At 41.0% G+C, this 115,539-nt stretch overlaps 1 protein-coding gene and 3 long non-coding RNA genes across 6 annotated transcripts; 2 read left to right on the top strand and 2 right to left on the bottom strand.

Moving 5' to 3' along the window:
• Window positions 1-8,441: 8,441 nt before the first annotated feature.
• Window positions 8,442-44,106, bottom strand: KCNK5 (potassium two pore domain channel subfamily K member 5). The gene is made up of 5 exons (XM_085055078.1): window positions 43,702-44,106; window positions 17,282-17,393; window positions 15,709-15,875; window positions 14,438-14,606; window positions 8,442-13,642 (listed from the first exon to the last, which is right to left on the bottom strand). The coding sequence occupies exons 1-5, from the start codon at window positions 43,885-43,887 to the stop codon at window positions 12,828-12,830; spliced, it is 1,449 nt and encodes a 482-aa protein (XP_084911204.1). The 5' UTR covers window positions 43,888-44,106; the 3' UTR covers window positions 8,442-12,827.
• On the top strand, window positions 43,735-48,502 carry LOC146439352 (uncharacterized). The gene is made up of 3 exons (XR_014850766.1): window positions 43,735-43,861; window positions 44,660-46,297; window positions 46,834-48,502. It is a non-coding gene; the product is annotated as an uncharacterized LOC146439352 (long non-coding RNA).
• A 5,246-nt stretch (window positions 48,503-53,748) lies between these two features.
• On the top strand, window positions 53,749-55,682 carry LOC146439351 (uncharacterized). Of its 3 annotated transcripts, XR_014850764.1 has the most exons (3): window positions 53,749-54,030; window positions 54,806-55,052; window positions 55,449-55,682. It is a non-coding gene; the product is annotated as an uncharacterized LOC146439351 (long non-coding RNA). The 3 variants fall into 3 exon arrangements; XR_014850762.1 differs by having other exon boundaries at window positions 54,806-55,682; XR_014850763.1 differs by having other exon boundaries at window positions 54,771-55,682.
• Window positions 55,683-56,021: 339 nt separating this feature from the next.
• LOC146439350 (uncharacterized) lies at window positions 56,022-58,310 on the bottom strand. The gene is made up of 2 exons (XR_014850765.1): window positions 57,246-58,310; window positions 56,022-56,922 (listed from the first exon to the last, which is right to left on the bottom strand). It is a non-coding gene; the product is annotated as an uncharacterized LOC146439350 (long non-coding RNA).
• Window positions 58,311-115,539: the final 57,229 nt, after the last annotated feature.

Here is a 115,539-nt window from a genome sequence, read left to right as displayed (position 1 = left end):
GCTCCCCACCCCATGAGGGACTGCATGGAGTCAGGGTACCTGCTGCTCCTGGCCAGGGATTTTGACTAGCTGAAGAGATGAAGCTGTTGCCTGATGTGTCGCTGTGTTTCTACAGGATGCCAGTAGAGGGCAAGAATGGCTCTAGCCATTGATGAGAGCAATCACACAGGTTGCTCTGCAGAGCAGAAAAGTTGCATGAGCCAAGTGAAAAGGCAAAAACGTATGGGATTCTGGGAAAAAGAAGTGCCCCAGGACCTCTTTCTTAGCTCCTTTTCGCATCTTGTGCTCACAAGTTTCCGTGTGACACAGCCAGGCACTGTGGATCACGGTGGTGATCCCATGCTGTGCAGGAGCCTTGCCGGACTCAGGCACAGGATCTGTCTGTCCTCAGTGGGACAGATGTCCCCCTGTCTGGCTGCGGTGCTGTCACTAGGGCACAGAGGCTGCTCTGTTACCCTGCTCCAACCCCCACTTCTTCATCAGCTTTCCCTCTGTCTTTCCTGAATTTCTGCTTAACATGGACTACAAGGAAGGGTCTTCCACTGGTGTCATGTGGGACCTCATGGCACCTGAACATTTCCCTTTTCTTTACCAGAAAACTTTAAATGCAAGGGTAAAGAAGTTTTGGGGCTCTATTCTGGGGAAATGGAATTAGCTGTAGTAAAAATAATCTTTAAAGGTCTTGTAATTCAAATAACCAAATATATTAAGAAATGCAGGTCTTATTTAGATCCTTTCTCTGAGCTGAATAAAGCATGCCAGTAAGTACTTCAGATAGTCTCTAATATACCTTAGTAAAGCATTTTTTTTCTCTTTTCACTGCAATTTCAAGTCATATATCCATCTGTTTTGTAAGTTCATTATAATATGCTTCCCTTCTCTACAAGCAAATCGTAGGTGTCTGAGAGGATTTTTAATTCCTCTGCTCCAGAAACAGAAATAGCATAACATTTTGTAAATTTGTCAGAGTCTGTCTCAGGAGCTTTTCAAAGAAAAAACAAACCAAAAAACAAAAAGAAAACAAAACCTGTGATAAAGATGGAAGTGAATTGTAAATAAGCTTCTTGCTTTCTTTCCTGAGAGAGCTCTTTTCGTAAAACTTCCCAATAGTCAGAGGTTTTGCCAGTTCTCTCATCCATGAAGGGAGTGATGTTCCTCTGAGATACCAGTTGCTGCATTTTAGCTGTGACTGTGCAAAGCATCTGTGCTACTCTGGAAGACAAAGCCTTTTGCAGAATTTCTCACCTCTTTTTCCATCCCTTCTATTAAGCAGTGAGGTAAATGCACAGGGACTTGTTACACAGCAGTGAAAGGCCACCAAATTTAGAATCCAGAGGACTCTAATCAAGAGCTAACTTTTGTAACTTCACATGCATGACAACTGATAGTAGAACCACTTCATCCAAGTCACATAAATTCATACATGTGGCTGAAAAGCAATGGAAGATGACTAAGGAGTAGGAGGAAAAAGTAAACAAGGACGATGCACTGTTCAAGGAGAAGCTGCTTGAAAAGAAAAAAAAAAATCATTCCTTCAAGTGGAAAAGCAGATGGAATGCTCTGACATAGACAGAGCAATCTTTGCCTCAGCACTATTATATCCAAACACTTGACACTGGAAAGGAGAGCCACACAATGAACCAGAAGGTCCCACACAGCACCATTTCCCAGAGGCCTTGATAACTAAGGAAGTGCAGGAAATAGAAGGGATATGAAGTCTCCTTGTTTTTTTATTATTTACGTGGTTTCATTCTCTTTTATGTTAGTGCATTTTAACCATGTTGGGACAGCCAGTTAATCTTGGTAAGTGGAAGAGAATATGTTATTTCTACAATGTGTACGAAATATTGCATCCAATTTATAGCAGTCTCATTAGTCTGGGTAACCCTAACTATACAATAGAGCAATAATTTAGAGAGTGATAAAAACAGATCAGACCTCTTAGAGTGGACACAAACTACAGAAATGTACAGCTGAAAGGGACCTCAAGAGATAACTGAAGACACCTTTCTGCTGTACTGGATGTTCTTACATGTAGCAAGACTATCCCTGACAATTCAGCTGTTTGCCTAAACCATTTGCAAATCCTCCAATAATTTAAAGTCCATGTCTATCTAGGAGTTTATTCCCCTTACAGTTGGAAATCATGTTGTTGTAGCTCTAGGCTCCATCATGTTTATTGCAATGTTGACAGATGTTTATTTTTATTTTCTCCAAGGCCTACAAAAGAACAGTTTAGTCCCTGCTTAGCACTCTTCAGCAGCTTCTTACCCATCAGAAGACTTATGTGTACTGGCCCTTTTGTTTTCTTCTTAAGTCTGAATAAATGCTCTTTCAGCCTTTTCTAATGACTTTCTCAAATGTCATCATTTCTTAAAACACTTTCTTGTTGCTATAATACAGACTGCTCTCAGCTTGCCTACAACTTCCTTAAAATCTGATTATCTGAGCCCATGCTAGAGTGCAGATTAGCCCCACTATCCTAGAGAGTGGAACAATACTTCTCATCTCTCACACATGCTAATTTTGCTCATACATCCCAGGATTCATGGCTTTGGAAGCCATCTTATGTGTTTGGTGGGGGATCTTTGACACCTTTCATACAGTAGTCATTCTGGCACTATTCTAGATATTTTCATTTATTTTAATTGTCTTTAAAGGGTTTGAAATTACTTTCTTGAGGTGGGAGGATGGGCTTTTAAGAATTTCCTGATATGGGCTTAATACTGATGCAAGTTGGTTTCTTTCTCATTAATGCTCTTTTTAGTTTCTTCCTGTTTTGTTGACCAGAAGCCACTGCACCCAGTGAAAAATTAAAATTGAGAAGAGGAACCAATTATTTCTACTTGCTAATGTGAACATAAAATGATCACAAAATTAAACTTCGGAGAGATGCATGTTACATGTAAGAAAAACTATGTTACCTGAATAAGAATAGCATCATGTTATTGTTCCCACTCCAAATATTAGCCAGGCCTAATCACAAGCTCAAGCAAAGGTCTGTTTAGCAGGATATGGGTATGTAGAAGAATCTTTTTCATCTGGAGCTGACATGGTTTCTTATTCCCCCTCATGCAGAGTGTCTCATATACTGTGTGCAGATGCTCTGGAGTGATGGCTGCTCCATTGTCCTCCTCCTTTTCAAAGTTCTAGATGGTGACTGTCCCTATCTAGTCCTGTTTCTCATTCCTAGGGTTTCTTTTTTGTGTACAATTACTTTGCTGCTGCTGCTAGATATCCCTGATACTTGAAGAAGACTCTACCTCATTTCGAGACTAACCAGCCAAGAGCTTTGCAAATATCTCCAATAATTCTGCCTGGGGACAGTGGCAGCTGCTATTCACTTTGTTTCTCTGTGTCAGTAATCAGCTGATTATCCCTGTCTCAAATGTTCCCTTTACACTTTTCCTGGCACCTTAATACCCTAGAATTCAACTATGGCACATGGAACCAGCAATGTCCATGCCAGGAGCTTGTGCTCTCAAGCACTGCTAGTTTTCTGTAGATTCCTTCATAACACAGGTGGCAAATCTCGTGGTGGAGGCTTCTGCACAGATGTGGTGTGAGACCTCATTCCCTCTCCTCCCCTCTCACTGGCATTCTGAGGCCACTTCCAGTTAAGAGTTATACATAAATGGCTCCTGACATTGATCTATGGTATTTTTAAAGACACAGTTTTGGCATTTATTTGGAATAACTGTAACTAGGAAAGTAGCACATATGGATTTCTCTGGTGCTTAAAAAGATCCCACAGTGGGAGTTCTCTGTACCCTAAAGATTCGACATGTAGGCTGTCTAGATTATATTGGTTGCCATCTGGCTTTCAGTCCCACTCTTTGCTTTCAGTCTCCAGGCCATTATGCCTTTAGAAAATAACCAAACATATTTTGTTCTGTTCAATTTCTTTTCTTGTGTTGAATTTTTGATTAGGAGCCAAAGGTTTATTTAAACAGGTGATAACTTTGCTGCTGACTTGGTGCAACAGCAATGTGATTTTAGGTCACATCTATGAGACAAATCTACAAGGCTGCTGTGTCCTACCTGCAGGCAGCCCTGATGTTCCCAGGGAGCCACAGGAATTGTAATGGGACAAATGGAACACAGCTGAGGGAAGGGAAAATTAAGACATATAAGCAAGAAGGAAAGCAATGGGAATGAAAAGATGCAGACCAAAAGGTTGGAAGTGGCATCTTTCCTTGAAAAATTAGTTGGGTCATTACTGCATAGGTCTGAGTAGAATGTGTGTCTGAAATCAGTTCTCCCCACCCTGGGTTTTGTTGTTGTTGCTTTGAAGAATGGTCATTTTACAGTAAATATACTCTGACAATCCCACAGTATCCTCCTCTCTCTCTGTGCCAGAGGAAGACAAGTTTATCCCATGCATTTTCAAAACCACATAGCACTTGGAGGCACAGTAATATTAGGGGTCAGAAGATTTTAAATAAGAGCCAGTTAGAGCTTCAATCCACCTCCACCTTATTTTTTATTTTCATTGCATTCTCTGAAAGAAGCCTGTCTCAAGCCTACACGTTTTAAAGGGCTGCCAGTTCTTTCCTGCAGATTTTGCAGCTTTCAGCTGTTATGCCTCCATAAGATTATGCTTTGCAGCTACTGACAAACATCATAGAAATAAACTCCCCCAGAGACCTCAATGTCACTCAGCCAGACAACATCTTCAGAAAATTGCTTGAAATTATTTGCCAGAAAACTAATTTCCTAGTGTTTTAGAAAAAATCTCTACCCAATTAGGAGATTCCTCAGCTACTGTAGTTCTGATTTCTTCCTGTACTTGACACAAATTGTATCTCTTGCCCTAAAAAAAATTTTCTCAATTCAACATCCCATCCCTTTAACTTTGCCTGACTGCCATGCTGGGATTACCAGAGTTGTGGCTCAATATCAGGATCTCTCCTCAATTTAAGCAGCTGTAAAGGATAGAGAACTTGCACCACAGAACTACAGAGAACTTGTAGGTTAAAGTTTAAAAACAGGTATTTGCTTTACCTTCTTGTCTTCACCTGATCTCTATCATACATCTCAGAGTCTAGTCTTACAATTTACTTTGGCAAATTTTACTTTCTGCAGAAATGCAGCACAGAAAAAAACCCTTAAAACTTAAATCTTTCTCATTGTATGAAAGAAAGCCACCCTTGCAAGTCTTTAAGCCACCCATTTTCTATCCATTTATTAAAAACTAACAGCACAAAACCAGCCAAAGAGTGCAGTGTCCCTCTCAGGAGTCCAAGGTGTATTGCTTACCCCTGCACTTTTGTATTAATTTCCCATTCTAATCAGCAATTAGAAAGCAGGCCAATTAGCTTACTATTTTTCCTTCCTTTCCAGCTGTGCCAGAGATGAGTTAGCATAAGTCTCAGGCTGAGAGGAATAGAATATATCAAAAGAGATTGTCTGCATCTGAAGTGTTAATTTGTTCCTTTACTTTTTGCTAAGTGCCAACAACCCGTAAGACACAAATACGAAGGTTGCCAGAGGAGGACAACAGACCTTTACGAATAAACTCGCTTCAGAAGCTTGTGACTTCTATTTCAACATGAACGCAGGTTTATTTCACATTGCTATGCACATATTTTGCAGTTCTGCCCAGCAACCAGGAGTATGTAGGAACAAGTGCTCCTCTGCACACAGTTTATTTTGATCAGTATGGATAACACCCAACCCACTGATCGGCACAGAAAAGGATTTTTGTCTCTGATCTTAGCGACATTAGGAATTATGATACTTCCTTATACACCCAAAAGCTTAACTAGATAAACAGAAATGGGATCAACAAGTGTCCAAAGCCAAGAGTCCACAGAACAGTGCAAAGCTGTTGACAGGCCTTAAACAGGAATTTTTTCTCTGTTATTCATACAGAATGTATTAATTTTCCTTACAATTATAGGCATATTACTGTGCCTCACTATACTTTTATATTCAGATAAGATTAAAAGTGTGTCAAAGTACTTATTTATTACCTGACTCAATAATGCATGGATCTAATTTGGAAACATAAGTGCTTTTGTTTAGCATATTTAAGAGAGTAGCCAAAAGAATGTTGTTAAAGGTTAGCATAGGAAACTTCAAAGAATGTCTATAGGATAAATATTGACTTGTACTTAAGCTATTTTGTGTTTTAACCTCCTCACCCTAATTTCAGAATTCATATTTTCAATTTTTTTGTTCTTCTTTCTTTGTCATTCACAACCCCACCCCAGTAAGGAGAAAAGGGGGGATGGTGTATTTTCCACAGCTTTCTCCATGTAGGAAACAACATAACCATCAAAATATGAAGAGTGAGTTATCACTTTTCTGCTCTTTCCTATGAGCAGCAAGGAGTGACAATAGGGTAAGAAATTCTGCCATCCCATAAAAATACTCTTAAAATAGAAACCCAAAACTCTTTAACAGTTGTTTCAGTTTAACTTGTAAAATTCAAAGTGATTATCAGAATATTTTCATCAGAATATTTCTCATATGTTAATATATTTTCCATATATCTACTAATTTTTTATTAACCAGAAGGAGCTCTGGCTATGGGCTGTACTTGGAATCTTGTCTAGCAGAGGAAGCTCTCCCAGCTACAACATGATCCCTGGCTTTCAGGGAGCCTCTGTGCAGGACAGTGCCTCCAGTATCCCAGTCCACACAATTCTCCCTTTCCAGAGAAGCCCTGCTGGTGTGAAATAGCAAATTTCCTTGGGCAGTTAGCTGAGTATTTGTGGGTGTTTTGGAGCTCTATGCTCCTATCAGTGGTGGTACCACTCCCTGTGCTAGGCTGGCTCTGTAGTCCAAGATAACCAGTGGTTGCTACTTTGTTCACCCCAAGATACAGAACACCTACTTGGACACCTATTGTTTCCACAAAACATCAACACCTCCCCCCCAAAAAAACTGCTGACTCCAACCAACCAAAAAAAGAAAACCCACCCAAAAAAACCCCAAAAACAAAACAAATAATCCAACCAAAAAAACCCCAACAACAAAAAACCAGACAAACCCTTGCTGAGAGGCACAAGGTACACGTAGTGATTTAAAAAGAAAACTCTTCCTCCTCAAACAATAGGTAACAGACCTCCACCACCTCTTTGCATAACAGCTATTTTATGGGCTCTTCAGGATCTGGTCCAGCTACAGCAAATTGCCCTGAATGGAGTGAAATAGCATTTTTCTGTGTGAAGCAGTCCTGAACAGCAGCTCTTCCTGCTTTCTTGCTGTCTTCATCTCCCAGAATTAAAGGTTTGAGTTCTCTGTGTCCACAAGCTGCAGGCTAATGGTATCACACTGCACCAGGCACTGTAAATGCCTATGATACACATTCAGTGAAAGGTTTTCAGGCTTTTTAAGTGTCAGCTGGTCTGCGATTTTATCTATTAAGCTATTGTCTTCAGAGAACCCACAGCCAGGCATGGACCGTAAGAACAGGCATGTAACAGATACAGGTTTGTCCTGTTTCCCTACTTCTTGCTCCCCTACCCTCTATAAAATAATGACACTACTAAAATTCCGAGGGCAGAAGGTGAACAAGTGTCCAACCTGCTGGGAGCTGAGAGAAGCTATCACTGGTTGCTTTCCAGACTCCATGCTGTATGCTGCCCTCAGCTCCATGAGGAGCTGACACCTCCCTCTTTGGCCCTTTTTGGCATCAGGCACCAGTCAGCCTCCTCCTTCACTGCTCTTCTCTTGTGGGGCTGGAGGAAAATGCAGAGATTGGCTACCCTTACTCCAATCCTGACAGCATCCACCCTTTCCTCCTGTGCCCATGCATCTCTCAACTTTTCCTAGCTTGTGCCTCAGCAATTTCACTCAGTTGCCTAAAAGCAAAGGTTCAGTCTGTTCCTCCTCAGACTGAGGTTGTCCCAGTTTCTGCACATGGCCTCATTTCTATCATGGGTATCACCAAGTCACATTTTGCTGCCCATTAAGGCAGGTAGTTAGCCATTTTCCAACGTGTTGCCAAGGAAACTGCTGGAATTGAAGGCGTGCAAATACTTCTAGACTGAAAAATGGTGAGCACTGCTACAAGAAATCTTGCAAAAATTCATGAACAGCTACTCAGATATTTTAATAGCTCTGGCATAAGATTCAGATCACAGTACTGATTAATTCTAACACTTCCCATCTCAGTGCATCTTCTTTAAAAGCAGCCCACTGATAAAACACAGCCCTTAAAATAAACTCCAGTTTATCTTCCAACAGCTGTCCAAAGTACACATTGAATAATACTTTGCTATGCTGTATCTAATTGAAGACCAGATGCCATTGAACTGAAGTCATCAATACCCCACACAAGTTCAGGCATCTGCTTGCATAAAACAACTCACTTTCTCTTCTTTACCTTCCAGCTCTTTGGGCCAGGACCAGTCTCATCTGTGAGGTGCATTACAAGTGGAGGTAGTTGTAAGAAGAAATCTTAATTGCCATTCTTCTCATGACAGAGAGGATAAATTGTAAATTTTTTATTGCAAAATATTAAAATAAATTACATTTTACAAAGACTTAGTAAATATTTACATACAGTGTGATTCCAGTGACAATCAGTAACAAAGAACAGACAGACAGGCATATTATGGAGTGATAAGAGTCAGAACTGTACAAATGTCAAAAGCCACATGAAAGACAAGCTAATTTTTAGAAGTTAAATCCATCACAAATGGAATGAATGCCACGAGGCACAAAAATTACAAGTCTACAACAAAGTTCTTTTGTTTAGTCAACAGACTTGTATATTGCTTTTTGCTCTCCTCATCTGTCTCTACACACTCTCCCAGATCAACTGGAGGAAAAATAAAATCTTACCATATGCAGCTGTGTCACCATGGATCTGTTATCAGTCTGGTTTTAATTCTGTGTGCTTTGTGATATCCATTGCCAGCAACAGATTCACGAATCATTAGTTCAGAAAAATCCAACACTCCGATTTTGTGTTTCCTCAGTGACTTCGTACCAGTGTATCAGATGTGTCAGACTGCCTGAAGTGAGACAGGTATCTGAAAATGATGCCATTCTGGTAAAAACAGCCTTCAACAGTGCAATACTGACCCAAGAAGCATCACAACGATGTCACGAAGAATGGGGTCACATAGTCTTATAGCACTTAAAAAGCCTTTTGTAGGAACAGACTTCCACAGTCACATTTCAGGATTTTTCTTTATTTTTGAAAAGAAAAAAAAAAAAATTGAAAGTACTGGCTCATCTTGGCAAAATTAGTAAGTGAACCCATCCTTCACATAATGTGACTGGAAAGAAAATCTACCTGTAGGCAATAGCTAGAAAGAAAGAGTTTCCACTGCCATGCCATTCCTTCCTTATGCATGCTTTTAAGTTTTCTCGTTCTTTTTAAAAAAGTCCTCCTTTCCTCTTTTTCCAGGAAGAGATCTGTCTCACCAGTAAAAACAATTCCACAGCTTTAAGAATACTGTTAACATTGCTAATTAGCTACGTGAAATCTTAACTGGCATTTGAAGAAAATGTTTCCAGATTGACCAAATAATTGAAATAGCTACAAGACATAACCAGGTAGCACTAGGGAATTCACTCAGAGGCACTTTTGGAGCTGAACAGAACAAAATCCAGCCTGGACACCCCTCTAAGTCACTACATGTAAATCTGAAGGCATAAAGACATTAATTTAGATTCCCCAGGCAACTTTTCTCAAGATGTGGAAGACAGGCAGGCAAAAAGCTGTCTTGTTTAGCACTTTGGCACTTCTGAGATGGCACCATAATTTTTAAAACCCTGGGAAAGATTCAGCTTTTTGGAGAGAGCCACTATGAAAGCTATGCACCAACTAAGCCCCTCCAAAACTCTGAAACATGTAGGGCTTAACGAGACCAATTCCGTTGGCCCCTGTGTAAAGAGGAACTTTTTCCCAGTGTTAAGATTACATTAAGGCACATGGTGGGATATCTTGAGAACAGTTTTGTGAGGTGTGATCATGTTTCCCCAAAAAACTGGGAATATTGTACTTTGTTTTAATAAATTTAAACTATTACTTTAAATCCCATGATACTTGTTATGCAGACTTTTAGTCTATGCTGACTACACTGGGAAAGGCCAGAGAGGCACATCTAGCTTGATAATAGGAAACAGATCCCATCTATTCTCAGCTCTGGCGTACAAGTGCACTTTGCTACGCACAACAGTCTGGGTTCCAGTGTGCAACATCCCCTCCCAGTCCAAGCAGTCCAGCCAAGTGTCTGGGTTGTATTATTTCTGTATTAAAGAGAATTTTTTTTTTTAATAATGAAGATTTGACTATGCTTTTGCATTTCACGCACTTGCTGAAAGTCTTTCCTCCCCTCATTGTCCTGTAGCTTTCTAACTGTTACTAAAACTTTGATCTTTGCATCAATAGCAGAAGACAAGTTGGAGGACAAAAAAGCTATATGGAGTGCTTTCTCATTTTCTTTAAGTTAGTGTGGACTTTTTTAAACAAAAAATATGTTAAAAAAAAAGAGAAGGCTAGGCTGACTGCAGAAGCATCCTGTGCATCATGCACATAATCCTACCTACCATTTCTTACAGTTATAAAGTACAGCTGTCAACCACAACCCTTCAGATATATACAAATACCTGAATGGCTTGGAGTAGTTTTAATAAAGAGGGGATCAAAGTATCCTATTAGAAGCAAATAAGAATCTTCTTGATATGGCCTCTCCCCCTTTCCTGTCAGACACAAGTCAAATTCATCCAACCACTGCTGCTCCAAATAGCATTAATAATAAAATTTGATTACAAATGAGAATTTCTCTTCAACCATACTATCATAAATTGCAGATTTAATACCAAATCAAATTATGTTTATTCCACATTTGTTTAGTATAACAGAGTTGGACACGAGCTGGCCACAATTTGGCCATTGTGTTCACATTCTAGTTGAAAAAATGTCATATATGTGGAAAATTCTAGGAAAGAAATAGACTAGTAAAGACAGTCCCTTGTTTCACAGTAGATAACTTCAAAACTTCCCACCTAAAGGCTATCCAACCAGAGTGCCAGTTTCCCATATATCCTCCTCCTTCTGTGGAATAGGCCAGCAACTGAAGCTGCAGCCAGTATTTGCAGTTACTAGAAATAGCTAGCAATTCAAGATTAGCACTGCAAGATTCCAAAAGCTCTTCTTACAGAGCTAGTGAGTCTGCCAGCATTACACTGAGAACGAGACTGAGACAACTTTTAACTGTTCACTGAACTTTGGAAACTTTTGGACATACTGGAATGACTTAAATATTCTAAAACCAAACAGATCAGCAGAACCTGACATGTTAAGGTTCAAAGGTCTTGGCTATTTTCTGTTCCAAGTATATTGGATAAAACTGAAGCCAGTACCTTTTGCCAGCATATAATCAAGAGCCTCATTTGAAAGAGTTGTCAGGGTTAATGCATAGTTATGGAAAAAGAAAGAAAAATAAAACCATGGTAAAATTTCTTTGTAGCCAAAACAATTTGGGCATAAATGTTATGAACAGACATGCTTCCTTCTAGTGAGTAGCCCATCTCCAAGTCATAAGATAATACTTTTAGAGGCTTAGAGCCAAAGTTCCTTCCAACAAAAGTGCCTTGTGGCCTGAAGTCACTTGATCACATCTCAGTTTGCCCAGGGTTTGATACTGCCCAACCTTCTTTCACGTGAGAAAGAATAACCATTGTATATGCACATAGGTCAAACTTTAAGAACAAACAAAAAAATACACAAAGTGTAATCAACTGTTTCAAAAATCATCTCCCATTCAAGTCATGTCTGAAGTACCAAGGCAGGGAGGAACATCAATACTGACTAACACACTGCCTAGATCAGCAGCAGTGCTACAGGTCCCTTCTGACAGGCATTAGGGCATTTGGAGAATATCTGTGCTTCCCAAGGTGACTTTTTCCTAACAAGAACAGTGTCAATAAAACTTCACCTGTACACAGATACTGGATAAGGTTCATTCAAGTATTTCCTTTAGGAAATGGACAGTGGAAGGACACTTTCAACATTAAAAAAGTTCATTGCATCCTGCCTGTGCTTATACATGCTTTGATCAGTAAGTCTTCCAGTCACTTTACTCTTCAGCAGTTCTGGGGCTGATGTGCAGTTTAGCAGCCCAACTGGCGAGCTTCATCCCAGATGATTCTTCCTTGTTAGAGGGCTCCTTCTCAATCCATTCCTTTGGAATTCTGAATTTTAAGATTTCATTTATGAAATTAGAATTCACTAAAATTTGGCAAGCACTGACATATTCTACACAGATGTTCCAGAAGCTCCTTTCTCAGTCTACCAGCACACCTCAGCTCAGATCTGTGTGTCCTGGCATTCCATTTAAAGTTTCTCATTAAGTACAAGTAGCATTACAGAGGTACCGCCGTATTTTTGGCGGTAACAACAATGGGCAACCCCCATGATTTCATGTGTGATAAAAGCAGGATTCAAATCCAGGTTTTCAGAGGTGAAAGGCTAATGGAGTAACCGAACACATGTGATGCCCAAAACAGTCTCTTGCAACGGTATAGTTACACTCCCAAACTATTTCCTTAATGAAATGCATGAACTCAGAGCAGATCCAGTGTATTAACTAGTCTTTTCTATTCTATTTTGTTCAAGAACCATAAAATCCAAAGAAGGAGTGGGACTCCAAATTCAACTGTTATTTTACAAGTCTTTTCAGAAAAGCAAAGCTGACAGGCTCAGAAGCCAACTTAGGATGGGAAAAGGAGACTGGAGTTTCTTAGTTTGGGACTTGCTTTTGTTTTCAAAGAGACGGGAGAAGCTGCAAAAACATACTTTTCTCCTTGCTCTATGTTCAATATGCACTGACAACTTTCAGAAAACCATTGTTCAACATGCTTCACGTGGCAGCCTTCACATTGCTTACTGTATTATATTCATTCATCAGTTGTTCATAAGGCACAGAAAGTTCTAGCTCATTATTGGTAAAGGTGGATTCGTCAGAGGATGGGAATTTCACCAGTTTTTTTTCAGTTTCAGGCTCCTCTGCAAGATTATCATCCATAGAGGATTTTGACGTTTCCTCATCATCTGAGATATCTTCCTCTTCATCATCATCTTCATTTACAAATGTTATATTGGCATTCTCAAATATTAAGGGTCGATAGTCTCTAGAATCCCACACTTCACCTTCTTCCTCACTAATCCTGTCCAGCTGGTTTACAAACATGGTTCCTTCCAGAGGGCTGTCTCCAATGCGTTTGTCATGGAGGGGTCTCAGCACATGACCATTCTGCATGTCCAGGGAAGCCTCATCATACTCAAATGACTCTGTCTTTGTGTAAGTCACCTGAACATCTATACTGGCATTCATCTGTTTGGCATTTTCCACTATAATCATTTTGTCATTGTTTGTCTTCAGGGCCTTCTTCCCAATTTGCTTTATAAGGTCATTGTAAGTCTCTTCCTTCTTTGAAAGAAAGCTGAAAATGTTGACATCCTTTGAGTTACCCATTTGAAGGGGTTTTTTAGGCCGAGGATGGTTGTCAAATGACTCTTTTCTTTTTTTCCTCCGTTTCTTGATTGCTTTGTGGACTTCCACAAACATACTGACCTTCCAGTTAACAAAGAGTGAAAGCCAAGCTAGTCCCAGATAGATCCATAACTCCACAAAATATCTGTAAAGTGCATGATAGTTTGCATCTGGATTTACACCTACAATGAATTAAAAACAAAAACATTACTGAAAGAAGACTCACAGCTGACAGAAAAAGCTTTGAAGTTACGACCCTGAGAATTGCTCTCTTCCTCACTAGAAGAGCCTCCTTATTTGAACACTGGTCTGAGAAGTAGCAAGTGGGGATCTGAAAGAAAAAGCTGATCCCGTATCTTCCAGTTCTTAAGCTCAGGTATTTTGACCACTGGACTAACAAAATAGCAGCATGTTTATCCTCTCCTTATACCACATAAAAGTAAATGCTTTCCTATTTGAAAATTAGAATTCTTATTCTTTGAGAAAAAGATACAGAATTCCACTTACAAGGATCCCCCCAAAGTCTGAACAAAGCAGTGGATTTTAGAGAAAGAAGAGATTTAGGAAGGAGAGAGGAATATGCTCAGCATTCTCCATTGACTAATTTTAGGCAGATGTAGAGGGCATTGCCCAATGCCTACACATCCTGCTTAGTAAATTGGATCCCATCCAAAGGTGTACAAGCTGTCATGGTGGGTAGGGTAGCTCCTTGCCTGAAATACAGACCTAGGGCACCAGAGGGACTTACAAACTCTAGAACCTGGCTGCAAAATTAACCTAAAAAAGGCCTTAAGTATATACACCAACACTGAAGAGACAGATCTAGTCCATTGGATCAGTACCCAGATTTATCAGAGTGTTCTATTCTGCAAAGTGTTCTGGAAAAGCTCAGAAAACATCTTTTCAAATTAGAGTTTGGAAGTAGAATTGCCACACTATGCATGTAATGAGATAATATATAAAATACAATTACTGACCAGCAACAAAATCTCCAAATCCTATGGTGGTGATTGTGATGAATGAGAAATAGAGGCCTTCAATGTAGTTCCATCCTTCAGTCATCATGAAGACAAAGGGAGGAATAACCAGATGGACCAAGACACCCCAAACAATGAAAATAGCCGTGCATGTAATTTGCGCTTTCCTCTGTAAAGAAAAAAGACAGACAAAAATCTAAAGAATTTTTTCCCATCCATGGCACCAAGAATGATCTGATATTTCAGAGTTTTGTGGTAATTATGTAGCTACCATAGTTAAAAGTCACTAAAAGTGACTGAAGTAAACACACTTCTTTTTTTCATTTAAGCAGAGCTCCCTATTGTTACAATTACTTCCACAATAAAGGTTTTTTCCTTATGGTTTTCTTTCCTGCTCTTGGAAGAGCTTAAGGAGCCCCTGATATTTTATAAACTGGCATGGGATATGGACATAGCACTCTAGTCTAGAAAGTCATCAGTGCCTCTACCTTTCCTTTTACTCATTTGAATATAGAAGATCAGAAGTGTTTTAAGACATTTCTCTCCTATTTGTGTTTCCTTCCCTTTGCCACTCATGCAACGTCTGTACAATCCTGCACATACACATGCATTTCACTAGTATTTTCTGTACTTTCTTCTCAGGTGCAAAACCAAGAAAGTTCTTGCTCAGTTTCTGAAACCAGGACCTAAAGCACTCTCAGTGCCCTCCAGGCACTATGACCCTGCATTGACTACCATCTCTGTGCAGTTAGAACTGAGAATTCACTTACAGTGGGGAAGGAGGTGAGGGGGAGGAAAAGCCTCAAACAAACCATCACCAAAAAACCAACAAAATGCCACAAACAAAAATCCACAAGCCAGTAACTCAGAACAAAATATTATTTTCCAGTTGGCTCACTGCACAGCAGGAAATACTCATGCTGGCACACAGGCAGGTGGGAGACAAGCAGGACAGCTTATTTTCATTTCCATGCCCGAGGAGCTTGAATGAAACTTCTGTGAAATGAAGCCTCATGTATATATGTCCTAAAGGTCTTTAATGTAAGAAGTAGTACCAAAGGTTTCTATGAGATCTCATGTTGCTAAACTTCTTGCAGAACTAACACATCAGACCCAATCCCTCTTTTACTTATTTCAATGCAACACCATTGGGAAAATTCATAATTGTGCAAGTGTTCATTTACCACAAGATAAACAGGCAAGTTAAGAAATGAAAGCTTAATTCATGCATCAAAACTACACAGTTCAAGGGTAAACAAGTAAGGGCTTACCAGGCTTACTCCTCTTTTTGTCAGAAACTGGCCCAGCCTCTTGGCACGTCCTCCAAAGAACTTCCCCAGAGCACTGATCCACGTCAAGCAGAGAGGAACTCCAAAAAGCCCATAAAATATGCAGAAGAGACGCCCAGCATGTGTCTTTGGAGATACATTTCCATAACCTGAAAGAGATAAGTATGTGCTCTGTCTGTTCCTGTTGAAGAGAATTCAAGGCAATGCTACCTGTGCACAAAACAGCACTGTGGGCTCTCGCTGTGTCAAGCACTCCTTACTTCACCATCTATAAGAGCTTTAGTTCACTCCAGCTGCTGATCTTCTGAATCTGGATGCCTTCCAATTCTACTCTAGCAAACACATAATTTTTCACTGCACTTCAAGTGTTCCCTAGATTTTGCATCTTTTTCTTGACAAGATGGGAAAAATAGAAAATAAAGCTCATCTCAAAACTTCTAATATGATGCCTCAATCCTAAGCAGTACTGTTAAAAAATTGACTGATTCAATTTTAAGGAATGATATTCAAAATTTACCCTGAAGCTAGCTCCCACGTGAAAGATCCACTATACACATTTCACTTGTGACCTGGTACCTTTGCTAGGTAAGAGCTTGCGAGTTAAGTGCAAGGCAAGTAAGTGCAAGGTATTTCAACTGAATTTAGTTCTTTGCTGGTCACAGAACCCAACAGGGCATTACAGACTCAAGCTCTAAAATCAGCAGCCTATTTTCTGAACTTCTGACAGAGTTTTCTTATTTAGGTGTGTTATTGACGTCAACATTTTGTTGTATGTTATAATATAAGCTGGGTATTGTGAATTTCATATAATAAAGAAAACCACAGTACTGCATATGGTTTAACAGTAAGACTTCTACATCCAGTCCTCTCTGGTTATTTTGCATTCCTTTCTTTTTTTCATTGTAGGTGCAGCCAGTGTGTAACAACACCAATGTGCAAAGATTTTTCTGTAAAAGCAGAAGGCAAAAGATGTTATGTTCTAAAAATCTATATACCACAGGAGGAAGAAGTCTTTCAGTGCAGAGGGTCTTACAAGCACAAATCAGTAGTGATATTTAAAAAACAACAGTTGCTCTGCTTCACCTTCTTTTAAGAGGTGGATAAGAAGTCTAGATGGTTCTGCAAGCCAGGAACACTGATAATTTAGTAGTAGCTGAAGAGGATGTGTATGTGTAACAAGACAGCAATACAAAAACCTCGTGCACTTGGTTTAGGTATTAGTTTAATGGAATGCTTTGTTATGCTTTTGGTTTGGAATTTTATGATTTGGAAATTTAAGTGCACGAATCAATAGAACTGGAATGATACCAGCCAACCCAAACAGCACCTTAAATCCATTACTTATTGGAAAGGCTAACTTTCGTCTTCCATACACCCAAGGTGAGAGTGCCAAAACCCTCATTTTTTTTCCTCTATGCAGGTGAACACAAACTCCAGGCAGCTCCAGCCATGGGGACTTTATTTGGTGACTACCTTGGCACAGAAATGGGAGAGTACAAACACACTAGAGCCTACAGAAAACTACATAAATTATGTTTATGTAGTAAATGCTTACCAATTGTAGTGATCACAGTAGCAGCAAAGATCACAGCATTAGGCCAATTCCAGTTGTTGAAAGTATTGTTCCCAGTGATGGCAACCCCCTGGCCAGCAGCATCTGACACAACCTGTAAGGAAAAAGCTCACAGTCAATCTTGTAAAATCCTGGCAGCCTAAAAACCAAATGTGTCTGTCCCTCTCAGGTTTTCCCTGTTTGCTCATACTTTCAAAATAGTCACTGAGTTTTTTATGAAGGCTGGCTTAGTATATTCACTAACAGTAATTTTATGAAATACAAAAAAATTTCTTCACATGAGAAAAAGTAATGCAGGTGCTCTGACATTTAAATACAGAGTTTTAATAAGATAAACTTACATTTGATTTACCAGTTTAAACCAAATGGATCTCTTCCAGAGAGCAAATACATTCCTCCAGAGTGAACTGGCATTTAACCTCCAGAGCAGATCTTGACTTTGGTTTAATATGAGGGACATCTTCAGAACTACTATCCATTTCAAAACACTGTTACATGCCTCAGCTTGATTTGGGTATGAATGTCATAGAATCCTTAGCAAAGCTCATGTGATTAATGTTAATTCACCTGCTGTCTCTAGCAAAGTCAAGCCATCTACAAGCCGACAGAAAAACTGTACTTTTAAAGACAAAGGAAAGAACATTTTTTCAAAGCATTTCATGCAACAGGATTCCAGTCTGTGTCCTTGAATTAGGCCTTTCTCCCACGCTGGAATCTGGTATGCCATGATGAATGCAAAGCACTCGTTAACAATGATCCAGGCAAGCAAGCCAGGGCAGTAGCATTTCTACAGATGCAGCCAGTCGGTTTTTTAACAGCTGTTCAGACCTTGAGATGCTCAAGAATTCTTAACCGCCTTCACCTTTCGTAGGAAGGAGCTCAGACGAAAACTAGCCCCCTCTCCTTTTCCAAAACTAGACTGTAGAAAACACATTGATAAGGAACCCTAATTACTATTTAGTGCAGAAAGTGAAAGTTTCAGATCAAAACCATGCATCTTGCCCATTCTGGTGTGCATTTCTACCTCCTCAAAGTAAAAGAAGAAAACCAAACTGATTTACCATATTCTCTTTAGGAAATCTCTACACACTTGAATTTTTGCCCTGTCACATCATGATGCAATTAAAGCCTTACCAGGTTACTCTGCTTTTTTCCCTTTATTGTAAACACTGACACTCTGAGGCTACACCCATATACAGGAGAGGTGAAGATATCTCCAAATGTTGATTATAACATTACCCACTCACTTTCTGCATTTCTCCCTCCATAAGTGTTGAACATTAAAAACTATCTCCAGCTAAATACCTAAAAACTTGGAAGCAATATACTTTTAAATTTTTTTTTCAAGAAATAAATATGACAGGTGATGTTTATCTTAAACTGGCAAGAACTTATAAAGGTAACTACAACCAACTCTTCCTTCCCCCGCCACCGCCACCCCCCCTTCCTTCCTTTCTACTTGATTAAGATCTGATCTTGGACCCAGCAGACACTCAACACAAAGTTCAATCACTACTGAAAACATACACAAGTTAACACAGGTTTTAATTATTCTTGAGACTTACTACATATCACCACCCTCCTGCTGTAATAAAAATGCCCTCAAAGTGAATGTATTGTGCATATACAAGATGCAAACAATGTAATTTAAAATGCACTTTCAACACACAAGCTGTTACAGAAGATAAAAGGAGAAGCACTCAAAATGAATGAAGGTAAAGAACTAGAATTTTTTCTTTCTCCTCAAAGTGTGTGCAAAACTGCATGCAGTGTCTTTCCACAGCCTACATGGTCTGGATAGAAGAGGACAGAGTTCTCACCAAGGCACTCACTCATGTGTCATGAGAAAGTGGTGTACAAATGAGAAGCAGCCCTAAAACAGGCAGGTGAAGAGCAGGCAAGTAAACACACAGTGCCACTCACCCCTCTTCCAAAAAAACTAAAATAAAAAGCTGCAGATATAATGGGTCACAAGAGCTCATCTGAGAAGAAACCAGAGTACAATCACTCACTTCTGCCACAGTCTGCAGATTATCTTCCCGAAAATCCCAAAGGACATCCAAAGTACCTGACAAACACAATCTGATACCTATTATCCCTGAAAAGATGCCTTGACTTCTTCCACTGCCTAAATGTTACACAAAACACCAGTGTTCCAATCATTTTCCATTCCATAAGCAGACTTGGATTTTTTTTTTAATTGTTGTTTCCTCACGGAGCAAGTGATCTCTAAGAGACACAGTGAACTATATGTTTCCATTGTCACAGGCCATTATCTCATGCATTACTCCACCTTGGTCTGACCTCATGAGGTCAGTTTCCCAGTACATACAATTATGTCAAGACCTGCCAGGATTTGAGGTCTGGAGGTGTGAAGGAGGCCCAGGTCTGAGGGGAAGAAGCTGCTGGACTGAGTGGCACACAGCTGCCCTTCACAGCCAGGCAGCTAACAGGTGGGGGGAGATGGCCAGCTCTACAAGTTATAGAAACTCTTGGTACAGAAAACCCACAGATAATTCTCCAGACACAGCTGACACACTCTTCCTGTCCCTATTTGCACACAGCTATTACAGCTATTAGCACACAATTATCTATGATCTACAGTCCAGTCTTTAAAGTTACTTTATGCCTGCAGTAAGTCTGAATGCACTATATGCATCCCAGCTGCAGGAACTAAGATGGTCACAAAACATGCTTGGATAGGTTTGGTGCTGTGGGAAATATGTAGCTGCTTTCCAACCAGCATAACTTTTGCCCATGCTGAAATAATTACAGATTTTGGCTTCGAACAAAAAAATGTGAGTGGACACTATACAATTGAACGGCAAACATGGTTGTGGTTTTTTTTGCTTGGCAAGTATGTTAGGCAATGTCAGAGGTGCCTTTATTTTCATATGCTAAGATACAGAATGCCCCAAGTTGGCTGTGCTTGATTTCTTAAACTACAGAAAACTTCCTCAAAGTCTTTGGACTGTAAAACAGGAGGCAAGGAAGAAGATGGCAGATGGTGCAAGTGCTGTTATTATCTTGAAAGGCGCAATTTAAAAACACCTTTTTAAGTATGCCCAAATGCAAAAGCTGAAAACAGCTAACTCATAATTTTTATATCGCCTTAAGTCTCACCTCACGACAGTTCATACTGATGAAGAAAGGACTGTATTTTCAGTCAAATATCTTTTGCCTCACAGAATCAAACCCCTTCTTCTCCCTCATTCCTTACTAGTCCAATTCTGCTTCTTGGCAAAGGAAAAAGGGAAAGAAGTTTTAGAGACTCTGATATTACTGTTGAAAGTTATTGTTTAAGTCTGTTGGAACGGACTTAAAACTACTACATCGTCTGGTGACATTACCACAAGTAGAAAAAGGAATGTAATTTGAAAGTCATCAAGCAGAAAATATGCTTCATTTACAAGGTACCTTCCCACTTCACCCCACAAACCCCAGCACTGCTGCAACACAGACTTGTGTTTCCTGGTTTCGGTGACATTTTTGTTAACCCCCTGATGACCAGGTGCACTCCAGATTCACCAGATATCACAAGAAATAATTGTTAAATCTCCTGTATCTTGGACAAAGGAGAGTAATTTCTCTCAGATTATTTAGGCACATACCATTTGAATATGAGTAACAGTAGGGCTAAAAAGTTCTCAAAACAAATTTCAAAATAGCAAGGTGAAGTCTTGGCCCATATAGGTCACACACCATTAGTGATTTTATTCTAAGAGTTAAGGAGTGCAAGAAGGCTTTGACACAGGTTTTGCATAACAAGTAGGAATAATTTAATATTTGGCATGAAATCTCAGATATTCTAACAAGGAGTAGTTGGGTCTGATGACAATAAACAATAGGAAACAAAAAGGACTTCTGGGGTACTTGTGGCTAGGTAGGCAGACACACCAGAAGACAGAAGACTATAAACCAGCAATATATAAACTAGAGCAACAGATCCTGCCCCACAGACACCCTATTACATACAGGAAGAATAGCCAGATTTGCTCAGTGCCAGGTCTCTTTTGAAGAGGCTAAAGCCTCCCTTGTTATTCAAAGCATTCCCCGGAGATCTGACATGTAAGTCTAATGGCAGCTCTAAGGTTCTCCCAGTGGTGTGAACAATTGTCTTTTGAAACGCTTTTTTTCCATAAGAAAGGAGATGTAATTGAACCATTAAGCCTGAAATCAGACCCAGTGGCTTTCATGCTATCTAAACAGAATTACAGTGAAATGGACAAGCACAGTTGGCTACTAGATGCAAAAGCTGAATCCATTAAAGCAATAACTGATGCATCCTCCGAGGACTCCTAGGTTTTGTCTCACTTCTGGCTCCAAAAGAACGTCAGAGTAATTTTGCTTCTTTCTCCAGTTCTTTTATTAAGGATGGAAAGATTTAGTGCATTGAAAAACACTGAATTACAAATCTACCAAGTACTTTGGAGACTATCCTACAAGGAATAAAAGCTTCAACAGCAATCCTTTTTCACATCGACATCTAAATCTTTCATACAATTTGAAGAAACCAGAAAAGTGCTGTACTTATCTAATCATAAGTACATATAATACTGACAAGTTAGCCAATCACAATAAAATTGTCCTGGGTAATAAATTTTAAATTTAAACTCTCAGATGAAACTCATACACTGCTGTTCATCTTTAAGCAGATTTCAGTTTTAACCAAATTCAGTAGCAGCAGAGCAAAACAGAGAGGTGAAGTGATACAGGCAGTCGTATGAACAAAAAGCCTAAAGTCCCAGTTGCTTTCAAATTACACAAACAATGAAAACCCATGCCATGCAAACTGCACACCCTTTTACTTGTCCCACATGAGTTTTGCAGTGACTTAGGTTTTCTGGCTCCAGCTATAAGGTTACAGTAACAGCCAGCTGTTTATAATAATCATATTTTTAAATGCAACAAAAACATGTTTAATTGTTAATGAATATCTTTGCAATAATAAGAAACTTGAGTCACACATTAAGACTCCCAGGTCAGATATACATTACAAAGTTCTGCTGACCTGGATAATATTGTTTCAGGATTGATTACATGTACATAGAGGGAAAAGAAACCCTCTCTGTCAGTAACCCTTTCAAAAGGAAAATGTCTGTGGGTGGTCACAGCTAGATTGACAGGACAGCTTCCTCAGTCTCATTATGCAGAAAGGCAGAACAGTGGCCATGGCCAGAAATTTCCTGTCCTGTTGGTATATTGCACTTTCATGCATATTAAAAGCAGCAGAACCTAGTTCAGAGGTGCAGTTGGATTTTTTAAGTACTTTATAGCTAGATCAAGTTGTAGATTCCCAATCAAAATATATTAATCCTGGCTCACAGCTGTCATAGCTCAACTCCTAAATTTACGTGTTTAGTTGTTAAACAATATATATTTAATATAATACTAAATGCTATAATCTAGTGTTTTGAAAACAACAAACAAATGAAGTAGATATTGAAGGTGATTGGCTTTCACTCTGCACCCCTGATGTGCTCCAACTGAATGGAAGATACTGTCCATCAGAGAAAATATTTTCCTCTCTGGAATACCTTGGCAGCTTGGGTTTTGGGTAAGGAAAGGGAAAAGGAAGCCAACTATGCAACTAATGATTTTACCAATGAGTAAAAACTCTCCCCAATTACTTTTCATGTCTAGATATATGAGGTGTATACAAGTAGTGTTTTATTACAATTTCCTGTTTGAGTTCTTGAAAGACTTCACACTAACCTATATATATTCTTTCACCTCCCTTCCCAACCTCAATTCTGAAGACAGATGCAGTACTGCTAAGAAAATCTTGCTGTGCCACGCTGGTTACTTTGGTAGCCAGAGACACAACGTGGCAGAGCTGCAGAGAGAATTCACATACGGTGAAATGATTTCATCAAGGCGGCAGAAAGATCAGCTATTCACATGTCATCCTTAGGACGGCTGCTATACACGTGTCTGTGCACAGAAATGGAAGCTCATCACTTCTTGGAGAGGAAAAAATTCTGTGAGGATTAGAATACAAAAAACCACACATCCTGGAATACAAAACAGCAGCACCCCATTTGGACATGCATATTTCTGCCACTTGGCACCTTTAGTATATAATCTGCTCAAGGCAAGAATTCTTAGGAAAGGATGGTAGAAACCATCCTCCCCTTCTGAGTGGCTCAAAGGCACCAGAAAAGCACACAGTTGTGGTTCCTGCCATCCTTTTTCACTCCCATCTCTAGTGTAAGGACAGACTTACCCTGATTGCTCGCTTGGACTCGAGAGCTCCCAGCTGAATCACGCTGGCATATGACCAGGGCCAGCACACAGGGCCAAGTGGACAAGCCTTTGAGGCTGCCTTCACCACTTGACAGTCTCTGCAGGATTACATGAACCAGCAGGACTTAGGAGAGCTGACCTCTCATTTCCCTCTCAGCATTATCTGCGTTTGCAGTATGAATTTCATGTTTGTCAGGGCAAGAACCATGCCAGATGTAAAAAGAAGTCTTTTAGCTGATCCCTGGATTTCCTACTTCTCTTCTGTGGGGAATGGTTTGCGACCTTTTTTGAGAAAGAAAAATAAGACTGATGAACTGCATTGTCTCAGTCTGACAGGCAACACCCTTGTGTCTTGCTAACCTGTGAAAGTTTTACTGTCCTTTACTGACCTATGCAGAGAGTCGAGCTGGAAGGTGGTTGGGGCAAGAGGTGCAGGATATGAGTCAGCAGCACCTGCACTGTAGGAGGATGGTGGGAATTAATATATTCCACATTAAGTGAAGAGGACATCAGTTGACTATACAAGTCTGATTCCAGATCAACTGAGCATAAAGGAGTGAATCCCCTGCTGGCCTGTATTAAACTAGGTTCTGCAAGACTCTTGATAATCCTAGAACTTGTATAGTCTGTTTTAACAAACAAAATCTGAGGCAGAAACAGCTCATTTCTAACAGCACAATGGGGTTATGGACAGTAGCCACCTACCACAAGGTCAAAGTTGAAACTGAAGCAAAAAATAGGAAGTAGTCATTGAGAGAATAACGTTAACTTTCACTTCTAGAAGAATAAAAACTTCACAAACTTCATGCTTGATGTTGACAGATGTAAGTAACACACATAACCAAAAGAATACGTGAATATTATGCAAAAAACTGGAAATATCAGTAGGAGTATACAGTATTCCTTCCCCCTTATCTATAAACTGAAATAGAAAAAAAAACAAAAACCCAAACAAACCCAAACCCTGGAAAGCAAGTGTTATTCCCCAGGTTTACAATCCTATGTAGATCAACTACAAATAGCAGGGGACAAGTTTTCCCCTTCCTGTCATAACCAATCACTTTATAAATGCAGTACAACTGCTATTGCAAGTAAATACACATTTTGCATTTTTCAGTCAACAGTTTAGTTTTAAAATATAGTTCTCCTATCAAAGGACAAAGTTTTGAAAATTCCCAGTAGGGGAAAAAAGTCCTGGCAAAATACGGATTAACACACTTAAAGGGAGTTTTTTCCAGTAATAGCAAGATTTAATCCCGAATGAGATTGTATTTTCACACTTCTATCAATACAGCAGATAGAATATTATCTTCTCACTTTTCCAAGTCTTCAGAGAAAGAAGAACTCAAAGAAGTCTTTTTAACTGCTTTAATATGTCAGTGGTTCTTGTTTGTTTGTGTGCTTTTAATAAGGCAATCATAAAAGTAATTTAAATTTGCAACAAGTGACTTTAAATGATCCACCAGTATCCTACAGCATACAAAACAGAAGGGTATATGTAAAGTTCCAATGCATTGTATATAATACACTTTATCCAAAAGGTTATATAACAAGATTGAACTTGCTCTGCAGAAAAAGTTTGGCTGGTCTTGTTGATTCTTCATTTACCCAGCCAACTTCTTAGTGTTTCATTCTGTTCATGCAACAGTGCTTCTCAATGCATAAACGAATTACAGAACCAAGACACACTATTGCTTTCCCTTCATTATGCTTTACTTTCAATCAGGAAATTGTACCTTCACCTAAGCAGACCTTTTCTTACCTAACCGAGCCTCCAGCACATGCCATTTCATACAAAGCTGTCCCTACATCTAAGCCTGATATTTAAAGAATGCATGTAAATACATGCCTGGTTTTCACTTTGCATAGTTTTGTGATACAACAGACAGCAAAGTAGACATAATTTTTGGCTGTTAGCTTAGAATACAGCACTCCCAAAAGGTTTCTTTACATGTGTTTTGTTCCTGATTCCTTATTTAGGTCATTTTGTCACAATTCTTTATTGATTTTTTTTTTTTAAGTGAGAAAACTCTTGCTCTCAGACTTCAATGTGGCTAGCACTTTTTATCTTTTAAAGCAGTCTTGCTAATTTTATTGATGGAGAAAGCACAGAGTGTGATACTTCGTCCTTTACTGGACTTTGAAAACAGATTCCAGTGAAAGTAATTAAATACATGCTATGAAGAAAACTGTGGATTAGAGCTCGACATTAGTGATTAAACAGAACAGAACACGCTGTGCAGTAAGAACACCAAAGACAAGAAACTACTAAACATAGAGAAACACAGAAGCGGTCTTTACCAAAGAGAAAACACTCTTGACTAAATAACTCCATCACTGTGCTGTAAGGAAGACCTGTGTATGTCCTTCAAAAGACACTATTGAGTTTAAAGAGGGATTAGAAAACATTCACATCTTAATTCTACACATATACCTTTACACTTAAGAATATTCGCTATCTAATTTAGTATAATTAATTTAGTATAATTCTGAGGAAGAACACTGACTAAATGCAAACATGCTAAAGCAAACTAAACTGCTGAATATGAGCTCCAAAATCTCTCTGCAGAAGAGTTTGTTGGATAAGCCAATGAATTCCTATTTGCACCTGAAGTTCCATCACATTAGCTGCTCTTAAAATTCACACTACCCAATCCCAGAATAATGTGTAGGTACACAGAGGATTTAAACAACAGCATCCTTGCTACGGGTTAGTGAATGTATTGTGTTTGTGTGGCCAAGCATTGCTAGTGGGGGAGGCCACATGGGTGGCTTCTGTGAGGAGCTGCCAAACGTTTCCTCCATATCCAGCAGAACCAATGCCAGCTGGCTCCAAGATGGATGTGCTGCTGGTCAAGGCTGGGCCAATCGGACCTGGTGGTAACACCTCTGTGACAATGTATTTAAGAAGTTATTGCTCCTATGTAACTGCAGCCAGAGCAGCGAGAATACGGGAGAGGAACAAGTATGCAGACACCAAGTCAGCGCAGAAGGAGCGGGAGGAGATGCTCCAGGCCCTGGAGCAGAGATTCTCCTGCAGCCTGTGGTGCAGACCATGGTGAAGCACGCTAACTTCCTGCAGCCCGTGAAGGACCCCCATGCCAAAGCAGGTGGATGCCTGAGAGAAGGCTGTGACCCTGTGGGAGGCTGGTGCTGGAGCAGGCTCCTGACAAGGACCTGCAGACCTGTGGAGAGAAGAGCCCACACTGCAACAGGTTTCATGGTAGGACTTGTGACCCTGTGGTGGACCCACATGGGAGCAAGCTGTGTCTGAAGGATTCCACCCATGGAAGAGTGACCCACATTGCAGCAGTTCACAGAGAACTGCTGCCCTGAGATGGACTCACATTGCAGAAGCTCATGGAGAATGGTCTCCTGTGGCAGGGATCCCACAATGGAGCAAGGGAACAACTCCTCTCCCTGAGCAGTGGACGGAACAATGCATGATGAGCTGACAGTAATGCCCCATTCCCTGTCTCCATGAGCCACCGAGTGGGAGGAAGTAGAGCCTGTGAAGGTGAGAGGGGTGAGGGGAAGGTGTTTTTAAGATTTATTTTAATTTTCATTATTCTGCTCTGATTTTGTTAGCAATTAATTCAATTAATATCCCCAAGTTGAAACTGTTTTGTCTGTGATGGTAATTGGTGAGTGATCTCTTCCTGTCCTTATCTCAACTCACAAAACTTTTGCTGTATTTTCTCTCTCCTGTCCAGTTGAGGAGGGCAGTGATATAGAGGCTTTGGTGAGTGCCTGGCATCCAGCCAGTGTCAATCCACCACATTGTACTTTTGCATACAGTCTCCAGGACCTTCCAAAAACTGTGAGTGAAGTTTTCCAGAAGCATCTGTGTAGATGCAATGCCATCATAAATAAAACATAACTGATAATACTGTCACAGCTCCCTACCTTTAGTAAGGCTAGTGGCTTAAAAATCAATCCTGACTTTGCAGAACAGACCTGTTCTCTAACTATTCTGCCAAGTGGAAAAGAGTTTTCCCACACCTTCTCCCAGGTACTGATGATAGCTTTTCCACCTCCTCTCTCTGGCATCATTACTTGAACACAGCAAGTGTTCAATTATGCATATTAAACAATGCAGAAAGTTCTTCAGTGGACTGAGTCTCAAAAGGAACAGAGTGGCAAATCTAAGTCTGGGCATTTCAGGGTTTTTTCTCCTGGGTTTTATGATTTTGCATGGGCAGCATGTGTGTGGGAACAATGCTAAAACCATAAATTTGCAACACAGACCAAGCATTGAGCTTTGTTAATCCATAACTGCTGACAATGACAACCCAGTGAAGAGGGGAAATAATTGATTTAACATGCAAAGGGCAGTCTCATTCAAGACAGTACTACAGGCACAAGCACCTCTTCTTGTCTCTGTGTTCTCTTACTCTAAATGCTCCCTAGCTAGCAAAATGGATGAGGGTAGAGAATGCATATTTGTCACAGATAGAAACGCTCCTTGTTTCAGTCTTTTAAGTGCTCATCTGTTTTCTTGTTTTTCAATTAAAATTTAATCAGGCTAAGTGATCCTTTAGAAAGGCAATCTGTTAATTAACCCATATTAGACAGCTGAAATCATGCTCTTCAAGCACAATCTCAATTTATTATCCAGAAATAGCTCTCATTTGTCAGAGATGGGGGGGGGGTAAGTTTTCACATACAAATTTAGAAGATATATGCTCAACTATGGTTTCAGCTTGTTATCTGAAAGCCATGCAATAAATAATGAATTTAGAGGAGATGTAAAGAACCATCTTTATATACATGCCTGAACCTGAAAGACTCATAAAATTTTAATTGTGCCTTAAATCTAATATTTATGAGTCTGGAGACTTCAGGACACAGTCCAGTGGAAACAATTTGTGAGTTTACAGACAAATTAATTCCACATCATTGTTTGGAAACAGAAAACGTAAATAATTCTGCCAGCTATTCCCTTCTTGAAAAGATGCTCAAAATTAGACAAAGCATGAGCAGGAGGAAAAAGGATACATAAGACTTGAGGATAAAAATTTAATGGCACTCTATAGTGTCAGCATTCAATATAGTTCTACCTTCAATATATTTCTACCTTCAATATATTCCTACCTTCCCCTGCACACACTCCACCCCCACCTCCTACCCCCCAATTAAAACCAGATATTCATGTGCTGACCATTTTAGTAATTCCTTATAGATGTAAACACTGATCACTGCAATGAATTGTACTATGTCTACAGCAAGTCCTTAAGGTTGCTTCTACTTGGAGAAGCATAGTGATAGTATTGTGTAACATACTTCAAGATTACCTGCTCAATCAGTGCTGGTAACTAGCACCACCACTTTTTCCTTCCCTCCAAGGTGGACACAAACATCACAAAGTGTATTGATATGTTTGAGTTTTGCAGGGAAAGTTACAGCTGAGTCATAAACCTAATCAAGAGAGCTTTCCTGAGGATATGATGCTTCCCAAGATGCAAGTGCACATTTTTTTGTGTGTCACTTGGCATGGAGAACAAAGACAGAGTTTTAAAGTTAATGGAAAATATCCTGGGAAACAACCCCCACCGACATGATGAGAGAATTATCTCCTGTGGGACAAACAAATGGGTGGGGATCAAACTTAATCTTCTCAGCTTCCCAATTTCTGCAACATCTGAAAATTAATAGAAAAACAGTAGTTCCAGGAAATGCTGTCGATTTAACAACAGAAAGTGCCTGCCTGCAACAGAGAACCAAAGAAAAACCATCTGACTTAGTTCAATTATATCCTTCAACAAGAGAGAGCAGACTAGCAAAATACAATTTAAAATGTATCTAGTTTCTTTTATTTCCTACTTCAATACATGCTGTGAACTTAAACTCTCCTTCAACTAGCCTGAAATAAGAGACTTTCAAAACTTCCGTATCTTGAAACTGGACCTCATTGCCCTTGAGAACAACATAGGTTTTGTCATCAGTTTTATTTAGAGAAGATAAGCAATTTGTACTGCAAAAATAAGGAGTAAGAGGAGATAGCATTGCTTTCTTTGTACTGTATCAGAAACTGTAATGCAAGACCACAAACAAAAGCCATTCAAACAAAAAATCAGTTTGGTATAAGAATAAGCAACAACAAAAAAAGTGAGCATGATTGAAACTAAGCTGCAAAGTAAAACAGGTTCTCAACCAGGCAATAGCTGCTAATCAAAGCATTCAGCATGTTAGTGTATATTCACCTCCCTGCCTAACCCAAGATCCAGATTAACAGTGATTGGTTTAGCTAATGTAAATATTTCTGCAATGTGGTGTTAGAAGTAAGATTTTGGATCTGAAATCCTTATTACTGCTATAATGCACTAGGGAGCACATTTTTATCCTACAGTAAAATCCTCTTAGTAAGAGAGAAGCAGTTCTTCAGAGAGATGTGAGAAAGTGTTTACTCCTTCACCATTTTCTGTGGCTCTGTTAAAAGGCATGCAGGAGCTCCTCCTCAAGGATGGACACAATGCAGAGTACACGAGAGATAAATGCTGAAGAGCAAAACAAATTACTTGGAAAGAAACAACTCTACTGATAAATAGAAGACCAACACTTTTGCAGCACCAGTTTGACTTACTTTTTTCCTGACAGAATTGTAACAAGAGTTTAGTAAGGTCAATAAGTAAGGTTTGAGCAAAAATAAATACATATAATTTCCTTTATTGAATGTACTCATTTCCCTACTGACTTCATGAAGCTTCATCTTAAGGCTACATTGAAAAGAAGTCCAAGTCAAGATTAGTGATTTTGTAATGATAATTTGCACTCCTTTTTTGTACAAAGTGCTATTGCACTGAAGGTTTACAGATGGCTGTTGCATCTACAGCTACAAACACAAGAACTATCCTCTTCAGATTAAGCAAATATTGCATGAAAATAGTCCATTTGACAATGGAAACAGAATGCTGTAATCTGAGCAATCTGGTCTAGCGAAAGGTGTCCCTGTCCGTGGCAAGGGGGTTGGAACTGGATGATATTTAAGGTTCCTTCCACCCCAAACCATTCTATGATTTGTTCCTTTGTTTTGTAAAAAGCAATGCAAGATTTACATTTGTCTTTGCCGCTTTGCATCATAAGCATCTATTTTACAAAAGTGTTTTAAAAATAGACTGTTTAAGATGTTTTCAGTCAAAACACATATGTGTTTTCTAAAAAGTCCTCACATTGTGCACATGGGTGTTTGTGGAAACCTGTTGTAGTCTGCCCAGACATGATTTGGATAATGGTTATTGATTTCATGGTCTGCAACAAATTCTGTGTTTTGCCTTTTTCTCCATCCTCATGGAAGCTCCCCACTGCTTTCCCAAACTACCTTTACTGAAAGGAATGCCCCACATCTGAGGCTTCATTTTTGCAGTAAAATTCAAGAACAACATCACAAAATCAGCCCAACCAGGGTTGGACCTACGCACACTTCCTCACTAAGGCAAGTTGAAGCCAAGCCAGCATTGCTCATGTGAATTGACAGAAAACTCTGAGTAGTCAGGTCTTTGAAATATTTGTTGCTCTTTCTATACCATGAAATCAAGCATGCAATCAAGCCCCGAAGAGAAAGCAAACTTAACATCCCTGATCAGAAACTGATCAGTTGTAACATGCTACATGGTGAATTTTGAGGGGTTTTAACAAATTGAACCATTACTGTTGAATGAATAAAGCTTGCTCTCACTACCAATCATTGCAGTCCTTCTGCTAATTTCGCTTTGATGTATTTTTAGCTAACAAAATGCTTGATTAGTGACCTCCCAGCCCAGATGTGTAAAAACGAAGACGAGGGGTAAACTATTGTGATGAGAGCATTAATTAATTCTCCAATAACCCCTCAAGTTTCGGAACAGCTTCTATTTTAGAGTGAAACATGAAGTCAGTGAGATTTAGGTGGTAAGATTCCATGAAAAAAGTAATTCAACAGTTGGAGCTCTACCTCTATTCTTCAGAACAAATAGGTGTTACTGTTTCCTTTGGAAAAAAAGGTCTAATCTGTAGGGAAATTAACCTCTTGGAGGCATGTCAATATTTTTACAGCATGCACTGTTTAAGACTTGCTTGTGTATGATGTATAGCATGGACAGTTAATTTTCCTATAAGTCATAATTCATAGGACAAACAATGTGAGGGTTATTAATGGAAAAAGATCAACAAGGTTATTTCCTTTTTGTGATTTTCTGCGGAGTTAAATAATAAGTGAAACTCTTAATTCAGCAAATAAGTTAACTGGAACTACTTTGTCATTGCAGAATTGAACACTGAAGCTTCCCTATTTGTGATACTTGCAGATTCTATGCTTCAGTGAACTACTGTTGCTTAATTTTATTTCTCCTTTCCATTAATGTACAATGGATGTAAATACGAAGTGTTTTGAAGACGCATCTGGCTTTGACAGATCATGATTACAGAGTTTAACAGTTTATATGGATTTTTTCCCCTATTAATTTCAGGACTAGATTCCAGTTTTACGTACTACTTAATAAACTATTTTGATGAAAAACATATTCAGTGCTTTACCAGCATTCCCTTGCTCTTGTGATTAATGCAATAATAGAAATGTTTCCTTTTCACTTTTCCAGGTTCCACATTGACATGTTTTGAAGACAAATTAACTAAAGGTTATTGCTGCATGAGAACTGCAGCTGTTCTGCAGATGCTGAGTGTCCCTACTTTTCATTGGCCTACAATCATTCTCATTCAGAAATAAAACCTATCAGACTATTTCATGGTTTTCATTAGTACAGCTTAATTTTGTGGGCTTCTGTTCCAATGTGCTTATAGCACACTTTGTCTTGGATGGGGAAAAGTGAAAAAAAGAAAATTCAATAACTTTTATGTTGCATCAGCTGAAATTAAGACATTGGAATAATCTATAACAGCAGATTAGGCTTCCTTCCTATCTGAATACATACATGGTGACTAATGTAGCCAACTCCCCTCAAAAAGGGCTTTGGAAAATGCTGTTGTCCCTGTTTCAGAGATAAGAAAGTGGAAGCAGAAGTCAAAGAGTTTAATCAAGCCCTCACACCAGCTGGTGACCTATGTTAGGCAGGGTTAGAACCAGACAGTGTTTGCATGAGACTCTTGCAACAGAGCTGGTACCGATTGCATAAGCAGATGGTAACCCATGCAGCAGTCTGTTTCCAAAATAACACATTTCAGTTCAGTTACAATTGATTCAAGTGGATTTAAATGAAGCCAAAACAGTCCTATTGTCAATAAAAACACAGTCTATTGAGATGAATTTACTAGGTGGAGAGGGGTTGGACAGAAAATGTCAGCAATACACAGGAGAAGTAGAAGAGGAAGCTGAGTTTAAAATGAAGCTTCCCGCCACCCGCACCGCCCTCCCCCGTGCTGCCATGCTGTCAGTGTACAAGAATAGTTAATTAGGACAAGTCAAAACACAAGTGATCCAAGCTTGACAGCTTTGCTTATAGAGGCCCAAATAAGCTTTTCGACTCTGTGAGTGAATTGCAGCATAAAGTAACATTGCATTAAGAAGCATACTACACTCTCTCCCATTTATAACCACGCATTACAATACCCTTCAGATTAAGAAACTTACAAAGTCAGTTGTTTAGAACAGTCTAAAAGCTGTTCAGTTTGCTTCTTAGGTACTGGGAGGAAAATGTCATAGCCTTTTGGTTTCACAAGCACTTGTATATTTCACCTTCAAATACAACTTTAAAAGTCATGTTTCTCTGAAGACATGCTAGAAGCAAGACACTGAAGTGTGCTAGTGGCATCAGGCACCTCATTTCCTATTTAACAAACTATCTTAAGGAGAAGCAAGTATAAAAACCAAAAAAAGTAGGTCCTTGTAAAACAACTTACTTGTCTGACAATTTAGTGAGCTTACACATGCTAGAATAAAAATCTTACTTGTCCCAACAGCATCAAATAAAAAAAAACAAAAGTGATCACGCTTGGGTGGAGCAGAGTACTACTTGTAACAACATTTTCAATCAGGTAGACTTTTGAGCTACAGAACAGGAACAGGAAAAAGACACACTGTTGGCTATTAACTCTTTAGGGTAGTACCTTTATTAACACACCCTGTTAAGCCAAACAAATAACCAGGTTTCCACGGTCAACCAAAACCTTTACATAACCTCAACCACAGTCTCTCTCCCTACATCATTCCTCTATCAGGCAGCAGGAGGAGGAGGAAAGGCAAGGCAAGCTTCCAACATCAACAGGGACAGGATGCTTTGTATGAATAGCAAGGTGATGGGTTTATGTTAATAGGTCCAACAAGGGAAAAAAACCTGCCACAGAAATGCTCTTAGCTTTGAGATTTCTGTTAATATATATCTAGCTTTATCCAGGACTTAACCTTAAACAAAATGTTTTTATGTTACTTACTATAAATCTCTTCAACACTAGATTAATTCAGGACTGATCTTTGAGGAGTACTGGGGAGAGAGTGGAGGCTGCTCTGAACAAATGTTTTCAAATACACAGAGATCTGTCAGCACAGTTACAGCAGGCTAGAAAGAAACGTGATCAGTAACTGAGATAACACACTAGGAAACAGTCTGACCTAGACACTCTCAGACCTGTAATAGCTTGGTTTGCCTAGTCTATGTTATTTCTTCTGCTGGGTGAGAGAATTAGACTGGCTATAACATCGGTTTGCTGCTAAGAGCTGGCTATACATTAGAGCATTCCTTAAACACAGTGGTGTCAGCATATATACAAACTCCATTTTTGCAGGAATTGTATAACATTAAAAACCACACACACAGCATGTGCACTGGAAACATAATCTTCTGCTATTGTAATACATTCAGCACTACACTAATAAATACACAGAAGGGGCTTTCTTACCAAGAGAGCTTCTAAGCACTAACTGACAGAAAGCAGAGCAATATTGCTTTAGTAATTCTCCAATAACCTTTTCAGTTCTGTACCACATCTACTTCCTGGCCAAAACCCCATGGTAAACAAGTACTAGCATATATCCTGTAGATATGATTTTAAGTAAGTGAAAAAGTAAGCTCAGTCAACTGAAAAATTGTTCCACTTTAAGGCCACCAAACCTTGCACACTTTCAGATTCACAAAGTTTCCCATACATTTGCAGGTCTCCCTTGAACACCTAACACGAGACAAGTTGAAGGCAAAGAGTAATGCACAGCATTGATGTGTGGCAGGTAATTAACAGATTGTGTCACTTCTCCACTGTCCCATCCCTGAGGATGTATGAAAACCAAACCCCTTTGTCATCTTCTTGCCACTGTATTAAAGGCAAGAGGGATCAGCTGGCAGAAGTACTAGTTGTTGCCTTCTGTTAGACTCTTTTCCTTCCTAGCCCCCATTTCCTGCAACTGGCATCTCTGACTATTCAGCAGCATCTATTACCTTCTCAGAAGCTGAGACAGAGGAAGCACTTGCCCATTTCTAGTAGAGAACCCTCGAGCTTAAAAGCTGCTCACATACAAGATGCTAAGGGAGTCAACCAAACCACAGAAAAGCTGCAGTTACGTCAAACAAGTGAGACCGTTTGTGTAAGATGTGCAGAATTCAGCTGAAAGCACCTAGTCAATGTCTAGTGTGAAACTGCTTTATGAAAGTGTTTCTCCACTAGGGGACAAGAGGAAGCCAGCTGTGGGGACATCTGTCCAAATAACCAACTGTTTAATTGTAGCAGAGCTGAACAAGTGTTATCAAAACATGCAAATAAGGCCAAGGCACTCCCGAAGTGTGAACTTCATTTTACTTCCCTGAAATAGAAGATAAAGACATCTATGCTCATTCAATTAATCAAGTTGACAGCTTTATGACATTGCATTTAGGCCATTTAGGACTATGTAACAACATGAAACAGCACAGTGTGACCTGTGGTCACAATTCAGTTAAGACACTACCTGAAAATCTAGCATTACTGTAACAAATAACATAGAGACACAATAAAGATGACTACTGAGTTTGCTGCTCAACAGAAGCAACTTCTAAATTTTTTGCTCTCTCTCATCCTTCTCTTGCCTTCCATCTGAAAAGCCATAAAAAAAACCCTTGGAAACATGCAAGTGGTATTTTAAAGGGGCGATTGATAGTGACACAGGTGAAAAGCTTTCAGAGTGCACTGATAAAAATAAGAAAGAGTAAAGCATAAACTCCAGTGCCCTTCAAAAATGCTTGTGCCAACAAGGACAGATTGCCCTCTGTCATTCTGCAGTCACGTACACACCACTTAGACAGGCCTAAAGCCTTAACTGGCAAGTTATCACAGATCAACTACTTAACTTGATTTTAATATATTTGCATTACAGTCTGTAGCTGGTCAACAGCAACTGCAAGAGCTGAGCATGTGGTAGATTGAGTGTTCCAGCCAGACTAATGCAAGAGAAGCTTAGGGAGAAGTCGGTATGACAGTGAGCTTGATTAGATCCCTTCTCTGTTCAGCTGCTTGGCTCTAAACACCTCCTGGTTTTTTGGTGCCTGGAGGAGACTCATCAGCCTCACTTCCTTTACAGGCCAGAACTAACCAACTTACAAACTGCTCTTTCTCTAGCAAGAGACCAAACATGATTCTACATTAACTTTCCTCCAAAGCTTTTTTTACTCCTTTGGAGTAGTTTGGGAGTAGCAAAGAGGAGCAGCAATTAAGAGCATTGGAAGTCACACAGAGAAGTCATCACTGATAATGATATTTTAGGCAGGCCATCAAAAATACTGTAGCATATCTGACTATGCTTTCTACCTTAGTACCTTTACAAACCTTTGCAGAATTATCTTCAAGTTCCATCAGCTATAACTCACTCACTACCATTATCTGACAATCTTAGGACTTACTTTGCAGTCCAAATGAATGTTAACTGTTGCTAGAAAGTCCCAGAATTCAGAGACCTCTGATAGACCCAACTGGGACATTTTTGCACCTCTTGCAGCTACAAAGAGACACACAGGTCTGGGTTTTGTTTCTCAGCAGTTGGAAACTGCTTACACAATGTTTGCGAGATGCCAGCACAGAACAAAGTCAATTTAGTATTTGCCAGTTTGCTCAATCACAATTCGTGTCAACCTTTTCATTAAGGCATAAATGTAGTCCTACAGATCAGCCGATCTGTAGCCATCGACCCACAACAGGGATTAAGAGAAATAGATCAATCATAAGAAACACTACAGATGCACATATAGTTAGAAAAGGCAACATAACCTATTATTAGTTTCCTTCTTCCTTTCTATCACCCATATCTCTTTAAGAAAACCAGCGTGCGAGGCTTGATTTTACAACATTTCAGAAGCTGTTTTGCACCCAGAGTGTCTTTGATCCACTTGAGTTCCCACAACACAATGCAGGGGAAAAAAAAAAGACTTCCTTACTGATTTGACTGTAAATAGAGCTACTAGGGCAAGACATGCCTAGGAGTAATCCCTCATACCTACAATTCAAGTATTGGTAAGTACATAACGACCACAGTAAAATCTAAGCACTCTCATATAAAGACATGATAAAATAAGATGGGTGGACACAGAAAACAAACAGCCAGCCTGAAGTCCTCTGCTAAAGAACCTGGTGTTTTAAAGAAAAGATCTAGTAATGCTATAAGCAGCAGTGCTGATGAGGCACCTGACAGAATCAAGACAGAAAATAAAGGAAGACAAAATGCCTTCAAGCCCAAGTCTTCCCCTCAGCAGAGTGATCTAGCAAAAACACAATGCATATCGCACACCGTATTTTAAAGGTTCAATCTGCCTCTAAATTGACTCTCCTGAGGATATCTGTAGCACCAGAGGTGCTTCAAGTGTGACCACAAATGGGATTTTAATTTAACTGAAGAGTGCAACACATCCACTTGCCCTGTTACCACATTCTGTTACATACTACAGAGCAGACTCAGTTTGTGACTGGAACTCATTTTAGACTAAACAAAGCCCAGAGACATACTACTACTCCAACCTACTCCAGAAAAAAATTTAACTACATGTTCATATCTATTCAATCAATAGAATCATAAAAGTGCCAGGACAAAAAAAAAACCAAAAAAACAACAAAAAAAAAACCCAAAACAGCAAACTCTGCAAATCACAGGCACTGTGATCAGCAGATCCACAGCACCAAAGTGCAAAAGCATTCTCCTTTACTCCCCTCTCCTTTACTCCCCAGCTGATCAGATTATTGACTGTCACTTGTAATCCATCTTGCTTCTGGGTTGTATTTTACCTATGTTGACATTTACTTGCACTACCAGCAAGGCAAATGACTGTTCTGAAAGTCAACTGCATTCAGAGAAGAGCACAACAATTCATTATGCTTCATTAGTATTAATAGCAAAAACAATGATTTGTTTTGAAAAAAGAAATCTGTACAAAGTCATCATTACACTGTACCTTAACTGGCTACAGAAGGTATCTTGCAATAACCATATATTCAGTATGAACCAAAGCAGGGCTTCCAAGACCTTTTAGAACAAACTGTTGATAACTTGCAAAGCTGCTTGCATGCCATGGTCTCTGGAGCAGAGCTTGCCAAAAACACACCTAGTAGCAGAAGGTAACATGTAAGGTAACACAAACATTCAACAAACAGAAGGACAGCATACTAGAAACACTCAAGGATTCAGTTCATAATAGGAAAAAGGAGAAAGCCCATAGCAGGAAAATTATAGCTTCTGATCGATTGCTATTGCTCCATCAGCAGAGTTGCAGTGTATGCACTATCAGCTTTGTTTAACTATGTTCCAAGAATGTTCAAACAATTTAGTGGTTAAACAAGGAAAAAGAAAAAAAAAACAAACCAGAAAACACAACATGAAAAGCATGCAAAAGAAAAGCATGCCAGCTTACATTTGATTTTCTGTGTAGAAACACAGAGAAAAGCTGTGGAGTAATGCCGTTGGACACCAGGAGGAATTTATTCACAGGAAGGGTTATTAAGCATTGGAACAGACTGCTCAGGAAGGTGGTGGAGTCACCATCCCTGGAGGTGTTCAAGAAACAACTGGACATGGCACTCAGTGCCAAGGTCCACTTGACAAGTTGGTGTTTGGTCAAAGGTTGGATTCTATGATCTCAGAGCTCTTTTCCAACCTAAATTTTTCTGTGCTGCCTGTTCTCAACACTTTTCTCCTAATGTTGCAGTGGCAGTATCCATAACTCACATTCTGAGGCATCTAAGTCAGAAGTGGACAGTGGTCCTACATTTTCATCATATCTGCTGAACATAGCAGATGCATAATTAGAGATATAAACTTGAAAAATCTAGGAATACCTATTTCACAAGCATAAGCCTTAATTTACATTGTCAAAATTTTATATGAAAGCTATTAGATCTGGCTAACAACTTTGTTTCGTTGGCAGTTACTTTTCCTTGTCTGAAAGATGCTCAGCTTTACTTTGTTCAGCCTATGAAAAAGTCTTGAAAGGGACAAGTCAACTGGCATTCCAGATAATTAATTCAGTCCCTTATTTATCCACCCCACCTTCAATACCTTCAGTGAAAGGGACCGGAATGGTAAAGGGCAAACAAAGAAACCCAAGTCTAGAATCTCATTTATGCATCTCCTGAAGACCACAAAAATGGAAAAGATGATGAAAAAGATGCCCCTACTAACTTTACATTGAAAACCAAATCACTCTACGAAGCCTAAGGAAAAGTCATCATTTCTGTTAAATGTTGAACAAAGACCATTTAAAAACCAGTTCAAGTTTTTAAGAAAACTATAGTTTGCAGACTCTCTCAAGAATATTGCACATAGATTTAAACCTTGAGGTTGCAGCTTGAAAGTAAAGCAATATGGGAAGCAGTGCTCAGAATCAGAGAATTGTTCTTAAATTTTCACAATTAAGTAGACAAATTCCAAGAATATTCAAGTCTAGACGCAAGCTTCAGCATCCTCAAACACAAACCAAAATCCTGCAAATGCACCTGTAGGTACTTGTGAACAGATAAGACATTTTGAAAAACAGGGGAGAAATTACTATTAATCAACTTAACCGTTATTTCTTTTGGCATAAACCATGTGTCATGTATATACCAGCAGCTGTCCTTAAAAGCCTTCTAAAATGTTTGTTCACAGCACTGGGTTTTAAGTCCAAACATTTAGGTTTCTAAAGTTATCTGCCAGGCCTGCTTAGAGTCTTGTATGCTTTTCAAATAAAGACCTCAACTATTTGTTGTCATACTCAGTATGTTTGTCTGCTTCCCCTAAACACAGCCAGCAGTTCCTCTTTTCATTTTATTGCTGTTTTGAAAGCAACCGTTTTCACTCATCTTCAAATTCTTCCCCTTTCTTTTCACCAGCCTTGATGCTTATCAATGGGAAGCATTTCATTTTTCAATGACTCTGGTGGGTCAGTAAAAGATTTCCCAGTAAATAAGACGTGGCCCAGGGTAGGCAAACCTTTGCTCATGTGAATAGACACGAGGGTCAAGAGGGCACCTCCTTGCATGAATAGCTCCTTTATCATTAAGCTGATGTTTCACAACCAGGATGGAGCAATGAAGAGTAAAAGTAAGGAACTGGAGAAGAGGAAAATGACTGAATCACCTTATATTTGGTTCAGTCTTCCAAACTCCCTCCTACAGCACGGTAGATAAAAGTGTCATCACTGTGAATCCCTGCTTTGCTCCCCTTCCTAAAGAGTCCCAGGACTTAGGGCCTCTGAAACAAGTGGCAATGACAAGCTATAGACTTTTATCAACACACAAAGCTGCTACACTACTTTAAAGATTCTACAATGATTACAAATACGGTATAGTAGCATTAATATTAAAAATGGTAATTTTTACATTTATTTCGTAGAGTTATGAGACATTTCTCTTCCAAAGTAATGGTACATAGTGATGGGAAATTACACAGTTCCTTGTGTCAATACACAGTTGTGGCTGAGGGTCTTTGGAGGCTTAAATAAATTGCCATGTGAAAAATCTCAGCCACACTTACATTTGAGCAATCAGCTCTACCCAGAAGATGGACAGGCAGGAATCAGCCTATACACTGCTGAGGGTGAGTGACCTTTAAAATCAGGGTTATGTAGAATTACTCCCAGAAATGTTTAAGTATTTTCTTTACCTCTTATAGTTATGATAAGTAATATGGTACTCTTAACAATGAAAAGCAAACAAATTCTTCACACAGGAGACTTCTATAGTTGCTTTTTAAGCAAGTTTATTTTCAGGCATTTCTCAGGATGGAGGGAAAAGGCTTTCTTTTTAGCATATCCTACAATACTCAGCTTGCAGATTTCTGCAAGTGCGTTAAACACATTTCAATAAACATTTATGGTGGTGTATTTCTACTGTAATACATTGTGAAATTTTTATTACAGAATATAAACTTTAGCCAGTATTTGACCGAATACAGCCCACTTCATAATCAGTCAAACTGTTGGCACAGAGCTACTGGTCTGTATGTGAGCTAAGAATGTGTGCTGATAACCTACTTGTCTTTTTAAGTGCTCAAGATCAACACCACAGATCTAGCTTTGCAGTCACTCCACACAGTTTCCATTGCACTTACAGCTAACATTAGGCTCAAAGGAACACACGAGCTAACCTGGGTGGGGAACAAGGGCAGCAGAGAGACCGGTCTCTGAATAAGTCAGTCCTTGTCACCTTTCAGGCTGCTTCTGGAAACAAAATTGGGATTGTTCAACTTGAACATTCCTTGGCATCCTTGCATTTTACTAACACCCATTTAAAATTCTAGAGTTGGTGATATTTGCTGAAGAACTTTATCCAGTGTGTTTTGAACGGGGATCTTAGATAGAACATCAGAAAAGTAACAGCGAAGCTCAATGTGGCTCTGTAAAGTCACACGAGTATCAGTGGGGACCAAATACAGAGTGAAAGAAAAGGCTTCAAGATGAAGCCACTTATTAAAAAAAGACACAACAGCAGAGAAATTAGTTAAACCATGCAAAATCCCAAGAACAACTTTAGGGAGTCCATGGAAGAAGCTAGAAGAAGAGGCTCAAGGAGAGAAGTAGGAATGAGGATGGGTGGGAAGGTGTTAAAAGCTCATTTTCAAATCAACAACATTCCAGATTTATGACAAGAAAATAAATTTGGAGGTTTAATATGAGAAGAGGATGATTAGGATTTGTGAAAGAGACGTCAGTAATGTTTCAAAGATTCAGCAGAACCCAGTAGATGCAGCATTGATTGTGGCTGAGAAAGGACAACTGCAAAGACTATTTCTGATATACTTTACAGCTTACTCAGGACAGAATCCTGATGTCCTTACATGATTCCTTCCATCACAGTTAGCTTCAGCTAGGTTAGATTTCACCCTGCCACCCTGCTCTATCAGAAGTGACACAGCTCTATTTCACATCACTTCATACATAGAAGTTGAACAAGAACAGGCACAAAACTACAAGTCTGAAAGTTTCCAGTTACCAGTAAGAGTGAAATAAAAGCGTTTACACTTTAGCTAACCTGAGCTTAGGATGATCATCAGACCAGCAAGATTGGACATGGAAAGTAGGATATGATTGGAAGCAGTACAGAGGGAAAACTCAAATCACATATGAAACTATCACCAGGGGCTAATATACACCGAAGAGGGAAGGCTCTCCACATTTTGTCGTTATCATCTTGTATTTTAAGAAAGAAAGAAAAAAACCCCATAACTTTCTGCCACTTCAGGATTATTTGGGATACGGACCATGGGAGAAGACAAACAAACAAAAAAACCCCAATGATTCCCTCACACCAACATAAATTTCATCCTCAGCTGAGAAAGAATGTAGATCCTGCATTATGTCTGCAGTAAGGTAAGCATGCCAGGCTTAATGCACATCCCAATCCAAAAAATGTTATTTTCTTGAGTACATTAAAACAGGTTTGGGATATAACCTAGAGTAAGATTTCATTAGGACTCCAGAACAGCAAAAACGTACTCCAAACACATAGGACGTCTTTCTCATTTTCCAACATCCCTTTATAGTTTCAAGCCTCCATCCACCTGTTCCACGGTATACCACAAAAACACACTTCACAGGGCACTCAGATGGTAACAATGAGAACACTATCACCAGAAAGCTCTGCTATCTGAAGCAGACAGAAGGCAGCCACCAACTGAAGAAAGGGAACTTAAACCACAAACTTGCAGGATCAAGAGCCCATACTCTTCTAAGCTTGCACAGTATCGATTACACCAAGAAAACTAATGAGCCACTTTGCCATTCTTCAGTATTTTACCTTTTTAATAGACTTTTAGTGGATTTGAAAATAATTTTAAAAAATCCAAAACATAATGAATAGAAAATCTATTTGGTATAAACATATCTGAAATAAAAGTCCCAAACGGGCTCATTCTCACCACGGGAGCCCCACATACCTGGGCAGCCTATTTTTCATGGCTCACCATTGCTCCCCAACACATTTTAACGGATGCCACACCATAAAAAGGCACCAACCAAGTTTATATTGCTCTCGGATTTAATACATGCTATCGATTAATAATTAGTTTTGAAGAGGCATTCTGACAGACGAGCGAGACAGGACGATTATCAACTCCTTATGGCTTGAAAAGAAGTCAGTCTTCTAAAGTATAACAGCGCAACAGTTGCGAGCATCCCTCCGTGCGAGCCGAGCACCCTTTCCCCCAGTCACCCCGACCGACCTCCGGGACCCCCAGCACCTCTCCAGCATTTAGCGAGGGAAGAATAAAACAAGAGAAGGGCAAGAAAATCAGACCAAACAGAAGAGGATCGAAACACTTGGCTTCACCTTCCCTTTTCCTTAACACAACATGCATTGAGGCAGAAGGAACGACCGCGGGTGCTCAAACAAGAGCGGCATTCAGGGCGCCGGGCTGAGCGGCGGGCGGGAGCGCACTGCGGGCGGCAGCGCACTCCACTGCGGGCGGCACCTCGGGGCGGCCAGCTAACGCTGAAATCAACCCCCGGCTCCGTTCGCACTCAGAGGGACAGAGAAGGCCATGCGGATCCGTTTAAGGGCTCTATCATTAAGCAGTTAGGAACGATTACGAGGTTTCCCTGCGCTCCCGCTCGAGGGACAGTTTTTCGGCAGCGGGCTTTGTGAAGGCACAGACGCTGTCGGGCTGTGCCGGGTCCCGGCCGCTTCCTCAGCCCACGGGCGCGGGGTTTTCCGCTCCAGGGCACCCGGCAGCACCTGCTGGCGCTGCTGCTGCCCGGCAACCCCCGGCCCCAGCCCCCGCCCCCGCCCCGGCGGAGCCCCTGTACCTGCAGGATCCTGTCCAAACCCTCTTGGCCCAGGCAAGGGAACTGCTTGAGCAGCTCCGTCTTCTGCCGCTTATAGTCCTCGGTAGCCGAGCGCCAGTGGGGCTCCTCCAGCACCTCGAAGATCGCCGCGCCAATGGACAGGTAGAAGATGATGGCCGAGGTCAGCAAGGGGCCCCTGTCCACCATGGTGCCGGCGGCGGGCGAGGCGGGCGGGCGGAGCGCGGCGGGCGGGCGAGCCGGGGCGGGTGCCCCGCGCTGCGACCGTGGGTGCCCAAAGCCGCCCTTGTCCTTCCCCTGACACCTCTCTCTGCGCCGGCCGTCCGCCGTGCCTCCTCTCCCGGCTTCTGCCGCGTTGCCCTAGAGTCTTCCACACTCCCCTTCCACACTCCCCTCCCACTCTCTCCTCCTCCCTCCTGCGCTTCGCTCCACTCCCCTCGGGCTGTCTCTTCCCCCAGTTCTCCCCCCTCCCTCCAGCGCTGCGATTTGAATCTGGTGCTCTCCCGCTTCCTCTCTCTCCCCCCCCGCCCGCGCATGCGGCGCTGCCGCCGGGGAGAGGCCGCCGGTGGACGGAACCCTGGGGGACCGAGCCCGCGGGCACCGAGCCCGGAGGGGACCGAGCCCGAGGACCGAGCCCGGGGACACTGAGCCCGCGGCCCGGCCAGGGACAGGCGCTCCCCGCGGGGCGGGAGAGCGGCGGTGGGCTCCGGCCGTCGCCATCACCCGCCTTCCCGGGGCCGCCTGGGGAAGGGGAGCGGGGCCGCGACCTCCTTCTTCCCTCCCTGCCTGCCCGCAGCCCGTGAGGGGCTGAGAGGGCAGCCCGGCCCGGCTGCTTCCCTGAGCATGGCTGGTCCGTGCGCCCGCAGCCGTCCGTGCGTTCGCCTCCGTGTTTTCCCGTGAGTCAGGGAAAGAAGGAGGAAGGTAGCTCAGCTTTATTTTACTTGTTCCCTCATGCCGGCAGGTTGAGCGGAATTTCTCGTTTTCGATGCCGGGAGGCTGTGAAATGAGCTCTGTAGCTTTCCTGGATGCATGGAAGCGTGGGGGCAAGGTGAGCAGGAGCACCGAGGAGAAAAGACGGTGTCCGCAGTTTTCACCCCTTCCCTGGGACGTCCACACGTGGGCATTACAGATCATTCGGAGCAGAAACTGCATCTCCCTTTCTTTCATGCCTTTGGTACCTTCAATAAATACTGCTGTGTACTCTCTCTGTGTGTTTGGGAAGGCAGGGGAGACAACGGGTAGTGATTTTCCATGGGATTCTCAAAACATCTTCCAGGCTGAAGCTTTCTTGAAGCTCACCCTGTTTGTGAAGCCTTTTCCAGGAGCTGCGTACAGCCACGAACAAGCCCACATTCCTCCGTGTTCGAATGGGGCTGGAAATGGGGTTAAATGGGTCAGGGAGAGGATACAGCCATGTGTTATGCACCCTGGCAAAGTGCTTCTGGTGTGGACACGGCCAGTACTACAAACCTTGTTTTTGTGGGGGTAACTTGGTTTTCTTCCTCTTCCAGCCCCTTCAACAGGAAGTAAACACTCAAGAAGTAGAGCGGTTCAGATCAACTGCATCAGCACTAAGAGATTTGGGATGTATAGGTACTCAAATAGAGTACACAAACTGAAAGGTTAAGATGAGCCCATGCAGACATAGTTGAAATGGGAAGAGGGGGAATGGAGGAGAATGGGAAAGACTAAGGAAAGAAGTAGAAAACAGGCAACAGAGTATGAGAAAATAAAAAGGAGAGCACATAAACTGCAGAGGAACATGCCTTGGTTAGAAGGTGTATGGAGATACCTGTATAAAACTTTGAATCATGCCTGATGGATGCTCGTGTGAGATTTCCCCCTGGAAATCACATGGCCCTTAAGCAGTCCTTCCTACTAATTTATATAGTGCTTAATAAAAATATATCTGCAAGACGTTCCTAGCAGCCTAAAAGCAGGACTGGAGAAACCACAAAATCCACAAGCATGTTAAGTGATCAGTCTTTGCATGGATTTCCCGGTTATTGAAAGAAAACATTAAGAAGAGAAAAGGATTTTCAAATTGCAGTAGTTACAAACAAGTAATTTATATATGCTAGAGGAAATAGCAAGCAAAAAGTATTATAAACATTTTTTTAATGAGTGTCATAAACTACACTAATCTTTTTTATTAAGGCAAAAATGGGGGATGCTTCTTGAAGTTGAAAGGCTGTAATTTCCTTTTAATTAAAAGGAAAAGAATTTCATGATGCATGATTACTACAAGAAAATTAATCCCAGGTGTTATCACTTGGCCCAAGACCTTTGCAAAACTTGAAAAGCCATTGGCCACATAAATTAATAATGTGAGCATCTGTCATTGCCTCACTCACTGATTTAAAAGTAAAGTTTAAAATCATAAAGTAAATAAGTACTTATGGCAAGTGACTGAAAGTACTGAAGAACTTTCAGTAGGCAAATTATTATATAATTTTCCTTTCGGTGCTCTTACACCTTCTTCTGAGTCACCTGCAAGTGGTTAGGTGATTCTGACAGCAGCAGCAGTAGCCTGACACGTTACAGCAATGCTGCACTTGTGTGTTCCTGACCCTGAACATCTGTGCTTCGTAACTGGAAGGTATTTGATTAAATTTTGAAACTGTACTCTTCTCCATCTGTCTTTAAGTCTCTAAAGGTCCATTTATACATTGAAACAGTATGTTAAAGGCACAAGGAATGACACGCATGACCCTGAACCCAGTGCAGTTACAGGGCACAGACATAAGCAAAAACACTTCCAGGCATTTTACAGAGTTTCTTTGTGATTTTCATTCAACATTTCTACTTTCCAGTCTAAACTCCCAATCCTCATCAATAATGATTCCATAATTAGTACTCTCAGTAACTGAGTCAGTCGGTATTTGAAAACAAACAAACCTGTAAATCACATACCATTTTCCCCTGTGTTGAAATGCTATTGCACTTGTTAGACTGTCTCCTTGTGTTTCCCCGAGTTTAAAAGAGGTGAGCCTGGTAAGAGGCAACATCCGGAAGAATATTTTATTCCCCAAGGGACCATAACCAGCTACTCCTACAAGCAGAGGTGATCCACTGAGTATAAACAAACTTCAAGCACTTAGATATATTTCACTTTGATTCCATTGTCTTTTGCAGAACAAATTACAAGGTATACTTTCCTGCTGCTGGCCAAGTGAGTGTGGCAAGAAGGAACATTATGTGTAGCTGGCCTCTCTTTTCACCTCTTGATCTAAAATGCTTCTCCTGACCTCAGAAAAGATCCCATATCCTTTTATTCATGGCACTTTTCTCCTCTTTGTTTCCCTTGGATTAAACAGTACCCTTATTGTCAACCCACAGCACCTGCCACATAGGCCCCACAGCTTTTCATGCTAGCTAAGTTAATGAAAAGGCTGGGGTTATTCACTCACAGGCTTTTAAATCTCATTAAAAATCAAGGGAGAAACAGCAGAAAGCACTGTGGTGAGCAATACCACAAGTATCAATCATTTGTATTATTTGCATAGGACGTTATTTCAGGCTGTCCAGTCCAAAAGGAAATCTCTTTCATCCAAGCTGTATGTCTAAGACACATTTGTTGTACAGATGTTTCCTAGAACAGCCTGAAATGAATGAATAAATGTCAGAAAATGTTTTAGATGGAGCAAGTAAAAGACATTATTTGGGCAAAAGAAACCTGTCATAGTAACAAAGACTGCACGTTATACTGAGCATGAGCTGTGAGCAGCTCCAAGTCTCTGCCATTTTTCACTTAGAAGTCTGATTTTGGCTGGTTGATGACTGTTCTCAGTGTCTGTCAACTCTGCATCTTTCATATTTTTTTAACTGTTGAAATCCAGACACCTCCAACGTTGCCTTCAAGTGTTAGGCACCCAGCCATGTATGGTTTAACTAAGTTGAGGGGTGCACTGTCGTGACTATTGTGAGCAGTCTGTCTTGTTTGATGTAGTCCAGTGCACACAGAGAAGGTAAGGCTGGTGTGCAGATGATGCAGAATTTTATATGAGACATTTGTGGAAATATCAAAAATTCTCTATGGGATTGTTCATACCTTTTAGCTTAAGTATTTACACAAAGCACATTTTATGCCTTGAATGTACAGTAACACATAGTAAATCATAATAAAAATAATAAAAACCTTTGCCAAAACAACCTGCATACCACTGCAACAGACTTCTTCACCCATGGACAGATAATGAGTGAACAAACACCACATGACAGATGTTAGTCATGCTGCTTAATGAATAACTGGTGATGAGTACAATACCTGTGTGGAATGGCTGTAATATGTTCAAGGAAAAGTATGCATTTGGATCATCTGTTTTTCGCTGAGTACCTGCAGTGCTTGAGAGAAATGTCTTCATCAGGAAGAAGCCCAGGTATTTCAACAGTTTTTCTGCATGTATTTCCTTGACTGCCTTGTTCGTCAGCCATCCATAGCAGTCACTGGATGATGAAACACATTTTCCTTCAAACTATTTTAAAAAGAAATATTCTGGCCTTCTCTGTCTGTTCCACCATGACCTCACTAGTAGTGCCAAAAGCTTTATGGCAGTCCTTCATGCTGACATTCATGTCAGTGATCTAAGCATTCCAGAATACAGCTCTGAAAACAAAAAACCAACTCGTGCAATGTCAGTCCTGAACTGGCTTTTACCACCATGATACCCGGAGGGCATTACTCTTCCAGATAATACACTCAAGGATAGCTGAGCGCCATGGTAACAGAGTCAGTGAATATGCAACAATCTGTTATTTTGTTATGTAAAACATCACTGTCAAGTCTTATTTTTGTGTCATTAAGAAGGAATTAAATTTTATTTTTATATAGTAATATAGATGAATGTTTGCACATTGCCCTGAGACTTGTTTCCCAAACCAGGTTAATTTAACTTTTATCCATCTAGTGTCATGCAGTGCATGCAGTGCATACCTTCTCCAGTGTTACTGCCTGAATATGACAGGGCTGGATTACAGGGGAGAACTCAAAGAGCTGCTAGCCTCCCCCGTCTCCCAGCTGGGTTGCACAGCTGCGTGTCTGTGTGCCAGGTTGTGCAATGAAGGGCCTTGTATGTGACTGGGCAGCTCCCAAATCCACATTGGGCTCCCTTCCATGCATGGTGTGGAGCACTCACGTTTTGTTAGTCAACATGTCGGAAGAGCTGTTCCCACCTATCTCTTCCCTGCATAGAAAAAGGTCAGCACATTAATTTCGGCAGAGGGAAAGCAGAGGGAAGGTTGATGATTTCCCCCCCCTTGGGTGAATAGAGCCTCGTGGATAACAAATGAAGACAGCTATACACCAAAAAAACATTGAAAAGGATCATATTTTTATCATCTGTTCTCCTGTTCCAAATCCTGCAGCAACAGCTTGTGAGGTTAGATTGGGTCTTATCTAGGGAAAGAAAAGATTGAGTAACTACGTGAGAGAGTTGGCTACATGCAGTTAAAGGAGTATGGATTTTTAAAATTTTTGTTTCCTATGGACACTAGTTGCTTTTGTACTTGGTGTTCTGGAATGAAAGAAGGGTCATGGCCCACGTGGTCTCTATGCATGTGCCTCTCCCTTATATGTGTAAAGGAGTTTTGGAAGAAGACAAGAGTTCCTGGCAGAGTCAACCTCCACAGCCTCTTAGCCTGTTATGTGTTTTTCTTCTGCTCCCTCCTCCATCATGTGTTTTCCCTGAACTGGGAAAGAAGACAGCAAAGGCTGAGCATTAGCATCCACAGCTGTCCTGCAAGTTAAGGGCCTGCAAAGCTGTTAATGGCTTTTAATTTATGCTTTGTACCCTCCTAGACCATCATCAGGAGAGGTGTTAAGAGAGTTTGGAGGAACTTGGATCTCAGTGTTTACTGCCTTCCAGTAAGGCACATGCCACCACATGCCAAAACTCAGTGTAAAAGTAGCAAGCAAATCCAGGTGACTCGAAGATATGACTCTTGGGAGGGAACTTGGCACAAAAGTGACTGAGTTAGAACATCAGAAAAGAGTCCTTCCTGGTCCAGTGCTTTGGTGAACAGTAGGACTATTGTCATTGCTGTAGGAACAGAAGCTGCCTGCAAGTTCTAACTTACACTGTCCAGGTCTCATGGTGGGCACCATGCTCTTGGCTCTCAGTGACTCTGTAGGGATGTGTGTGTGTGCATGGTCACAGTCAATTGCAAGATAACCCATGACTGAGGTGGAAAAGCAAGTCAGATCCTGGATATTTCCCTCCTGTTGAGTAGCACCTCAGCAGTGCTCTGTTCATCATTCTGTCCCACAATTGGAACAAAGTCCAAGGAAAGTGTAGAAGTGAGTGAATGGGAGCAGATTCAAATCCCCCATGTTGCTGCTCTCCTTGGGGAGCTCATGGGGAAGTCCTGATAACTCAGGTTGGACTCACAATGATGCCCACAATGAGGTGTGGGAGAGGCCCAGCAGGGAGCAGAATTGAGGGAGGGCAGAGAGCATAAGAATAGACAACTTCTAACTATACCTGTACCTCTGCAAAAATCTCTGAAGCTGTTGGGAGAGAGAGAGAAGAATATGAAGGAGGAAACACTGACCCCATCAAGACAAAGGGCTGTGGTGCTCTCTAAGGGCATCCAAACAGGAGTGAACATCCCAAGCTTCTTTGTTCATTCAAGAGGACCATCTGAGGCTGAACATCCCCAGGGAATAATGCATTGGCAACATGGATTATAGAAGCTAATGGTTAGCAGCCTGTTAGAGGTTTCACAACTCATTTCCTTTGAATATTAGTTATTTATTTTGCCAAAGAGAGGCGAAAATGGGAGGAGGAGGAAATAAAAACTAAATGGGCTAGTTCATTTATTTTATAAGATCAAGTCAATAAGCAGATGGGTGAACTCTGCAGATGGCGTTGCTTCAGTCAAGACAGAAAATTCAGCGCTTCCCCTGCATGTGTTTATTTGCAGGATTTCTTTGGAATACGGAAGTGTACGCAAATAATGGGATCAATCTGCAAATGCTCATTCAGTTCAGCAGCCATGAACTCACTGAATGTGGATACTTGTAACAATAAAGATTCTCCAGGCTGGGGAGCCTAGCTCCTCTGTGTGCTTCATCTTCTACCCTTGCTTCACTACTCCCTATTCTCACCCCCAATCTTTTGCAATTCAGTGACAATCAGAGTTAATAAAGGTGTGTCTGTGATCCTATAAAGCAATTTGCATCATCATCTTTCGTGATGAAATTTTCACAGAGGAAGGAGGAGCAGCAGCATTTTGTCCAAGTAAAGGTTGCCCTGGCATTATACCAAGAAGCCTGAAGCCCTTAATTTTCGTAAGAGAGATTTGATTACCACAGCTCATATCTGAGTGCAGAAATGTGTCCTGCAGAAACTGCACTCCCCCACCCCTTCACTCCCCCTCTTCCAAGATAAGTCTAAAAGTAGTCTGGAGCTTACACTCCTGCATTACTGCCTCGGTGTCACGAGCATATGGACAGGTTTGGGCTGCCTTGCTAAAATTATTGTACTAGGTCTACAGCAGATCACACGACATCTGCCCCTGCCCTACCAAAAACATCATGTTCCGTAGCTGGGTTGGAGAAACTGTGCTGCTTTCACTAGACAGAAGTGGCCAGAACCTGCCAGTCGACACTGACTGTGTTGTATGTTATTTCAGTGTGTGTCTATTATAAACAGATGGCAATGCAACTTCCTTTTTGACTAAAGGAAGTGATAATCGACACAGTGCTATTAGAACAGGACAAATAAGTAATGTCTAAGCCAGATAAATAAATGAGCTGTTGCAGAAGTCTTTCTTCTGCTGTGTTGTCTAGTGCAAATACAGCAGCCTTGCTTAATAAATAAGGAGTCATTTAGTTCTGGGCTTGTCTCAACACTAGTCTTTTACAAGCACTTCGGACAAGATCATTAAACCTGCATGTGTCAACTGAAGACATGCCTCCCAGATTTCCTCCTAATGCTGGGAAAAGCCCTAGTTACACAATTATACCCTAACTAACAAATATCTATTCTCAGCAGTGGGAAGTGAGTTATTTTGCAGCTCTCTATTACAGTGTACAGATGCTTTGTATGGCATTTAGAGAGATTAAATTCCTTTGCCTCTCTTTATACCTGGACTGCTTGTAGGGCATGCTGCTTGGAAAATGTGGGAAGATTACACTTGGAATATCTATTATGATGATAATGTGTGGGAATCTGACAGCTGTTAACAGAACAGTGTAGGAAGGACATTGCTGGGGTTCATAGGTAAAGCAGAGAGGGGATTTTGGTATCTGTTATTAGTACAGAACAGTGGGAAAAGCTGTTGTGGTGCCTCACTGGCAAGACACAGAAGGAAAGCTGCTACTGCCATAAGCTGGGCACTGGAAGAAAGGGTGAGATGGAACCTCCAGGAGGAGTTGTGCAGGCTGGCTGCCATGGGAGGACTTTGCTGGCTGTGTTGGATGCAACAGGGCCACACAATGAACAGATATTTCAGCTATCATTTTTATTTTCTGGAAAAAGGTTGGCTTTCCTATCTGGGGTGGCAAAACTTAAATGCCTTTTCTCCATTTAACCTTGATGCAAACTCATCAGTTTTTGAACAGAGATCCCAAACTTAGAGATCCCAAGTTCTAAGATCCACTTCAAATCTGGACCTTTCATTATGGTCTCCACTGTGTGGAGAATTCCTTTGAGTCTGGCAGTTTTCCATATTAGAAATCTAATATTGTTTACATTGATTGTGGTTTAGACATAAAGCTTGAATTCAGTCCTGTGCAGAGAGAAGGACTGAATATCTTCAAACAGTGGTGCAGAGAGAGAAAGAAAGGAAAAGTAAAAATGCCTTGAAAAATATAAAAGATGGGATCTGGCACTGCTAAGGAGGCAGATCAAATAACCCCTTGGTCTTTTCACATGTGACTTTCGCAGCTCAGCACAGGCTTTTCAGGACAGTCGAGTACCCACTTCAGGAGCAGGGCGCAGGGTAAGGAAGAGCTCCCAGCAGCAGCTTGACAGCTTGCCAATGCACACACAAGCAATACTCACCTTTCAGTTAGTCCCCACAGTGAATTATGTTTTCAGTTGTACCTCGCAGAGTGAAAAGCAAATAGCTTTAGACTATAACACTGTCCAATCTGTTCCCCCATATGCACTGCTTTTGCAAAGAATACACTGTACCATGCAGTAATGAGGGCGTTCAAATAACAATGGAAAGAATGACTCTGATATTCTCCTGAACTAATTTCAAAGCTGCATATCCAGTTCTCTGCCTTTTTTGGTCAGTCTCTTTACACCATTTATGCCTGGTTTTAAACAGACTGGGTAGGAGAAGAGATTGCAGCACACCTGACCCAGCTTTTAAACTCAGCTCCACAGTAAGACAGATACTACACAGCCATAGAGTTAGAAAGTCAGTAGAACTTTCCCTACTCCCAGTACATTTCTGTTTCTTAAAACTATGCAAATTCTGTGCTGGTAAAGTAGGCAAAACTGACTGTGGGAGGTTACACATGAACAGGAATGCACGGCACAAAAAGTTGTATCTTTTTGTAACACTAAGTATATGGCAGCCAATATATCAGAACTCACAAATCCTCTTTTAGACACCTGTAAATAACCACTGAAACCAACACAGGCCACCTGCAACATGCAAAGCCCTCAGCTGAAACAGTCACATTCACAAAGCTGAGCAATTAAGTTCTCTATAATAGAAAGTCCTCCAAACTTGAAAGATTTATTGTTCTTCTGGGGGCAGTTTTAGGCACATAACTTATTCCCATTGAGCTCTGGCAGTTTCTCATATCCTGATTCTTCTCACAGTATCTTCTCTATGGCTAGTCCTGCAGCCAGTTTGTTTTCTAGCAGGATAAGCTGCCTCTGCTGTAATGTTAACACTTGTTGGGCCAACAGGGAAGACAGTGGAATCAAACACATATATAGAATAACAATAGTAGTACTCTGTATTTTTTATTCCGTGTATTGACTTTCTCCCTGAAGGACTGTGCACAGCTGAGTGATACTGAGTGAATTTCAGCCCTGTGTACATTTATTCTTTCAGAAATTCCATTGTGTAGGAAATGGATACAAGCCCTCCAAGTCTTGCAGACAGACAGGTCTCATTTTAACCATTGTCCCAGATGTATTTCACCCGCAATAAAAAACAAGTCTGGCTCAACCCTTTGCAGACCTCTGAACTGTCAGGAGCCTAGAACAGCGAGACTCTGGAGCGATTGCATCACGTGAGAGGGGAGGAGGTCAGAGGGAATCATCTCTTGAGAATGCATGCCAACATCTCAGCTCCTAATCCCGGTCTGCCACCGGGCATGTCGGATCACGCATGGAGGAGATGCACAGGGCATGCCGCTGCTGGCAGGTGCGTGCTGCTCAACAACCTTGCTCTGAATGCTGGTCCCTGCAGGTTCTCCTCCACCTGCTCCAGCCCCAGGCTCCAGAGCTTCCTCTCCGGAGCCGCAGCGCTGGCAACTGCTCCTGCCTTGGGGCTGCTACTGCAGGGATGGGTGCAGGATGGTGCTACTGCAGGGATGTGTGCAGGATGGTGCTACTGCAGGGATGTGTGCAGGAGCATGGTGCTACTGTAGGGATGGGTGCAGAATGGTACTACTGCAGGGATGGGTGCAGGAGGATGCTACTAGCAGTGGAGGAGTAGCAGCAGATAGAATCTCACTCAAACTGTCTCAGGCTCAGCAAGACTTCTCTTGGCATTACCAAAGGCTCATGCCACTGCCTCCGTAACTGCAGAAATAACTGAGCAGGGTTGACTTGTCCTTTTAGAAATAGAGAAATTCCATACAGTTAACCATGTTTCTCTTCCCAAGACCTAAGAATGCTGTGTCTTGTATCTTATTACTGAAAGATTAGTTTGTGCGTGCTTGGCTAGAGAGGTTCTTTTAACAGAATCTATTATATACTGGTTACTAAGATTGTAGCTTCCTCTAGCTTCCTCACAAAGCAAATGTGTCCTTTCCCCCTAGAAAAACATTGAAATTATCAAAGGACTAGAGTATGCTAAAGAACTGAAAAAAAAAAAAAAAAAAAAAAAGCAGCAATAAGGTCAGAGAATATATAAATTCTTTGGGTTCCTGTGTTTTGCAGCCAGAGTTCTGAAAAGCTCTTCTGTTCCAATACAGAAACTGCAGCTCTCAGAAGGGTGTCAGCAATTGCAGAAGTGTGGAAGAGGAGAGGAAGTCTCATGGCACCAGCTGAAGGAAGGAGAGGCAGTGACATGAACAGTGCCCTTTCAGCCAGCAGGGAAAAGAGGAACCACCAGCTCTGTCTTAAACCACCAGGTTTCTTTTTTGTGCTAGCAGGATGCTCCTGCCAGCCCCTGCTTCAATTTAAAATTGTCTTTCAGAGAAGTAAATGCAAATGCCCCAGGTGAGAACTAATTTGTATCAAAGAAAATGAATGGAAGCCATGGAGTCAGGGAAAAAAACCATTTTAAAACGAGCTGAGTTTCATTGCACTCACTTTTCTTTGAACTTGCTGTAGTTCAGATACATTCAGGACTTTTGGAGCAGACATACATTCAGAGTTTTGGAGCAGAGCCATCTCTGTAGTCAACTCACTTATCCACTGTTGTTGTGGATTGTTTATTACAAAACAGTGTGTGTGGGATATCACTCCAGGTGAAAATGTAGAAAAATTAGTTCTGAGTGCAGTGGCTGTAGTAATTTCTATTGTTTAAAATGCTGTAAATAATACACTTAAGAAAGCTGAGGACAAGTACATGTGAAGATATAATGCTTCAAATACTGAACTATAACCTTGTAGGTCTGCACATTTGTACAGATAACCACGTCATAAACTCAAGCACTCAAGATTCAAACTGGCTAGATTCATCAGGAACTCTTCAGCTGTGGACAGAATATATTTCAGGAAGTTGGAAATAGTTCAAAATAATCACGGACTGAAAAGGCTTTTGCCTTATTCTGATTTGCAAACAGAGCAGGATTTGGCCCAAAAAATAAACCAGCAGAAGCTCCTTGAATTAATGTAATAATAGAATATGGTGCTTTTATTTCTTTTACCTAATGGTCTCCAATTCGTTTATAAGTGTTATTTAACACTAACTAAAGCTCTCAGTTATGGGAAGGTGTTTTCACAGGCAGCTCTGATATAGTTGTATGATTTACCCTAGTCCACAAAACTTCAAAACAACAAAAAACAAAGAGTAAAACAAGGAGGCAGGGAAAGTGAAGCAAGAAAAGGGACAGGGAATCAGTTGAAATTGGAATGAAAGTTTTGCCTCCTATTCCTGCTGGACAATATTCTCTGTCACCATCATTCTCACTGATTTACTTGACCAACAGGATGTCAATTTACACACTGTCATTCTACACAATGTTATTTTTGATATTTTTTATTTGCTTTCTTTTGGACCACTTACCAGGTTCCCTCAGGGAGGGATAATAATATCTATCCTCAGAGAAGCCCAAACTATATTATTGTACTCCTGGAACAATTTCTAAACCCAGTTGCTCCTCACAATTTTAGAATAAGCTGTATCTGTATCCCTTTTAACTTTCCCAAGCATTGGCTGTTCGTGCAGTGCTTTGCGTGCATATAATTGCAATGACACAATTGAAATACACTTAAAAAGACAGTTTTATAATAAGTCTCTGTGTTGTTACTCAAACAAGGTTACTTCAGTTTCTGGCTTGTCACAAGAACAAGCCATATAAGAAATGTTTGGGCCTTTTCATATGAGGGAAAAATAACTCTGGGAACTTTGCAACTAAGAAGATGTTGAGAGATGTGCACCTATTAAAGTCTCTGCCTGACAGGGAAATGATGGCAGACCACTGGTTACTGTGAGAAAGATGCTCCTGCAGTTTCCCCACCCAGAGAAGGCTGGGCCCGAATGTTTGTTGTCAGTTGCTAGAGAGCCTGTAACTTGACATAACCAGGCGCTGATGTCAGGCTTCAGGACTAATACTGAGCTAAGATCTTGTCAGCATTTATAGTTAACCTTTTTATTACAGATTAATGGCACAAAGCAAACTTAAGTCAATGTTTACCTCTACTGTTAAAAGCAAGGAGAAAGGGAGAGAACAGTTCGTGGCTTCAGGAGGGCTTGATGGCCAAAGACTAGTGTCCTTGTAAATCTGATAAATAACAGACAGTCCAAATTTTTGCAAGAGCTCCAAGGTTTCCTGTGGGGTTCCTTTAGATAAGAATTTGAAGGGCGCTGGTTACTTCCGAAGGTACGTTCCTCTCTCAAGGTCCGGCATATGTGGAGAAACAACTTTAAAACAGAAAAGAAGGAACATATGGGGAGAATCAGCTTTATAAAAAAACCTCAAAACCCCAACAAACCAACTAGTACTTCTTTGCACAGAGATGGACTGTCTAGGGACTCTCTCAGAAGAAGCACGCAGTCAGTGGATGTGTAAAGCAATACGAACAATTAGATAAGACAGTGGTGAGCAGAAACATAAAATGCAATGGAACTCAAAACTAAACAAACCCTGCCATATGTAACCTCCTGAGTCAAGGTCATGCCCTAAATACACAGTCCTGTTTGAAAGTAGTGCATGTTAAGTACCTAACCACAGACATAGTGCATACCTGTAAAAAATTTTCCAGATCCAGCATAATATCCTTTTATGTACAGTATGTTCCTTAAATAAGGAAGCGATGGCAATCCTGATCCTGCAGTCAGAGGTACTTGTCTCAAGGAAGGCTCCTGGAACCATCTCAGCTCAGGTTCAAAGGCTGCTCAAATGTTTAAGCTCAAACTAATCAAATTAAGTATGTTCTTGAGAGAACGTTTTACCCCTTTTGTAGGTCTCCCCTGAAGGTTACGAGTCATAAACTCAGCAGAACGCCTACACTGCATCCACACAACTTGAGGGAGATGTTAAAATAATCCCCCACCTGAGCACACAAGTCTGGTAACTGTTCAACCAGTTATGCAATTTGCACGTGTAAATGAATTTAGCATTCACAGATGGATTCCTCTGTGTATTATGGATAGTTAAAAGTGGAATCTGAAAGTTATTCTATAGTATTCGTTTCCCATAATGGGATTTTATCACATCAAATTATAAATCTATATGTTGAGATATACCATAATATGAAGATGCACAGAACATATCTGCCTTTGTTCGTTTCTGGAGCTGTAACAGTGCTTAGCCAATTGAGAATGTGATGGTGGAGCTATGTACAAGGTCATCTTTGCTTGTCACATTTTGGGAAAGTGAGCAGGACAGCAAGACTGGCGATTTTTTCAAACTGTAGTGGCCTCTGAGAATAGCTGATTTCACTCCCTCTGGGTGTTTGGATTTCAGTCTGTAAATCATTTCAACTCTTGCTCTATTTTTTGGAATGCAAATCTTCAGGTTATGCAATGTACTATTCAAATTCTTTATTGTCAGTACTCGGAAAGGAAGTGTGTCACCAGTCCCACTGGCCACTTGTTGGCACCAAGTTGTTAGCAAAGTGTTGTATGAGTGCTGAATTTCTGGCACTGACCTTTTTTAATATTTTTTTTCTTTAGAGAACAGACAAACACAGTTCTGACCTAAGTAGATGAATTTAGAAAAATCAGGTGGCTTGAAGTTTGAGTCTGCCAGCTCTGTCAGTAGTATCAGTTTCTTAGTACAATACAAAACGAAAGTATTTTTGCATGATCAGTCCATGGAATAATTGGGTGGTTAAAATGATCAATACTTCACCTAACCTTAGAGAATTCAATTTTCATCAATTTCTCATGAAAACAGAAATACATTCCAGATATTCATGTGTTAAAAATACAACATCTCTTACTCACATGCTTACAAAACTGTTTCCCAGTATGATTCTTAGTTTCTAAACGAGTGAGAATTCCAAGAAAGGTCATTTTAAAAGTTATCCTACACTTCATGTTTAGGGATCAGATTAAAGTTCGGGTAACAGTAATGGCAGATTTAGACTTTTCAAATTCCTCATAGGAACCACAGAGCTACTAGTAAGAACCATGAATGTGACTTTGCCTAGATGGCTGTAGACATAGATTTACATAATAGTATTATGGGTTTATACATTTGAATATTACCTGTCAGATAAAAGAACATTAATCAATGTAAGATGTTAGGAAGTGATAAAATCCTTTGACTAATCCTCTGGGGACATCTCCCTCATACTGATCTGCTTTTGGATTAAATGAAATATGTTTACATTAAATTCTATTCCATAGTACCTTTAAAGTCTTAATCTCAAAGATTCACAGGAAATTTTGGGAAACCAAGAAAAAAGAAAAAGCAAACAAACAAACCAAAACCTGCAATACTCTTCTTAAGTCATAACACAAAAAAGATTTCAACACTTCTTCCTCTTAGGAAAAAAAAGAGCAAAAGGATACCTCTGAATTTGTGGATTTTCCACCTTGTTGGTTTATTTTTTAGGAATAAAATATCAATAGAAATCTAAGAATGATAAAAAAATTAGAAAAAGTATCACACTGGTAAACAGACATTGGTATAGGATGTTAACAAGCTAGAAAAATGAAGCTGATCTTCTGAAGTGATGGGGACTCTTTTCTGCCTACTTAACTGCTACTCAGTGTCTCCTTTGCAAATTTACAATTCTAATGCCCAATAAAGACTTATTAGGTGAAAAAAGTCTTTGCTAAAGACTTCATGTTTCCTTCTTTCCTATTCTCTCATATTATTTAATCAGACACTGACAACAGTAATTCAAATAGAAATAAAAAGCTTACTCTAGAACATCCAGAGGAGTCCTTTAGGTAAGCCAGTGTTAAAAAAAAAAAAGCATTGACAATTCTCTCAATTCCAGAACCTCGTGAGAACTAGAAAAATTATCATTTTCACTTTGTAAATCATTTTAACATCAGAGAAAGTTACTTGAAAATCCCAACCCTAAAAAAGAAAGTGTCAAAAATAATGTCAAACCTAACATAATTTTTGCAGAAGACGTGCTGTTTCAGGCATTCTCTGTCCTTTGCTGGGTTTTTAGCTGCTGCCCTTCTTTTTACCTGCTCCTGGAATACAGCTTTATCACATGAGGCTGCTGTGTAATAGTGCTGCTTTCTACCAGTGTGTTCCTGTCTCATTTCTTTAATTACTATCTAATGTTTATGCCACTTGCAATATGTGAATGAAAACAGAAACCAGGACTTATGAAAGATAAGATATAAATCTGTAACCTCTTTTAGTCCCCTCCTTCAGACTTTACTATCCTCATTTGTATTTTATCTTGCTACTGTGATGTAGTGGATCGGTGTTTACCCCCTAAAATGCCTAATAATTTGGTAACCCTTTGGTTAACTAAGCAATAGGATTACTTTTTCAGGCAGAGCAAGTATTTTTCCATCCAGCTCTATCTTCACAAACTCAAGATGTATTTGACAGATAAGGTTATTCATTTCTTTGTCATTTTCAGTTTGGACTGTTTAGCATTTTTGTCTGAGGTATGACTTTTGCCAGCATAACTCTATAGGTAAAACCTGTAGGAAAAATGCAGCTGAAAAAACCAGATACAATGTTCTGCTTCTCATAAGGTAGTGAATTACTCTGATGTAAACACTTCACTCTCAATATATCTTCCTCCTCAATTTAGAGTATATTTGGAACAGTAAAATTTCTGGCTGCAAACATAGCCCAAATGACTTTTGTGGTTCTTTTTAACCCAGTTGGCTGTCTTGGTTAATGTGGATTTATAATTCAGTTCAATAATAGATACATTTAATTTAAGTGTTTTCTTGAAAAAATGTATTCAAAACATTAAGTTAATTGAAGATTAAATTCTTTGCTACACAGGAATTTAGGTAAGTGCCTAAAAGTTCTGATGAATCAGAACCCAGTGAGTAAAAGAATAGCTACATGGTTTTTAGAAGTTCTCCATTTAGATTACACATTGTCAAGCTCAAGAACTACTGATAATTCAGCACAATTATTATTACTATTTTTTTGCCAGAAAATATATCAAATGGTACCACACAAATATAAAATAGAAACTGTTTAAAAATTATTATTATATGAATAATATACTATGCTATTATTACAGTATTGCCCCCCCCCCCCAATATGCTAGATGAACAGAATTTATGAAAAGAACATGCTTGTTCTGGGAAAGCAGTTGTCTAAAGACAGAAAAAAACCAAAAATTATGAGGAGAGAAATAGTATATATTGATCATAAAATCCCTTGCAAGGTGATGTGATGCTAAAGCAAAGACTGTCATTAACATACATAATTTTATGTACTCTTTTTCTTGTCATTTTTCCTTGTAAATTAATTTTTACACAGTCTCCAAACAGTAGCAGAGTCAAATGAGTCAAACGTTGGAACAAATTTTGTGAATATGACAAAAGGTGATTGTGAAAATTTAACGGTTGAGAGTAGTGAGAAACTTGAAATGTAAAAGGATTTTATTAGAAAATATATACTCATAAACCCCAAAATGTTCCACCAGAATATTTTCAGTGCACTTCTGATAAAATGCAGACTGGATCCACTAGGGATGTGCAGTCTGCTGTGAGTCCAGCCATTAAGTCTGGAACGCAACCAAAACTTGAGCTTCCAAGTCCAGAGCTCTGTGTCAGTGCCACACTGCTGACTTGGTGGCTCACATTTATCCTCCAAGGCACCCAGGTCCTCTGCTATCAGCTTTGCCTTGCCAGATGGGCTGTTCCAAAACCAAATGTTTTCTTGCTTCCTATCTCTGAGTGCCACTGCTGGGAATGTGGGAGGCTGTGTGAAATAAGGTCTCTCTGCTGGGAACAACTTCAGGATGCCCAGAGTGAGGGGTTATTATCTTGTACCACACATCAGTATTTCCACCTGACTACATAACACCAAATCATTTTTATTTAGGGTGCAGTATGGCATTATAGCAATGATGTCACTGAAAGACACGTTCATGGCTGCTTAGAGCAGTTCCTTGTGTCAAGCTGCACTCACACAGCTATAAAGGTATTAGGCAAGTAAGTCTTATATTTGTGTAGAAACTGAAGTTACCTGATATAACCTGAGTGGACACAGCATTCTCTCTGTTGATTTAGCTTTAGTTAATTGCCTACTGACCTCAGCTAAATCCTTAAACCTGCTCATAACTTCCTATATATCAGGGTGTATTCTGTCTAACCACTATAGCTGTCTTTTCTGTAAAGTAATATAGAAGTTTGACACTCCTTTTAGAAATTACCTGCATGTCCAAGAAGCTCAGACCTTCTCTAAGACACTAAAATTTAGGCTTATCTTGAAAATTATATCAGTGGTCTTAAAATGGCAAGAGTCTCCACCTGCATAGTGCAGCATAAAGTCCTAGCTTAGAAAACAAGTCCAAAGTAAATATTTAATTGAGGATAAGTTGAGATCAAAGAGAGAACCTGCACTTCTGACTAGGACTGTTTAAACTTGCCCAGCTGCAAGTTAGGAGCAGTGATCACTTTGAGGTCACCTTCACACTCAGAAATGACAGGAACTTCAACAGTTAAGCCATCTCAGGTCTCCAGGCTTAAGTTCTGTGGAGAGACCTGATCTCCAAGCTAGGTACACTTTTTCCATGCCTGGGGATTTCTCATGTCTCATTTAGTAATAATCTCCAATCATGAAAGCCAGCGGTGATCACAAGCTCTTAAACTGTCAGTTATCTGCTATTTGCATCTCACTGAGGGGAAAGAGCAGGGTGTGGAAGGGAGAAAGACAGCATGCAAAGTGAAACTGAAGTCAGAGAGAGGACTGCAAACACGCAGGCTGAAAAATCCAGCCGTTAAACTGTCCTATGATATGTAGACTCATAAAAAGTTAGGAATGAGGATATAGCTTCTGGCAGAGTCAATACACAGAGTAAGCAAAATGTTAGCAAGGCTTAAGACAGTTTCATGATCTTAATTTTCCTTCCCTGCCTCAGTCATCAATCTGATGATTTAATATAACCAAGGAGATTTAATATTTTAATCTTCTACCTCCGCTGGACATGGTGGCATTTGTTCCAAATCTGAGACACAAAGGTACATCATCATCATCATCATCATCATCACCATCATCATCATATATTCTTGGCTAAACTTGAAGACCTCGCCTTGTAATGTGAGTAACAACAGTTTCAGCATTAATCCTAGCTTTCAAGAGGCAAGTATTTTCCATGAGGAGGGAAACGATTTGAACAGAAAAACATCTAAATATCTACATCAGAAATTCATAGAACAGCCTCTTTCTGTTCTTGGTAGTTGAATGCAGCCAAATATTTCAGGGCTTGCAGATGGACCTAGTGGCCTGACTACACCAGCCCTTTATATCTGCCTGTGAAGTTCTGGGATTCTGTTTGAGGCTCTGGGACAGCTGGGCAATGCTTCTCCAGTCAGTGTTCGTCTCCAGGGCACCACCTTGAAAATACTAACAACAACCAGCTACTTCCCTGTCAATAAAAAAAGGGTATCATGAAATAAAATTACCAAGATGAGGGTACAGAAGGACCTAATGTAGTTGAAAACGAAGATTAACCAGCGTGTGAAACTGTGTGAAAAGTAGAGCACTGAGTTTTTTAATAGCTCAAAATGGAAGAGTCAGGGCTCCAAAGTAATGATTAAATAATAATATTAATAATAATAATAATAATAATAAAAATCTGTGTTTCTTGTGAACATTGTACAGTCTTATCCCCAAACTCACTTGCCCAGTAAGTGTGCCAGCAGGTAGATGACAGGGTAGACAGCTTCTAGGTGTCCCTAAGATTACAAAGTCCTACTGTACTAAGGTTCTAACCCACAGCCAGCACCTCTCCCCTGTCCCACTGCAAGTGTTCTTATGGCTGCAGGTATTCTTTACCTTTCCTTTTATCTTCAGATCGGTGATGTACATCAGCTAACCCAAGGTGGAAAAAAAAAAATAGAAAAAAAAGAAAAAGCAGAGTTCAGTGCTGAAGACAGGCCCTAAGGAGATACTGACAAGCAATCTGTCTTGAGGGGGTAATTTCCAGATGGATCTGGTGCAGAAACCACATTCCTGAAACTAATAGATGAAAGCATGGCAGCTGATACAGCTTAAAATTGTGACTCAGGCAAATCTGTGCTTACCCAGACAGGATTAATGCTGATACCAGCCAGAACTGCAATCCCTTAGTGCCAGCAGTAAGGGTTTGGGGATTGTCCATCTAAAATAACTACTTGCTCTACTGACTGCCATGAATACACCATTGATTTCTTCATGTATTTGAAAAATGGCAAAACAAACATTCCCAATACAATCTGGGCTTTCATTTACAGGAAGGCTGAGCTGGTTCAGGCAGGTTATAGTAATTTGTCTGTTGACATTCTTCTGATGGACAAAATGCCTACTATAAATAAGTTTGTTGCTTCTCCTGCTCCAGTGGCCTCTTGCCAAAAACATGGTCTGATCTTGGCTATACAAGTTGGCTCTGCAGATACAGTGCTCCCATAGGTACTGCAGCTCCAAACACTAAGAGAAAATTAATTAGATATAACACTAAGGGAATTTTAGAAGGTTAAATCTTCCCACAGCTGAGTGGAAGAGATGAGAGACACATGTCTTGTCTGAGGCTGGTGAATTCAAAGCCTATGAAGCTTTTACATTCCATTTACCATGGGAAAAGAATAGAAATGGTCCACAGGTTTGCAAGTGACCTTGGCAATTGAAAAAAAATTACTTCAAAAAGTGATCCTGTTTAAACCTGATCATCTTGAAGGGAGCCTATTAGAGAGATGGGAACAAACGTTTTAGCAGGGCCTGTTGTATAGGACAAGGGGTCCTGATTTAAAACTGAAGGAGGGTCAATTTAGATTAGATATGTGGAAGAAGTTATTTACAATCATGGTGGTGAAACATTGGAACAGGTTGCCTGGAGAGGTGGTAGATGCTTCATTCCTGGAAACATTCAAGAGACGGAGCTCTGAGCAATCTGATCTCACTGAAGATGTCCCTGCTCGTTGCAGGGAGTTTGGACTAGATGCCCTTTAAAGGTCCCAACCCAAACCATTTTATGATCTCACAACCAGATTATATTGCAGACATTGAAATACAAATATTAGATTTAGCACAAGGAACAAGGAAGGAATATGAGGCTGGGAAGGAGAGAAAGGAGAAGCTAAGACGAAGATTGATCTAATTTAAATAATCTCAAGGTTTTGGAACCCTACCTAGAATTTCAGCATATGCCTTTCAAGACATGTGTTTGCTTTGAGACCATTGGAAAATGAACTGAAATTGTACATGCTTGTTGAGCTGATCTGTCTGCAATTTTAGTAAGTGTATCAGAGAAGTCAAACCTCATTCATTTACCAGAGTCCCAGCACCCTTCAAGTTAGATCCATCTAACATGCACTTTACTCACACACCCATTACATGTTTAACTACAAACAGTTCTCAGGATCAAAGCTTGCAGCAACAAGATGACACGTGGTGACAAAAAGGGGCTGAGAAATTCCATCTCTCTCCCTGACCCCTCTGTCTACCAGTGGGAATCAAGAATGGAGATTTCCATTTTTGATGGACAGGTGGATTTCCATCTGTCTGGCCACAGTCTCAAGTGGGCTTGGACTAGCTGGATGTTCAGTCTGATTTCTCACGGAAAGTCCTGTATTCTTCTAATTGAACAAGGTTCTCAATTCAAGCTTCAAGTCTAATTGCTGTGTTGATATTTTAATACAGGTTTAAATGCTTTGGTAAATCAGAGTTTATGTAGGTACCTCTTTTGGGCACTGCAGGAGTTGCATCACTCAGAGGAACCGAGCTCTGATCACTGTGAATGGGTAAAGCTGCAGGCACATGACTGTCAGCTCTGCTGGGGTGATAAGCACATGTTACCCACTTGGGTGGATGTTTACTTAAAACCATCTGCTCAGCTAATCTGTGTAACTATCTGAAACAGTTCCTGAGGTCAGTCTGTCAAACAAGGACATTGACAGATGGTCAGCTTTACAATGTGGGTGGAACACCATGGATTTGAGGAAGTAAATATCATTCCGATAGAAACTTGAATTACCCATTTTTCTTGTGGTTGTTGGATTGATAAAGCTGTTGCATCAGTTCCCAGCCAATGCTCCTGGTAACATAGCCATATTAATTCCTGCTGTTGGTACAGTATAGAATCCGAGAGCCAACATTAGGGTTCATGCATTTGTACAACAGTTCACTGCTCAGCTTCCAACTGAGTTTCCAACTCAGTTTCCACAAATAGCAGCTGCTGCCCATTCAGCTGAAAAAGTACAGCTATTTCAGTGTGGACAGCTTTAGACACCCTCTGGAGAACATCTAGACTTCTCTCCTTAGTTTGCAGTGCTGTGACCATGACTGTGATCAGTCACAGTACCTTATCTAGTAACTTCTTCAATTCACCAAAGATAAGAGAACCTCTGACCCGAAACCCTTCTGGGTGCTTTGCCTGGGTAGAGTCAAGCCAGCAATCTACATACCTCATTTCTCTACATGTCTCATTTTCTGTATTTACAAAAGAAAGGGATAGCACATATCTGGCTCCTCAGTGGTGTGTGCAACACAATGAGAAAATACATATATTTTTAGAAAACATCCATAAAAACACGGATTGTTCTCCTCACAGGTCATGCAAGGGAACCACATATTGACCATGGAAATCCTCACAGAAAAGAACAAGCTGTGTTTGGATATTTTGGTTGTCCTTGAAAACCTTACAGAAATGCGGGAGCCAAAGGGAAGGTAAATGGTTAAAATATTTGCTTAGCAATTAGGTTATCATAAACACAGAAAATTTTCAGTAAAACTTGTTCTGAGCAATTTCATCAGACGCATTTACCAGATGGCTGTCAAATAATTGATTTTGTGGCTTGGAAGCCAAATAAAAACTGGGGGGGAAATTCAGAATTTGAAACGTCTTTCAAAACAAATTATTAGAAAATGATTTAATTTGATATGTCATGTTCTGGGTAATACAAAATATTTAATATGAAGAATTGTCACCAAAACTAAATATAAACACATAGAGATGCAGTAGTTCTCAGGACTGCTCCTGGGGAGAGAGTTGCCCCTTTATTCAGTACCCCAAGAACTCTGGCACTTGCAAAGGACATGAACCATCCAGATTTAACTCCATCCTGTGTCTCCATTGCTCACCTTTCAGAAAATTGACATAATCATCAAGTGTGGTCAAAGAGGCACTCTCCAGTTATCTGCTGATGCACTTTCACTTTGTGCAAACCTTTGTAGCCCCAGCCTTCCAGGGAGTTTTTCACACAACAGGTGGAGGCTCATTCCTGGACACTTTTCTGTGGTCTTTCTTTTGTAATACTGTAATGTGGAGCTGTGGTGCTAACCCAGGCTTTCTCACAGCCCAGGAAAGCACCTGACTCCCAGGCTATCAGATAAATCCAGTATCTGTCACATCCTCCTTTATCTTTGTGGTAAAAGAGGAGAAAACCAGGATCTAGACAAAGGTATCTACTGAATTCAAACTGGATTTATAAATAACACTGGGATAAATAATCCAAGTACACTTTGCTCAAAGTTTGTCTAGCTCAGGTAATTTCTTTGCAAACTCTTGAGAAAGGAGTGCCTGTTTTATATACTTTGTGTGACGTGGGAAAACTCAGAGGATCTGAGAAGATGGATTGTGGTCCAAAGGTTTAATTGTAATTGCACTGAATGCATGCACTAAGCAGTAGCTTGCATGAATATGTGAGAGTTACATTAATGAGATATAAAAGACATTCCTGGGCTGGGCTGGACAAGACAAATTGAATGTGAAATTTGTATTAAACTGACTGCCATTAAAAATTTTTACACTTTAGATATACAAAGTTATACCTCCTGAAAAAATATTCCTACAAATTCACTGGAAACAGAGTGATACTAACTTCTAAAAACACGATGTCTGTATTCTTTGTCAGATTGGTTGTCTGTTAGCTTCATTCAAATTCCAAAAAGCTCTGTAGAGAAGACAAATAAACAAAACTTTTAAGAGGTCCCTTGAAAAAGATAAAAGAAGGCATGCTCTCACATGTGTTGATGCCGATGCACAAAAAGACTGCCCGGAAAAAGCCAAAACAGTGCCAGGAATTCTGGCATAAGTAGATGAATGACCAGTGCCTTTGGGGCACTGATGTTTCATTACATAAACAAAACCAGACAAGACCATCACATGCACCCACATGTAACAGGAATGAGGAAAAAAATTCTAACACTTTCTTAATGTCAAGGATCTAAGACAGGAGACTTTTTGAAATACATTGATAGATCACAAGACGAGTAGAAAAAAGGAGGGCACAACACGGCTTTTATCTTCTTTTCTACTCTTGGAAAAAATGAATCAACTAATGAAAACAAATCATATTTTAGACCACACCAGAAATCACTGCAGTCTGCTGCCACCAACCTTAGACACAGTTTGCAACACAAACTCTGATCAAAAGTGGTATCAAAACCTTTCTACTTGGACACAACACCTTATAACAAGGCACTACTTAGTGCTTTATATTCCTGGTGAGTAGTGGTGGCAGGAAGGAAAAACCCAACCAAAACAGCTTCTGCTTTGTGTAAAACTCCAGGTTGCTAACATTGTACTTAGGACAAAACACCAGTGGCCAAGTTTCCAGTAAATGGGAACAACCCAGTCCACTGGCCAGCCAAAATACCTGCACAGCTATAAGCAGGGAAGCCAAGGAAGCTGGCTGATTCCCCAAGAAGCTTAGCCAGATTGTGAGTCCATCAGGCAGTCACACCTTTAGCCAGGCAGCCAACTTGACAGACTTCTGCCAAGAGCTTTTAAAGTACCAGTGTGTCTCCAGAGAGAAAATAATTTTAAAAAATAGTTATAGAGTTGCCAGTAAGAAAGTGTTATTTTCTGGAAAATGTGTTTTGGTGGAAAAAGTTGTAACCAAGTTAAGAAGCGATTCTGTTTGTGGTGCTTAAATAGTCTGCATTGCCTGAGGTCTGGAATCATTACAAAATATTGCTGATGCCAAAAGGGAAGTACACACTGGAAATACGGTGTGTGATGATGAAGGACTAAGTGGTAGACAGTAGAAGGCCTCAAAAGTCTGGCCAAGACCATGCTCAAATCCTTACCCTGCCCCTGCTGACAGCACTTCACTGAATAAGGAACTACTGTTCTTCATATTCTCATTACTAGTTGTTTTACCCATAGGACTAGACCATTTGAGATATTTTACCTCTAAATTTGCGTTCTTGCAATTAAGAACAGCATTTGCTAATATTTACAAATTCATACAGGGTGTGTTTAGTAGGTTGGTTTAGTACGCCAAGAATCACGTATGTCTGAGGTATAGCTGACTCCAGCCACTGTCCAGAAGTTGGATGTTCTATTTTTGTAAAACAGTCCCTTTATTATTACTTATATTTGGCTTGTGCACTTCTGTGTCCTACACTGACCCTCATTTGAGGTGAATATTGAACAAAAATCTCCTCATTTGCTTCACTCTGTCTCTTCCTACGTTCCTTTTATGTTGCTTCCATAACATGTCATAAAGACTTAATGGCTGTCACTGGAACCTTATGGGATTGATAGTAAGAAATAAAAGAGGCCATTGAACTGTGATGGATCACTTACAGGTCCTTGAGTACCTTGATGTTCCCTTTGCTGACAGAAGCCAGCAGGAATATGCAGCAGCAAGGAGGCACATTCTTTGCAACACAAATCACACAACCATGACAAGCTGGACAGTAAAGTGCTCTGTGTTACCAAGAAGCAGCAACTTTACCTTTAAAGAAAATCTGCTCTAGTGCTAAATATTATTCCTGCCTTTCAGAATTCACATATCCTGCCACATATCCAAACACCAGAGAGTTTCAGCTCTCAGAGGGACTGCAGTTGGTATTGGAACCTTTGATTTAGCCAAGGCAAACCTTGACAGTATCCCTGTTTTCATATTTATATTATAGACATATTTTGCATTCCTCTAGCACCTTTTATCAGAGGATTATCTCCTCTGATTATTTATCAGAGGATTGATCTCCTTTACAGACAGCTATGAATTAATGCTTGCATTGCCAATGTAAATTGGGATTTATTTTCTTTGTTCTGTAGATAGGAAAGAATGAAGCTCAAAAATGATGCAACTTATTTAAAGAAGGCTTGGCAGAGCCAGGCACAGAATCCAGATATCCAGATATCCTGATACCTGAGGCAATGCCTTCACCTCACTATCACTGCCCTTTCACCTGCTCTCTGTGCAACAGACTTTCAAACTGGACACAAATATAAAAAAAAGCTTCACCTGCTTTTTAAAATGGATGCCTAAACTCATGGGTTCACAGCTAGACACCAAAAGTGTGTCCAGGATATCTTCAGGCATGAGATTTCACTAGTTCCGAAAGCTTAGTAGCTAAATAAGGATTAAGAACTCTAGTTGTATCCATACATTAAAAAAACAAACAAAGAACCCTTTTTTAAAATAGGCACTTCTAAGTGGCTAAGTTGAGTGTGAAAGTATCACACAAAAGAAAAAGTTGTTGTGAAAAGAAAAAGAAACTGCTTTTGCTTCACTGCTGTCTATATGTTTCTTTGACATATCATTATAAGGAAGGCTGGTTTTCTTACTAAACATTTGGCAAAGTTTCCAGAAAATACATGCACAGATTAGACCTGACAATATGTGGTTTTGCACATAGTAGCCCAAATTTTTTCATAGTTGTAGGCTGAATATCAACAGAGCATCCTGTAGCACTCACCTTTTTTACCCTGTCCAGTGACACTCTCATTTCCAGTTACACCACCTAATGTTCACATATGGTCTCTATGCCAGCCAGACAAATCACTTATGTTTGAAAAGAGGTAGGAAACCATAACTGATCTTGTGTGATACCCAAATTCTACACACACCAAAAACTTCGTTGGTTACTGTGATCTTGATATATTCCTTTATGCAAGGAACACATGCAAACCAGTATTTCAGGAAATAAACAAAAGTGGGTATAACCTCAAATGCATCGCCCTGCCTGCCCCTCCAGTAATTCCACGGTCCTGAGCACTGTCCTTTCTTTCACATCATGTTGGAGAGTGTTAGTGTTGGAGTCTGCCTAGTCTTGTTCCTCCTTGCACATTGGGAGACATCACCTATGTGAATCCACTGACTTAAATATAACTTCAGATCCAACCTATAAAGGGAAGCACCTTTGGGCAGAAAGCTGGTGCTTTTCAGCTGCTGTTGTTTCTTAAAATCACACTTAGAGAAGAGTTCTTAAAACTCCCACTGGCTTTATCCAGAGCCTCAACTGCATCCAGTTTAAAAAAAAGAAAAAAAAAGGCAAGGATTTAAACTTTCTACCTTAAAACCAAGATACTGTGAATAATAGACCATCTTTCATTGTCTGACCAATAGACAACACAGGAAGTCTTCTTTTGCTTTCAAAGACATCATTACAGAGGTTGTCATGGGTTTACTAGCAAAACTGTCAATGTCACTTTCTTAAAAATTGTGTTTCCTTCCTATTTGCAATAGCTATTAATCTGTTCTGCCTTAACTTCAAACCGTGAGGACACTACCTACAGAATGAGTCCACCCCTGTCAGCTATAGCTCTTTACTGAGATCTAAGGGAGGAAAAAAGCCCTACCAGTATTAAAATAAACTATGAAGGCAATTTACTCCTGATTGAAGGTCTTATTTGATAGAATCTGCTTTTTTATATTAACAATTTCTTTACTTTCCTATCTGAATAGGCTTTTGGACGTCATTGTTACACTGTATTTCTTGTAAAAATCCATCTGTTTTTCTGATGTTATCCCTGATGGAAAAATTTTCAACAGATACCCCGATTGATTATCATTCCTAACATAACTCTGTTGGGAGATTCAGGTGTTGGGGTTTGTGAGTGCTGTGCCATGCCATACATGTCTACATGCACACAGTCCAGCCTGAGAGCTGTTCAGGCATCCAGGTCAAATTCACAAACTCAAAGCTTCTAGGACCAAGAAAGTGAGTTGTCTGCATTTAGGTGTTTGACTTCCATTCATGAATACTAGATCTGTATCTGTACTAGTGTTTATTGGTTGTACTGAGTAAGAATGAAATTGTATATGGCCACTGATTCCTTGTCTTTTTTTTTTTTTTTTTTTTTTTTGGGAAATCACTCTAATCCTAACATTTTCTCTGATCATGACTCTTCCTGCCCTATTCTGCATGGTTTCATTAATAAGAACAGTGTTGCACCATATATTTTTACAGCAAGGGACCACTACAGTCATTCTGTGTCTATTTCCAAGTCAGATTTCTGCTTCAGCTCACCCTGGACCCCTCAGTTCATTCTGCAGAATGGATCTGAGATTTTCAAACTATAACCATAGCTCAGGCCACAGACATTCCCCACTGCCCTCAGTTTTGTCCTTGGTTATTTTCCACAGTTATTGGACACTTGTTTCCCCATTCCTCTCCTCTCTAGCTCATGAAAGCAGTCATTTAACCTTCGCCACAACCAGCCCCATCCACCCCCAGGGACAAGGCGGGGTGAAAGCCTCCCTGCACAGCTCTCCCAAGGGAGGCAATAACCAGCAGGCACAACACAGTTTTTCTATGCAGCCAGACTCAGGCTGGCTACCGCATTACACTGCATGAAGAATTTCTTACTGGATTTAGATTATGTGTCGCAAAGCCTGTCCTTCAGCCTTTTAATTTCCTAATCTGCCACTGATCCCTGTTTTTCTCCTATTTACTCTGCCACAAGCTTTCAAGCAAAGCTAATGCAAGACCAAACCTGGAGTAAGAGCAAGTCCAATCCAGCGTCTTTACTCAAAGCCAAGGATGCCTCAACTACCCTTTGCCGTGGGGAGCTTTCTGAAAGGCACTTCTCCCTCAGAAATGCCCTTCTACAGCACCTGTGTATGTAGCAGACCTCAGGCAGCAAAAATAGACCATCTTTGGAACAGCGAATTCAGGAAGGCACGTCAGCATTAGCTTGTTTAACAGGCACAGAGGCATCTCTTTTTTGTTTTCAGAGCACCACACATGCTAAAGACAGTTCCTGGGCAGAGGAAAGCAACAGGGAAAAATAGGAACATATTTTTCTTCTGATGGTTCATTTTTTGGTGTACTTTATGATTTTCCATCTTTCCTTATCTCTGTTCTTTCCTTCAGGTATCACTGTTTATCTTTGAGGAAAATGTTTCCTAAATAATCGCTATCTGGCTCATTCTTATTAATGAGTACTATCAGGTGCTTTTGATTTTAAATCGTGAAGTATCTCCCCTAATAGTATGTTGAAGTTCATAGTCATAACATGGAAATATTTCCAGACACTGACAAAGACAATATATATGCCTGATTTTAACCTTGTTACAAGTGCAGCTGTAGTCCTTCTGTGCTATCAGTCTGAAAGTGGCTTAAAAGCCCAGAACAGTACAAGTGCATTTTGGAAGATGAAGTCTAGGACAGGATACTCAGTGCAGCTGGACAATGAGGGTGTGTAATCAGTTAATGCTGCTCCAGCCTCACCATTCTTAATGTCCAAAGGGGCAAGAAGCAGTTAGTTAACTGTATTAGTTAATCATGATCCTGGGTTACGTATATGTCAAAGGTATGTTGGTACCTCATGGAGACAGCTTGAGGCTTGATGTGTGAGTTCTTTTTGTGGAAGGCCATTGAAGCATTAATTCAGTGTACTGGCTACAGGTCCCTAGCTGTGCAGTGGGTGGTGGTGACAAAATATATTGTCTCTATCTTGCAAGGTGAGGTTGCACGGCTTTCATGGACTTAAGCAGCAGAGACAGCACTGGTCAGGACCCTGCCATTTCTAACGTGCAATCAGAAGCTACAGCTGTAAACAATCTTTGCACAAATCTGGAAGCGTGCACAATACCTCCAGTTTTTCCACTCCCTATTTTTGCATTTCTCAGCACTTTGCACTTCATAAAGATTGGATTTCTTCTAGCCAACGTATACGGTAAAACTGAGTAAAGACATTCTCAGACAGATACCTATAAATATGTTTGTCTCCTCAGAATGACTATGTTTGGGCTTTTGGTTCTGCAACACGTATTTTAATTTCACTTATCCTAGGGCATGTGGACAGTAAATAATGGAAAGCAGTGCAGAGATTCCTCATTTAGCATCTCCAGATGGCTCTGTGTGGATAATAAACGTTCAAGACACTTGCTGAGGTCCAGAAGCAATATAGGTGAATAACATACAGACTGGTAAACCCTGCCACTTCACAAGTCTAATGGCAACCTTTTGGAATTTAATCTCCTGGTCTAGAGTGCATCTGAGGTTCTTTGTGAGCAATTATATGTTTGTAAATAATGTCCCTGGGCTCTGACCTGGGTGTAGCAAGATGCCACAAATCAGCTGTCCCACACTGCTGAGCGCTGTGCAGAGGGAGGCAGCCACTTCCAGCATCCCTCTGCTGCTTCCCAGAGTGCAGACACAGGAGCAAGGCAGGATGGAGCCAGGCTGGCAGGTCAGGGGTCTGGGCTGGGGGGCTGAAGGGGGGAATGTGGAGGAGATGGAGCCTGACTGTAGAAGTGGAGAAACCATGGGCATATCAGAGACATGCAGTGACATGGTGGAAGAGGTTGCTGGGGACTCAGACTGAGTTCTGAGAAAAACACAGTCTAAGGAGGAAAAACTCCCTCTATGTCTGTGTGTGTCCAGATGTTCAGCAGCAGCAAGTGCCTGTCTTGGCTGAATGCCCTCCAGCAGCAGCCCCAAGCAACAACAGCTCCCACAGATCCCTGCCCTGTGACTCAGACACACTACCAGGCTAACAGCACTAAAAACAGTGGTCTTGAATGCAGACACCTGAGGCAAAATGTAATCCCTTCTGTTCAATTCCCCGCATATGTTTTTTATTTGTCTGCACTCAGATGGGTATGTCCTGGGTACATGCTGTTTACCTACAAGGAATCCAAAGCATTTAGTGGCATGCCAGCACTGGGGCAGTTACTGCTGTGCTGGAGCTGCCCTTGGCTCTGGGCTCTGATGTGATATCCTGTCTCAACAGTTGCCAGTACTCTGCTCTTCCCATCCTCTGGAGCCATCTGAATTTTTAATATTCATTTGAGGGTGAGCTGAGGCCACTTCAATTCGTGTTGGTTTGAAAAAACCTGGGTGAATCATATGCACTATGAGATTTCCCTAGTTTCGTCCACTAAATAGTAATGGGTTTTATGTGACAGCATAATTATGGCCTGAAAAACTCATTTTAATTTAACTTGAGAAGTAAATTTATGTCAGTATGATTCAGCTGATGGGGACACTACCATTGCAGCTTTAGCAGATGAGCACCAGCAAATAATCACTGCTGCAGTTCAAGACTATAACTCCAATTATTCTCTTTGCTCTTGATTGACTTGTCCAATAAGGGGAAAACCGTGATGGGGATTTACTTAATCCCCTTCCTTCCCTATGAAGAGGAACATAATCACCATTCAGACACTTCACGTATAACTTTTTCTATCCAGTTGACTTGGTGTGCCTTGAATAATTCAATGCTGTAAATTGAAGAGACACTTTTCTACTAAAAAAACAGTTGCATGGGCAGTATATATTCTAGTTTTCTAGTTTAGGGAGGGCTCCCTTTCTTGTTTATGTAAGTTCCCTAACAGAAGTATATTTGTTCCATGAAGTGCATGAACATCCAAAACAGTGAAGCTCATGAGACAAACTGCACAAACCCTGGAACTTTGATCCACACAAAACTGCTGGGAGTTTCTTTGGGCTTTCTTGTCAGACAGTCCAGGCAGGGCTGTACTACTGTAGTAACTGGGCTACAAGGCACCTGGACACAACTTCTGAGCAGAAAGAGTGGGCACATCTGGAAAGACATGGAAGTATGGAACTCCTAAAATGTAGGTATCTGAGTTAGGTGCATACATTGTGTTGGGAAATCTCCAAAGAATATCTGAGTGTGCCAATATAACTTCCCTGCACCAACTGTATAATTGCCAACCTCTGTATTCCCTCTGGATACCTACCTGAGGAAATAGCACCAGTATTTTCATTAGCTAATTACAATATGATAATGAGAAAAATATATACCATGTAGACAAGCACTTAAACAAATCTTTATCTAAAATTAGCCACTAATATTCTGAAATAGGAGTATCTTCATGACCTCTTGCATTGTTTAAAATCTCTTCAAGTTACCTGAGAGTAGCTTTCCCTTGCAGAAAAACCATTACTTCCCTGTTGCAGTGTAGCTGAGTTGCTTTGCAGAGTCCTTTATTGTCAGTCATTTGACATTTTACCGTTTTCCAGAGCCTGAAAATGTTTTTTTTTCCCCCTGATTTAGATTTCAAGCTCTTTGGAGCAGAAATCATGTTTGTGTGTATTTGTACAGCAGACTTGGGTCTTGATGACTGTGGTTTGTAAACATTACCACAATATAAATAGTATATTAATCATTAATTATATTGTTGATACATTACTATGTCTTAAGTGGTGTCACTGTCTATGACTCTTTGTCTCATCAGAGAGATGAGATCAAGACATTTCCATCACCAAAACATTTGTCTGAAGCCATGGTTGCCCCAGATCTTCCTGGAACAGATTCAGAAACACAGATTGACATTGTATTTTAAACTTCTTGCCTAAGATAGCATCCATGTCAAAGATTGACATTTTTTTTTGAAACTTCAGAAGATTAGAAATTATTAACTAAGGTATGTGCATCTATACACAATTTGATGCACATGAGAGTCTCAGACTGCTTTGCAAGCCTTATTTCACTACCTATAATGTACAAAAATGTTATAATCTCAATTTAACTCCAGGATAAACTAGTGTGTTTGGTCAGCACATTCACTTGTGAGATTGACGTGTATAAGAAATGGATAAATGCTGGACACTACAAATTAGGTGCAGATATATTCCAATTTTTTTGTACTAGCCAATGCCTTAAACACTGAGTTCACTGTTAGTTTACCTGAATTGATTTGATTGCCAAGGCCATGTTGGAAATCTGTGACAAAACAAAGAATAGAAACCAGATTTTCTAACTCTCACTAAATTAGTTTCTTAATTACAGCAACTGACAGTGAGATCCATAACAGCATTTCACCACATGAAGAGCAATTTAAGACAATTTCCCAACTACTTGAGGCAAATAACTCAAATCTCATCTAAACTGCCTAGGGACACATAGCTTGAACTGAGAAGACTACCTTCGCTCTTGCATCTATCTTGCATAGATCAGCAACACAAAGTATCTACCCAACCACAGCATAGGAGATGCAGGTCCTCCCCTCCTTCCTGAGTCCCCAGACACTGTGGTGACATTCTGTGTCTCTCTTGTCCTGTTGATCCTTGTCACGTGAGTTGTGTAGTCCTGACCCCTCAGCCTCCAAAGCACAGCAGGAGGTGTCCACCAGGAATGGCCAATATCTGGTGCCTGGCTGTGCTGCAGACAGGGAGCCCTGGGTTCAATGCCCCTGGGGCTGAGGAGGGTCACTGGAATGGGCTGTTCTTCCACCTCATTTGCCTGCCATCCAGAGCGTGACTGAGGTGTCAATGCCCATGAGCTGGTTTCGGTTTCTGCCTCACCAGAACACCTAACTCTAGAACTGAGTTAAACTACTGAGTGGAGGCAAGAGGGAGAACTTCAAACACAAACCTTTCCTCAGCATGTCCTGTTGCTGGGCTCAGTGCCCTGAGTATTGGGATACCTGTTGTCAACCTCAGCTTTAAACATCTGCCCCTGCCTGTTTGTTGTGTGGGACACCTCATTAGCACAGGGACCTTTCTGGAGGTGGGCACACAATCTAGGAACTGAGTATCACTGTTCTCTGAACAAGTTCTCTGAACCTTTTTAGAGAGAGTCTCCTGAGAGAGCTCAGAAACAGACACCATATTTCAGATGTTCCCAATCCTTTGATACAGGCCATTTAGGAAGGACTTTAAAACCCAAGGAAGATACAGCACTTAACCAACAGGGGAAGCAGAAGTCACTATGGAAGAAACAACTGGACTAGAGAACATGGATTTAGAAAACCCAAATTCATGTTATTATCACTTGCACATTAAAGCTATGTGCCAATGATGTCTCAATGCCTTATTTCCTCCTCTGCAAGAGGAAGAAGAGCGTTGGTGTCAGTGACTACAACAGTGCTGTCAGCTTAAACTGAAGTGTGGAGATAGGACAGGAACAAAGGTCTAACACAGAAGTGATAGTCAAGATACAAGTTGTTAAGTCAAGTTACAAGAACTACTCACATGCATTGGGAAAAATTACTGTGAACAACCTCCACCCTTGGGTGAGGCTTTGTGATGTTGCAGCTGTTTATTTCCTTCTGTGAACACACTTAGAAAATCAGAAGTAAACTCTCTGTGTTTTTATCGGAATAAGAATCCTCACTCTTGAGTTGTGCCTGCCTGAGCTTTTCCTTTCTGACCATCCTGATTATCTGCTAGTGTTTGAGTCCCAGTAATCCTACATGTCTTCACATGTAAACTACAGTTCTGATCCACAACACCCTCAGGTTGCCTCCACCTGAGGTGTCTGTGGAGCAGAAAGGTCCAGGCTTTGCCAGGAACAGCCATTTCACAGGTGACTGTCAAAAGCTCAGAAGAACTTAGGATCTGTATGAGTGCTTGTTTTCTTTTGCACCCTTATCAGGCACAGTTTCCCAGTCTCTTGAACCAAGGCATGAGAGCAATGCCGTTGTTTGTTCCCTATTATATATAACACCCATCATTCAGTAGATGTGTTTATATCCTCAGAAGAGATCAGGTGCAGCTGTGTGTCTGGAAGGGATATGGTTAAAAGGTTCAACGTCAGACAAATGGTGAAAGAAATAAAGTAAATGGAGAGAGGGGAAGAGTAGAAAAATGGTGACACTTTTCAGCTGGACAGTTAGGAGAAAGAGAATATCCAAGTACTTTTCTACCACTTTACAAGCTTGTATTTGGTAGCTAATGTTATTGAAACAAGCTTCTGGGAGACGTGTGGTAGGAGATACACCAATATTATAAACAGAGAGAAAGGGAGGTGTTTCATGGTGGAAAACAAAACCAAAAGGTGAGAGACGGACTTTGTTCATGGCAGAGAGGCCACTGGCTTACCCTGACTGCTCATTTAGAAGAAGTCACTGAACTCTTCTTTAGTAGCAGTCATACATTTTATAGGAATGTCTTAAATTCACATGCTTATCATATTCTACAAATGTACTAGAAGATAATTAACCAAATCTAATAAACTTCTGCACAGTCAAGTATTCTTTTTCAAATTCCAGCTGGGTAAAGGTCACAGTTTCTGTAAAATTAACTGTTTGATCTAATAAGGCCCTGCATCACCCCTCATTTTGTAGCTGAACTTAAGTGACCCTCAGATACTATTTATCTATAATTTATATAAGATCAATTCTCTCCTGTTGTTTCTAGTACCTTACTTCAGTTAAGCTCTTCTGTAGCATCATTTTCTAGTATTCACTTTATTCCTCCAGATAAATCTTAAAAATAATCTCTATTTCTGCCACCATGAAATTGGACCATTTAGCATTCAAGTTCTGGAAAAATAAGGTGATCATGCTTGTTATTGTTGGAAATCACAGTGACATTACAGTAGTAGCAGAGCAGCAAAAGCATGCTTGGTGCCCAAGAGAAAATTCCTAATGCTGGAGAGGTGGGAAAACACTAAAAATCAGTGTGCTGTGCTATCTTATTTCATGTTGTCTAATTCTCCGGCCACTACAGAGAGATAGTACAAAATGGGAAAAGTCCATGGTTTTAGTACTTGAAGGAAAGAGAGGATTTAAGCATAGCTGGAATGAAGGGGATGAAGCATGTGATTAGGATATAAATGGGAAGAAATTGGAAGACCAGAATAGCACAAGCAAAAAAGAAGTGCATGGAGACAAAGACAGAAGACTAGGATTAGGTGTATAGGAAAATATTTTGAAACATTCACACTTGTATTCTTCATCTGAACTACTGGTAGACAGTACAGAGCTCTTTGATACCTACCTGGATGGAAACCCTAATCAGTTCTCCCTGTCCCTGACAGGAGCCCTGGAACCCAGACACACAGAGCAGATCTGGGAGGCCACAATCTTATCTGAACTAGGGATGCACTTGCACGGGCTGTTGTTGCAGGGTGCAGCTCCAAGTTCTCAAGTCATGCAATTGTTATCCCATCTAGTGCACATCACTGTTTCTTTAAAAGAAACCATATCAGCAACCCCAAATACTTCAGCCCCCATTTCTATAAATAACAGAAGAATCACTTGGAGATCATACAGCCTCCTTTATATTTAACCAGTTGCCATAGCGTCTCTCCTGCAAAACTGTGATAGCTGTGGCTTCCTATAGGATGTCTAACCCTTGTCAATCGTGTTTCTCTCTTCCCTTAGAGAAAAGGAGTAAGGATAGAAAATTAAGCTTCAAATAGTTTTCTTGAAGCATAGCTAAGATTATCTGATGAAGTCCCATGCCTTTTTAGAAAGAATCAAACAAAAAAAAATACAAGTTTCTGAACACTAGAAAGGAAGAATTAAAGTACATGTTCAGGCAACCTTTCCCCTGCCTGGCTGGTGCACCCCAGCTCTGGGAATCACTCCCACACCGAAGGGTGGCTTTGAACTCTGCAGGGGGGTGGCTACACCTGCCCTGCAGCCAAATTCCTGACGCACCTCACCCCCAGAACACCAGATCGCTCACATTTGATAAGCCCTTTGCTCCACTTTTGTAGTCTCTCTGCCTTCGCGTACTTGACACAGTCCAACCCTACACTCACCTGCCATTAAGCCCAAGCACAGAGAGCTGCTGGCATCTCTGCCTATGGAACAGATTCAATGCAGTGCTTAGATGAGGTGTGTAGGAGCTCTTGAAGCTACAGGAAGCTCTCTTTTGATCAAATGAGGGGCCTGGCAAGGAATTTGTTCCTCCATTCACAGGTGGGAATGGTCCATCCAGAGCAGCTTTTAACATGAATCAGCTTTGTTGAACTGCTGTGACTAATCCTTCTGGCTAATCATGCCTTAGACAAGGTAGCTGGATGATTTGCACATAATTCCAGTGCCATTGACAGGGAAGGGTGAGAGTCAAGGTTCCACAGATACATCCTTTAATTCTTTTTTTCTCCCTATTTTCAGATGTGGGTGCTAGACATGAAGCTGACTTCAAGGGCATGAAATACCAGGAGACAGCTTTAACTCTGCATTAATGATGCTTTTTCTCAGTGACTATACAATCTGTCAATGAATTTAGGAACCTCCTGACATGGGAGCTGTCTCCCACTCTAGAAGTACTAAAATAAGGCAGAAAGCTGAGATGGGAGATGTTATATCATTAAAGGTTTGTCCTTGTGATTGCAAGGAGTAAAAGGAGGAACTCAGAACATCCTTTGAACTAGATGTACACAGGAATTCAAATTAACACAGTTTGAGGCTAGAGATATTCCTTTTTTGCTATTATGTTTTTAATGAAAATACCTAATCCCCAATAGATTGTCGCTGTTGAGCCGCTAGCAGAGAAGAAGACCTGGATTCTCAGCGTGGCATAGAAAAGAGAGCTTTATTATTTTGAATCCAACCTATATAGACTTTTCAGAGGTCACCCAGATTGGTCAGTCAGAAACCTCCCCCTAGGCCTGATTGGCCAGGCCTGAACTGCCCAAATCTCGAGACACTGTTTTAACAACATCCAACTTTATCTTTGTTTATAAAACACAGGAGAAAATTCTCATGGGAAAGACCTGTGCTAGCCACAATAGATCTATGGCAAACCATTTCTCAGCACTATTGTCTGGAAAAGAGTGTTCAATCACGTGTCTCATCACAGTATGTATCAGTTTGATATCAACATGATTTTTTTATGTGTTTCGTGATTCAAAAGAGGATGAAATATAGAAGAGGATTAAATGTACCTCATTTATGACAGTCCACTATTTTAGAGTTTGCCCTGCTTTAGAAAAAATTGCTTCTAAATCATGGGAATGGCCGTTTGGGTTTCCTCTGTACTATGTCAACGAGCCCTTTGGAAGTTCTGTGAGCTACAGAAATACGTGAAATCAACTGCTTGGAAAAATAAAAATAGCTTCATGTTCTGCTGTGTGTCCATCTCGTGGCTGCTTGTTGTAGACCTCTTTCTTGTGAGTCACTGTGAGCAGGACAGTTTGCTCAGCTGAATGATCCACCGGAGCTCAGGCTGTTGTGAACAATACGTGTTCTAAAGGAAGCTGAAGGCAACGTTATGCAACTGGATATTTGCATGCCAGCAGGGTATAAATGTGCTCTATAAATACATAAAAGCAAACAGACATGGTGTTTTCCCTGTGGTCACATTGCTTATTTACTATAGCAGGTGTCAGCCTCTTGAACAATTAAGATACAGAGTAAGTTGAGAAACAGCCTGTATTTATTTATTTATTTGTGTCTGTCAGGTATGCAGGCAATGTTGAGAAGTACCTACCAGTAAAGGGCATCAACGAGCATTGTCATTTCCAAGCTAAGTCTGCTACATGACAGTAATGCCCCTCCTGAGCTGTGCTCCTGGCATTCCTGTTTTTCCTTAGCACTTTAGAGAATGTTCAAGTCCACATTTGTCTTCTAGCATTTGTGGGCATACAACAAACAGGGGGAGCAAAACTAACATTATCATCTGGAAATTGCTCAGGAAGTAACATAAATACGTTCTCAGTAAATATATAAATCTGAGGTTAGAGCAAAAGACCAGGAGCCAGGCCTGCAGGGCTTTGCTCTCTGAGCATCCTTGGATGAATTTCCTGCCAAGCTCCTTGGGTGAGCTCCTGAAAGCACTGTCTTACATTTACATTCTCCTCTCTTCTGCCACTGAGGGTGCATCTCAGAAAGAGACATGAAAAAAAGGACTAAGCAAATTAAGCATATGGTCAGAACTGAAATGTGTGCATGTCCACACGACTTTGCTTCTTTGCCCACCCCCTCTCCAATGCAATAAAGAAGCAACAACCACAACAGACCCCTACAGACACTAAAACCATTCAAGGCAACTCTGGACACTCTACAGGGTTATCAGAACTCGAATTTCTTTTGTATTTTTAATTTTCCAAAGGAGAATTAAATTTTAAAGCACCGCATAGAGTTGGTGAGTAACTGAAGTGCTTCAAATGATTAAGTTCTAATTCCATGTTTACCATTTAAAATATATCTCAATATCATAAAGGCTGATTATGGACTTAATTTTAAGGACCCTCCTGCTAGTATCAAACCAGAAAGCACTGCTGTTTTCCCAGCTTTCTCCATAGTAAGTGGAGGACAGTAAGAGCCTGCTTGATTTCTGTAAACTTTTCATCTGAGATTCTGGGGTGTATCTGGATGCCAGGCAATACAAAATTTCCTTCAAAGCTGGATTGATACAGATTTTGTTCAGTCAAATTGGAAAATAAAAAAATAAAAGAAGAAGGTGAAAAAAAAGTCTGGTCATTTTGAATTATAGTACCTGTCTTCCTCTTTGCTCCCCAGCTAAGCTAAGGAACTATTGTCCTGCAGAAATAATTCACTGCCAGGTTGGATCTGCACTGGGAAAAATTGAAACTTCTCTTTTCTGAATACATTTTTATAATGCACCATTACATTATAGAAAGAGTTCCATAGGCTTAAGTAGGAGATAAACTGTGCTAAGATGAAATTTTTCAGCTGGATTTTACAGAACTTGAACAAGGGAATTGTTACAATATCTTCTGTGATAAATATCTATTAATTTATAAGCATGGATTCCTCAAAACATGTTATCTAACACTCTCCAGCACCAACCATTTAAATCCAAAGAAAGATTAAGTCTTTTGTCAATGAAGTGGACAAAGAGAGCTTCAAGCATTAAATAGTCCACAGCAACAACTTTCCAACACATTAGTTGGAACACAAAGCCTTAATGGAAGAGTCAAAAGGGAATAAATGTGGATTTCCTAACATCTCATGGTGGCATCCCTGCACAAGCTGTGGCTGACATATGTCTCCCTTATGGTATCCTCCTGTGCTATTTCGTTAGACCATGCACTGATTTCCAAGTAATGATCTACCTCTCATGGCACTGTGATCAACAGTTGGATTATCAGTTGTAACTTCAACGATACATAAATTAATTGTATCTATTTTGTGGGTGTAATGCAGGCACATCTAAGCCAAGAAAGACTGTCACTGCACTGTCCACTGATAGCACTTGTTTGATCACAGATCACAAAGCCTACGTGACAGGGTGAGTTTGGACTCAATTCATTCCCAGTGAGATGAAGTTGAAAGTGATCCACTGAGAGCAATAAAATTTGCAGGCTTGCTTTGGGTTCTGCAGTCAGTGGCTTCGTCTCTGTGGCTTCACTTGCAACCAAATTTTAATTTATCTCACAAAGCACAGTGGTTTCCCAGCTGCAGTGTAAATTCCATGAGGCAGTTTTAGAAACCTTTACAAAGTAGCTTTCACTTTTAGATCTCTTTCAGATTCTTTTCTCCCAAAACAGAGAAAGAGGTCAATTATCTTCTTTCACTGGATGCAAGGCAGAGCCTGTGATTATACTAGGCACACCCTGGTAGATGGTAAGAGTTAAAACAAAGCAGGTCTTCACTTCCTACCACGACTAACCTGATTCCTGAAGTGATGGTGACGTGGGAAAAGGGATTGCTAAGAACTCCACTACTACGTGCCAGAGGCAGTGTTGGGAATGCAGAAATCTGGAAACACAGGAGAAACTTTGCAGTTTTTACTATAAATGTGCAGTTTCCAGATGTGAGTGCCATCCATATCTGAATAAGGTATATATTGCCTGCATTTCTATATCAAAACACTTTAATTTGTTTTCCTATTGTTTCAAAATGCCTACAAAGCCTCCTTCTGCCCTTCTCTGTCCATGTTGGGCTGGGTCAATATCCTCCTGTCCCCACAGCTCTGGGCTGCTGCATTGACCTAGATGGAGCTGGAACTGCCAGACCTATTTCAGAGCTCAGGACTGGGAGCCAGCAGAGAAGTGTCTGGCAGTGACAGCACAGCATTCAGCTGTGCAACACTCCTATCCTCCTAATGCATTTCACACTCAACAGATTGAATTGCTTTGGTCTTCTCATTTCTTTTTCTTCCAGCAAACACTACTTTTTTCCCCTTTTCCTTGACAAAGAGTTTTGCCATATGCTCCAAATCAATTGCAACCTTTCTGATGCTTTGTTACCGCCCACATCTTGGGCTGCATTCAAAAAAAAAAAAAAAAAGACAAAAAGCAGTTAAGCTTTTCTGTTTCTGCTCCAACCAAACTAAAATTGAAACATTCTGTTCATTAATTCAAGGGTTAATGTCTCTTATCACTCCTTTCTTACTCTGAATTAACTAGAACTGAACCAATTCCTTATTGTAACTGACATATCTGTCTGACACATTTTTGTCTTTCTGCATGGAGAGTTGTAATGAATAGAAAAGAATTTGCTCATATTCAGTCACCGATCAACGTTATTTGTTGACTTAAGTTTTACTTCCCAAGTTATCTTAATTTGATTTAATGGTGCACTTCATGCAGTTTTGTCCCTTCCTGTGTGCTGCCACAAGCCACTAGGTGCTGTATCCACACAGACAGCCAGACCAGTCAGCTGAAGAAGAAGAAACAAAAGCTTTTTATTGATAAAACTCATTTTGAGCAGGAGCAGTTCCCATGTGAGCATCCCCTCGTGAGCATCACGATGGCCCAAAGAACAGCAGAGGTGGGGCTGTGCTCTGCTGTCAGAAGCAGTGGGATCTCAGATCAATTTCAGCTTCTTCCCAAATCTGGCAAATAGCTTTCAGACTACATTATTGTAGGTGTTACTTAGGGCATAAGGTGTCCATATCCCATACTAATGCCTAGTGAGGACATATTTATAGCAGTAGAACAATCATACATTCAGATATTATGAACCACCTATTAACTGCACTGACAAAGGCACTTTGTTTGGGAAATAATTGAGTCACCTTCTAGGCTATCTGCTGGCACAGCACATACTAGTGAGGAATCATGCCCCTCTCCTTCCCCCAGATGATAAAAGTAAACCCACAGAAATCTGCTGGGTACTACAGGATGTGATTTACTTAGAGGGACAGGAATAAGAAGGCAAATATTCAGAGCATGAAAACAACATTGTTTAGGTTTGACCCAAGATCTCTGTTACTCCACTTGGTTCCCTCCCCTTCTTCCTCCAAGGGTATAGGCCATGGGGAAGGTCACTGTGTACCAGGGGATGGGAAGAAACGATGTCAATGCAGTCCTTCATGCCATGTGTTCAGGCCTGGTGTACCACAGGTATTGCTTTGTATTGCCCAGCCAAAATGTGTTTCACAGGTACCTGGCTGCTACTTTTGAGGTGGGTTTCACTGCAACCTTCCAGTTACTTGATATGTTTGGGTTTTTTCAGTCCCTTTTTTTTCAGTGCAGTTGTTCTGGGAATGGAGAGTTGCATTTTCAAGACCTATATTAATTTTTTATTCATCTGATACTTGCTACAAATTTACTTTGTTTCCATTAAACTACTTGAATCTGCTAGTGAGAATTTTCATGGAAAGCAGAAGAGAAGATATGCAAGCCCAGAAGAAAGAATGGAAGATGAAATCACACCTCTACTCATACAGATGCAATGAAAACATAATAAGAAAAATCAGGAGAAGAAATTAAAAAAGGAAAATTAATCCTTTGGGTAATCTAGTTTATTTAAATCAGCTAATTAGTTTATATGCATTAGGAAGAGTCTATTAGGAAGTTGCTCAGTATAACTATCCTGGTATAATTATATTCATGGGAAAAATCAATTTAAATGCTGAAATGAAAGCCTAAAGCATATTTTTCCTCTACTACCCCAGGTCTGTTTTTGCATTGCAAGAGCATATGCAGCCAAAGTAACCTAACTTAGTTCAATTTACATCATGTGATAGAAAGCTGCTACTGTCACCTTTTAAATCATAGTAGTTTGTTTAATAACTTTAGTACTCGCCTTAGGTAAAACAGATTAAATACTTTCCTTATGTTAGTTCTTGAGGACAGCATAGGAATATTACATAACTGCGAAGAGAAGAAAACAGCTCTTCTGAGAGGAAGGAAAATGTAAGCCATTCACGGGAAATTTGAGAACAGATGAATATGGCAGACAAAACTCAGGAGGAGACGGGTATTTTCCCCACCTCTTCTCTTTGACTCAACACCCATCTTAAACCAGTTGTTCCCATGGAGCCAAAGCCTACAAAACAGACTCTGATTATCCTTCTCTCGCTATCTGGAGTATTAGGAGTTAAGTTATTGATGTTTGTATGGTACCTTGCCTTCTGGAGACAAAGGACTCATAGATGTATTATCATTTCAAAGAGATCAGCAGCTCAGAAAAAAGGATGAGCTGAAATGACATGAGGCTGTGAGGTGAATCTGCACTCATAGGAGTGAGCAAAGGCAGATGTTATTCAAAGTCATCTCAGATTATTACATTTATAAGGCACAAAACCCTGAGTAGCCAGGCTCTTCATTTCAGTTCATTGTTTGTTTCCACTGGCTGTTTCCATAAATTTGCAATTTACAGAAGGTAAAGCAGGTATTCAACTCAATTGTATAGTTTCAGGTTTAGCTCATTCCAACAGCTCAGTCTCCTAAGGGCTTTGTTCTACAAATGTCCCCATGTTCTTAATGTCACTACACCCTTTAGGCAATTTACACATTGTAATTACAGATACACTGCACAAATGCAAAGAGGGAGCTATACAGATTCACAGTTTTCTAGATTAAAATTTAGACATTTTGGTCTACCCTGGACAAGTTGTAAATACTTTAACTAGATATGCAATATATTGTTTTTCACCAGACAAATGCTTATGCCCTAAATAAAACTGCCTGACACCAATATAAACTTTATTGCTTCTCAAGACGAAATTAACTGTGCAGCATTTTCAGTTGATATCTTTATATTTGTGATAAAGAGTGGGGAAAGGTTGCTTGCCTTGACTGTACAAATACAGTAAAGGCTGCAGAGCTTCCTATTACTAAGAAGCCCTTGCTCATTGAACTGCCTTTTCCTCAATGCAATGCTTGTTATCCTGGTGAGGTTTTTTTGCTTCAGTGTAGATAAGGTTTTATCATCCTTCTCTTGAGTGCCAAATGTCGGGGCAATTGCAATTAACCCTTTGCTGGCTGAAGGCAGCTGCAGGGTGTGTCCCTACAATTTCCAATTTTTCATAAGCATCAAAGCTGGAGAAGGAAATTGGTCTCTTTGCCTGTAAGCAATAACAAACATGGAAGAGGAATGCTGTTTATTTGGTGCAGCTGGAAAGAATGAAGATGATCATCTTCCTTTATCCCTTTCAGGAATTCAGACTGCTGTTAGGTAACAACAAAACTATGCTAATAATTTTCCACGTAAGTAAGCAAGCATTTCACCACTGATGCTGCAATGGGCCTCTCTACTGCTGCCAAGTTGCACAGGTAATGAATAAAGCTTGTACAGTGGTTCCAGACCCACAGAGAAACTTTTTGCCTAACTACACTCTAGAGATTAAAGCATTTGAAGATGCTTAGCAGAGGACTCTTCAATTATGGCGATTATTTTTAAACAGAAATAACATAACTGATATGTTTTAGGTTTAAGACAAGATCCATTACTAGGCTATATCCCTTCTCTTGCTTAGACTATATTCCTTTTTACACCATTAGATGTAAACCTTTAATTTCTCCCCTTCAGGATGTGATTCCCAGAAATAACATTTTCAGGTTCTTTACTCAGCCCTCTAGTTGCACTGGACTTGGGGCCCTGGGGCTGGGAGCTGCTCCCAGTGGCAAGATAGCTGGACATTGGAAGCAGCAATGTGCTTCGAGGGTTCAGCCCCTGCCCCCTTGCAGTGGTGTCTCCAGACAGGCAGGTGAAGGTGTCCCAGGGCTGCTCCCCAGGCTGCCTGGACAAGAGCCACTCCTGGCACAGAGGTGACAGCCTTAGCCTGGCACTCACACACGAGCTCAGATCCTGTGCCTCTCAGCAAGGCTCTGTGCTCAGGGGCAGGACTGTGCTGACGTGATTGCACGGCTTCTGGTTGAGATCTGGCAGCCAGGAGAGGCCATGGGGACAGCAGATGTGTGGATGTCTGCACTGGAATGAAACTGTTGCTTCAGTTTCACGGCTAATACTAAAAGATTCCATTTCAGAGGGACCTGGAATGACTGACAGAGATATTTTTGGTTGAGGCAGATAGCGACTATACTCCTATCCACAGTGCAAAGACCATGAGTATGGAAAAGCAGTGGTGTGGGGCAATGTAGTCAGTTAACCAACCCATGAGGAATCATGTGGCACCACTGTCAGGAGACTGAGGCATGGAAGGGAGAGTCTACCAGAGAGTAGTGGGAGTGCCAATGGAATCTCCAAAGGGATTTTAGCGGAGATCCTGAAAAAAGGATAATTGCAGCCAGGAAAAAGTGCTAATCATGAAATTTGTGAATCACAAAGTTTTTTTGTCACTCCAGAAGATAAAACAGCAATCAAGTTTCAGGAACCCAAGATATCTTTTATATGTTGTGAAGGGCTAAGGATGTAAGAGGAAAAACCACAAGGGAAAAAGTTGATGGACTCTTGTTATTCCATTTAACATGCAAAAACAGTCTCATTTGTGGACAACAACCTTGGTTCAGTACTTCTGTAGCTGCAAGCAATGCTGCTCCAATAATCTCACATGCCATCTGCTCCACACCCCACCATGGACCACAGATCTTTCTACCATGCTCCACAACAAATTTCTGTATGGAAGACTACAACACAGACTGTGTCATAGGAAGATATTAGGGTATCAAAGAGAGTTACTAGTGCCCTGCATTATTGCCCTATAAATGATATATTAGATAAACAATATGCAGAAGATTTAGGAGTGTGGCCTTACATTACAGGAGAAGACAAAATAGATAGGTAGACAGACAGACAGACAGACAGTTAGTTAGTTAGCTCTTGGCAGGTTGATCCAAGGGAAAGTTCTTTCCATACTCCATGTTTGGTAATTAATAGGTCTTAGTCAGATGCTGGGAGCATTTGGCTTTTCCAGTGCCAGCATCACTGGGAGTAATAGGGCATGGCAGTAGCCATCTGGCCAAGTGATAGAAATGGGGAAAATTCTGAAATGGGAAAACAGCTATTATGTACCTCTCTGACACATGGGGACAACTAAGGGCAAATACAGTATTTTCCATCATCTCCTGCAGAGTTTTGAAACATGTGAAACAGGACCCACCTTACTCTCTGCCTGTAGCTGTTTGGCAAAACAGGACACTGTTGCTGGTACTGCTGTAACACAGCTCTGTATCATGGCACAGCCCTTAAAACAAGGCTTGTTTTTCCCTCAGGACCTTTGCCTGACAGACAGTCTCACTATCACAGGAATAGCCCACATCTTTTCCTTATCTCTCCTGAGTCAGCATGGCCAGTCAGTAATTCAGCACTGTCCCCACCTTCAGCTGGGACTGGGTGTTGTTTCAGCAGCACCATCTGCCCAGGCTGCCCTGCCACACTACAGGCACTTCAGCTATGAACCTGTCTGGCTGAGTAGCTCCTGCCCTGATCCCTTCCATCTCCAGATGCTCCTTCATAGCAGCCCCTCCACAACCTGGGGTTTTGTTGGGAACCACAGCACTGAGGTGAACCTCTGTAGAAAGAGCTCTTTGGGGGAAGGCAGGTTTGCACCTATTTGCAACTCATCTCCATTCAGTGGTCTAGCTCATGACATGGCCTCACAAGTGGTTGTGTCAGCAGGAGAGAGGGACCAGTCTGAGGAGGTGTGGAGATGGTGAACCCCAAACCGTGACAGGGCAGGGCCATTTTTACCTTGTGCAGGCTAAGATGGTGCAGCACTCTGTTACCAGAGTGCTTACCCTGCTCTGTGATGGTTTCTGTGCTCCTCTTTTTTCCAACTACAAGAGGAAGAAGAGGAAGGAATGGTCATCTTGTCAGCAGGTGCAAATTTGTAAGAAAGAGGCAAAGACTTATCAAGGATTTCTTACATACAGTTAAGTACTTATTTTTTAATGACTATAAATAAATAGTCTAAACTCCCATTACCAGGTTGAGAATAATCTTGTTCTTATAGGAGGAATGCCTTTGCTCACAGTTTTATGTGAAGAACTTGGAGGGCTTCATTAAACATGGGCTGAAGTCGAATGCAAGAAAAATTACCTAATTGTACCTGGGTGTGAGAGTGGGAAGGGAATAGCAAGTTCTAAACAGAAAAGTGTTATCAGTTTGACAAATACGACAATGATGCAGAGATTTAAACACTGTGATTCTGTTTTAGGACATTCTGACATTGCCTTATGTCTTGTTTTCTCTGGATGTATGCCACAGAAAACAGATATAAACTAAAACTACATTTGCCATTACTGAAGGTTGGAATGATATGAGACACAACATCATCGTAAGTTCAGTTTAAAACTGCAAACCTTTGAAAAATACATGCTTTAATTCTCAGGTATATCAGGAAACTGTATCTTCATGTGGGATCTGATTAGTTCTTGATACAGTTAAGACATAGCTTGATCATGCATGAAATACTTTTATGTAGTACATTTTAACCAGGTATCTTAGTACAGCTATTGCATAATCTACATCTATAGAATAACTTAACTAAGATAAATCTGCAATCTTATTTGTGCTATAACCATGTTTGGTGCAGTGTGTGTGAAGTGACTTGCAGGTCTGTCAGCTGAAAAATGAAAAAAAATAGACATACAGTATGGTAGATTTATTGCTCTGCAATTCACAGGAAGAATGAGCAAAACAAGGCAAGACAAAGTGCCAGCATGCTATTCCATGGTCAATTAACATGCAATATTGTTTTGCTTGGGTGATGGCTGCTGACAACTGTGTGGTCAGAATAGCTGGGTGGTCTTTTTTCAGCTTATGTAAATAAACACTGCAAATTCTGATAAGGCTGGACCAGAGCGAGTAAAAATGCCATCCTCACAAGAGAAAATACAGGATGCTTGCTTTGCTGGCAGGCACTTCTCAGGCTGGGCTTTCCTGTTATGGCAATTCCAATTTCAGGGTACACAGCCAGGCACCCAAAACCACTGTAGTCTCAGAATGCGAGGCACTGAACTAATCTTACTCTCTTTGCTGGCTCAAGGATGTTCAAAATGTTTTGAAGGAGTAGCTTAGCAGGTAAGATCTGCTGTCCTACAACTAATCTGACCAAAACACTATCCTGAACTCATGGTTTATCCATATCAAATGTGCACTGCCACATGATCCTGCAGAGCACAGAAACTGGTATAGATGGACAGGGAACTGCAGCTTCCTTGTTCCAGCTCACCTAGAAGATGGATAGTGCCCTTTCCCCTGCTTTCAGCCCAGACTCCATTTGAATTAATCAGGGAGCATTTTGGAGAGTGGAGTGGGAGCTGTGTAAACAACCTCAAAGGTGAAATGTGGCCCACAGGCTAACAAAAGTTTAGTCAGAGGAAGAAAAAAAAGAAGTGAATGCAGACTTTAAAAGGTTGTCTCTATTAGATAGGGATGGGGATAGACACCTGTCTTAAACACTGTATAATATCTGAAAACAAAAACCCTTGGAGATGAGGACTGTCAGGACTGGTAGGTGAAGTGAGGATTCAGATTCCTGTTTGTTGGCTGATCAGATTTCAAAGTAGCTTTACACTCAGGAGCATAGCTCTAATATTTTGGCAGACTCTTGGCACGAGAATGAAAGTTATTTCCTTAATATGAAGACAACAAGAGGAAAAATGCTTGAGATGGTGAATGTTTGGCTACACTGCTTGTTTTGGGGGTATTTGTAACATTAAGCACTTCACTGTCTGGGGTCCCTCCATAGTCAATGAAGGGAGATAAGGATTCCTGCTCCCCATCACTCTGAAAGAGCTTATCTTTCCCCAGGGACCACAAAGAAAGCCCAAGAAGAGGAGCTAACTGACTTCAGCTGTAGTTTACATTACAAAGAGTTTCACAGCTACTCTGGTTTGAAGTATCACGTCCTTCCTCTCCTTACAGACTCCTCCCCAGAGATGCCTCCTCTCATTTACACCCTGTCCAGTGGCACGCCATCCCTCAGTAGTGCAGATGGGCTGTAAACAGCTTTGCCCAACCACTCCAGTCAGAAAATAACAAAAAGGAAGTTATTTTTCAGATGGAGTCTCCCAATCTGGTTCACACAGTGACCACACAAGCAGCTCCATCAGCACAGCTGGTGCACCCTTTCCAAGGGTAGAATAAAGCGGCAGAGGGAAGAAGGAACAGCAGTAGCTTAGCATAGTCATAGCATCTCACAGCACCTCAATCTGCCTCTGTGCTTCTGGAAAACACATTCTTATTCCTGGAGCTGGGATATGTTAGGCCCAAGGCCTAACTCTTTTAACATAGTAAAGCTTGAGCATGCACCAGGCTCGTTCCTCTGTCTTTCTCTTCCTGTTGTCTCTGTGCTCATGGGGAAGAAACCCAGAAGCGTGGGTGAGAGCACAGCTGGGATGTGCTCCTGTGCAATGCTGTGGGAGCAAGATCCCCTGGCATCTGTTCTGAATCTACAGCTATCTACTGTGAGCCAAGTCAAGTGCCTAAAAATGTAGTTCAGCAATTTCAGTCCTTATATTGATGTGGCATCTTGGGCAGGCATTTGCCTGAGAAACTCCTTTCCCCATATCAAATTTGAACAGTAATTCTTTTCCAACTTTCCAACTCATAGCAAGGCTGCTATGAGGGCAGAGGTCACCAGATCAGTGAGGTTCAGGCAAACTTAGAAAAATTAGAAGACTGTAATTCCTTTGATGCCAAATTTGTTGATAAGAGAATCCAGTGTAGTGTGAGCCAAATTCTTCTGGCTGCCTATTAAAGGCAGCCTCATGACAGATCCTTCTTGTGATGTGGCTCTACTCTGTAACTGCTGATTGTCAGCCTCTAGTGTAACATCTTCTGCAATAAGGCATCTGTTCCTTGGGGGCAAAAGAAAATGGATGCTTCATACCAGTAATGAAAGTGCCATTGATTTTGTTGAAAGTTGTTATTACAATTATAAAAAGGTCCCTTCAGGCTTGCACACATGAGGCAGTGAAAATCAAAATCACACTCTCAACTGCAAACAAGCATTTAGCTGGAAAGAGACAAAAGAGTAGTGGGAGTCAACTAAAACAACTATGTAGTCATATTCTGAGAAGCTGCCAGAAGCAAAGTTTGCAGGGGCTTTCAGAAAAAGAAGGGGAGTGACAGCCAGTGTTTGATGGTGGGCCCAAAATGCATCAGAACAAGAGCACCAGATTTTTTAACTCCCTCAATGGAAAGAAGTACAAGCAGTGTTCAGAGACAAAATTTTAAAAAACAGGAACAAAATCCCTTGCCTTCAAATGAGTCTGCAGTTCAACAGCCAGCAAATATGAGTCCTATGATGGGAGGAAAACTGCCAACACATCTTCAGAAAGAATGTGATAATGTGCACCTTCTCTACTGCTTAAATCAGTCACAGGATATACAGGCATACAGCAGGTACCAGTTCTTGTCTCATAGAGTGGGGGAAAGGGTGAGAGGTCTGCAGTTACATTTGGGGGTCTGTATCACTTAACCAGGAGCCTGCCCAGCACACTGGACTGAGCTTATGAAGAGAGAACACACCTGTACCCTGCTGCAGCTGAACAATGGCTCTCCATCAGTGAACATAAAAGAAAGGCAAACCTCTCTAAGTGGCCTCTATTCGGTTGCTCCATTTCTATTTTCTCAGGCTGAATGGTGAGCTATCACAAATGCAACAGGCACAACTGGCACTGCAAATAAGTTGACAGCGTCACTGGTTTAGACTCAGGAGAAGACATTCACAATTTGTAGGAATCCTTGATGCAGCAACACCAATTGTCCCTCAGCAGTGGTTGGCGTTTTTCTACTTTTGTTTTGTTTTGCTTATGAATGAGTGGGAAGCAAAACGCAGATCTAGCCACAGAAGCAACAACATTTAAAGAATCATCACTGGTGGCCTCTTTTTATTTAGTTGTGAAACACACTCAGGGAGACAAGTCACTGCCACACTGCTCTGCAGATTCTGCACACATGCGTCACCTTCCTGGAAGTGACCACTTGAGTGTAGAGGACTGGAAAGGTTATTGCATCCCTGCTGATTTATTTAGTTTTGGTTTTGGCTTTTTTTTCCCAACAGAACTTCTTGTGATGCCTAGCTGTCATTTAATCTTAACTAAAGTATTGGATCATTTGCCTGAATTTCTTATACCATTTTATCATATATACCTGTAATCTGGACATGATATTCAATGTGATTGTTTATCTCCTTACGCTGGTTGAATCTATCTCTTGCAGCCTCTCATAAATATCTTCATCTATACAGCTGGAGTTCTTTACTAGTCTATTGTCATCTCACACCTTGATATTACCATTTCCTCTTTTCCTTCCTCCTTTACTCTAAAAGCAATTTTTATTGAACCACACTTAATTCTATATATGGCTTCATCCTCATTTAATGCTATAAGGGTTTCTTGCCTTTAAGCGGCATAATGTCTCATAAGGAATCTATCTTAGGGGGAAAGCACTCAGATGACCCATCTCTTACTACCACTCCAATCCTGAGCTGAGTTTTGCATAGTATGTTTGCACCCATCCATCTGGACTCTGCCTGTGAGGGGGCTTGCTGTCAGTGGTAGAGTGCAGATTCAGTGCTTGAGAAGAGACTGTTGCAAAGGGTAACCACAGAAGGTATCAGTCAAAATAATATAAGAAATCAGGGGAGAGTTTAGAAGGATGATGCATGAGATCTGATGCTTTTGCTTGTTTCAAGATACAAAATCTCACTGTGAGCTCAAGTTCTCAGGTTTATGCAAGAAATACAGGGTGTACTGTGCTGTACAGCTCCCTTTGCTTATAGCCCTCTAACAGCACAAGAACATCCACGCAGAACATTAGCAGCATTCCTGCAGTTGTGTTAGTACATTGATAAGCAAAAAGCAGTGTATTTTTGCATAGACAACTCCTGCTGTAGTCAAATAACAAATGTTCAATCTGGAAAGAACCCCAGAGTACAAATGCCACTGAACACAAGAAATTGCTTCTGCTTCTTGAAACACAGAAGGTTTGGCTTTAATTTTGCTTTCTACATCTGTATGCTCAACTTTGTAAGCTCATATCTTAGCTTTTTTAATTAAACTCTGTACAGTAGTGTAGAAGAGAGAATCAGTTGTTCCTTTGATTGCAAAAGAAGTGCAAGGCTGGAGAGTCTGTCCATGTGCAATGCACAGGAGGCTGTCAGCTGAAACACCAAGGCACACTTACAAGGTGGGACTTGTGCTCACACTCACAAGCAATGATGCTGTTACCTAGTTAAGCACATGTTCATAAAGGTTTGATATTGATAACTGTGAAGGTATGTGGGGGAGAAGGAAAAAGAAGGAAGACATGATATTTTCTGTAAATCAGGGGTCAAGGAAAAAAAAAGTATTGCAAAGAATGGGAACTTTAAAGCTATAGCACATTTAGTATCGAGGCAACTATCCGAGATGGTGAGAATCTTGTAAGTGAACTGACAGTTCTTGTTTGTAGCATAAATTTAATTACAGAAGGGAGCATCTGCCCTGAAACTGATGAAACTGTCCTGTAGGCAGATATATCCACACGCAGGTATCCCCCCTTGAACAGCTTTATTTTAGGACCTGCAGAGCATCCCCAGATTAGGTGCATGGCAATGGTGTCACTAAAACTTTGATGACCCAATTGAAACCAAAGCAGAGATCTCACTGCCATGTGGGAACTTGCAGGTCCAAGGGTCTGTGTAATCTAAGCTGAGCTCCAGCCAGGAGGGGAGGAAACTGGGCTCTGCTCTAGCACTGCACTGCCAGCCAGCTAGGGACAAAGTTCTAAGCATCTGCTCTTGTGTAAGACGTCTGGGTTTTGGCAGCTTTGGATGCAAAAAAAGTTTGTAGCTTGTTTCTGGGCCAAGAGATAAGATGAACAAGAAATAATGGAATTAACCTTTTATTAGAGAGATGAATCATTATTAGTCCGTGAGGCTGCTAAAGGGGCTTTCTGGACTCAGAGTCTGGGTGTTAAATAAGGTGGAGTACACAGCATCATAACATCAGGCACACAGCTAAGCAGGATGAATCGCAGAGTGACTGAGGGTGTATGTAAGGCCCTCAAGGGAGGTGCACGGGAGTGGCTCTTTCCATGACAGAAATGAATGACAACATTATGAGAGCACATTTTTTCATGGGAAGACATGGGAGCTGAGGCTGCTCACTGAGGACTGAATTTGGATTTGGCCAACAGGAGGAAGTGTGGAGTTGGGAAACATTGGCCTTGCAAGCAGGGTGGTGTTCAGACACCACGGAGGCACTGAGGTGAGCTAGCTGCTGCCAGAATTCTGTCTATGGCATTGCTCCACAGAAATGCAGAAAACAGACCTGGCCTGGGATGTCACACAGATCTGCCCTGAGAGACTGTCCCAACCCATTACTGTGCTTTGCTGAGTGCTAGCTGAGGGTGGCACTGGACATGCAAAACCCTTGGGGATATGCCTGTTGCACGTGCAGCTCACCATTTACACCAAATCTGGAAGATGAGCCCAAACACAGGCAAAACTCACCCAGACACATGAAGGAGTTTGGTCCCATTTCATATTCAGAAGAGAATGGATAGTTGGCTTTACTTTCAGGTGCTCAGGCTGTTTCTAGAGAGATCACTTCTCACTTTCGCACTAGCACTGGTGCAAATGTCAGCTGAGGGAATACCTGTGTGCTGCCACTGTGTTCACTAGGCTGGTAATCTCAGCTAGAAAAATACTTGTTGTGAATATCCAACAAACAGCATATGAATAACAACCATTAATTGACTATTTTTTACGTTGTGCCTGTGTATGCATGTGTTTGTGTGGGTGGTGAATGCATACAAGATGTTCCTACAGATTCTTGTAGAACGGAAATTTGAAAGTGGAATTGAAGGTGGTGAAATTTACTGTGTGCTGCATAACAGTAACAGAAATGCTGTGCAGCCAGATGGTTTTTCCATAAGTCTTTGCTATAGACTGGTATTGGCCTCACTATATTAGTAAAATTATGCTTGCTGGTAAATGTCCATACCAAAGTGATGATGCACTAAGGAATAGTGTTTTTAATCAATAAGTGTTTGTCTGTCCATCATGCTGATTTTATTCTCCCCTGCATATTTACTTTCATTCTGGAAAGATCTTAAGATGCATGAGCTCCAGCATCAAAGGAAGATGTCAGAAGAATTTTTAGAAGTTAGCGTCTTTTATGTGGATTTGGAAGTATTAGACATTTGTTAAACTTAGGAGTTAAATGAGAACAGCTTTGACTGATGATGCAACGCAATGTTGGGATTGCAAGAAAAGATCCCAGCAGAAGGCCAGCACACAGATGTGTCAGATGAGACTGCATTCCACACACCAGAAGTCACAATCTGGATCTGATCTCCTGACCTAGCCATCCACAGCATTGGTTCAGACTTCCTTATATTTGAAAGCACTCAGACACACTGGAAGAAATTCCACTCATTGCAAGTAAATTTAGGCTCCTGTTAAAATGCAAGGAGGTACCTTGCAAAACATCCTTACTTTTCTAGTAAGCAGTTGCTCTTCACCTGGATTCATTACTCTCCAAACAACAGTAAGCTAAGAACTAAATATATAATTTGGTCCATTTCAGTATGTATTTACTTTCCTTGTTTGTTCTAATGGGGTAAGGGAATTACTTTTGCGATTTAACAGTTACGTCTGCTTTCCTGACTGTCTTCTTCTCTTTAACTCTTTGGGAATACACATAGAAAAGAAAACCCATGAAAAACTCTCAAGCTCAAACAAAAGAGTCACAGAACCACAGACTAATTCAGGCTGGAAGGCATCCCTGAGGCCACCTGACAGGCTACTTGCTTATAGCAAGGCTAACTTCAAAGCCAGGTGGGGTTGCTCAAGGCCTTGACCAGCTGAATTTTGAGTATGTCCAGGACTGAAACTCCACAGCCTCTCTGCCCTGTTCCTGTTCCAGGGCAGTGTCACTTTCAGGAAGACATTTTTTCTTATATTGGGTTAGTTTGCCGTCTTGCAAACTGCAGACATTGTCATTTGTACCTTCCTGGTGAATGTCTGAGAAGAATCTGGCTCTGTTTCTTCTGTAGCCTCCCTGTCAGAGGAAGCCTGGCACAGTAGCCTCCCCATCACTGGGAGATGGCAATAGGCTTTCCTATTCTCCTTCTCTTTTTTAGGCTCAATAAACCTTGCTGTCTCAGTGTCTTCTCCCATGTCCTGTCACTTGTGGTTCTCTGCTGGATGCCCTCCTGTAAGCTGCACTCAGTTCTTCAAATGCAGCTTCATTTGTACCAAACTGTGCTCCTAGCAAGGTTCTTGCTAATAAATACACTCCTTCTCCCTTTATTGGAGGTGGGTGTGACATTTGCCCTTCTTCTTGACCTTGGGGACCTCATCAAATTACCATAATTTTTCAAATATGATAAGACTGTGGCCTTGCAATGACACCAGCCAGCTCCCTCATAACTGCTGGATCCATGCCATCACATCCCAAGGACTCGTGCATGTCCCCATGCCTATGCTGAAGCATTTGTTTACGCAGTCTCTGACTTAATTTTCCCTTACCATTAGCAGTATTTGTCTCCTTCAGACTCTGCCACAAAGCACACAGCTCTGTGAGGCCAAAGGTAGACTGACAGTGAAGACTGAGGAAAAGAAGAAAGTAAGATCTTCAGCCTTTCCTGCATGCCCCATTACCAGATCTTGTGCCCTATCAGGGATTGTTCTGAGCTGGCAACACTTTCTCCAGGGGAAGTCTCAGTGTCCAAGTTCTGCAGATTTTTACTTTTGAAAATCTGGACTGTTTCTGTCATAATTTTAATGAAAATGCTTTGTGATAGAAAAGAAAACAGGAGGCTGTGGATGTCAATGTTTGAAGAGAAGGAGAGTTGTGGACCCAAATACACCATCTTTTGCTAGGCTGTTACTGAATAGATTATTCCTCACATAATAGCAAATATTTCCCATTTTTAAAATTCAGTTAATAAAAAAAAAAATCATTTTACAGGGAAAAAGAACCCCACAAACTGAACGACTCTTAATCTATTCCCCAGACTGTAGCTCAACACAAAAAGAAAACACAGATGTTTCATAACACAGCTGTAGAGTGAGCTTTTCCAGGTTTGTGAATTTGGCACCCTCCTGCCTCTTTGGGACCCAAATTAATGGCTCAGGGCAGACAGCCCCGCTCTGGATGTAGCCCTGACTGTGCTGCCTAAATAGGAATCAGGAAGCAAGCACAAGCTCCATCAGCACAAGCTTTTAGGATTCAGTGAAAACTGAACCTGATATAATTTGTGCCATGGTTTTCATGTTTATGTTATCCCACAAAATCATAAGTCATTTAAATAGTACATAAACAACAGACACTGAATTCAAAGCCCTATGCAGGCTACTCAGATTAGAAATATGTCACTAGGGGAATCTGTAGGGTTTGTCACCAATTGAAGCCATCTGTAGAATATATATTACAGTGAAAGGGTGCAGCTTTTGCTCAATCCTAATGTGTGCATTAGCTGCAGTTGTAATCCAGTTGCCTGAGGGCTGCCTGACTGCTGTTGATGTAGCTGTAAATTATGACTTGCTTCAAGCGAAGAGAGGGCAGGAAGGCTACTATTGTCCAAAAGGGTGTTCCTGAGGCAAACCCTCGATCGTTCCTGTGAACAGTTATGATAACAGTGCTGTTAACGTATAATCCTTGCTGGAGGCAAGGTAGGTACAATTGTTTGCAGTGTGGCTGCCAGAGTAGAGCTGCTTCCTACTCCCATTCAGCGATGACTCTGAGAATCTCACTGTTTCACTTTCCGAACCTCTGCCATTTCTTAACTGTATCATGTAACTTCCTTCATATCCTTTTCCCCCGCAGCCAGCTCCTTCTGCTTGCAAAACCTGCAGTCCCCCTTCCCTCCTCTCCCAATGAGTGTCTCAAACACCTGACTTCAAATTCACCTGTGTTTAAATACAGTTTTTCATAGCTAAAATGACTAGAATTCCATGCCTAGTATCAGGGGAAAAAAAATCTAATTTCATGCTGAGGGGACAAATTATCATTGTTGGAATGAATTCTCTGCAGTCTGATCCTGAAAATTAATCAGGACTATCAGTTCTCAGTGAGAGGGAAGGATGATCAGAGGTTCATGGGTTCAGCTATACTACATTACAGAACCAAAGGACTAAAGGATTACTTGCTGAACTACTGAACAAAGATTTCCTCTGTGAAGAATTAAGATAAGATGAATGCTTTGTAGAAAGGGAAAAACTCTGGGTACCAGACAGATCCCTGTCCTGTAGTCACTACAGTTTACGCAAGGAAGCACAGCAATGCACTGAGCTTTCTCCCTTTGGGACCATGGAAATGCATCAATCTTCTCTTTTTGATGTGCTTTATCCAGACTTGTTTGGCACACCAGCAAGTGGACACTTACTGATTTCTTCTGAGCTTAGAGTTCCATCCTAATAGGGTCAGATTTTTCACAAGGGATTACTTAGCCTCAGTGAGACAGAAGCACACAGGAAACCAACATAATATTTTTAAGAATTAGACATTGCTTTTGTGCTAATGGAGTGCACAATGAAAGCATGCTTGATTTGCTTATAGAAAACCAATGAAGAAAAAAATTTGGATCAAGCAGAGAAGAATGGGATTTGCTGGTTGCAAATAGAGAGCATTTTTCACCTCCTGAAATACCTAGCATGCTATTTGAGATAGTTATAATTATGAGCACTATGTCAGTGCTCAGAGAGACAGAAGAAAGGAGTGCCACTGTCTCTCACTGGATAAATAAGCTCCTACTACCATCCAAGACTGAGGGATAAGTTGTGTATGTTGCAGAGGGAAGAGGTACAGGGATGTGTTAAGGCAAGAAGCTAACCGATATGAAAAAAAGAGAAATAAGATTCCAGTAAAAAGAAGTGCTTCAGCTCACTGCCTCCTCTTTTCCCTATGGCAAGAGACACAACATCAGAAACCAGGATGTTCTCACCACCCTCAGATCTAATGAACATTCTCTAGCAGCACTGGTGCTCCAGAGCTCTTTATTTCCTCACAAGATCTTGTGTTTGACCCCAAGGAAATGGGTAATTATTGTAGCTTTCATTTCACTGATGGGGTAACAGTGGCCAGAGATGTAAATGTATTCAGGATTTTTCAATCCTAGGATTTTTCAAAGCATCAAGTCATTTGACAGTTGCTTGATAGAAGTTTGCTTTGAATTTACGCTGAAATGTTCACTAACTACTTACCTACTTTTTTAGGCACATATGTATCTTTAAAAATGAGATGCAAGTGGCTCGTTTCTGAAAGTGGTAGAGAAGCTTAAAGGTATGCCTTATGGTAAGACTCCAAGGAAAAAAGTCCTAGGAGTTAGGCTTTAAGCACCCTCAGGCACTGGGTCTTTGCAAGCCCTCTGTGGGTCTGTTAGCCCAAGCTTGTTCCTCAGCAAGAAACCTGAACTTTACTGGACACAGATGAAAAGAAAAAGAATGTCTGGCTCGTATAAAGATGACTACATAACAACCTCAACTTGGGGACCCTGTCTTCTCTAGAGAATGGCTATACCACCTCTGACATGGAGTGTGCTGTCTTCTCAAAACCATTTAAGCTTTATTAAGTTCAGGAGCAGATGTGGGTACAAGGCCCAGTTTATAAATAGGAGATGCTACACATGGGAGGGCTGATTAATTTTGTTTGGCTAACTCTGTGGACCAAGGAGAGAGGCTTTTCACAAGGACTCGCTTGGCTTGGCCTCATGTCTTCAGTTTCCTGGGTCTGCTTCATAACAACAAATTCAGGGTCTATAAAATAACTCTGGTGCATTCAATATATTAATCTTGTTGAAAGTACAGATGTCCATTTCTTCAATGGAACAATAATAATAATAATAGCTTGTCTTCCTTAGAGACCGGAGTGGTGTGAATAAAAGAGCTCTGCTAGACAGAGAAGTATGCCAAATGGACATATTTTACTAGATGAGAAAAACAGCTTGTCACTTCTAATTGTTCAAATTATGTGTGATTCAGTTCTTCCTGCAGTTATTTTTAAATTGTTGTTAAGAGGGTATAATGTGCAGCTAATAATAAAATGGGTGTGAAATTGTTAGCTCCCCTGGTAGGTAGGTGGTGATAATGAAGATTTTATAAAGTTCTTGTTAAAAGACAAATCCCTGTAGCGCTCAGGAAGTCTCTTACAGCATTACCAGTCTCTCACTGAAGTAATGGTTCTTAAGGAATACACAGGGGTTTTGATCTGCTGTTTTTATTTTTATCTTAATTATAGAAATGAGTTAAAATCAGAGTGATAGGTCAGATCTCCAGGATACCAAGCATTACGCTGGTGTCCCAAAATGTCATCCAAAACTGCTGATCGAAACCCCAGGGCATGGTCTGCAGCTGGCTCACAAGTCATGTTGTGTGCTCAGCACTGTGCCAGCCTCTCTCCATCAGGAGAGCTGCAGCAAACACTCCTCAGCATGGCAAACCTCCTAACAGAGATTGCTGTCACAGTATGGGTCACAAGTCTGGCATCTGGGAACTACTGGCTTAGACCCTTTTTGGCCTGTTAAGTACGTTTGCCCTAATGTGGGTGTATGAAAAACTTGCTGTAGTAGCTAGATTTCTCTGGAATATCAGAGGAACTCGGCTCACAGTAATAATTAAGACATTGGTCAAGAATATTCAGGTTACTGAACCACTACAGCAAACAGCCAGATCTCACAGCTACACCTCTGCCTAGTGTGGCAGGGCTGGGGCAGAAGTGTAGGACAGGGTGCCTTGCAGAGGCACTTCATGAAGCATATAGGAAAAAAGGGATAAACATATAATACTCTAAGGTAAATGTCCCAGTCCACCTGTCATGGCATTAAACTGAGCAAGACACCACCAACAAGTTGCCTTGGTCGATGTATGAAGTCATGTTGGTGTCAAATGTTCCTCTCAATGCAGCTGAAGCCATGTCATTGTCACAGTTGGAACAGTGTTCATGGAGTGGAGACAGGAGGCAGCTCATCAGCAACTGGACTGGTAAAGTTCCCAGGTGGAGAGCACACCTAAGCTGTAGTCACTGAAATTCATGCAACAGTGCTTGAATTAACTTCTCCCATGTTAACATAGGTGCAGGTGGATACAGGCTGGAGTTGCGGCATGCAAGAGTTCAGCAGAAGCCAGCTGCACTGGCACCTATCCAGCCTCAAAAATGCCACAGCCACTGCTGCTTGCAGGGCTATAGTCACTACAAGTGGGGACTTCCTGTTCTCCAGGGAGGAAGTCCAGGAGCTTACTTTTAGTGTTTCTGGGATACATAAATCACTGTACGGAGCACAAATTGAAACCTGGGATATGATGGGGATGAAGAGAGGGAGTGCAACAATCAATGGGAACCTGAAATCCCATTCAGGCTGCCCCAGTGCCCTTGGAATACGACTAATGCATAGTGTGGGCAGGGAAGAAAAACTGTCACTGCTTCAGAGAACACCACATCCTCACACATGGAAGTGTTCACATGGCTTTCCTGCAGGCATCTCTGGCTTGGTGGCATTTACAGGCTGGGTGTATCAGTCTGGTAAACATGCTCTATTCTGACTAAAGGACTTTTTTCTTTCAAGGTTCTTTCATGGCCTTACCCTGCTGACCTTTGCTCTTGTTCAATTAACCAACTTGATAGATAACCAAAGACCCTTCAGCCTACACAATAGATCGATTTTCTAGCAGCTATCTTGCAAATCTTGTTATTGGCATTTTAAGTGCCAGCTTCCTGTAGGCACTGGAGCTTCTGACTGTGGGCCTTGCAGGTGGTGTCTTCTCCAGTTTAATAATTTCTTTTCTGACTGTGGTCTCTGGCACTACAGAGTTCACTTTGCAGGGTGACCTCCACGTTTGTATTCACCTTTTGTGTGGGATCTCATTCTCTGAGGGATCTCATCAACTTCAGATATTTATGATGTGAATCTCTATCTAAGGTAGTCATACTAAGTTCACTTCCTAGTTGATGGAAATAGATACTTTTATAGACAGATTTATCTGCTGTCTTTTTATCAACAACTTGGGAATGAAATTAATCATACCCTAGCCATACATTAACTATCAAGGGACTTAGTATCTTGTTTAGATGTGTCTGCACTGGGGGAATCTCACCTCCCTCTGCCAGGTACTTGTAACATCATGTGATTGTAATTTAGCTTTCACTGATATAATTGTAACTAAAAATCTCATCACTTGGGTCTAATTTGAGGCTAATGAGAGTTTTTCTTGCCATGACAAACTTGTCTGGGTCTTACAATTGATCTGGCCTACAAAGCAGAATGAAAAGGGGTCTCAAGGCATGAGAGTGGGCTAATGTTTTTTAAAAAAGTTGTCATCATATGTATCCTTAAAGAAATCTGCATACCGTACATTAGCAAAAAACACTGCTGAGTAAGCAATAGTTTAAGACTGGAAGAACTGTCACTGGAAGAGACAGGATTTCTGAGTCTTACTGCTATCTGTAAGACTGACTTTGCAGCCTTCAGGTCACTTACAGCTAGCCAGTCTCCCAGGAAATAATGTCTACTTGCAACAAAGACAATAAAGAAACAAAATTAATTCTCAACATCTTGAAAATTAGTTTAACAAAAGTCTTGGACTGCTCATAAATGTAATGAAAAACAATTCAGAGAACTTATCTGAGGCTTTTCACAGCCATAAAAATCTCTGTGACCTAGGAAACAAGAAGAAATAGGTACCGCAGGCCTAACCTCACCAATCTCAACAGTTACAATTAACATGATCTGATTTTCTGGACCTTGTTTTTAACCTTTAGTTCTTCCATGGTCCCACAAAATGAAGGGCACCTGATGGACAGATCGGTAGGTAGCTTTGGGAAGTTTCTTTCTTGCAACTTGCCACGCTGCAAGAATGCACCATTCAGGAGCCAGTTAACTCTGAGCTAAAGGATTTTGGCTGTCCACCCTTTTCTGGAGGAGCAATCCTTTTGGATGATCTAATTTTTAATGGTGTTGGTAGTACCACACGTGGCTCAGAGCAAGAAAGGAAAAAGGGCTTATGAGCACGCAAGGTAAACAAAATCTACAATATAAATTTTCTGCACAACCACTTGGGAGGAATGAGGAAACACCACTTTCCTTAACCATCCGGTCATCGTTCAGGTTCCTGGTTCACACTCCCAGATAAAGGTTAAATTATAATCCAGAGGGCAAATGACTTTAAAAAGAGTGATTCATTTACTCTGGTGAATAACAGATGTTTGTCTCATGGATAGAACACATCGCTGATCAGATCTGTATCTTGAATTTTTGGGGCCCCTATTTAATGGTGTCAGGAAACAGTGACATTTGTGGATGAAAAAGGGTGTTCAGGTGGATCTTCCTACATCTCAACTCATCAGCAAAATCGTCATCAACAATCACACTTTTGGCGCAGGCAAAGTGAGTATCCTCATACACTAGCTGAGAAACTGGGGACAGTTTTCAGACATGAAACACTTGATGTTTGCCAGCAATAATTATTGACTATTGACAAAAACTGCCTAGTAATTGGAGCCATTAATCATATTCTCTCAAAATATTATTAAACTGTTAAGAAATTTATGGAAGACCAACTCCTGTACTATCTTGCCAAGAAAAGAGACTCAAACCAGTACCAATCATGGATTAGGACAGGATGTAAAAGACTTAACTTTTTCAACACTCAGCTATCCCAGAGTTTGAGAGATGAACAATCTTTATATCAAACCAGTACATTTCTCTGCTAATGGCTGAAGTAATTCATATTAGTTAGCAGGCATAGACTAAAAAAGAGGAAAAGACTCACTGTGAGGTGGGTCTCAGTCTGATAGGAGCATTTTGGAAGAACTCTGAAGGACTCTTGACCTGGTGCAGCACCTCCAGCACTCCTGCTGTTGAGGGGGCAGGAGGAAGTGGCACAGCTTGGAAATTCCTGCTGTCACACACACCAAGATTCTTCACTTTGCTACATGAGTGAGGTACACTGGCCCATAACTGGATGACAAAGACTGTACTTCTTGCAGAGAAATGTATGTGTGTATGTATCTCACAAATAATGTTGGTGCCTGCTGTGCTTATTTGGCTCTTGCTTGGGTGAGCCAGCAGCTCCTGTGACCCCGGGCACAGGATGGGTGCCTTGAGAGACAAGCAATTTTAGCCAACAATTCTTGTCAAGCCAAGAATACATAACAAAAGGCACTCTCAGGAATTCACTGATTAGCAGCTGGTAATAGCTTGAGCTTTATCACTTAATCCAAGCCACATAAGCAAGATTTTTGTGCAGACCAGTAGTGGGTTTAGGCAAATGCACAGGCAGGAGCATAGCTTAGAACTGCAATGCGGATTTACCCTGAAACCCTGATTCCATTGATTTGAGTACTTACATACAGTACAGACTTAAGTGAAACCCATCAATCTGAATAGACAAGATGAACAAAGAGAGGTCCCAGGGTCAAGCACCAGGTCAAAATGAAAACAGAGAACAGAATCCAGACCTCAAAACTACCAGCCAACCACACAGTTCACTGGTTTGTACTCATCTTTCTACAATGCACTGCTGAGATCCACATGTTCTGCCTCAAGCAAAGCAGGCACAGAAAAAGCCGAGATTTAGTGTATGAGTGCAGCTTTTTTAGTGTAGATTTACATATAGGCATGCATGTTTTTATTACAGAAATTAGGATCCAAACTGATACCTGGCTTGCCTGCACAAGTGTGCATGAATGACCCTGGAAGAACAAAGTAATCCATGATAACCCAACATTCACAAAGTATCACATGGGGCAGTTCTTGCAGGCAGCTCTGTGATGATGAAAGGGCAGACATAGCCAGAGCTCACAAATCACCTGGAGTGATTTACACCTAGTACATAGGGCTTCCCCAACAACAGTAAGACAGCTTGTGCACCTCTTGACTCTTGTAAGCACCCCCCTTTCCAGAGCATCAAGAAATTCCCACCAGAGGCAGGGAAAAACCTGGATCATGTAACCTTTATGCTGCAAGGCTGCAAGAGATGTATAAAGAGAGGGAGAAGACAGTGATACTGAAGATAATGAAAAATGACTTCTGAGATGCCTGCTCCAATAAACAGGGTGTTTTGTCCTTGTTTCAGAGCCACTGAGACCTGTAACAATAAGCAGTGGGATAACAGCAGGCCTGAGTGTGGCATCAATAAATGGAGCAGTGGAGAGACGTTTGTGTCTGGTTTATAGAAACCATCCAAAGGAAACCAAAGCATTTTACCATTTAAACCTACCCCATTTAAAGCTGGGCAATACTGCCACACATCTTCACCTCACAACACCTGTCAACTCTGCAAGAAGACAGGGTGAGTTAGATTTCATCACTGCCTCAACAACCTCAGTGCACTTTGCCACTAGCATTACTTTGCCTCACCTCTGAGTTGCTGCTCTGCAGATCTCATTACCAAGTTCTCATTACATAAAACATCCTTGAACAGCCTTCAGGACCCAGCTGCTGTGTGGCTCTGTAATGCCTGGGCAGCCCTGAATGAAAGGCTTCCTGCCCAAAGCAGCACTATGTTCAGTGAGGGAGCTCCCAGCAATTCCACAGCTGAAACCTCACGAGAGGGACAGGCACCTATCTCAGGGCCCAGGGACAGCTCTATCTTTTGGTGGGCTGATGAAGAGAAGAGGGATGGATCTAAACCCATCATTGCCCATAGTGGCTTAATTGGCATCCCTGCATGCAGCAGCTCCCTCCAGTTGTGCTCTCCCATTTAGGCAACCATAGTTTCTGAGCTATGCTCATGTTTCACCCACTAACCTGTTCATACATCTGTCTGTCTGCTTCCCAATCTATCCACCTTAAAAATCACTTAGAAACTGACACAAGAACATCTACTCAGACACTGATGATAGTTTAAATTAATAAATCTGGATAATCCCCTTGGGTCTGACTCTTGTTCATATTTAAAATCACATTTCACAGATTCATAAAATGGAAAATTAGATCTTTCCAATTAAATAGGCACTTTCCATAATGCCAGAGGTCTGCTGTTTGATGTGGCATCAGCACCAAACAAGCGCAACATGTTGATTTCTGCATTCTCCAACATAGTGAAGAAGATGATCTTTAAAGAAAAAGATTGCAAACATTTTAGCTGAAAAAAATAGAAGAGACTAAACCATCTAATGCATCTATTTAAAAAAAACCAAACCAACAACCCTAAACCACAGAACCAAACAAAACCCCAAAACATCTTAGTCTCTGCAGATGATGTTATTTGCTTTTGGTGTGTAATGGTGTTATCTTTGAGCTGATCCCTTCCTTCCTCATTTCTTCATCTCTGGTAGTGCTTGAATTGTTGCCTCTCTTATCCACTGGGAGTCATCCAGCAGGCCTTATTCTACTCATTCTTTATTATTCTGGCCAGGAGAAGTCTATGCTTAAAATACATGGAGTAGTAAAGCCTTTCAACAATCTCCATATGGAACACAGAAAACTAAGAAAGAATTAGAACAGATATACTCCTCTATCTGGTATCTCTGCCCTCAGAGAGACCAGAGAAATGAAATAAAGGACAGGTTTGTCCAGCTTCTGAACAGCAGAGTATTGAATTATGTGGTCAGATAAGTACTTAATTTAAAACCATTTGATTAAAAAAAAGAAACTGCTCAGGGTACAGATGGACTCATCAATGGCTGGAAGCAGCACTTGGGCTGCCTTACCAGCACCCCTTCATTTGGGTTAACTGTGCAAATGAGAATGTGAACAACCCAGATGAAACACTTCTTGAACAAGAGCACAGACTGACCAAACTATTTCAAACAGGTAAGTGGTCTTGTCCAGATTCAGTGCCTGCTTTGCATCACAGGGAGTCTCTCTTGCTTCAGTGGATATAGCAGCTGCTGTTGCACAGAGAAGTGGAAGTGGAAATCAAAGGGGTCCCTCCTGCACCAGGAATGTGTAAGACACCACTGTAAGACTTGGGGCTTAAGTAGAAGAAGCCCAGAGCTCCTACCTGGCCTCCAGCATGAGAAAGACTGGACAAGCCTGACTGACCTGCTACCTAAATCTCTCCCATTTATTAGTTAACTTTCAACTCCAGTTGAAAATATGACTGTGGGCATACATTCTTGGCTGAGGTAAGTTTGTACAAATTTACATTGTTTGAAGATATGATTCACTTCCTTTAATCACAATATGCTCATTTATCCCATCCAGTATCTGGCATATATTTAGTATTCTTCCATTATCTTGATCTCTAGACTCTCATGAGTGGGAGGAAGCCTGAAGACTGGATTGGCAGTTTGATGGAGAACTTCTCAATGGGAAAACTGATGAAGTTAGACCTGGCTTTTATAAATAGTTAGAGACAGTGCTGGGTTTAAACACTCCCTGTGATTCCTCTTTGGAGGCTTTGAAGAACATATTAAGGCTCCTAAGAACAGCACTCTCCACTGCATGGCAACAGAGTGAGGGTGACAGCAGTGCTAAGTGGTGGCTGCTGGTGTGTCTGTGTCACCCAGCAAAGCACAGGCAGAGATACCTAACCCAGCAGCAGAGCAGCACAAAGTATGAGGGTCCCAATGCAGCACAGCACCTGGGAGGCAGCGCCTTTCCCAGGAAGTCTGCTGCTTTTAAACCAATGCCAGCTTCTCCAAAGAGCTCCTGTGCATCATTCAGACATACCAGCTAAGGTCAGCCTTAGTCCGTGTGCCCGTGTTGCACAGGGTAGATGTGCCCATGCCTTTTTCAGCCTCTACAATGCCTGGGCTGTTAAGGAAGAGTTTTAAAAATACTTCTACCTCCATCAAAATCGAGCACAGAACCACACAATAATCCTGGGTAAAATGTGAAAAGAGGAGATCTTTAAACATATGAAGGGTATACAAACTGATTGTGGGCCTTTTTGGGGTAGAAAAACAAAAAAATGTTTAATAAAATATGTGAGAGTAAAGAAAAATGTTTGAGTTTTTATCTCTTTGTAAAGAAAATAATTGGCTTGGATTGAGCCCTTCCCTGGGAGTGTTTGCAAACCAAACATTACACAGCTGCCAAGTGCCTGAATACCAAAATGTGAAACTGACCTAAAATAAAAGCAAAAGTGATTGCTTTATTGCCATCCACACAGAAGACTACTCAGAGGCCTAGGTGCAGGGTGAGTATAGACCTCTAGGATGTGATTCATCTGACATCTTAATGTGCACAATGCCTGTACAAGCAACTGAATGACATACACACTATTAGGTGAAATCTGTCTTATTCTGAAAGTGGGTCAGACAAATCATGAAGTCCTTTGATTAATTTGTGTATAGGTGCCTAATACTGCCTGAGATTAACTCTTTGCCTGATCTTTAATAAATAGTCTGCTACATTACAGTGGCCTTTTCAGGCAAACTAAGCATTTTAAAGAAGAGTAGAAGCAGAAGGAAGACCAGAACTGTTCAGTGGTATCTGCGCAGTGATTCCCTGGGTTTCTTGTACACCAAAAGATTTTACCAAAGCTACCTTTGGCTTGTCACACAGGATCACATGCTTACACATCAGCTGGAGCTTAGCATAGTGAACCTGATTAAGCTTTGGGTGTGATTAACCATTTTTTTCTTTCAAGAAATTCAGTAGTTGGGAACTATATTATTTCTTCAGCCAAGCAGACCACATCTAATTTTCCTCAACTAGGAACTGTCTCAGCTAGAGACAGCAGGCAGTCTAAGGGAGTGTGTGGGTGCTCACAGCAGGCTAACTGTGCATCAGTAGAGTGCATTAGAGATCTTCTTTTGGAAAGTATTGAACAAAGCTTAAGCAATAACTTCTCTCAGTATTCCTGGGAGCAGTCGAATAAGAAATATTAATTCCATTTTGTCATTGAAGTTGACTTACAGAGAAGTGAAAGGATAAAGAGAGGTCTTACTTCTCCTTCCAAGATTGCCAGCCTGTGCTGGGCTAGAATACAACAGTTATTCCAACAAGATAAGCCTTTATTTCCTCATGGAAAGTAATATGAGCTTTATACTTGCTTGGAGGGTTTCCTGGTATAGCAATACCAATTGAAGTCACTGGCAAATACTTCCTTGTGCTGATAAGGTTTGAATTACTCCAGAAACACATGTTCTTACAACATGATCTTATGTTCCCCAGATTCTACTTCACTGTTCTTCACAGACATATCCTATTGCATTCCAAATCCTGCTCCTACCATGTTGTGTACCTGTGTGTGTCTGTCTGCAGGCAGTTTCATCATCCCTCATTTATCAGGCTAAAATTGCCGTGACCCACAGCAACTTGCTGAACTGTACAGCAAGTTAAAAGACATCTAAACCAAGACCTAAGGCAATCCTCCCATGTCCATCTGAGTGAGGGCATCAACGGCTGCAAACTTGAAAGTTACTGCCTGTGTTTGTTAGAGTGAATCAACAGGTTGCTCTGCAGGTCTCTGACCTCAATACAAGGTCAGTCACACCAGACACTGCTTAATCAGCTGGCTTTGCTCAGAAATATGATAAGGGAGGGCAAGGCTGGGAGACACAGCTCCCATTGGCAGTCTCTGACAGCTCCCTTTTATTGCAAAGCAAATGGTGAGGAAGATTACAGGTGAGAAACTAGCTCACCCACCCACTTGGGTTTGACTTTATTTCTGCACGTCATTTATTTGTGTAATGGCATTGCACAGTTGTTCCAGCTGTATGTACAGCTACATCCTTTAAAACAGATCATTCAGGTGTGATGTAACTTAACTGAGCTTAGCAGACCTTAACTGTGCTCTGCAGTTCTGCAGTGCAGCTGGCATCCTCAGGGCTCTCCGGTGGCAACTGCTTTGTAGGTTCCTCTATGCTCTGTTTAGGGGCTAGTAACCTTCTCAAAATTGCTACTAGCTACTTAGCAGGTGATCACTTGGGATTTGGGGCCAGGATTTGAAGGCTCTGGCCCTCCTAAACTGGAGCTTCTATGCACCTTGAGTTGAGTCTTTTTCAGCCTCTGCTGGTACACTTGTCCCACTTGGTGTAACTATTTAACATTCACAGGAATGGATCCTAAACATGACATTTTCACAACCGCCATAACTTCACAAGTGAGCTATAGATTGAACCACTGCCTCTCTATTCCTGCAACAAATATTTAGCAAAGGAGACTGAGAAAGACCAACTTCCATTTAGCCTGGGGCCTTTGCTGTCATACAGATTTAAATCCTTTGATTTTAATCACACAGAAATATGAACACGCATCGCTTTAACCTAAATGACTTCCCTAACCATTTAGCTGCTGGCTGTTTTAAGGTGTTTCTGTTGGGTTTCCACAAACAGAAAAGTTGCAGGCAGATGTTTGTCTCTGCCAAAGAAATTGCAGCTGAATTCTGTGTGGAAATGCCAGTCAGCTATTTCTGTAGCTATCCTTCTCTGTTTTCACTTCCGCTTGTTTTGCAAGCTCACATGGACAACTCCTTGGTAAAGAAATGTCTCTAAGTATTCCCATACATTGTGTGGGGACCATGCTTACCATTCTTAGGGCTAAGGGCTCCACTATGGTACAAGTCCTTCTAACACCAAGATGTTTTAGTGCCTGAGAACCAACAAGCACCTATAGACTCATGAGAGCTAAGTCGGTGACACCTGTGATGGCAATTCTTCACACCACAGGCTACTCCTCTCCAAGCACTGGACTATTCTTTTGCTTCCTATTGTAGCAATTCCCTAAGGGCTAAATCCACATAAAGATTTACATGTGTAGTGATTCATGAAGCAAGAGAGAGGGTAGCTAATAATTCCCTACCTCACAGCCGAGTTAATAATTTATGAGCACTGAAACAGCTTCAAGAGTGGCTGAGATGGCCTGCCCATGAACCTTAAGCAGGTGGCATTTATGTCATACTGCTGGCCTGCCCTACCTGAGTCAGACTGAAGACTTTGAAAATGGAACCCTCCTTCTCAGATACCAGTCCCAAGCACTTTATTTCATTTTTTGTCAAGACAAAGCACTGGCTTTACACTTAACATTTGGACTTAGTCCAGACAAAGGCACTTCATTATGATTAAGAGGGGTGTCACCTGTTTGGCTTTTTTTTTTTTTAACTGGCTTGGTTAGCTCCTTTAATTATTTTCTGGATTCAGTGAATCCCTCTGTTAGCTACTCCATGCATAGCAAGGAATATTGTACTGTTGTCCTGAGAATTACAGTTTATATAGGAGTGATGCAAATAGAGTGGTAAATGTCCTTATTTGTGAAATCATAAAGAAATTCTAGGACAGGTTCTAAATATCAAAAGTTTTAGTCCAATGTCATAACAAGAACATTGTGCAGTACACTCTCTTGTGGCTGCTAGCTCTCATCATTAATTTTATGTCACATCAAAAGATATCCTCAGATTCCATCCTTGTGCCTTCAACTCATTACTCAGATGAAACATTTTGTTCTGAACTCAAAGGCAACACTATCATGGAACAAATAGCAATAACATCCAGAGCTGCTGGATCTCAAGAGAGATCCATGGGGAGAACTATTTCCTGCTCTGTTCCTGGGGTCACTCATTGCTGCCTGGCACTTCCTGGATAACTACAGCTAGTGTTCTCTCAAAAGGAAGACAAACTTGTGTGAAGCCATCACCACCTTCCTTCAGGCTCTTCCTGAAGATCCTAAGTGCTGCCATTCCTTCAAATTCTCCACATGCCAAATGAGCTTGGAGCATGGCTGCAGCTGACAACAAAAGCTTCAGCTTTCCAGTACATTACAACCAACCTGAAAGCAAGCCAACCACTGGAGATTGTCTGGACCCCCTTCCTCCCCTCATGTTAAAGACCAGCCGATCAGAACTGGTGCAGATATTGGGGAGCTCTCAGCTCTTCTCAGAGCTTGGATCCTACAGGTAACATCATTAAGAGAAGAGAGCAGGAAAAATAGCCCCAGCAAACCTTCTGCTCCTGCCCCTTGCTCTTCACACATGCAGTCCTGGCTCCAGCAAAGTAGAGAAGACTCTGCTGTATTTAATTCTTCCTGGCACAGGAGAAGGATTTGAGCACACAAGGGAAATACAAGAGGAGTGAGTTTGGTGAGGGAACTAACATAGGATCAAAGCTGGTTAGAGCATGGTGCTAATAATGCCAAGGCTGCAGGTTCAATCCCAGTTGGACTGGATGATCCTTGTGGGTCCCTTCTAACTCAGAATATTCTGTGAGAATACTGATTAGATTAACACTGATTAAGAACACTAATTAAACAGAAGCAAGACCAGAAGAAATGATAAGAAAGAAATAGTTTAAGAAGAAATAATGAAATATTGTTCTATTTGCTGGGAAAGCAGTGAGAGCCATATGGGGAACATGCTGTAGGAGCTAACATGACCACAATATAATTTGGAACACTAGCAGCACCTTTTCTTTCTCTCTTTCACACCAACACAGAGACACAATGTTGTGCACTGCAGTAACAGTTCAAACTTCAAAGGGCAGACACTGAAAAGCATGACCCAGTGGCAACCCTGGACTTAAAAGTGCTGTAAGACTTCAAAAGTCCTCTCATCCAAATGGTGTCAACATTTGAACCTCATTATTAAGTAGTATCTGAGATGTGGCTTTATTTTAGGTGCACCCAAATGGATTATGTTGCATTAAAATTTTGTTTTACATTCTTCGATTACTAAGGAGCAATTCTCCCTTATTTTGAAGCCCATAACTAATAAACTCCTCATTAAGCTTTGTTGACAGCAAAACCATATAAAACCAAGCAGCCAGGCACTCTTTACAGTACTTTCAGTATATCATAGAGTCATCCACCCCATTTGCCTTCTAGGAATACAGTTTTCTTTACTATACTTTGTAAAATTTGCATTTTTACATTGTAACCAAAGATTAACCAATTGATTTAAACCTGTATTTGGAAGGCACCCTGTTTATCAGTTTGAGGTGTAGGGGATCATTACTACCACAATAATATTCTAACTCGGCAGATCCAAAAGAGTAGTGGGAAAATTGATTAAAAACATTAATCTGGAGAACAGAAATATTTTGAAAGCATCCTTGCAACTCCAACCTGCAATAGAATTACGGATCAAGT

This window comes from Lichenostomus cassidix, chromosome 3 (genome assembly GCF_008360975.1).
Source record: "Lichenostomus cassidix isolate B80296 chromosome 3, HeHo_3.0, whole genome shotgun sequence".
Lineage (NCBI taxonomy): Eukaryota > Metazoa > Chordata > Aves > Passeriformes > Meliphagidae > Lichenostomus > Lichenostomus cassidix.
The sequence above is the reverse complement of the archived record's forward strand: the minus strand, read 5'-3'. Positions and strand labels throughout refer to the sequence as shown.

What these genes read in the sequence shown, in the direction of transcription:
- KCNK5 (XM_085055078.1), bottom strand. Translation starts at nt 43,887, where the DNA reads ATGGTGGACAGGGGCCCCTTGCTGACCTCGGCCATCATCTTCTACCTG. An exon ending in TACTGTGATCACTACAATTG is followed by an intron (nt 15,876 to 17,281) that starts GTAAGCATTTAC and finishes TATCTCTTTCAG; the next exon opens with GTTATGGAAATGTATCTCCA. An exon ending in CAAAAAGAGGAGTAAGCCTG is followed by an intron (nt 14,607 to 15,708) that starts GTAAGCCCTTAC and finishes TTTTCTTTACAG; the next exon opens with AGGAAAGCGCAAATTACATG.